Genomic DNA, 144,179 nt, shown 5'->3' with positions numbered 1-144,179 from the left:
GTGCTCCTGTACATCCAGTGGGAGGCTGAAGCTGGAGGATTGTTTGAACCCAGGAGTTCCAGGCAGCAGTGAGCCACAGTCATGCTGCTGCACTCTAGCCTAGGTGACAGAGCCAGACCCTGTCTCAGGAAAAAAAAAAAAAAAGAAAAGAAAATTAAATTTAACTCAGATGTGGGACCATACATTTCTCTCTAGATTTTCTTTTCATTACTTTTTCAGTTACTTTTGTTGTCTAAACGATTTATTCAGGCCTTTTGCTTCATTTAGATTTTGGCGTCTTAATGTGTACATGTTCTCACCTTCTTTAACCAGCTTGTTTGAAATTGTGTATATTCTTTTGAATGACTGGAGGAGTAAGGTCTTTGAATATCGGTTCATTTGTTTTTAGAATTTTGATCATCTTTTTAAAAATATTCATTTGAATTTTACCTAAACCTGAGCATTTTTAGGTGGAAGAATTTTTCAAAATCAACTTTTCCCATTCTTTTCCTTTTTAGGTGAAGCATAGAGAATTTAATGAACTTGCTCGCATGCACTGTTTCCATTACCTGTAATTTGGAATTTGGGGACAGTAAACTTTATCTTTCCAAGTAGGTTTTGAGATTTAAAAACAATATAAACTGGGTTCTATTTTTCCCACTCAAAGATGACACTGCTGACTCACATCCTTGGTTGTTTGGTTAAACATGTGATGGAGTCTATAAAATAATACATTCTAATTCTAAATCCTTTCCTTTGTGTGCAGTCAGCATTGACTTGTATCTAGGAAAATCACTCTCTGAATACGGTATTTTCCAATGAAAATAGTTGGTTTTCCAAATTGCCTATCACTGTGATTATCAAAGGGCAGTATCAGACCTTGACATTGTTGGGTATAGCCTTCTTGTAAGTCTTCAATATTCAATGAAACTACCCCAGACAGCAGCTCTGAACCTGTGATCTTTTAAGCTGCTGAGAGATGTTATCCCCTGCATATTTGCCATGAGCACATCCGTCGTAGTTAAAATCTAAAAGTGGTGATTTTGTTAATGTTCAGATTAGATCTTTAATTAAGCTTTGATCCCCTCTAGCACAGACAACAATGTCAAACACGTAAGACCCGGGAGAAACTAAAATTCATTCCATAAGCTCATATCCTTCGGTACTTTGTGAAGAAACTAAAAAATAAAGCTCTTGTGGGTATTTCATAAGGGCGTGTTGAATATCTAATTGTCAGCTTAGAAGCTTCATTTAATTTGATGTCAAACACTATGACATAAAGGAAGCCAACAGAAATGTTTGTTTAGGTGATTTGGATCAAGAGCTTGTTTTAATTGATTAAATGTTATTTTAGGTATTTAATGTTATACCGGTGTAAATGCTATTTGTTATCTACAAACCATAATAGTAAATATGTAAAAAATGTACTTTTCTTTATCTAATTGATAGTTTAGCATGTGCAAGGATAAGATTGTGGAGCAAAGAACAGCTGAGTGTGTAAGAGAACTTGCATCCGTATGACTTTCCCTTTGTTTTTGCAGGATCGTTTATTTATTTGGAGGCACAGCGCCCCCCCGGGGTGGCCAAGCTTGGAAGTCCTGTTCTTACAAAATTGCTCACTCCCACTACCCCATGTCAGGTAATCAACTGTTCTGAATTTCCACTGGCCATTCTGTGGTTGTAAATCGCTGAGCATGGGTTACTCTGCTAGTAAATGCCCGCCATGTTTTACTAGCACTTTAATAATGAATTAAGAGATTTACATGCGCTATTTCAACACAAAATGCTATGTCCTTCTAGAAGACCATTTGTAACACATAACTGGCACCATTCTTTTGAGGGCTATTAAAGCTTTCTGTTATTTTATATTCTTTTCACACAGTCATTTCAATAATCTAAAGCTGTGGATACGTGTTGCCAAAATTTTTGGCCAACAATGTACATTGAGAAAAATAAAGTCAGTTAAATAAGTGTTTGTTGAAAGAAAGACAAATGGAAATGATTATATTTACTGAAATTTGAGTTTTTTAAATGAGTCCTCTGGTGCCAGGCAAACACAAACTAAGGAGTGAAATATCCATTTTATTTCAGCAGCATATTAGAGAGGATGGACTAGTTAGATTTGGTTCAAGTCTCTTTTGCCACTTTCTAACTGTGGCTCAGACAAATTGTATATTCCTTTTGAGACTCAGTGTCTACACCAGAAACATACATGATTGTATGGATTAAATGTCAGCGTTTACATTGGAAGCATACACGATTATATGGAATAATGTCAAGGATTAAAATATGATTAAATAAAGCACCTGGCAAAATATTTGGTACATAGTAGGTAAACAATGTTTGTACCAAACATTGGTATATATGTACCAAATATAATGTTAATTCAGTAAACATAATTCCTTTGCTTTCCATAAAAGTAACACCTAAATCAGAGGTCTGTATTCAGCTTGTCTTATTTTCAGTCCTTTTGAGAGCTCCAACATGCCTCTCGGCCCTTAGGATTTCAGCTAATTTTTTCGTCTTTACTTATCAGAAAATAATGAAGAGATCAATAGTGCCACACAGTAAATTCATTGCCTGTAAGTGTAGTGTTAGAGCAGTTTACTTGGGCATTCCTGGTGATAAATGACATATTATTCCGAGGTATAAACCTAATTATACTTTCAGTTTGGTATAAGTCTAAGTGGGATTGCCCTGAGTTCTTAATAGTGGTGTCCACAGATACTTTCTTTTAAAGTCCTAAAGATACTTTCTTTTCCTTTCTTTTGTTTTTTTTTTTCTTCCCATTTCTTTGTGAGAATAAGAATTAAAGCAAATGCCTGGTCTCCATTTCCATTTTATCCAAATGCCTTTTACCCATCCCCACCTCTTTATTTTAATTAAATCCTATAAGATAGACAGAAAAAGAGAAAGATAGATATAGAGTGTTTTTTTTTTTTTGAGGGGAAACTCCAGAAGCACTTCTTCTTTGAAAGTACAAGCTAACTTAGATTTAATTCAAGGTCATACATTAAAGTGATGAGATCACAAATGTTAGATATATAGAAAAAATTGAATGTAAAGGAATATGACGTGTTAATTCTGCCTGCTTTACAGAAATTTGAAGATATTAAGAGTGTATTAGAAATTCCTATGACTCACCTAGGGTCACTGAGAAATCATATGCATGTATATGATTTTAAAATGTAATCTACCTTTCCCATCATTGTATGCTTCCCGATAGCCATTGATTTGTGGTCACTGGGATTGAGTTTCAGTTTATCATTGTTTCCACTTGAGGACACTTAATTTTTGCTTAAATTGGTAACTTAGTTGGGGTTGGGGTGTTATTTAGGTGGGGTCTCAGTGAAAATGCTGTCATGGACATTTTGGGTGCTTGGTAGTTTATCTCAAAACCAAGGCTTCGATCTCTAAAGGCTATGGATACTGACTTCTTAATGGTTTGCCTTGGTTTTTGAAAAACTGAGACTGTTTCAAGGCGCCACTGCAGACTGCCAGAATAGATATTTGTTTTTCACGCTTTTCTCTATGTGCTTGAATTTTAGGAGTCTTTGAGTTAGCAGGAAGGATATTTGAGTTACTTTGTAATGCTTTCCAGTTTAGGAAGTAGGAGTAGACTGTAGGAGAATGTTATTGATAGTCTGAGATACACATAGCTAAGGTTCTCAGGATTTTTCTAAGACTATAATATGAACTTTTTAAATAAGTTTGTGGCAATATGTGATATTTTCTTTTTCTTTCTTTCTTCTTCTTTTTTTTTCCTGAGACAGAGTCTCACTCTGTCGCCCAGGCTGGAGTGCAGTGGCGCAATCTGGGCTCACTGCAAGCTCCTGCCACAGCCTCCTGAGTAGCTGGGACTACAGGTGCCCACCACCACTCCTGGCTAATTTTTTGTATTTTTAGTAGAGTCGGGGTTTCACCATGTTAGCCAGGATGGTCTCAATCTCCTGACCTCGTGATTCACCCGCCTTGGCCTCCCAAAGTGCTGGGATTACAGGCGTGAGCCACCGCACCCGGTCGATATTTTCTTACATAAAAGTTACAGAATAAGCAAACAAAACAAATTCTTACCTTCTTGGGTAACTGGAAAATCTAGCCAATCCTCTGCATTGGAACGTATTAATAATAGTGCTTTCATGGAACCAAAGTTCTTCATTATAAGGTAGTAGAGTCAAGCAGTGAGATAACCAGTGTGGGGTACTTTGATATGATTAAAGCCTTCATTTTCTGAAATTATATGGGTTTTTTTCCTACATAATCCTAGCAGACTAATACAGTTAAGAATTGTTTCTTTTTTTGAAAGGAATTTAAAGCAACTTGAGCTTTCTCGTGAGTTGCCGTTTCTAACAGCACGATTTTAGGGCCATTTTGCATGGGTTACCTTGTACTTTATATGTGGCCAACACATGCCATCAGCATGGACAATTGTTCTTGCAGCTAATCATTGTTCAAGATGCGGACTTTAATTTATGCTTCAAAAGTCCTTTCAGCCACTAGTGGAAAATTGGCATTTTTCTTTGAAATACAAGATAGGACAAACAGAACACGAGGGAGCCCAAAGCTATTCTATCTTACTGCTGTTGAAATGCTGTTACTGTTTACAATTAACTAGGAAATGTAAAGTATGAAGGGGATTAATGTGGGTACTAATATTTTCTGAGTTTTCATATTTGAGTTACTGTGTAAGTAACGTAATCTCTTACTTTTAGGACTTCACAATTAAATACAGGAAGATGGATAATATGAAGCTTTTGCTTTCAAAGTTAGTTTGTATGTTCATCTATTGATCTTTCTTTTGTTTTTAATTCTCCAACTTGTTTTGCAAGTACATTAATATTCCTTCAGTAAAAGATAATTCATAGATTGTTTTACAAATATGAATGAGAAAGTCAGGACAAAGGTAGTTGAAACCAGAGATAGGTTGGATCCCAAAGTAAAGTTTATGAGGGCCAGCCTACACATTTGAGTCTGCCAATGCAGAGAGGGCCACATGTGGTTCAGATTCAAGGAAGTAAAGAGAAATAAACAAAACTGAAAATAGTTCTTCTGAGACTTCTCCCGAGTGCTTGCTATATTACCAAAGTAAACATTATACCTACGATTCAACACATATATATTGCTTATCTACTGTGTGTTGATCACAGTCCTCGATGCAGGGAATATAATGACAACAACCTAAACACATGCTTGCTCTAACAAAATGTTGTTTAGTGGGGGATACTGACAGCAATTCAGTGTAAAATGCTGCAAACTACAAGAGGGTGAGTCCAGTATAATAATAACACTCTACAAATCTCTCTCAAAGAGTTTTAAAAGGCCATGTCTTACAATGTCCCCAAAGTAGGACAATGAACTGGAGTAAAAGAACAATTTAGAAAAAAAGTAATTTTGGATCATGTCCTGCAATGGTGCAGTTGTGCTCTATTCCCTGGTCATTGTGTTTAATCCAAAGATCAATGTTAGAATAGCTGATGGATTCTAGAGGAAGCAACAGTCTACAGAGGAAAGGGCAAGCAGGTGCTCTCCCCAATCTGTATATCAAAGCACATAAAGATTAATCATTTAAACGGGAAAAACAGATTCTGTTTTATTGAAGATTCTAAACCTCAACATAAGCTTGTTCAGGAAAAGAATGCCCAGGAAAAAGCATAACTGACTAGGAGCAATAAAAATCACTATGGTAATGGTGAGGGATGTGTGTGTGTGTCTGTGTGTTTATGTATGTGATGAATGATCCACTCTTTCAATATATACTTATTCCCAGCTGAATTTTGAGGAGCTATAGATATCTTAGCTTGTTTTTTTTTCTTTTCTCCCATTTATTTATTTTGCTTTTTTGGCTATTCTTGTCCTTCTGTATCTTCGTATTCTAGATCTTATAAAGGTGCAGCAAGTGTGGCAATAAGCAGACTGAGGAAGGCATAAGGGGTCTGATGTGAAGCAGAGAAGGCAGAGATGGCTGAGGGTTTGGAGTAAAATCGAGAATGGCCATGAAGAGCTGACCAAGGTGCTCTGAGATTGAGAAGGAATTAGAACAAAGTCCATAGGGAAGTTGAGAAAATTGGCAGGAAATTTGAAGAGGAGGGTTTCAACAGGAGATGATCAAAATTAAAAAAAAGAAACAAAGAAAACAGAAAAATAAGGAAGAATTCATTTTGAACCTCTGAATCATGATCTTGGGTGTCCCAGACTGAAGTATCAGAGAGCCCAAGGTCCCAGAGGCACTGTACAGACACGAGAGCCAATGGAACTAAGACTATCACCCCCTCTCCAGCTTAGGTACTCATCCATATGCAGTAACTGGTGTAAATCACCAGATGTTCTTTCCTTTGGTAGTAAAATATATGATTTAATGTATACATATATATTTTTTAAAAATAGAAATAATTTAAAATCATAAGGATACAATTAAAAATGAAATAATTGGAGCTTCCATTTTTATCTTCAATATTCAGAAAGAACTGTTTGTTGGAAACTTTTTTAACCACATGAAATTCTCTTGAATGCAGTGATTCAAAGTCTTGAATAGTCATACTATATATAAAATCTGCCTTAGTGGAGACCCAATAAAAATAAAAGCAAGCCCTTTTTATTAACATTTTACTTAACTTGTTTTGAATGAAGCAGGCATGCATCAAGAAAATTTCCTTTAAAAATGATCAAGTAGTAAATAAAATTTGAATGTTTGGTGTAATTTTCACTTACATGCTTTGCAGACCTGTTTCATGCAACATTCTGGGATGATGGACAATGTTTCCTATGTTAAGTATAGTAGCTACTAGCTACATAGAGCTATTGAGCATTTAAAACAACTGAGAGGCCGGGCGCAGTGGCTCTGGCCTGTAATCCCAGAACTTTGGGAGGCTGAGGCAGGAGGATCACAAGGTCAGGAGATCGAGATCATCCTGGCCAACACGGTAAAACCCCATCGCTACTAAAAATACAAAAATTAGCTGGGTGTGGTGGCACGTGCCTCTAGTCCCAGCTACTCTGGAGGCTGAGGCAGGAGAATCACTTGAACCCAGGAAGTGGAGGCTGCAGTGAGCCGTGATCACGCCACTGCACTCCAGCCTGGGCAACAGAGTGAAACTCTGTCTCAAGAACAACAACAACAACAACAAAAACAAAAGCATAACTGAGAAAATGAATTTTTCACTTTAATTTTAATTAATTTAAATTTAACAGCCACACTATTTTCACAATTTTGTAGTTATGCTCATTATAATTAAATGTTCATTTTCTTTTGCCACTTTTCCTCCAAAAGACTCAAAGGTCCCTAAGGACCTGTAATGCCTTATACATTTTTTTGACATAGAATAGATTATCTTTCTTCCTCTCTTTCCTCTCTCTCTCTCTGTTACTTTCTCTATATATATTTCTGAATGTTTATAAGCATTTACTGACAGTCTTCTCATTTCTTTCTTCTTTTTTTAATGCAATTAACTGAATACTTAGAAAATACAAATTACTATAATAAGTTCTGTGAGGAATTTAGGACACGTTTCATGATTTGGAGTTTAAGGTTTAGTGTTCTGCTACTGGCATGTACCAGGTTGAGAGGCACAGAGTTTCCATACTTGAGTACTACTTATGTGAAGTCACAGCTTGTATCAATAACTTAAAATTGATCATTAGAGAAATTCAAATCAAAACCACAATGAGATATCATCTCACACCAGTCAGAATGGCCATTATTAAAATGTCAAAAAATAACATGCCGGCAAGGTTGTGGAGAAAAAAGTATGCTTATACACTGTTGATAGGAGTGTAGATTAGTTCAACCATTGCAGAAAGCAGTATGGCAACTCCGCAAAGAGCTAAAAGCAGAGCTACTATTCCACCCAGCAATCCCATTACTGGGTACATATACCTACAGTACTAGAAATTTTTCTACTGTAGGTCAGGTGCAGTGGCTCATGCCTGTAATCCCAGTACTTTGGGCAGCTGAGGTGGGTGGAGTGCTTGAGTCCAGGAGTTTAAGACCAGTCTGGGTAACATGGTGAAACCCTCATCTCTACTAAAAATTAAAAAAAAAAAAATTAGCTGGGTGTGGTGGTGCAAGCCTGTAGTCCCAATTACTGAGAAGGCTGAGGTGGGAGAATTACCTGAGCTCAGGAGTTTGAGGCTGCAGTGAGCCGTGATCATGCCACTGCACTCCAGCCTGAACAACTGGAGTGAAACCCTGTCTAAAAAAATAAAATAAAATAAAAGACATTATTCTATCATAAAGATACATTCACATGTATGTGAATGGTCATTGCAGCGCTATTTACAATAGCAAGGATATGGAATCAACCTAGATGCCCATCAATGACAGATTGGATAAAGAAAGAGTGGTACATATGTACTGCGGAATATGCAGCCATAAAAAAAGAACAAGATCATGTCTTTTGTGGGAACATGGATGGAGCTGGAGGCCATTATCCTTAGCAAACTAACACAGGAAAAGGAAACCAAATACCGCGTGTTCTCACTTACAAGTTGGGAGCTAAATAATAAAAACAATGAACACAAAGAAGGAAACAACAGACACGGGGGTCTACTTTAGGGGGGAGGGTGGAGGAGGTAGAGGAGCAGAAAAGATAACTATTGGGTACAATGCTTAGTACCTGGGTGATGAAATAATCTGTACAAGTCCCCGTGACACGTGTTTGCCTATGTAACAAATCTTCACATGTACCCCGAACGTAAAATAAAAGTAAAAAGGAAAAACAATGAATTAAAAAAATTTGTGGGCTGTATCAATAACTTTTGTTCAGTGATTTCACCCTCAAAAATTCAAAAGATAATGGAACATTCCTTGGTATTTAATAACTTAAGAATTTAAGTCTGCATAATGCAAATTCTATTAAAAAAGTAAATTAAATATAAGTTCTGAGCTCTTATCCCATTGACTATGGATCCCTTTGGCATTTATACTTAATACATTATTAAAATAACTTCACACTGGTGATGTACTGAGTGACAGTTTGACAGCTCAAAATTCTGATGGGACATGCATATCTCTTGTACAACTAGGTTTAAAGCTCTGTTTTGCATATTTACAAGCTTGGGACATAGTGAAACTTACAGCAGGGATCTAAAATGTAATCGCAGTTGAGAAACATGAATCCTCTCTTTCCATGGAATTTAATTAAACATTTCCATTATTTTTGTTTCTAACTCACCTGTCAAGGTGTGAATTAAGGTAAGCACAGTAATAAAATCTGAAATGAAATAAACAATCAGAATTTTTAAATCAGGTGATCACAATTAAGTAGACATTGATAAAGATGTGTACCAAATAGATGCTTGGTGTTTTAAAATGAACAATTTTTTTAAAAAAGCATTTAAAACATTTTTTTTTGGTCAACATTCATCATTGGAATTGGGTCCCAACAGTGAAATACATGGCTTGCCTATATATACACTAGTATCTGTCCATGTATCAGTATAAAAGCACAATGGTGAATGGGAAAACATTTTTAAAAAAGAATTTAAAATATAATGAACCTGAAAAAATGTCACTGAATCTAAAGAGAAGTATTCCACTTTTGTGGGACCTCATCTTTAAATGTTGGGTTTTTCTTTAAAACATACAGCCTTAGGACCTGTTATATGATAATGAGAAGAAGCAAAAAAATTTGACTGCAGCGTACCTGAACTTGTTTTAATGGAGGTTTTGTGGACATATTTTACAGAATGAATCATCCAGACAACATTGAGGGAATTAATTTTTGCCTCACACAGCTCCAGGTACTTAGAAAGTGGTCAGTAAATATTGGTTGAATCAATAACAGTACGCAATTTCATGTTAGGCCTACTGCTATCAGCACCTGGCATAATCCTCTCTATTCTCTTCACTATGTAGTTAAGCCATCAAACCTTTAGATTGTGTCATTATTGATGGTGAATAGGAAGTGAAATGATTAAGCCTCCCTACCCTCAAAGAATGTTGTCTTACTTGGCTCAATTATTGATGAACAGTATCCTGTGAGCTTCCCCGTTATTTGTTAATGCTACCACAGAGACTAAATTGATATAAAGTATTAATTACAGTTTTTAAAATTAACCTAAGAAAATAATTTTTAAGGAAAGTTTTTCTTGTTTGAAACATCAAGTTTGTATAGTAATACTTGATTTTGTAACATTGAGTCTCAACGTGTACCTCTCATATTTGTAAGAAGCCAGAGAGAAGGATTCTGGAAACTTCCATGGAAACAGTGGTACTGCCCATGACTGGGTTACACATCTGGGGGAAAGGAGAATTGAGAAGATTATATTTAACACAGAAGTTGTTTGGAATATATATATATATATATATATATATATATATATATATATATATATATATATAGTTGTTGTTGTTGTTTGTTGTTGTTGTTTTGTTTTGTTTTGTTTTTTGAGATGGAGTCTCGCTCTTGTTGCCCAGGCTGGAGTGCAATGGCGTGATCTCAGCTCACTGCAACCTCCCCGCCTTCTGGGTTCAAGCGATTCTTCTACCTCAGCCTTCCAAATAGCTGGGATTACACGCATGCACTACCACACCCGGCTAATTTTTTTGTATTATTAGTAGAGATGGTGTTTCATGCCTGTAATCCCAGCACTTTGGGAGGCCGAGGCAGGCAGATCATCTTAGGTCAGGAATATTTCAAATTATAGGAAAAACTACCAGAGACAGGTCAATGGAATATTTATATCATTGAAAACATGTTTTCAACAGGTGCAGTTTTGGTATCATTTGTCTCAACATTCAAATCTCTCAGTTTTTACAAGAACGTCTCTAGATGGAAACTTGCAAAAGCAAGGCAAAATAATCAGATTCTCCGAATCTCAGTGGAGCCATGCAAAAATTGATCTCATTGCAGAAGCGGGAGAATCTACTCTACCTTTTCAGGTAAGCACATACAAAATTAATACAACTCAACAGAAGACACTTATTTAATGCTAATCCTTTCAGATAACAATATAACACACATAGCTCATACCTTTTCAGGTGAGCACATATGAAATTAATACAATGCAACAGAAGACACTTATTTAATGCTAATCCTTTCAGATAACAAAATAACACACGCAGCTCATGAATTTATTCAACATTAATGAAGCAAACACATTCAGAGATCAAACACATGATCTGTGATGAGTAGAGAGGTTGTTTTGACTATGCACTTAAGACATGTGTAGAATAGTAGCAAAAATGGAGATAAGAAATGAATAAGATGGCAGAGAGAAGAGTAACTTAAAATCATTTCTAAGTGAAGACATTGAATTATATGATGTAGTGAAAAAAGTCTGACGTGGGCTGTAATATTTTAATCCTATTGCCTCACTTTCTGCTGCCTGGTAACATTGAGAATGTTATCCACCTTTGGGAACTGGAGGACATTATACAAAGTGAAATAAGCCAGGCACAGAAGGACAAATATGGCAGGTTCTCACTCATGTGTGGGAACTAAAAAGTTGATCTCATGGAGGTAGAGAGGAGAATGGTGGTTACTAGAGTCTGAGAAAGGTGGGGAGGAGGAGGTTAAGAAGGGAGGTTTGTTAATGGTTAAAAAATGTAGTTAGTTAGATAGAAGAAATAAGCTGTAGTGTTTGATAGCACAGTAGGGCAATTATAACAAGTTATTGTGTATTTCAAAATATTTAGGGGATAAGATTTGGAGCGTTCCCAACACAAAGAAATGAGAAGTGTGTGAGGAGATGGTATCCCAATTACCTTTATTTGATAGTGACACATTATATGCATGTATCAAAATATCACATTTACCCCATAAATATGTACAACTACTATGTATTAATAAAATATAATAATAAAAGAAGGCAATTGTATCTTGTCAAATGGGTGTTCTAATTTCTACCTTCCTGTATATAAGTCTTCTGGATGACATTTGAAAAGAGCTATTTTGGAATCTAGATTGGATGGAGTGGAATATGGTGGAAAGCACACTGTTTTGGAGTCAGTGGTCTGAGTTTTAGTCTCTGCTCTGCTCATTGGTTGCTAAGTGACTGTGTAAATATTGTCTTTGTGCATCAAATTTCCTAATGTGTGAAAACCAGTGATGATAAAAGCAATACTCCAGGGGAGTCTGAATATTAAAGATAATATAGCTAAAATGGCAGCCATGAACATGGGCTCTGGAAACTTGGGTTCAAGTTAAAGGGTTGGGGGTGGTGGCTCATGCCTGTAATCCCAGCGCTTTGGGAGGCTGAGGCGGGTGGATCACGAGATCAGGAGATCGAGACCATCCTGAGTAACACGGTGAAACCCCACCTCTACAAAAAATACAAAAAATTAGCCGGGCATGGTGGCACATGCTTGTAGTCCCAGCTACTCTGGAGGCTGAGGCAGGAGAAGCACTTGAACCTGGGAGGTGGAAGTTGCAGTGAGCCGACATGGCGCCACTGCACTGCAGCCTGGGCAACAGAGTGAGACTCCATCTTAAAAAAACAAAAACAAAAAAGTGTATGATTATAGGGAAGTTACCGAAGCCCTCTATGCCTCTTTCATTAGTGGGGTGTGAGGATAATAGTTGGGGATTTAAGGTCATCTCATCCTCATTTCTGAACAAATTGAGATAAATATAGAGGTTAAACAGGTAGAGAATACATATTTTGGAGCAGATGGCTTTAGAATGTAGAGTCACTTATTTAAAATAATGCTTGATCTTAGAATAAATAGAATTACCCAGAGGACAATTGACTGTGCTGGAGAAATATAGAGCTCATACTCTAGGTGAAGTCTCTTACCTTTAGCCAGAGATAATATCAGTGTGCATGCCTCCTGAGGACAGGCTGGCTCCCAATAGTGGGTGTTGAATGGGAGAAGAGGATGAATCGAGCTCCCCCAGGTTACTCTTCTAACTTCACAGTCAGGTAAATCTTCCTCCTCCCACGGAGTGAGGGGTAAGTAACAGCAATGTTACTACAGTGAACCACCTCCCCATGAAAGCAGGAAGACTAGGGCATAAGCATCAACTGTAATCAATTACTGTTCTCTACTTTATACAGTTATTGTGAGGATTATATAGTGTATACTTGTAAAGCACATGGAAGCAAATCTGGCACAAACACAGAATTCAGCTGTTGTTATTGCTGTAGTTATTCCTTGGATATTGTCTGGAAATAGTAGACACTCAATAAATCTTAGTGTTCTCTGTTTTATAAAGGGAATTCCCGCTTGATCAGAACTCTAGGCTTGATCATTAAAGGCTTATTTACTCAGTGAAGGTCCCCAACGTCCCTTCTCAAAGATCAATTTATTCTATTCTCATATTTAATGGACAAAGACATCATGAATACTAGCAGCTCTTAATTGGGAAGCATTTGACACAAAGGCTGGTCATGGAATCATTTTGGTGTCAATCTCCATTGCAAGGAGCAGGGCAATGAAATCAGAACAATTTGATCTTTTGCCTCCTGCATTTATATTCTATAGAAAAATGTTTTCATTCGGTTTGCTTTTAGTTAGAATGAAACTCACCAAGAAGATCGTTCAGAGTTTGTCATTAATTGACGTATTGAGAAGAAAATAGAATGTTCTTTCTAGCAGTAAGTAATTTAGAAATATGAGTTGAAACACATGCCATTTCTGTCTACAGCTGGAAGCTCTCATGGACCCATCAGCATTACTGAAGAGTTTCAGTGAATGCAATTTTTGTTTTCTCTTTAATGTTCTCCTTTTTGGATATAGTAATGGTTTTGCTTTGCAGTGCAAATGGAGACTATCCCTTATTATCTGGGGGCATATTAACTAGTTTGTAGATGGGCAGTGGTTTGGTTAGATTCTGTGATTTGGCTGCAATGGATGTGTGAGGGTTTCTAACCCAGCCCTGCTCCTTCCTCTCCCTTCATCTCCCTGCTGGTGGCTCAGCACCTTGTGTTGCTTTTTCTCTCCAATCAACCTCAATGCTGAGTTCTTTCGAGGCCTCGGTCACATTGAATTCACCCCAGAGAAGCTAAGACTTTTCCTCTGTGCCTCCCCACTTAATCTGCCTATGAGTTGGCTACAGCACACATTTATTTTGGAAACTACAGATGAGTAAAAGAAAAATAAGAAAAAAAATCCCCTCACATTTCACTCTCAAGAAGCCCATGACAGCCCTATAATATCCAATCAGCAATTTAGAAAATTAAGTTTGGAAAGCAATAAGCATTTTAAAAATGAGTTTAGAGGCAAAACCCAAGCTGCCCTGAACCACTGTGAGGCCTTTAGGCAGCTGATTTCATGATAGGTTTGATTAAACAGTGCTGCCCCCAATCTCCCAGAGGGTGTCATGTAATAAACACTCTCGGTGTTATGTTACCATTCTCAGCTCTGAGCTATTCACATTTCAAAACTCATCTGGCCCCAAAGACTTTAGATAAGGAACTGTGGACTTGCATTGATGTTCAGCTGTGAATCAGTCTGGATTTTATACATACACAATATATAAAAATAGATACACTTGCACAGATACATACATGGTAATATTTAATCCATGAGTATTGCATATATTTACTATTAAATATTTCTAACTAGTAGTTAAAACAGAGAGAACAAATACCTAAATACAGCTCAGGATTAACTAATGTTAACATTTTGTTTGCTTATAATGTTAAAGTTTGTTTGCTTATGAAGATGCAACTTTTGTCTTCCTTGTATCTCTCTCCATCCCATTTCTTATCCTCTGCAGAAAAAAAAAGATGCTAATATTATGCTGGCTTTAACCTGATTTCTCTGAGTGTATTTTTAAAGATATGAAAATATACATGAGGATTCTAGCTAGGTACAGTTCTACTTTGTTCTTTTATCGACAACAAATGAAAAAGATATTCTACCTACAAATAGTTAATCTAGCTTTTTAAATATTCAAATATTTAAAGTTTGTCTTCTTGGATATAGGCTAGGATTTAAGATTAGTAGCATGAATCATTTAAGGGTGACCTTAGTCTTTGTCTAGCTTTCAGTTCCACGTGACTAAGCTCTGAACATATTTATACAGTACAGTGTAATCCAGTCCAAATATTGGAAAGAAGAAAGACATCAAATCACGTGACCTCTGTGTTCCCTTTTAGCCATGAAATTCTGATTCAGTGTGGTTCTTTTGATGTCAATTGTAGACAGTATAACAGAATACAGATTGCTTTTGGTTTCATAGCAAATAAGCACCCCTAGTTAGGTAGGGCATTTGCTCTTCCTGCTGGCAAAGAATTAGGTTTACTGTTTTCTCTGTAAGAACAGCAAATTAATGACATTTCAATATTCCCTCTATTTCTTGTGAGAGTTTATTGGAAAAATTTAGGTCAAAGAGTTAATAGTATTTTTCAAATCTGTTTTAACTTGGCCTGCTCACTTGCTATGTTCAGCTTTTCACACAAATAGATTCTTTTAATATTTCTTTTCCCCCTAACTGTTGTGCTGTTTTAGTATCTCAAGGTGGCACTTTTTCTGAGTAGTCCATTGATTTCAAGTTGCTCTACTTTCTTCGAGCTTCCCATTAAAATGTAATTGTATCATATTTTAGATTTCATTTTGAAATGAACCTTTTGTGAAATTTCACACAATGATGGATACCATGTTCTCTCTTTATCGGAGTCAATGATATAAATCAATAACAATTTCCTGACATTATTTGTCGATTCAGTGAAGGGTAAGATTCATAACACAAAAGTAAAAGGTGATCGAGTCTCCGTAAAGTTGCTGTGTCCTTGGCCTGCTTAATCTAGAGCTGCATGAAATCTTGTTTCTCCAGACAGCCCTATTCTGCAGCATCCACTAAAGCCCAGTTATCTCTTTATTTCATTAGAGAGATGCAGGATAGTATAATCATTAATGGCTCAGCTTACATATTTTTCTTACTTGATATGTGACATTCAACCAATTACTTCTATTCTCTAATCTTCTGTTTCTTTCACCTTAAAATAAGACGAAAATAGCATCATCTTCACAGGATTAAAACAAGTGAATGTGACTGGCATATAGTAAGTGCTAAATAAAATGTGGCTGCTGCTCTTATTATTGATACCATCATCATTCTTCAAAAATTAATATATTCCTACTACTCTCTACTCCTTCTTACTATATCTCTATTTTCTCTTGGATTCATATTCATTTTTTGCTCCTGTTATTTTTTTTGAAAACAAGATTTCTATGTTAATTGCGTATTTGTCTGGAAAAGCACCTGAGTTTTGCACTTGTAAAAAGTAATCACTTGATTATGAACATTTATGAATTTCTGTGGTTCCTAAAAGCAAGAAATTATTTTGTTCATAGAAGGAATAATATAATTGAATAAAACAAAAATCAACAAGATCCCAAAAAATAGTTTTAGAAGAGTGAGTCATCTAATTCAATTTAAAATGTAAATTATTCAATTACCTTGAGAATCTTATCAAATGAGGTTTTCACTCTTCCTCCATCTGTGGTTGAAACAGCTCTTCTGAGTGACCTCTTTCTCACTTACTGATTACCAATTGATGCTGACTGTAGTTCCGAAAGGGAATTGGTCACAACATTTTATATATATATATATATACATACATATATATATATATATGTATATATATACACACACAAACACACACATATATACACACACACATATATATGTGGCTATGTGTGTATGTGTGTATATATACATATATACACGTATATACGTATATATACGTGTATATACGTATATATATCATATAATATATGATATATATACACATATATGTGATATATATATCATATATACATATATGCATATGTATATATCAGTTTGGTTATATATATATACATATATACACATATATACACATATATACATATATACACGTATATACGTATATATATGATATATATCATAATATATGATATATACATATATGTGATATATATATCATATAATATATGTATATTTACACATATATGTGATATATATATCATATATACATATATGTGTATATATATCAGTTTGGTTATGTATATACATATATACACATACATATATATACATATATACACATATACACATATATATACATATATATGTGTATATGTATATGTTTATATCAGTTTGGTTAAAACCAGCAATAAAAAATAGGAACAGCGAAGGTGATTTTGAAACCATGAGATGGTCCTTATTTACAGGTGTAACAGACATTTTTTGAAGGAAGTAATTGCTTGTATTTTAAAATTCGTATGATTTTAATTAATGGTAGAATTACAATTTCTAACTGTATAATTATGAATTTAACTATGTAGAAGTAAGCAAGCAAAATATAGATGACCTAATATTATTTTTATTTGGCTTTTGAAGTTGGATTTATCCTTCCATTTTAATATGAATATCTAAAGGAACCTGGTGGGTCCCTTCAGGTAAAATAATGTAACCACATTTTAAAGACTACCTCAGGATTTTACTTCACCTCATCCCAGGGCCCACCCATTCCATTCAAATAATGTGAGCGTGTACCTCTTTAGGAGCATAGAGAAGTGCCTCAAACTGTCGTTTTTTTTTTTTTCTCCAGTTTTCTCTGAGTAGCACAGACCTTCAAATATGATGGTCAACAAATGCTTGTCTAATGAGTCTGAAGAATTAAACATCTATTTTAATTGACATCAATGCAAGATGTATTATAATAATGAATATAGAAAAACTCTTTCAAAAATTAAGCTGTCCAAAAAAATCACAGTCACTTAATGGTATTAAACACAATATATTTCTAAAGTACAATACTTGTGTATATTTTACCAAGATCCTTCTTCAAAACCTATGTTATTTTCTGCCTCTGGAATGAAGGCTAAATTTCTTAGTTTAACATTCCACAGAAATCATCTCTAATCAGAATCTTAAAAAAATATTATGTACATCACATTAAATATCAAAAATTGCAAATAAAGCAACAGTCCCTGCTGACCACCCTCATCACCCACCATAGATTTTATCTTGAGTATCTTTAGATACCAGTTTATTTTTACTTCCAGTCCATTTTCTATTTACTTAATATGTATAAATGTACCACATATACTTGGAAATCTAAACCATTGTATGTTTTCAGCCTAAGTAATATTATACTATAATATTTTTCTGTAACTTAATTTTTTTACTCCAAAACACATGTTGAATTTCTTTCCATAATGACACATGGCGATAGATATTATTTTTAACTGGTATAGTATTTCTCACTATTGATTGATTCATTCACATGTAAGTTCTTTCCTGTCATTTGTCATCAAAACCAGCACTGAAATAAACATTCCTGCACAAGCCTTCATGTGTATACCTTTGAGTGTCTCACTAGGATAAATGCCAAGAAATTAACTCAATTTTTATAGTCTATGCAATTTTTCTTTTTAACAAATGCTATCTAGTTTCTCTCCAATTGAGCTGTACCAACTCATGGAATTTTCCTCTCCATCTATTATCTGATTAATTTGTTGTTCTCTTAAAATCTTATACTCCGTTAACACCCATCAACATTTTCTAAACACACCATACACTTTCTCATCTCTGTGTTTTTGCTGCGATTGCTGCCTCAGTTTCTCGAGGTAAAATGTTTTGCCCAACAAAATTTGGTATCATGGAGGCTTACTATTACTTCTTCTCCACCAAATCTTTTCCCAAACTCTCATTATTGGCAGAAATAATGAAGTGTCTTCTTTGAGCCTCCTAGGATCTTATACTTATTTCTTATACAGCATTTATGATGTAGGGTAGTGAATGTATCATACGAAGTGTAGGAGAAGAAAAGTAATACCATTTCCTCACTCATCACAAGGGACATGGCTGGAACCCCTATAACAAAAGAGAGGTTAAAAAGAAAAAAATAACAAATTTATTAACATGTTATGTGACATAGGGGCCTTCAAAAACAAAGGCCTGAAGACCAGGGAAAACTCTCTATGTTTATGCTTAAGTTCAACAATGAATGGACAATCATGAAGAAATACAAATGGACAGAAAGAATATGATCTTATTGTAAAAACTTGGAGATAACTCAGCAAAGATCTTTATGGGCCTCTCTGTGTAGTGTTTCTTTCATCCAGGTATAGATAGGGTAGGACACCAGTTAAATGAGGTTCTTATGACCTATTTTGAGGAGAAGTAAGCCAGATAATTCCTTTATGGCTGGCTCTCACAAAGGAAAGAGAGGGGAAGGCAGAGAGGGATTCCAAGGTGCTATATTTTGGGACAGCATGTTCTGACTCCAAGGTGTTGTATTTTGAGATAGCATGTTCTGAGCCCTGGCACAAGTAAATTTAATGATCCTTGAGATTGGAGACCCTCCTTGATAGGATAGAAATGTACCTTCTGTCTGTGTCCTGGACTGGTGGTCCGCTATGCAGGTTCATAAGATTCCTGGCATAAATTATTTCTTCCTTTCCCTCCTTTCTCTCTCTCTCTCTCTCTTTTTTTCTTCTTGGAATAACAACAAAATATGAGTAATTAACAAGAAAGAAAACAAATTATATCAGTCATTATTCAGCGTTAGAATAAACTAAAATTAAATAGATGTCTCTGAGTGCTTCAGCATATGAATATTATCAACCACTGTATGTGGTTATTGATGTGTGCTTTACTACAGTGAGTATGTTTCTGTGTATGTATATAATATATATTATGTTTGTATGAATGTATATAATATTTAAATATTTTAATATGGAAATAAATCATTGCCTTCAGCACACTGATTACAAATCAATTCATATCTCAATTAAATTGAGTTGTAAGTCACACAGTTGATTACCCCAAAGAGCTCATTATAAATGCATATGACTCTTAATGGCTCCAATGAGAAGAGAGCCCTTCACTCGTGATGAATGTTACCACTTTAATTGAAACAAGGTTACCTTTGGCATTAAGGTACATAAGACGCTGTCAAAGCAGTTATGGTTTTATAAATTTAAATTAGGATGTTCTGGTCAGAACAGTTTTCTAAAATTAGATTGGAGAATGGGACAGATGTAAATAGGGTTCCTCTACACAAAGAAATATGATTGTAAGACATTACTTTTGTGATGTGTTTTTAACAGTTTTATCTTTCTGTAATTATAGTCAATTTTGGAAGCTACTGTTTTGTCATCAAATGCTACCGTTGCTCTAGATGACATCAGTGTGTCCCAGGAATGTGAAATTTCCTATAAATCACTACCAAGGACCAGTACACAAAGCAAGTGTAAGTTTTCCCTTGTCGTTGTTGCTGTTTTAAACATTGAATTAAGCTCTTCTCAGTATCAAAATATAAAATGTATTAGAGTCACGAATACCTAATACAGGGTGTGGATTATATCACCTGTTCTTGAAATCTAAAATATATATATATATATATATATATATATATATATATATATATATATTTTAAAAGGTAAACAACTGGTCTAGTCCTTAGGCCTCTCTTGCAGTAATATGGAAAATGTTCTATGCTTGCAGCTGAAATTATTGCATCCAAATATTTTAATTATAAATATTATGAAAAAATTATAATTATTTTGCATATTTTAAATACACTTTTATAAATATTCACTTCTCCATTAATTTTATTCAGAACTTCAAATGAGCATGTAATAATATTCATATTTCAGGATCACCCAGGAGTTCAAAAAAAGCAAAAAGGTTGTGTTTGGGAAAATGATGTAAGGCCAACCAAAATTTAAAACTGTACCTTAAAATTCTGTGTTTCTATTCAAAATTTAATATTTTCAAATCACAGATGGAGTTTGTCTAATTCTTTGACTAAATTTTTTGGAGAGAATATCAATTACAGGCCAGAAATGTTGCCATAAAAATGGATCTCATATAGTCAACTATGTATTTTAAAACCTAATCATTATTTAGATTCTGGGATCATGTACACATAGAAAGAATTTACACTATACCTTCAGTTACTTTGTCTTTCTAGTACTAATTGATGTTTCTCTCTGACCACTCCTACCCTCAGATCTCAATGAATCTGACAATATTAAAAATGTTTTCTGAAAAGTGTCACACTTTATTTTTCTTAATCTGTATCTATGGAAAAGATTTGCATATGAAAATCAGACATACTGTATATTCCTAAGTTATATTTACTTAAACAACATATTTAGTGAGTGCAACAGTTGTATTCTTACAGGAGCTGAATGGACTAATCAAGAAAAATTTGGGTCACATGATTCTGGATTAAGACGATTAAAGAACTTTTAATTAAAGGTCCTTTATTAAAGATATTTTTCATTCGAGAGAGTGTATATTTCTGGGTGCTAACTTATATTGGGTTAACGTGTATTTACTTTGTTCAGAATGTGTATCCTGCATGCATAATAGACCATTCTAAGCTCTGCACATGTGTTCATGCAAGTGTGTGTGTGCGTGCATGTGTGCGCGTGTCTGCCTGTGTGTCTGCATATGTGTGTGTGCATGCCTGTGTGTCCGTGTGTGTGCGTGCATGTGTGTGTGCGTGTGCATGTGTGTGTGCATGCTTGTCTGTGCACATGTGTGTATGATTCTGATAGACACCGAGGAGTGCAGAGCAGCAGATTTAATGATTCTTTTAAAGATTCATGAGTTTGGCCAGGCGCGGTGGCTCACACCTGCAATCCTAGCACTTTGGGAGGCTCAGCCGGGCGGATCACTTGAGGTCAGGAGTTGAAGACCTGCCTGGCCAACATGGTGAAACCCTGTCTCTACTAAAAATACAAAAAAATCTCCGCCAGGGCATGGTGGCGGGCCCCTGTAGTCCCAGCTACTCAGGAGGCTGAGGCAGGAGAATGGCGTGAACCCAGGAGGCGGAGCTTGCAGTGAGCCGAGATCGCGCCACTGCACTCAAGCCTGGGTGACAGAGCAAGATTCCTCTCAAAAAAAAAAAAAAAATAATAAGATTCACGAGTTTTTAAGGGTTAAACAGGATTACCTTATTTTTGTTGTTTAATTAAAGATTTTCTTTCTCCTAATTAAATACCACATCACCAGAATCATAATAGCTGAAAAGCATTAAAGTTGACATTGAAGAGCATTCTCTTGTAATGTAGTATTTGGAGGTATAGGGGCAGAAAGGTGTGACAAAAACCTTTCCTCACCCATCATAAGGGTCACAGCTGACACTCCGAGAATGAAAGACAGTTTAATGAGAGAAAAGCATAACAAATTTGTTTATCAAAGTTTTACTTGACACAGGAGCCTTCAGAAATGAAGATGCAAAGACCCAGAGAAAAGCATGTGCTTTATTTTATTTTTTCGTTTTTATTTGTTTTTCAGCCCCTTTTCCTATTTAGAAAACTGTGTATTTTTCTGCTTAGTTTTGGTGAAGAACAAACAGCCATTTTGAAATGTGATCGGACAAAAGGGTATGATCCAATGGTAACAGACTGAGCAGGGAAACTTAGCAAAGCCTCTGTGTTCAGAGTCTCCTTGACTCCTTTGTGTAGAATTTCTTCACCCCTGGGAACAGGAAAGGACCCCTCTAGAATGAGGATCTTGTGACCTAATTTCAGGCAAGATAAGCCAGATAATTTCTTTATGACCAGCGCTCACAAAGAAAGGTCAGGGAAGATCAGAGTGACCTTGCTCCTGGGGTACCTCCCAATCTCCTTCAGTTCAAAGTACTTTGGGGCAGCCTTTCCTGAGCTCTTACCGAGGCAAAAGTGTGGTTAAAGGTTTTAAATCATTACAAAAGTTAACCTTAGCAAAAGTTTTTGAGACACTTGATCTTGCTTACGGAGAATTCTTTTCTTAAATTCACTCAGGATTCATGGATATGTGCATCCATCTGAACACCAGATCAGTTGGATAGATAATATATCTAATTAGGACAAATTACATGAATGATTCCTGAAAGATTAATGGATGTACACAAAGGAAAAAAAGGCGTTTCTTATTGTTTTTGCAAATATGTCCGGTAGACAATTATAGGATCTCATTTGTGGAGTTCAGTATTAGTAATGGGCAGAAGTTTATGGAGAGAAACTGAAAGGAATATTTAAAAATGTGCCATGCTCCATTGACAGTAAATTGTTATATGTATGGAGCAGAATGGCCAAAGGTTTACCCAGACTACCCAGACCCTGTACAGGACTTGAAGTTTTGAAATCTTTAATAGGCATACAAATGGCTGCACCACTTCAAAGCAATCTTAGAGCTGTAGTTTTCTGCTCACAGTCCGCCTGATGAAAATCGCAAGTGCTACTTTGATTTGGCCTTTAATCAAGCTTCTTCTCCTTCAGAATATTTAAAAGCTACTGTTGATGAAATAATTTTACATTCTGTTTATTTGTTAAAGGGAGAGAGCCTGTTTTACGCTCTTAATCTCAATTTTGAAGCCAGATTTGTGCCTGGTGAGGATGCAGGTTGTATTTCATCCAGGAAGATACGCGATTTTCCAACTGAGTGCCCAAAGGGAGCACATGAAACTAATTGCTGTGAGTGCATTACTGACTCCTTCAGCAGATATTTATATGTACATATTTACTCTCTGAACGTAAAGTGCACACTACTCAAGTGAGCATTGTATGATGAAGACAGTCAGAACAGAGACCTCTGCATGATGGAAATGACTTGCCGGTGAGAACAAACCAGATTCTCTTTAAACTAGTGGCGATGAATGAAAACGCCCTGCTAACTTTCAGTTTTGCCCTGTTGGAGAATAACGTTTGAAATATATGCAGGATAGCGCTCAAAACACAAGAGCAAGGATGTATCTAGCCAGTCGTAGAAAAATAAGTAACACATGACACCACTTATATGAGGTATCCATGTAGTCATATTTGCAGAATCAGAGTAAAATTGTGGTAACCAGGTTCTGGGAGGAGAGGAAGTGGAAAATTACTAATCAACAGGCATACATTTTCAGTCAAACAAGATGAATAAGCTCTAGACATCTGCTGTATAACATGGTATCTAAAGTCAATGACAATGTATTGTACACTTAAAAATGTGTTGTGGGGGTAGATCTGGCTGGATGCAGTGGCTCAAGCCTGTAATCCCAGCACTTTGGGAGGCTGAGGCAGGTGGATCACTTGAGGCCAGGAGTTCAAGACCAGCCTGGCCAACATCACAAAACCCCATCTCTACTAAAAATATAAAAATTATCAGGGCATGGTGGCACACACCTGTAATCCCAGCTACTCAGGAGGTGCAGGTTGCAGTGAGCTGAGATCACACCACTGCATTACAGCCTGGGTGACAGAGAGAGACCCTGTCTGCCACCCCCCCATAAAAAAGAGGGTAGATCTTATATTTTCTTATCACAATATATGTATTATAAACATTTATTTATTAAATCATTTTTAACATCATAGTATTCTTATTATCGTAAGCAGTTGCTATTTCAGTACAACTAGCAGTAGAAGACTTTATACTGCTTACAAATGTTATTTCAAATGATAGTGTATCAATAAATAGTTCTATGGTCATAAAACTATAGATCCTGCCTAGTTCTATATATTTTTCCACCTTTAAGAGTCTCCTTTCAGTTTGTCCTTTTCCAGGGCAATGCCTCCATTCTTTCTGCATTCTACTTAAATGATTCTAAAACTATCCTAGCATCCCTGAAAAAGTAATACAGAAGAAGAAAAAAAAAGAAAGTTGTCTGTTGGTGGATAAGCTTTTCCAAAAGTATTTTAATAACTGTGCTATTGAACACAATAAAAAAAGGCAAGAGGAAAGGCAAGAGAAGCATCCCATTTTATTGATTACCCATACCCGAGGTGAAAACCAAGGTGGTTTTGAGTCAAGACAGTGGAGGAACACAGACATTTTCCAGAAGTGTGGTGGCGCAAAGAGTTGGAGAGACTCTTTCCTCTGCATTCAAAACATACATGAGAATGACGAGAAAAATCAGGGCCATTGCTGATTGCTAATACATTGGCAAGCAGCCATGCTGCGACCCACAAAAAACCTTATGAGCATCTTTTCTATACCAAGAGATTTGGTAAGAAGAAATTGTGATCATTTCCCTCGAGAAACATAATCTATTACAGAGAGCTCAGAAATAAATCTAAACATAAAAGACCAAATACGTTTTGAGAAAGGCACCAAGAGGACACAGTAGGGAAAAAATAGTCTCGTCAATAAATGGTGCCAGAAAATCTGGTCGTTCTCATGCGAAAGAATGAAATTGGACCTTTGTCTTACACCGTACACTTAAATAAATTCACAATGTAAGAAAGTCCTAAATTTAAGACCTGAAATCATTAAACTCCTAGAAGAGAACTTAGGGGAAAAACTCCTTGACATTAGAGTTGGCAATGGTTTTTTAATATCACACCAAATGCTCTGGCTACAAAAGCAGAAATAAATAATGGGATTACCTCAAACTAAAAAGCTTCTGCACAGTAAAGGAAACACTCAGCAAAATAAAATAGCAACCTGCATATCGGGAAAAATATTTGCAAACCATATGTCTGATAAAGGGGTTAATATTCAAAATTTATGAAGATTTTATACAACTCAGAAATAGATAAATAGATAAAAAATGGGCAAAGGCCCTGAATAGACATTTCTCCACAGAAGACATAAAAATAATCAACTGGTATATGAACAGATATTCCACATTTCATTGGCATTAATCATCAGGGAAATACAAATCCAAAACTCTTTTAGATACCTCCTCATATCAATTAGGATAGCTATAATAAAAAAAAGCGTAACACATTTTAGTAAGAGCGTGGAGAAAAGAGTACTCATACTGTTGGTGCAAATGTGAATTGTGCAGCCATTATGGAATATGGTATGGAGGTTTCTAAAAAAATTAGCAATAAAAGTACCCTATGATTTAGTAATCTCTCTTTTGGGTATATACCCAGAAAAAATGAAATTACCACTTCATAAAGCTGTCTGCACTCCCATGTTCGCTGCAGGATTATTCTTGATAGCCAAGATATGAAAACAACCTAAGTGTCTGTTGATGTACAGATAGATAAACTGTGGTACCTAAAAAACAGTGGAATATTATTCAGCCTTAAAAAAAGAGATTCTGCCATTTTTCACATCCTAGGTGAATCTGGAGGAAATTATGCTATGTGAAATAAGCCAAACACAAGAAGGAAAATATTGCATGATCTCAATTATGTGTGGCATCTAAAAATTATATACAGATATAGAGAATGAAACAGTGGTTACCAGAGGCAGGGGCCAAGGGAAGGAAATGGAGATATGTAGCTCGGAGGATATGATGTAACAGATATGGAGGAGAAATGTGTCTAGAGATGTAATGTACAACGTGAGGACTACAGTTAATAACACTTGAGGACTACAGTTAATAACAGATTTGAGATTTGAGATTTGATAAATGAGTAAGTTTTAGCTACTCCTGCCACAAAAAAAGAAAAAAAAGGGCAATTATGTGAGATAATGGATAATTTGCCTCACTGTAATAACCATTTTACTATCTGTATGTATCACATAACCTTATGTTGTATATCTTTAATATACATAATAAAATTTGTTTTAAAAATTAAGAAAAGAAGCTTAGTCTATTAGGTAAGAAATGTATCGATTTAATAGTGTTGTAATGATAACTGGAATAGAGATGTAAACAAGTAGCTATTTTAACTCTAGGAAGTTGGAGAATATATTCAATAGAAAGTAGGTAAGTCCTCAGCAGCAATTTTATTTTATTTTATTTTATTATACTTTAGGAATTTCTTCAGATGTTTTCTAGTTTTCTTGCTGTGTAAGAAGAGTGTCTATTGCAAGTTCTGCCAGGGATTAACAGTTCTAGGGCTGTCTCTGATATACATTAAGACTGTTACCAAATGTACATGGTTTAAGAACCTTACCTATATAGTCTTTTAATCAGCAAAATAAATATAAGAGGTACTATTTTCCTCATTTTACGAACTTTCTTGTCATTTATTTTCTTATCAGTTAGAATTCCATTTTAAACACAGTCTGCCTCCAAAACCTACATTTTTTTTTTTTTGAGACGGAATCTGTTGCCCAGGCTGGAGTGCAGTGGTGCGATCTGGGCTCACTGCCAGCTCTGCCTCCCGGGTTCACGCCATTCTCCTGCCTCAGCCTCCCGAGTAGCTGGGACAGCAGGCGCCCGCCATCACGCCTGGCTAATTTTTTTTTGTATTTTTTTAGTAGAGACGGGGTTTCACCGTGTTAGCCAGGATGGTCTCTATCTCCTGACCTCGTAATCCGTCCACCTCAGCCTCCCAAAGTGCTGGGATTACAGGTGTGAGCCACCGCACCTGGCCCAAAACCTGCGTTCTTAACTACAAATCGTATAGCTTTTCTATCCTTTTAAGGTCATCATTACATTGAGAATGATGTTTTTAAAAAATGTGAAAAGTTCCCTACATGAGCAGTTTAAGCAATGGGAAGTTTGAAGCCAATGATCAAAACTTCACTTTTGGAGGAGAAACGATGCCCTTAGTCTCTAATATGTCAAATGGTCACTTAGTAAATGCTGTCGAGAAGTTTAAGGAATGAATGTCTTTAAAAAATAATACTTAATACTTTCTCCTTAGTAATTATTTCTTTAATCACAGTACCTTTTATAATCTGAAATGTATTAAATTGCTTTTAATTCTTATAGTGCTTTTCGGGGACATAAAAGATAATTTTTTAGACATAAAAGGAAAATAAAAGATCACTATTTGGATAAGGGACCCACCTTCATAGGGAATTGAATTAGAAAATTAACAAACGACCTCCAGTTCTCTAAAGTCTTATTTTGAGGGTTTTTTTTTTTGCCTGCTTTTTTGAAAAAACTAATTTTTATACTGTGAATCTGTTTATTCATAGAAGTGCTAATTCTTCATCCCATTTTTGTGAATCCTTTCATTAAAGATTCTGGCAATGAGTGGAGGTGAGGTAAAGACACAGTGAAGAATACAGAGAAGTAGGACTCTTTTTTTTTTCTTGTCTTCTTTGCAGCAAAAAGGTTTGAAGGAAGCATGCAAAATTTAGGCTGCGATTCTAATGTTGAACAAATGAGCATATCACTTCTCTTACAGAGACCTTAACTGCTTGAAAAAACAGGGGTTTCTTATAAGGAGGAAAAGGCAATGCCACCCTCAGGATTTCTATTTATGAACTTAAATCCTCCTAAAAAGGACCATTGCTATTCTTGAATTTCAAACATTTAATATTTTAATGCTATTTATTTTAATTTTTCTCACTTTCACAACCATCTTTAACACAATTTACTTTCTTTTTTACATGAGACTGATTATGACCTACTTCAAACGGGTTATTAAGTTTGCTAAAAATTTAGGTCTTCAGTGCCTTGAAATATTTTCAGATTTTGTAGAAAAAAACAGCAAACATAAATTGCAACCAATTTTGGTAAATGAGAGAACAAGTTATTGGATTTGTTCAAGAACTGTTTGGGATACATAGAGGTTAGGAAGTTTTGCAGAATTTTGATAGCCTTGGATAATTTAATCGAATGTTTCCATACTTATTTATATTATGATATAAAAGTGCAGTTACTTAAAATGTAACCCAGGTGTACAGGTTTTCAAGGAGTCTCTCTCTCTCTGCCAGTTAAAACACCACACACTGACTATGATGTTAAATTATCTCTGATTTTCATTTATGATAACTGAAGGGCTGAAAAACCTACATAGCATGACAAATACAACATATCTCAACAAAACTTCTCTGGACCTTCAGAAACTCTAAGGGACAGGCTGCAGGGTGAATCACTGTTGGATGTAATTTTTGCCTGGACGTAGCGAAATTACAGTGTATCAGAAAAGTTCAATGCCAGAGTGGATTTTAGACCTGGGATCATGTTGCCATTTATGAGGAACTAGACAAATACTCTGTATGTTTTCATTTAAGGGAATGTTTAACATGATCTGCACATCTTAGCTCTCAAGTCAAACTTGGCATCAGGACAAACCCTAAAAGAAGGCAGATGAGGAGTGAGCTCCAGAGAGCAGAGCCAGTACCTAGGTGTCTTCCCATAGTTCCAGTGTTCTGAAAAGTCCATTTCTCCTGGACGGGTTGTTTGATGTTGTGGCCAATCAAAATGCTACCTCATCATTTTTGAAAGCTTATCTTTATTTTCTTTTAGATCAAAATTGTTACTCTGAATTGTTTCTTTAGGATAGATCATAAAAAGGGAAATTTGGGGTTTGAGTTTTTTGTAGCTGTTGTTTTGTTTTGTTTTTGAAACAGGGTCTTGCTCTGTTGCCCAGGCTGGGGTGCAGTGGTGCGATCTTGGCTCACTGCAACCTCTGCTTCCCGGATTCAAGTGATTCTCCTGCCTCAGCCTCCCTAGTGGCTAGACTACAGGTGAGCACCACCGTGCCCAGCTAATTTTTGTATTTTTAGTGGAGATGGGGTTTTGCCATGTTGGCCAGGCTGGTCTCGAACTCCTGACCTCAGGTGATCCACTCGCCTTGGCCTCCCGAAGTGCTGAGATTACAGGCATGAGCTGCCATGCCTGGCCTAAATTGTCATTTAATGACATTCAACACATTTTGCCAAATGTTTCCCCAAAACATTATGCTAATAAACAATCATATCAACAAAGTAAAACTGTGGCAGTGTCCCTGTGTTTGAAGTCCATTTTGAAATTTACTTTCACTTTTCATGATTACGCAAATACTATTTATAAGTTCCTATTTTTGTGAACAAATACTTTGTTTCATCAAGACTAAAATAAATAATGCTACTTTATGTAGTGCTTTCTTTCGTTCCAAGAGATAATGTGTATACTGGAAAATGAAGATATTATGTGTCAAATAGTATGAATGGTACATTTTCTCACACCTACATTGTATTAACAGGACATATATAAACTATTTTGTTCTGGCTGTGCTATGTAATGCAGGCAAGAAAGCCAAAATTTACTTAAGCAGCTCTGTAAGTTGTAAAGACATTTTAATATTTCCAAACAACATTTAGTGAGCACTATAATTTATTTCTGTCTAAAACCTATTTAGTCCAAAGTGCATGTACTAATTTTATGAAAAAATTCTAAACAATTTCCTATATTCTACTTTTCTGTCTACTCATGAGAAAAAAAAAAAACATGTAAGTCTCTACTGAGTAGTTGAATTCAATGAAACCTTAGCCAAGGCTGAATAGTACAAGGAAAAGGAGTGATTTATTATTTATTTATTTATTCAATCTTAGATGCTGATTATATATTTTCCTCAAACTAGTATATCTGCTAAATACAGAAATATGTGCATTAGACACTGGCATTTCCACAGCAGAGATGCATAATAGAGACAAAGTCCTTTTATGTGTGTTGATACTTTGCAAGCCATGTATCTTATGTACTCAGTATTGACCAAGAATAATTGCATTACTCTGCACTGAGACTTATGTTTTCTTTTATTACATAAATGCATTAAGAGAAGGCTTGAATTTCCTATAGCAACTCTCTGCTCTATATGTTTTGAGATGTGTGTGTGTGTGTGTGCGCGCGTGTCAGTCTTTGAATTAGGACTACTTTTTTCAGTGTATTTTCTGAAAAATGTTTCTGAGTAGGCCTTTTTGGCTAGATTGGAGATACTTCATCTTAATTATAATATTAAAGGATTTCTATGATGTGTCTCTCTGTATAATTACAAATTACTTTTAATTTTGTAAGGTCTAGAAAAATGAGCTGCTGTTTTCTATGTTCTATCTTATATTCTTTTTCCATAGCCCTGAATACAAGGAAAAAAAGTCTGAAAATATACCTACACTTGCTAATTATTGAGTATCTTCCCCTTTTATTAGATGCATATTGGCAAATAAGTCTCTGTAGGGAAAAAGTCTAGCTAGTTATTTTTCCTTAGTAAACTGGATTTCCATTCTCTTCTCATTGTCCTCAAGTTTAAAATCTAGACAACTATTTTCTATTCAGACAAACCCCTCTAGACAGATGTCATTGTGAAAGACCCTAATGGGAGGTTGTTTCTGGTGAAGGCTCATCATTTCTGTGGCATGAAATCAAGAAGTGGAGAAAACGTCCATTCACCCTCATTTATGGAAGTCACTGATCTCCGATAAAGAAAAGTGAAAACTATTTCTATAGTCAGGTAAAATCTGATAAATAACCCATGCTATTTTGATCAATCTTTGCTGCAGATAATCATGTTGTTAAATTAGGAGAATTCAGGATAGTAGTGAAAATAAGTGATTCTTCTTCCGCCATTGAAAATTCTATTGAGAATAAAAGTAAGGCATTTAACAAGAAAGCCTTTTTCTGTAATTATTTAAGATTAAGTTTCAATACATTAGATTATTAATGGTGACTGTGGAGAGACTGGATTTTTTTTTCCATGTCATACTTTGAGCTCGGCTGGGATATTATTTTTTTTGACAAGATCATTGTTCTTCTTCACTCTTAAAATTGTGTTAGAAGTATTACTGCCTTTCCTTTTCTTTTTGTTGCTTATCTGCTGAAACTATTCAGTTCTTCTCTTTTCTCACATGCCACTACTCTTGTTCGTTTTGTTTCCATTTTCAGGTTAGCAATGTGTGTGATAGGTAAAAAGGGGGTGGAAAGAGCCTTCCCCACCTAACACTAAGTGTTCCAAGCATCCAAGCAATCGACGTCTCCCTGCCTTGCAGAAACACACCACTGTAGGGAGTGAAATGTACACTGCTTCTGATGTGATATAATTATCTCTTTGGGTTATACGTTGAAAGACACCTAAAAGACCACATAATAATTTAGTTAATTTATGTAGTATAAATACTCACATGCTTACTTTTAAGCACTTACTTTATAGCTGACAGTGTTTGAAGTAAATTTGCATGCACAAACTAATTTATAGCTCTGTAAAATAAGGCATAAAGAGGATTAATATTAGGGCCCTGCTTCCTAGCTTGGGAGAGACTGACCCTTATAATGAGTGAATAAATTATGTACTATTTTTAGAAGGGATGTATGCTGTAGAAAAAAAAATGAGGCAAGGAAAGGGCAATGGGGGAAGGCAAGGGAACTTTGCAATTTCCAAGAGAGTGGTCATAGTACATCTCAGTTACAAGGTGGCATTGTAACAAAGACTTGAGAAGGAGAGGAAACAAGCTTTGAGATATCTCAAAAGAAAAGAAAGAGTGTTCTAAGCAGCAAGAAGGAACTAAGGGATTGGGACAGGAATACATCTGGTGAATTTGAACAATAGCAAGGGGACCAATGTGGCTGGACGAGGTTGATTATAGAGAACAATTACAGGATAATAAGGCTGAGGAAGAGCAGCCCACCTAGAGCAACGGTTCCCAACATTGGCTGTGTGTGAGAGACACTCAGAGTTCTTTGCAGCAACATGGATTGAGTTGGAGGCCGGAATCCTAAGCAAATTAACAGAAACAGAAACCAAATACCACATGTTCTCACTCGTAAGTGGGAACTAAAACATTGAGTTCACATGGACATAAATATGGACACAATAGACAATGGACTACTGGAGGGTGGAGAGGTGGGTGGATTTCAAAACTACCTATTGGGTACTGTGCTCACTACCTGGGTTATGGGATCTGTACTCCAAACCTCAGCATCGTGCAACATTGCCATGTAACAAATTTGCACATGTATTCACTATATCTAAAATAAAAGTCGAAATAAAAAGTCTTGAGGCAGGGCTAATTAAATCACAATCTCTAGGGTAGAATCCTGGCATTCACAGTTTTTAAATTATGTGCAGCCAAGGTTGAGGACCATTTCAGCCGAGGCCTTATGGGTGATTGTAAGGACACTAGCTTTTAAATGAGACTGGGAGCATTTTGAACAGAAGACTTGCAAGATCTGACTTGCCACAATCACTGTGTTTGCTACATTGAGAAGAGATAGAAGGGGGTTATTGATGCCCATCGTCAATGACCACCTGTAACAAGATTGGGTCTATTGATAGTTGCTAAGCAAGGAAAATAGCCTACTAGGAGAAACTGGGACGTGGCTTAACAAGAGGAACTTGTTCTAGGATTTGGACTTGTGTTGGGTCATTTAGAGAAGGGCTCAAGGAAGCAAGAATTTTCTTTTGATTGGATGTTTTCAAGAAATAGGATAATTCTGTAATTGTATATCTGAACAAATTTTATTTAGGAGGTGAGAGAAATTGAACTAAAGTTATAATTGGTTAAAATACAATACTCATGTCAGTCAGGAAAGGGGAATGAATATTTGAGGAGTTTCGAGTTTACACTGTGATCTTTTTTTGTCTGTGTTCAGAAATGAATAGAGTGGCCTTCTTTTTGTGTGGTTTTATTTCTCAGTCTACGGAGTGACCTTGTTTAATGTTGTTGATATGTGCAAATCTTTATGTTCAACGGAAGATCACTACAGCTCAGCTGTTATTGTAAGTTCAGGTACTAGCAACACCAAAGTCTAGACGACATCACCAGCAAACTGCCAACTGTTGGCCAGTGTCAGAAATGGAAGCAGAGGGGGAGGAGCCAAGATGGCCGAATAGGAACAGCTCCGGTCTACAGCTCCCAGCGTGAGCGACGCAGAAGACGGGTGATTTCTGCATTTCCATCTGAGGTACCGGGTTCATCTCACTAGGGAGTGCCAGACAGTGGGCGCAGGCCAGTGGGTGCGTGCACCGTGCGCGAGCCGAAGCAGGGCGAGGCATTGCCTCACCTGGGAAGCGCAAGGGGTCAGGGAGTTCCCTTTCCGAGTCAAAGAAAGGGGTGACGGACGCACCTGGAAAACTCGGGTCACTCCCACCCGAATATTGCGCGTTTCAGACCGGCTTAAAAAACGGCGCACCACGAGACTATATCCCACACCTGGCTCGGAGGGTCCTACGCCCTCGGAATCTCGCTGATTGCTAGCACAGCAGTCTGAGATCAAACTGCAAGGCGGCAGCGAGGCTGGGGGAGGGGCACCGGCCATTGCCCAGGCTTGCTTAGGTAAACAAAGCAGCCAGGAAGCTCGAACTGGGTGGAGCCCACCACAGCTCAAGGAGGCCTGCCTGCCTCTGTAGGCTCCACCTCTGGGGGCAGGGCACAGACAAACAAAAAGACAGCAGTAACCTCTGCAGACTTAAATGTCCCTGTCTGACAGCTTTGAAGAGAGCAGTGGTTCTCCCAGCACGCAGCTGGAGATCTGAGAACGGGCAGACTGCCTCCTCAAGTGGGTCCCTAACCCCTGACCCCCGAGCAGCCTAACTGGGAGGCACCCCCCAGCAGGGGCACACTGACACCCCACAGGGCAGGGTATTCCAACAGACCTGCAGCTGAGGGTCCTGTCTGTTAGAAGGAAAACTAACAAACAGAAAGGACATCCACACCGAAAACCCATCTGTACATCACCATCATCAAAGACCAAAAGTAGATAAAACCACAAAGATGGGGAGAAAACAGAACAGAAAAACAGGAAACTCTAAAATGCAGAGCGCCTCTCCTCCTCCAAAGGAACGCAGTTCCTCACCAGCAACGGAACAAAGCTGGATGGAGAATGATTTTGACGAGCTGAGAGAAGAAGGCTTCAGACGATCAAATTACTCTGAGCTACGGGAGGACATTCAAACCAAAGGCAAAGAAGTTGAAAACTTTGAAAAAAATTTAGAAGAATGTATAACTAGAATAACCAATACAGAGAAGTGCTTAAAGGAGCTGATGGAGCTGAAAACCAAGGCTCGAGAACTACGTGAAGAATGCAGAAGCCTCAGGAGCCGATGCGATCAACTGGAAGAAAGGGTATCAGCAATGGAAGATGAAATGAATGAAACGAAGCGAGAAGGGAAGTCTAGAGAAAAAAGAATAAAAAGAAATGAACAAAGCCTCCAAGAAATATGGGACTATGTGAAAAGACCAAATCTACGTCTGATTGGTGTACCTGAAAGTGATGCGGAGAATGAAACCAAGTTGGAAAACACTCTGCAGGATATTATCCAGGAGAACTTCCCCAATCTAGCAAGGCAGGCCAACGTTCAGATTCAGGAAATACAGAGAACGCCACAAAGATACTCCTCGAGAAGAGCAACTCCAAGACACATAATGTCAGATTCACCAAAGTTGAAATGAAGGAAAAAATGTTAAGGGCAGCCAGACAGAAAGGTCGGGTTACCCTCAAAGGGAAGCCCATCAGACTAACAGCGGATCTCTCGGCAGAAACCCTACAAGCCAGAAGAGAGTGGGGGCCAATATTCAACATTCTTAAAGAAAAGAATTTTCAACCCAGAATTTCATATCCAGCCAAACTAAGCTTCATAAGTGAAGGAGAAATAAAATACTTTACAGACAAGCAAATGCTGAGAGATTTTGTCACCACCAGGCCTGCCCTAAAAGAGCTCCTGAAGGAAGCGCTAAATATGGAAAGGAACAACCAGTACCAGCCGCTGCAAAATCATGCCAAAATGTAAAGACCATCAAGACTAGGAAGAAACTGCATCAACTAATGAGCAAAATCACCAGCTAACATCATAATGACAGGATCAAATTCACACATAACAATATTAACTTTAAATGTAAATGGACTAAATTCTCCAATTAAAAGACACAGACTGGCAAGTTGGATAAAGAGTCAAGACCCATCAGTGTGCTGTATTCAGGAAACCCATCTCACGTGCAGAGACACACATAGGCTCAAAATAAAAGGATGGAGGAAGATCTACCAAGCAAATGGAAAACAAAAAAAGGCAGGGGTTGCAATCCTAGTCTCTGATAAAACAGACTTTAAACCAACAAAGATCAAAAGAGACAAAGAAGGACATTACATAATGGTAAAGGGATCAATTCAACAAGAGGAGCTAACTATCCTAAATATTTATGCACCCAATACAGGAGCACCCAGATTCATAAAGCAAGTCCTGAGTGACCTACAAAGAGACTTAGACTCCCACACATTAATAATGGGAGACTTTAACACCCCACTGTCAACATTAGACAGATCAACGAGACAGAAAGTCAACAAGGATACCCAGGAATTGAACTCAGCTCTGCACCAAGCGGACCTAATAGACATCTACAGAACTCTCCACCCTAAATCAACAGAATATACATTTTTTTCAGCACCACACCACACCTATTCCAAAATTGACCACATTGTTGGAAGTAAAGCTCTCCTCAGCAAATGTAAAAGAACAGAAATTATAACAAACTATCTCTCAGACCACAGTGCAATCAAACTAGAACTCAGGATTAAGAATCTCACTCAAAGCCGCTCAACTACATGGAAACTGAATAACCTGCTCCTGAATGACTGCTGGGTACATAACGAAATGAAGGCAGAAATAAAGATGTTCTTTGAAACCAACGAGAACAAAGACACAACATACCAGAATCTCTGGGACGCATTCAAAGCAGTGTGCAGAGGGAAATTTATAGCACTAAATGCCCACAAGAGAAAGCAGGAAAGATCTAAAATTGACACCCTAACATCACAATTAAAAGAACTAGAAAAGCAAGAGCAAACACATTCAAAAGTTAGCAGAAGGCAAGAAATAACTAAAATCAGAGCAGAACTGAAGGAAATAGAGACACAAAAAACCCTTCAAAAAATTAATGAATCCAGGAGCTGGTTTTTTGAAAGGATCAACAAAATTGATAGACCGCTAGCAAGACTAATAAAGAAAAAAAGAGAGAAGAATCAAATAGACGCAATAAAAAATGATAAAGGGGATATCACCACCGATCCCACAGAAATACAAACTACCATCAGAGAATACTACAAACACCTCTACGCAAATAAACTAGAAAATCTAGAAGAAATGGATACATTCCTCGACACCTACACTCTCCCAAGACTAAACCAGGAAGAAGTTGAATCTCTGAATAGACCAATAACAGGAGCTGAAATTGTGGCAATAATCAATAGTTTACCAACCAAAAAGAGTCCAGGACCAGATGGATTCACAGCCGAATTCTACCAGAGGTACAAGGAGGAACTGGTACCATTCCTTCTGAAACTATTCCAATCAATAGAAAAAGAGGGAATCCTCCCTAACTCATTTTATGAGGCCAGCATCATTCTGATACCAAAGCCTGGCAGAGACACAACCAAAAAAGAGAATTTTAGACCAATATCCTTGATGAACATTGATGCAAAAATCCTCAATAAAATACTGGCAAACCGAATCCAGCAGCACATCAAAAAGCTTATCCACCATGATCAAGTGGGCTTCATCCCTGGGATGCAAGGCTGGTTCAACATACGCAAATCAATAAATGTAATCCAGCATATAAACAGAGCCAAAGACAAAAACCACATGATTATCTCAATAGAAGCAGAAAAAGCCTTTGACAAAATTCAACAACCCTTCATGCTAAAAACTCTCAATAAATTAGGTATTGATGGGACATATTTCAAAATAATAAGAGCTATCTATGACAAACCCACAGCCAATATCATACTGAATGGGCAAAAACTGGAAGCATTCCCTTTGAAAACTGGCACAAGACAGGGATGCCCTCTCTCACCGCTCCTATTCAACATAGTGTTGGAAGTTCTGGCCAGGGCAATCAGGCAGGAGAAGAAAATAAAGGGTATTCAATTAGGAAAAGAGGAAGTCAAATTGTCCCTGTTTGCAGACGACATGATTGTTTATCTAGAAAACCCTATCGTCTCAGCCCAAAATCTCCTTAAGCTGATAAGCAACTTCAGCAAAGTCTCAGGATACAAAATCAATGTACAAAAATCACAAGCATTCTTATACACCAACAACAGACAAACAGAGAGCCAAATCATGAGTGAACTCCCATTCACAATTGCTTCAAAGAGAATAAAATACCTAGGAATCCAACTTACAAGGGATGTGAAGCACCTCTTCAAGGAGAACTACAAACCACTGCTCAAGGAAATAAAAGAGGATACAAACAAATGGAAGAACATTCCTTGCTCATGGGTAGGAAGAATCAATATCGTGAAAATGGCCATACTGCCCAAGGTAATTTACAGATTCAATGCCATCCCCATCAAGCTTCCAATGACTTTCTTCACAGAATTGGAAAAAACTACTTTAAAGTTCATATGGAACCAAAAGAGAGCCCGCATCGCCAAGTCAATCCTAAGCCAAAAGAACAAAGCTGGAGGCATCACACTACCTGACTTCAAACTATACTACAAGGCTACAGTAACCAAAGCAGCATGGTACTGGTACCAAAACAGAAATATAGATCAATGGAACAGAACAGAGCCCTCAGAAATAACGCCGCTTACCAACAACTATCTGATCTTTGACAAACCTGAGAAAAACAAGCAATGGGGAAAGGATTCCCTATTTAATAAATGGTGCTGGGAAAACTGGCTAGCCATATGTAGAAAGCTGAAACTGGATCCCTTCCTTACACCTTATACAAAAATCAATTCAAGATGGATTAAAGATTTAAACGTTAGACCTAAAACCATAAAAGCCCTAGAAGAAAACCTGGGCATTACCATTCAGGACATAGGCGTGGGCAAGGACTTCATGTCTAAAACACCAAAAGCAATGGCAACAAAAGCCAAAATTGACAAATGGGATCTAATTAAACTAAAGAGCTTCTGCACAGCCAAAGAAACTACCATCAGAGTGACTAGGCAACCTACAACATGGGAGAAAATTTTTGCAACCTACTCATCTGACAAAGGGCTAATATCCAGAATCTACAGTGAACTCAAACAAATTTACAAGAAAAAAACAAACAACCCCATCAAAAAGTGGGCGAAGGACATGAACAGGCACTTCTCAAAAGAAGACATTTATGCAGCCAAAAAACACATGAAAAAATGCTCATCATCACTGGCCATCAGAGAAATGCAAATCAAAACCACTATGAGATATCATCTCACACCAGTTAGAATGGCAATCATTCAAAAGTCAGGAAACAACAGGTGCTGGAGAGGATGTGGAGAAATAGGAACACTTTTACACTGTTGGTGGGACTGTAAACTAGTTCAACCATTGTGGAAGTCAGTGTGGCGATTCCTCAGGGATCTAGAACTAGAAATACCATTTGACCCAGCCATCCCATTACTGGGTATATACCCAAATGACTATAAATCATGCTGCTATAAAGACACATGCACACGTATGTTTATTGCGGCATTATTCACAATAGCAAAGACTTGGAACCAACCCAAATGTCCAACAATGATAGACTGGATTAAGAAAATGTGGCACATATACACCATGGAATACTATGCAGCCATAAAAAATGATGAGTTCATATCCTTTGTAGGGACATGGATGAAATTGGAAACCATCATTCTCAGTAAACTATCGCAAGAACAAAAAACCAAACACCGCATATTCTCACTCATAGGTGGGAATTGAACAATGAGATCACATGGACACAGGAAGGGGAATATCATACTCTGGGGACTGTGGTGGGGAGGGGGGAGGGGGTGGGATAGCATTGGGAGATATACCTAATGCTAGATGACGAGTTAATGGGTGCAGCGCACCAGCATGGCACATGTATACATATGTAACTAACCTGCACAATGTGCACATGTACCCTAAAACTTAAAGTATAATAAAAAAAAAAAAAAAAGAAATGGAAGCAGAAAGAGCAGTTGGGGAGTATTCCAAGGACTGAATAAGGAAATGATGGTGACTTGAGCTAGGTAGGGAGAGAGCAGTAGAGATGGTCAGAAGTGGGAAGATTCTGGATCTATTCTGAAGGCAGGTAGAAGTGAAAAGCTTTGATAGAAATGAATAAATAATATAAAGATAATAAAGCAAATCAAAGAAATCAAACATTGATTCTTCAAAAAGATTGGTGAAATTGACAAACCTTTAACGAAATTTACCTAGGGAGAGAGACAAAGGGAGAGAGACAGAGAGAGGGATAGACAAAGAGAGAGAGAGAAGATTCAAATTACTATAATCAGAAATAAAAGTGGGGACATTACTTTCAATTCTACATAAATAAAAAAGATTATAAGATTAGAGTACCATATACAAGTACATGCCACAAAATTGGATAACTTAAGTATAATAAACAGATTCCTAGAAATGTAAAACCTACCAAGATTAAAGCACAAAGAAATAGAAAATCTGAATGGACCTACAACTAGCAAAGAGATTTCATGAGTAATAAAAGATCTGCCAACAAAGTAAAGCCCTGGAACTCTCCCATTAGTGTCAGTGGTGAAGTTTGCCAAGTATGTAAAAAAGAACTAACAACAATCCTCTCAAATTTTTCCAAAAAATTGAAGACAAGGAATATTTTCTAACTTATTCAATGAGGCCAGCATTACCCTGAGACTCAAGCCAGACAAAGAGACTGCAAAAAAAACTATGAACCTATATCCTTTATGATCATTTATGCAAAATCCTCAACAAAATATTAGCAAACTTATTTCAGAAGCATATTAAAAAGATTATACAACATGACCAAGTGGGATTTTTTTCCTGGAATGCAGGAATGGTTCAACCTAGGAATATCTGTCTATGTAATGCACCACATTAACAGAACAAAGGAAAGAAAAAAACACGTGGTCACCTCAATTGATGCAGAAAAAAACATTTGATACAATTCAATATTTAATTCAGGATAAAAATACTCAACAAACCAGGAATAAAAGGAAACCACCTCAACATAATAAAAGCCATGTATGAAAAACTCACAGCTACATTATACTCATTGGTGAAAGACTAAAAGCTTTTCTTCTAAGATCAGGAATAAGGAAAGGATGTCCATCCATATCCATGTTTGCCACTTCTGTTCGTAGTACTAGCAAAAGCAATTAGTTTAAAACATAACAAAAAAGAAAATAATAGGAATAAAGAAAATGCAATAAAAGTCATACAAATTGGAAACAAAGAATTTTTATATGTAAATATCCCTGTAAGTTCTACAAAAAACCCTGTTAGAACTAAAAAATGAATTCAACAAAATGTAAAGTTAAAATACAAAAATTGGTTGCATTTCTTTACATTAGCTATGAACCATCCAAAAAGGAAATTAAAAAACCAATTCTCTTGCAATAACATAAAAAAGAATAAAAGTCTTTAGGAATTAAGATGGTGAAAGACTTGTACAATAAAAAATAAAAAACATTTCTGAAATAAATTTTTTAAAATATAGGTAATGAAAAGATATTCCATGTTCATAGATCAGAAGACGTAATATTCTTAAGATGTCAGTATCACTCAAAGGGATCTACAGATTCAATATAATCCCTGTTAAAATACCAGTCACATTTTTTAGCTGAAATAGAAAGTAAGTTCATATTGAATCTCAAAGAACCCCAAATAGACAAAATAATTCTGAAAAAGAGGAACAAAGTTGGAGGACACACACACCCTGATTTCAAAACTTATTACAAAACTACAGTAAACAAAACAGTATGGTACTGCCAAAAAGACCAATGTATAGATCAGTGTAATAGATTACAGAGTCCAGAAATAAATCCTCACATATATGAAAAAGTGATTTTTTTTTTGGCAAAGGTACCAACACCATTCAATTGGTAAAATCCAGTATTTTCAATACATGCTGCTGGGAAAACTAGATATCAACTTGCAAAAGTATGAAGTTGGACCCTTACCTAACTTCATATTCAAAAACTAACTCAAAATCAATCCATAAACTAAATATAAGACCTAAAACTATAAAACTCTCAGAAGAAAATATAGGACAGAAACCTTATGATGCTGTGTCTGTCAATGATTTAATGGATGACACCAAAGACACAGGCAACAAAATAAAAAATAGACAAATCGGACTTTATGAGAGCTTTAAAATTTTTTGCATCCTAAAACACTATCAACAGAGTAAAAAGGCAACCCCAAGAAGGGGAGAAACTTCTTGCAAACTATATATCTGATAAGGGATTGATATCCACAATATAGGAGAGAACTTCTAAAACTCAATAATAGACCAACAGCTCAATTCAAAAATAGACAAAATATTTTAATGGACATTTCTCCAAAGAAGACAAAATATTTTAATGGACATTTCTCCAATAAGCATGTGAAAAGATGTCCAACATCACCAACATTAGGGAAATGCAAATCAAAACAATGAGATACCACCTTTCATCCATTAGATTACTACCCAAAAATAATAAAAACCCAAAACAAAACCAAACAAAAAACCAATCCAGAAGTGAACAAGTGTTGGTGAGGATGTGGAAATCAGAACTCTTGTGCACTGTTAAGGAATGTAAAATGGCATAGCTACTGTGGAAGAGGAAAGCAATTCTTCAAAAAAATTAAAAATATAATTACCATATGATTCGGCAATTCCAGTTTTGGGTATATACTCAAAATAATTAAAAGCAAGATCTCAAAGAGATATTTGCACACTCGTGTTCATAGAAACATTATTCACAATAGCTAAAACCTGAAAGTAACCCAATTATTCATTGACTGATGAGTGGATCAGAAAAATGTGGTGAATGCATACAATGGAATGTTATTTAGTCATAACAAGGAAAGAAATTCTGACATGCACTACAAAGTGAATAAAACTTGAGGACATGGCCAGGTGCAGTTACTCACACCTGTAATCCTAGCACTTTGGGAGGCTGAGGTAGGTGGATCACCTGAGGTCAGGAGTTTGAGACCAACATGGCCAACATGGTGAAATCCTATCTCTACTAAAAATACAAAAATTAGCTGGGAGTGGTGGTGTGCATCTGTAATCCCAGCTACTCAGGAGGCTGAGGCAGGAGAATTGCTTGAACCTGGGAAGAGGAGATTGTAGTGACCTGAAATCGCTCGTGCCGCTGCACTCCAGCCTGGGCAATAGAGCAAAACTCTGTCCAAAGAGATAAGTAAATAAATGAAAATAAATAAAATAAAATAAAAAAACTTGAGGACATACTGCTCAGTGAAATAAGCCAGTCACAAAAAGAAGTAATGATATGATTAGACTTATCTGAGGTATAGTGAATAGCCTAAATCTTAGAGACAGAAAGTAGAATGGGAGATTCCTGGGCCTGAGGGAAGAAAGGAGTGGATAATTCTTGTGTAATAGGTACAGATGTCAGTTTTGTGAGATGAAAAGAGTTTTGGACATGGATGTTGGTGATGGTTGTGCAACAATATGAAAGCACTTAATACTCCTAAGTTGTGCACTTAAAATGGTTTCGATAATAATACATTTTATGTTATGTGTATTTTATCACAATAAAGAAAAAGTAGGGGAAAAAGCAAATAAGAAGAGGGCTTGATATACCACTGCTGGTTTAAAGATGTAAGGAGCCACATGAAAAGATATGACAGGTGGGCTTAAGGAGATGAAAGAAATCCTCAGCAGACAGGCAGTAATAAAACAAGGATCTCAGTCTTGTAGCCACAAGAAACTGAATTCTGCCAACCATCTAAATGAGAATAAGCCAGGAAGTAGATTCCCCCCCACCAGCCTCCAGATAGAGCCATCGTACCTTGTACTTTTATTACTACCTTTTGAGACCCTAAGCAGACAGCCATGCCATGCCATCCTAGACCTCCGACCTACAGAAACTAAGAGATAATAAATGAGTGTTGCAAGTCTCTAGGTTTGTGGTTGTTTGTTACATAGCAATAGAAAACTAATAGAAACTAAAATAAAACAAATGCCCTGGGTATCAATAGAAAACAAATGCACTGGCAGTTACTTTCTTTCAACACTCTAAAGATAACATTCCTTTTCCTTCTGGTTTCCATTGCATCTATTAAAGAGGTCTAATAATTATTCTTTGAAGGTGATTTATGCTTTTTTTCCAGCTGCTTTTAACATTTTTCTCTCTGGCACAGATTTTTGGCAGTTTGGCTAGGGTGTGCCTATGTGGGTTTTCTTTGTATTTGTTCTTTTGTGCTCACAGGGATCCTTGAAATATGGCTTTATATTCTTTTCAGTTTTGAAATTTATTAGACAGATTTTTCAAATATTTCTTCAGTTCCTGGAAATACTGTATGCCCCACAATGAGTTCTGAAAGGAGGCCAACATTATTTCAACAAACGATCAACAATATAATTGTTAAGAGGGAATGGGAAGTAGTGATAAAATAACTTACAACATCAGGCATACATAGTCATGAAATAAGATGGAACTATCAAGCCAGGCTCAGTGGCTCACACCTGTAATCTCAGCACTTTGAGAGGCTAAGGCAGGAGGATCGCTTAAGCCCAGGAGTTCCAGACCAGTCTGGGCAACATGGCAAAACCTCATCTCTACAAAAAATACAAAAATTAGCTGGGCATGGTGGCACATGCCTGTAGTCCCAGCTACTCAGAGGCTGAGATGAAAGGATCTCTTGAGCCCGGGAGGTTGAGGCTGCAGTGAGCCGTGATCATGCCACTGCATCCAGCCTGGGCAACACAGCGAGACCCCATCTCAAAAAAACAAAGAAAAGAAAAATGGAATTATTAAATTGTGCTACAAGACATGGGAATATTAATGCAATTGCACTTGATTTGGGTTGTAAAAATGGGTAGCGTTAATATAAATAATTCCTTATATCCTGGAGAGCAGGTTATCTTGGGTAATAAGAGATACCTGTGAATTTTAAGCAAGCAACTTGAGTTTTAGCTTAAAATATTCATATTTTGGCTCTTTAGGTAATTGAGCTTTTGTCAAGAAGTATGAAACATTTGAGATCATTAGCCTAGTCTGGGGAAAAAAATATATATATATACACACACATATATATAATGCAAAGACAATATAAATAAACATTTAACATGACAGAAAAAAATCACGTTATTTTAAAAATACATCACTGATTTCTGCCTACCCCCAGAGAAAAAATAGTAGGGTCTTTTACGAATCATACATTTTGTTCATCTATATTACTATAGTAAACTGTTAATGTGATTATCTAAAAAAAAATTATACTACTTGTCTAACAACAACCCACCTCATATCACCATAGCACTAACAATCTTCTCATAAATGAAAGCATAGTAGTGGGTACTGTTATTAACATGAGCTGACTAATACAATTTCACATTTCAAACGCAATTGTGGGTGCTGTGCTACTCCATATTATATTAGTAATTATTGTTCTCTAAAGGTTCTTAAAAGCAAATAAACAAATGCAAGGCAAAACATATGAAATGCAAGGCAAAACATACGAAATGCAAGGCAAATGCATTAAAAACTTTTGAGTGTTAATATATAGATTTTATTTTATCTTTTTAATTTCTTTTGCTTAACCAAATAGATTACGTAGTTTTGATTAACTGGCCATGAAATAGCTCTGCCTACATAGAATTTCCCATGAATAATTGGTTGTGGAGACTTTTGTGTGTGACCCAAATCCTCCCTCAAAATTGAAGTTTGCCCAGCTATTGGGAGTGTTGGCAAATCATGCCTCTCAGCTGATTCTCTCTAGAATTTATTCTCAGGAGATCTAATTAATAACTTGTCAAGCTGATGTCCATCCTTGGGGACAACTCGTATCTGAAGAATGGCCAGTGAAAGGTATTAAAACTCCATACGCCTGCCTCAATTTAGGGCAACTCTGAAGGGTCACCCCAGCTTCTCAGCTCCCCCTTGAGATTAGCTGAGGTATTTGTTGTGACTGCCTCACATCTCAACTCCCTTTATCCAATTCAGCTTTTTCGCCACAGTTGTTAGTTCCTAGGATTTTACCCAGTTAAATGTTCTCTACACAAATCTCTATCTCAAATCTGCTTTACAGGGAATGTGGCCTCAGTCAGGTTTTCATTAGGTTCTGGACATAACTCTCATTAGTCATTGATATGATTCGGCTGTGTCTCCGCCCGAATCTCACCTTGATTGTAATTATCCCCACATGTCAAAGATGGAGTCAGGTGGAGATAATTGAATCATAGGGGCGGTTTCCCCCTACAGTTCTCGTGGTAGCGAATAAGTCTCACGAGATCTGATGGTTTTAAAATGGGAGTTTCCCTACACAAGCTTTCTTCTCTGCTACCATTTAAGATGTGCCTTTGCTTCTTTTTTGCCTTCTGCCGTGACTGTGAGGCCTCCCCAGCCATGTGGAATTGTGAGTTCATTAAACCTCTTTCCTTTATAAATTACCCGGTCTTGGGTATGACTTTATTAACAGCATGAGAACAAACTAGTACAGTCTGTTCTATAAGCCCAAGTTGGATCACAGAGTCCCGCTTTCTGTTTTTTTTTTTCTAGCCCATATTTCTACTAAAACTTGACTCATATAGACTTAAAACAAAATAATTAAGCATGGCTAATATTTATTTAATATTTTATACGTGTCAGGTACTGTATTTTGTAACTTATCTTTTAATAATCTTTCCAAATCTCTAAAAGGAGAATTCTGCTCTTTTATAGAGAAAATAAGGATGGCTCTGAAAATGTTAGTATTAGGGGAAGTAGGGTGAGGGACATAGGGGGCACTTTGTGTAATTTGTGCATTTTACTATCAGTCTAAAATCAGGTCAAAATAAAAATTAAAAAAATGAGTAGTAGAAGCAGGTTGTTAAGATTTTCAGTGTGACTCTAGAATTTTTTTGTTTGTTGTTTGTTTTGGAGTGTAGTGGTAAGATCTCTGCTCACTGCAACCTCCACTTCCCAGGCTCAAGCAATTCTCCTGCCTCAGTCTCCCAAGTAGCTGGGATTATAGGTGCCCGCCACCACACCCAGCTAATTTTTGTATTTTTTTTTTTAGTAGAGATGGGGTTTCAGCATGTTGGCCAGGCCAGTCTCCAACTCCTGACTTCAAGTCATCCGCCCGCCTCAGCCTCCCGAAGTGCTGGGATTATAGGCATGAGCCACCACTCCTGGCCCAAAGTTCATATTTTAACTACTAACCTAAATTATTTTAAAAACAGAAGTCTCCTTGGACTCAAACCAGGTCAGAGTGACATGATCATGTGCCTGTTTTGTGCAGGGTGAAGTGAGATTATTATCTAGGAAATAGCTGAAATGTCCTGAGGGTGACAAAGAGGAGCTGTGTTTTCAGCCAAATATCAGAACCAGGGCCACTGCCTGCCGCCGAACCCCAGCGGGCACCCCTACTTTGTGTTTATCTGTGGTGGCTACGCTTGCCCACCTGGGTGGGAACCCCGAGAATGACTCCAGACTTTTCCAGGGACTGCATGCCAGGGTATTTTTACAATTTATGTGTAGACTTTGTTCGAGTGGAAAAGTTATTTTATGAAGACGAAACAAGCAATTGGGGTACCTACCTTATGGCATTTTTTACATTGAGAGTGTTAAAAATACCCCTCCCCTAACCAAAACCCTGACAAATAGAGCCAGGGAAGGCCATGCAAAAAAGGATTCTTGCGCTTGTATGCCTGATAACAAAAACTTATCACAGAAGACTGCAAAAATCACAATCTTGCACAAAGCCCATTGCAACTTTGCACACAACAATGCTTCTGAAGGATATTTGCCCAACAACTGCCTGTCCAACCTGGGCCTGGCATCACCTTTGTTATTGATCTTTGTAGCCAAGGATAATCATTTCCAAATGATCATATAATCTTCCTCATTTTTTCTTTTGTCTTCCTTTACCTCCGTGAATATGCATATAGTTTACTCTGGCTTGTCTATTTCTATTGCAAGGCTCTGTTTCCAAACGAATATCTTTTTCTTGTGGAGAGCCTCTCTCTGTTTGTTATTTAGGTTGATAAGAGAAATGTGAACATTTGAGAGCTCAGGTAAAAGGCCTTAGTCTACAGTGAAACTTTTTTGCACCCTTAGATGCTTACTTCCACTACAACTTGCAGGTGGGCCTTGAAAAGTTCTTGGAATAAGTTTGAGCTTTGGTCTTCTCCGATTCATTTAGCATAGATTCTCAAAATGTGGTCCCTGGACCCACAGCATCAGCATCACCTGGAGATTGTTAGAAATGCAAATCATCGGGCCTCATTCCAGACCCTCAGCTGGAAACTCTAGGGGCATGGCCAGACCCTCTGTAGCTGAACAAGCCATCCAGGTGGTTTTGATGCAGCTAAAGTTCTGGAACAACTAATGTAGCCCCATTTGGAAAACTTGGCTCTACAGGCCTCCCTAGCTGGTAAGCTGCTAGCATTTTTTGTTTGTTTGTTTGTTTGTTTTGATACAGGGTCTTGCTCTGTTGACCAGACCGTGACCTCCTGGGTTCAAGCGAGGACTCAGCCTCCTGAGTAGCCGGGACTACAGGTATGTGCCACCACCATGCCCAACTACTTTTTGTGGTTTTTTTTTGTAGGGATGGGGTTTTAGCCCAGGCTAGTCTCAAACTCCTGGACTCAAGCAATCTTCCCACTTTGGCCTCACGAAGTGCTGGGATTATAGGCATGAGCCACTGTGCCCGGCCCTGCCAGCTTTGTATAAGCTGAGGGGTTTTTAAAAATACCTAGACTCAGGGCAAACCCCAGACACTTAAGTCAGATTCTCTGGGAGTTGAAGCCCAGGCACTGGTATTTTTAAAGTCTCTACAGATGGTTCTAATGTGCTGCTAAGTTAGAGAACCGCTGATCTAGACCAGGCCTTTTCAAACTTAATGTGCATGTGAATTACCTGGACCTTGTTAAAATGCAGATTCAGTCTGCATAGGCTTGGGGTGGAGCCTGAGCTTCTGCATTTTTAACAAGTCTCTAGAGGATGCTGCTGCATCTGGGCTGCTAACTACACTTGGAGATAGGAGGTTCTGGAGAGCAGAGGAAAGAGCATGAACCATAACCTAGGGGCTGGTAGTCCTGACTTCCAAGCCAAGGTTTGCCTTTATGTGGCTGGCAACTTGCTTGGACTCCTACCTCAATTCTTTGGGCCCAAGGTTTGTCCTGCCTCAGAAGGATGTCAAGAAAATTGAGTGAGTAATGCAGAATTGTTTCTTAAAGTGTGTGCAGATGCTCCATGAATTTAGAGAGTATGTGGATGCACATTAGTAAATTTTAATAGTTGTGACCATGTTGTTATGAGTACTTAGAACAAGTAATAATGGCTTTTGATGTATAGTAGTAAGAAGGCTTCCTTTTAAAAGGCATGTATTTAAGTTTCAAAAGTGGGGCTATTTAAAAATATATGAAATAAATAATAGTAGAGGTAATTGACAGAGCAAAATTAGGAAGGCAGGATAAGAATGACTCAAGTTTGGGAAATGCTGAGAAAGCAGATGCCCAAGGGCTATGAAAACTTAAAAAAATAGGTAGCACTTGATTTTGATTGGCTGAATGAGATGATGTGTTTGATCATTTATGGGGTTGGCATTTGGCAACATGCACTGGGTGGCTGGGATCACTGTTTATTAAAAAATATTTGAGTCTCTACTTTGCACTAGATACTCTTTTAGTCTCTTGGAAAAGGGATTGGGGGGCAGGCAGGATAAAAACAAATCATTTATGCCCACAAGAAAATTGCAGGAAGATAAAAGTCATGAAATAAACTCTATGCTTCTAATTTAATATTTTTTATAGATTATGAGAAAAAAGTTTTGCTCACTATCAGCTAGGAAAGCTGTCTTAGCACAACCATTCATTCTTGCACAAATCAAAATCAAGACGAGCCAGATTTAATTTAATATTTTTTCACAGATTATGAGAAAAAAGTTCTAGTTTAATTTTTTTATAGATTATGAGAAAAAAGTTTCACTCTCTATCAGCTAGGAAAGCTGTCTTAGCACAATCATTCATTCTTGCACAAATCAAAATCAAGATGAGCCAGAAGGCTCCATTCTGACAGCTTCTAATGGAGAAGCTACATTTACTGGACATGGGGAAAGTTGCTGGGCTCTAAGGACTGTGCTCATTTCTTGAACTAGATAAATGGTCTTGGTGTAGCATAATACCAAAACTTCTTGTCACAGCCCGTAAGGACAGAACTCAATCAGCCTGAAAAGGAAGTCAGTGACTCCGACTCAACACAGGAATGTTCTGTGATTCCTGAAGAAGGATGTAGGAGTGTGGCACAATTCAACCACAGTCTGTGGCCCTGTGCCTCTGCCTTGACATGAGTGGGATTTCCCAGCTGGTCATTTTCTTCTTATCTAAGACATTGGGAACAAATTACTTGACCTCCTCTGGGCTTCAGTACTCCCACTCATCAAATTAGAGGACTGGGCAGTCGCTAGGCTCTCTTTAGGCATCATATTTTAGTTTCTGTGATTTTAAATTTGAGAAGGGGTGTCTAAGGGAGAATACATAGGGGAGGGGGAAAGGCTTATTAAAAGTGTAGTTAGACACTGAATTTTTAAGAATTGCATTTTGTAATAATACCTTTACCTAATCAGGACTGACAATCTTACCTGATGACAGCACCTGGAGGAATGGCTGCATTCAAAAATAAAAATGAAATAAAACAAGACCTTATTTGAACTTAGCAATAATGCTGATTCCTCTTTTTGATTTGAGGAGGTTATAGCTGTTGTAAATGCTTGAATTGGGTCTGCCCAGGCAAAACGGAGTCAAGAGTCCATGTCGGATGAATTTTAACAATGTAGACAATAGAAAGGGTTGCTTAAACTGCCCCTCTTTTACCAAAACACATTTACAAATGAAAGAACAACACTTCCATTTTTTAAAAACATTTTTTGAGATGAAGTCTTCCTTTGTCACCCAGAGTGGAGTGCAGTGGTGCGATCTTGGCTCACTGCAAACTTTGCCTCCCGGGTTCAAGTGATTCTCCTGCCTCATCCTCCCGAGTAGCTGGGACTACAGGCGCCCACCACCATTCCTAGCTAATTTTTGTATTTTTAGTAGAGACAGGGTTTCACCATGTTGGCCAGGCTGGTCTCGAACTCCTGACCCCAGGTGATCCGCCGACCTCGGCCTCTGAAAGTGCTGGGATTACAGGCGTGAGCCAATACGCGTGGCCAAAAAATTTCCATTTTTAATTGCAGGGTCTGGGGAATTAAAATGCATCCGTAATTACTTGCATCTCTCCGCTCGGGCTTGCATGAATGCAGAGGGATGGGGAGGACTTCTTGAGGCAAGCATCCCCCTCTTGTCGCCTGCCATCTGGAGAGAGAGGGCTGTGATTTATCTCACTTTAATCAGGAAGGACCCGATGGGTGGATGGAGAGGTCTGATGGCTTTGTTGCTCCATGTGGGAAAGAAAGGGACAGAGTGAATTTGTGTATGATCCCTAAGGAGAAAGCGTCTTTGTGCTCTATTTCTTTTTGACCTGGAGCCCCTGAAAGCAAGCTAGTTACAAGTTGAAATAGGCCGTTTCTAAAGTGTGATTTTGTTTGTGTATGAGCCTTGATTACAAAGGGGAAATAAACCCGCTTAATTTACATACACCACATGTAGTGCAGGATCCCCTGGGCTGTCTTTTCAGGTATCAGGAAACTTTGATGAAAGTCGCTTGTCTCATCTAGGAGTCATTTCATATTGTTTAGCAGAGCCTGGTATTAACATTTCCTTCCAACTGTTTACTGGAATCTGTGTGTTCCCTTCAAGTGATGCATACTAGGTGCACAGGCTTCCTGCCACTGTCATCCTAATCTTTCCGTGCAGACAGGAGCAGAGGGGAGAGCGCTGAGCCAGGCACCAGCTTGCTTTTCTTTCCTGACTCAGCCCAGCTCCGCTGCACTTCTCAGCTCTTGCTCTAGGTGGTGCTGTTTGACCATTTTCTTCATGTGACCCTCCACTGGGTAATATAAATTCATTCGGAGGATGACCTGATATCAAAAAAAATTCCTTTAGATTAGTAGAATCAACTTGTTTCTTCACACGATACTCTTCCCACTGAGACACATGGAGACAATTCTGACTCCAGGTTTGCAACCTTGAGATTTCTCTCAGATGCAATAAAAAAAACAAAAAAGCATTTTGAGTGGCACAGTGATGCGTAGTGCATGATCATGTTTGTCTGCTCAAACATTAAAGGGAAACTGGTGGGTTTGAGGATGCCCAGCAGCACGACAGCTGCCAATGTAAATGAGCCGTATAGAGAGAGAGGGGGCGGGAGGGGACTACAAACTTCAGAATATGAGCTGATCGTTTATAAGTTTAAAAAAAAAAAAAAAGTCAAAAGGGAGCCCAGGATGGTGCAGGAAAAAGGAGAAAGGAAGATTTTCCTTGCAGCTAATCAGGAGAGTTCATAAGGGCTGATTACATGAGTGGAAGCCTTAAGTTCTTTTTTTTAAAAAATGTGAAAGTTTGCATGTATGTATGTATGTATGTATGTATGTATGTATGTATGTATGTATGTATAGCTTCGTGTATTACCATTATTATTGCAATCAGCAAATGGATTTACTTCCTTTATCTCATGGGCTCCTTCCCACTCACTTCTGGCAGCACATTTTCCTTTCTCCTTCATCCCAGAACACCAAAGAACAGATGCGCTTCCTAACCCTGGCTCCAGGGGACTTTATACAATGTAAACAGTGCACCTCTAACGTGGTTCACCGCTTAGAGAACGTGTGTCCCATTTTAAAACTGTGACTCCTTTATATTTTGCAGTGCTTATTTTAATAAGAGACATTGGACTTGTGACTTATTTTTCATGGAGGAGTGAGCTTAATGGTTGAAAGTAATCGATAAACTTGTTTTTCCTCTGATGCCATCAGCCAAGATCCTATGGCAATAGTAAGAGGATGACACTGGGCTGGCACCCCCTCCATAACATATTTGGAACATGTTTTTCCCCCAGAATGCACATGCAATAGCTTCGGTTTGGTAAGAGAGAGATGGTGTACTTGGTTTCCTTCTGTCACACTTTTGGTGAAATGAATTAGACTTTTAAATCAGGAAATTCAGCGAGATGAGTTAGATTTTTACACAAGAGCAGTGGAGGACTTCCAGCTGGTTGGGGGAATGATACGGAAATATCTTGCTAAATCAGGGTCTGGTGGAATGCTGCTCCCCTGGCAGGCTCCTCTTCACAGGGAGCAATCTGTGGGTTGCTTATAGAACAGAGCGAGCAGGAGGCATAGCATGGTCTTGCTCATGGGAAGACCCGGTGTTCAGATGTTTGTCATTAGGAACTGGGTGTGGGCTTTTTCAAGTTAAACTGAAGCAGCAGTTCTATTAGGAAGAGCCTCCCAGATCAGCATCTTCTGTTTCTGGATACTCTCCCTTTGAAAAGCCAGATTTCAGCAAAAAGCTTTGCTAATGGTGAAATTGCACAACCCAAACCCTATGGGAGCAATGGGAAAGATGGAGAAAGAGGTGGTTATATCATGTACTTCAACAGTTTATTTAGAGGCTGTTGACGTTAGAATAACAAGCCAAGACAAACAAAAATACTCATTTTGGATGAAAATATTGTCTTTTCATGTTATTATAGATAGCTGAGTCCTAAGACTTATACAGAAACACATTTTCCTAATGAGTGGCTGATTTTTCTGGTTGTGCAAGTAATATCCAAATTATTGTACAAATTTTTGGCTCAGGAGCAAACATTGTATTGCATATTGAGCTAATCACTTGCCCTTTCTAAGGTAAGCCCTTACCTCTGCTTTCCCTTCATCTTGTCATTTCTGTTTGTTGGGTACAGGTTTCCTGTTGGTTCTTTCTGTTGGCTCTGATGTAACATGAATGAAGTTCTTAACATCCTTTCAGACATAAACACAACTTAGCTCATTGTTTCTGAGTTCATATAGAGGTTTTCTTGCCCCTGAGACTTTCGTGTCAGACAGCTGGATGTTGCTGTGTTCAAGGCTCTATCTGTTGATTTTGTATCCTACAACTTTACTGATTTCACCTATCAGTTCAGTTCTAACAGTTTTCAAATTTTATTTATTTGTTTTTGTTTTTTAAATATTGTATGTTTCATTTTAGAGTCAGGAGGGTAGATGTACAGGTTTCTTAAACAGGTATATTGCATGGTGCTGAGGTTTGGGCTTCTAATGATCCCACCACCCAAGCAGTGAGCATAGTAATCGATAGGTAGTTTTTCAACCCTTGCTCCCACCATCCTTCCCTCCCACCTTTGGAGTCCCCCAGTGTCTATTGTTCCCTTCTTTGTGTTGAGTTCTAACCTTTTTTTAGTGAAGTTTGTAGGGTTTTCTATACATAACAAGATCATGCCGTCAGTAGAGACAGTTTCACTTCTTCCTTTCCTATTAGGATGCCTTTTATTTCTTTCTTTTGCCTAATTACCCTGAGAAGTGGTGTCTGTGGGCATCCTTGTCTTGTTCCTGATGGTAGAGGAAAAGTTTCAACTTTTCACCATTGATTATGGTGTTAGCTATGGGTTTGTCATATATGGCCTTTATTTTGTTGGGATACAGTCCCTCAATACGTGATCTGTTGGGTGTTTTTTTTTCACCATGAAAGGGTTTCGAATTTTGTCAAAAGCTTTTTCTATATCTATTGTGATGGCCATATAGTTTCTATCCTTTATTTTTCTAATATGGCATATTATATGTATTGATTTGCTTATGTTGAACCATGACATGATCATGGTGAATGATTCTTTCAATGTGCTATTGAATTTGGTTTGCTAGGATTTTGTTGAGGATTTTTGCATCTATGTAGATCAAGGATATTGGCCTGTCATTTTCCTTTCTTGTAGTGTTCTTGTCTGGCTTTGGAATCAGGGTAATGCTGGCCCTGTAAGATGAGTTTGGAAGTATTCCCTCCACTTCAGCTTTTTGGAAGAGTTTGAGAAGGACTGGTATTAGTTCTTCTTAAAATATTTGGTAGAATTAATCTGGGAAGCCATCTGGTTTTGGGTTTTTCATTGATAGGAGACATTTTCTTACGGATTCAACCTCCTTGCTTGCTATTAGTCTGTTCAGATTTTTAAGTTTCTTCATGAGTCAATCTTGGTAGGTTTTATGTGTCTGGGAATTTATCCATTTCTTCTAGATGATCCAATTAGTTAGTGTGTAATTATACCTAGCAGTTTCTTAGGATCCTTTGTATTTCTGTGATATTGGCTATGATGTTTCATCTTTCATTTCTGATTTTCTGCTCTATTGAAAACATGAGGCATAGCAGGTAGGGGGCACTGGTCAGGACTTGGGGTATAAACTGGCAGATGTTAAGGTGGGTGATTCTGGTTAACTCAGAAACTCCGAAGTCCCGTGTGGAAGAATTAACTGCCTGTACTCACCTAGTAATGTATATCCTTGGTCAAAAAAGATCCAGCTGAGAATGTTGGATGAAGGGACCAAATCAATATTCATCATTATATTGAAAACAAGTCAGATTGGCTGTGGTCTTTTGACAGCAGGTCAGTGGCTAAGTCTATTTGAACGAAGTTAGGGCAGGTTCAAGGGAGAATCCTGAGATCGGTATTCTTTGTTCCATACAAACTTGCCTTTCAGTTTCTTCTCCCCATGCCTCCAGGATGTCCCTGCACAGCCCGTAGGGCCCCCTCCTTCAGTACCTTGCCTTATGAAGGGGAGAAAATGAGTTTTCTCCATTTGTTTCCAATGTTAGCATATATTTAGCCTTCCGAAATTTTCTATTTCTATTTTAGGGGAGCTCTAGGAAAACAGCAGATTACTCTAAATCCCCAGGTAAAAATCTGAAATGGTGGAATTTCATATGACCAGGAGACATATTTTGGGGCAAGTGGGCTTTTCACAATCACTTGGACATGAAGGCATCTGCTGCTTCTATGCCTAAAATAGTCCTTCAATTTAGTAGTTTAATTCCTCTTCCTCTTTTTCAAATTTCAAGACAATACATGTAGTGACTGAACAATTTGGATCCAAGTTTCACTATTTAACTGCCAGTGTGACCTTGGGCGAGTCACTTAATCTTTTCAAGGCTCAATTTCATCGTGTAAAGTAGAAGTACAAACAATCCCTGACTTAGAATATTTTGACTTATGATTTTTCAACTTTAAGATAGTTTGAAAGCAATACACATTCAGCAGAAGCTGTACTTTGAGTACTCATACAACCATTCTGTTTTCCACTTTCAGTACAGTATTCATTATATTACATGAGATATTCAAAGCCCACTTTATTATAAAATGGGCTTTCTGTTAGATGATTTTGCCTAACTGTAGGTTAATGTGAGTGTTTAAGGTAGGCCGAGCTAAGCTATGATGTTTAGTAGGTTAAGTGTATTAAATGCATTTTCAGCTTACAATATTTTCATAAGTTTATTGGAATATAACCCCATTGTAAATTGAGGGGTATTTGTAATAATGATATCTCTTCAAGGAGACTTTGTGAGCCTCTCATAGGAAAATGCATACACAGATGCATATAAATATATAACCTTTCTTTTCCATACATATGATATTCTTTAAGGATATTCAAAAATCTGGAAACAGTTGCCTCCAGGGAGATAAATGGTAGTGGGTTGGGAAACTTTTAACTGTATACGCTTTTGTACCTTTTGCATTTTGAATCAGATGAATGTATAATCTACATAAAATATTAAGATTAAAACATCACCGAATAACTTATCAGGAGTTTGGTGAACATAAGGGAAGGCCACCTATGGTGGCTGTATTTTATTCAGTGTTGGTCACTGTTGGGCACTTCATAGAGCTTATTTCATTTCATCCTCACAAGCGCCGTAGGAGGAAGGGGCCCCAGAGGGATTCATGGTTAGAATAGCAGAGTAGGAGCATTTGGCAGCTATATTCTGTGTAGGTGATAACTTTAAAGATATTTTTGTTATAAAATGTTTCAAACATACAAAAAATATAGAGAAGCAGTTTTCTATAGTTATTAAATATTCTTAATGGGTAGTCACAGAAATTATCATCCAAAGTGGGATATTCTTGAGAGAAAAAGGAGGTTCTATTTATAATTATGGTGGGATAACAAACTAAAGATGAACAGCTCTGGACAAACTGGGTTGTATGGTCCCTGGAAAACAAGGATTACTGTAAATGTGAGTCCCGCCTTGTGCTTCTCTCTGTCCCACCAAGAAAATATGATCTTGATACAGATGTTCATTGTGTCAAGGCAACCATGGCAACCATGATCTAGATACACTGTTCAAGTTTTATGCTGAACCTACCTATATATGTCTCAGGAACTTTCCAGAGTTTCCTTTGAGTGCTTCTAAATTTTGCATAAATGGTATGTTGTCCCTTGTCTCTTTTTAAAACCAATAAGCCATTTTCCCTTCTTTTCCTGGAAAATTAAAGGAACAAAGACCAGGAAATAACAACGTATTAGCTAAGGTTCTGTTGATTGAAAGCAACAGAACCTAATTCTGGCTAGCTTAAACCATGCTAGGATTTAATGAAGAATACTGCAGAATCTTAGATATCTTATGACTGGGAAAGAGGAGGTTCAGGCAGTTCCTGGGATGTCAGCAACAGGTAGCTGTCAATTAACTGCCCCCACACCACCCACTGCTGCCGTCATCAATATAGCACACCACGATGGCTCCCAGCCTCTGTACGTCTGGGTTCCGGTGTTCAAATTCTAGAGACAGCAAGATAAATCCCATTGAGTCAGGGATCCTTCCCTGGGTCACACTCCCTGCATATGGTCAGAAATGCAGGATTATGTACTAAAGACACAGCTAAAGAGGACCCACTTCACTGTTTTGGGACCATTTGCAGGGGAGGCAAAATTATGAGCTACTCACTTAAAGAGGTGATAACCATAAGTTTGCAGGAAAAAAAAAATTGGAGAAGAGAAGGATAACACTATCCTACGGTTTCTTCTGAAAATGGACTAAGGGAACAGCATTTCCATTTGGAAATTCTCTCCTGGCATTTCAATATTTATGGATTCTGAATTCTGAGAAAAATCAGTTGAGAAATTAGGAAAATGGGAAGGAACATTCTAATTTTCCTGTGAAAATTACAGCTTAATAGTCAGTATAGAGAACTTACTGGCTTGAAGAAATGCACTGACTTCAAGTCAAGCAAGATGAGGAAGCACTGACATGTGGAGATGAAAGTTAAGGTGAACAGGACAGGAGCAGTAAAGGAGCCGCAGTCAGACTTTCTTGTATCTGCTGCTGTGTTACAAGTGTGTGTTCATGGCCTTGTCCGCTGCTAACAGTGAACCATTTCTGCAAATAAATATTAATGTGTTCATAGGCATAGTATATGTTTTACAAATCCTATGAGAGGTTTTCTAAGAAATGCCAAGTTTTAGAAACACAATATGCCCTTAAATTGGCAATTTTGACAGTTGCTTCTTTCTAGTGCTATTCATCTTGCCAGGAGATCAGAATGTTATGTTATTTAAATGGTATTGGAGGGGATGATTGATGCCTTGTTTAACAATGTCATGTAAACAATGACTAAAGCATTAAGTATTTGTGGTGTTACCTTTCAATCTTTAAAGGACTTTTCTTTAGCATTTATTTTGTGATAATATTCATTTCTTTTTAATGTTTTCTCTATTAATGCTATTGGATTTTATAATCTTGTTACAATATATTGGCTCATAATAATAATAAATCATCATTTGTTATCATATCTCTTTAAAACAGAAGACTACTAAAACTTTTCATATAATCCTGTTACAGAAAAAAAACGACTATTTGCTTGTTATTATAGTCACTTATTATTTTTCAAAAACTTGTAAGTGGAGTGTTATGAAAATCATATGAATTTGGGAATTCTCAAGCATTCTCAGAAATTCTATTTCCTTGTTCCCAAATCCCAATGATTAATATCTGCCAGGAGTCGGAAAACAGTGAAAGGAAGTAACATCCTATGTTGGATACCTGGTAGGGTTAGTGAAGAAACGTTATTGCTGAGCTCTGTGTTACGCTCACGAATGATGCCATTGAGGAAGTCACGCTTGTTGAAAGGAACGCAGATACACAAAGAGTTTTGCTGCTGTCTGTTGGATAAGAACCCCCTGGTCGATTTCAGCTCCTACTGCAAGTTACAAAAATCAATCCAATGATAAATGAAAAGTGACCAGTGTGCTGGGAAATAACTTATTTTTTGGCTTCAGAGGAAATTTTAGAAACAGTGCCAAGTGAAACGTAAAAACAAACTACGAAGACGTTCATGAATTTCCCACTGAAGCTGACAGCTGTATTTTAGCAGATGGAACTCCTACTATTAGCCCAACTCTTGGGTTGAAACAGTGTGTCCAGGAAACCCTATGTTAAAATGCAATGTGTTGGGGATATTGTTCCTCTATTTGCTTGAGTTAATTTTCAAATTAGTGTACTCTTGCTTAGCTGTGCTCTGAGGGAATGAACAAAAGATTGGTAAACTCTGATGGAGAACGCTGGTCAGGCAGGGCACATAGAATCCCTGGGGATGGTGGTTCCTGACAAATGGGGGAGGAGGACCTGAGCCAGGCTTGGGCTGGGCTGGAGGAACATGAAGATGGGATCTACTCACAACCCCCAAAACTGAGGGGTCCTGGTAACACATTATTTCACCCTCAGCCATGCAAATTCATTATTTTTATGGATAAAATAGCTTTAAAAAACTAATTTACATTGAAATGTTAAAATATTTATATAGAGATTAGAAATATTTATATAGAGATTATTGGGAATCCCCTCCTAAAGCCCAAACATAAAAACTACCAAAAAAAAAAAATTCCGTGTAGGCTAAGATTGCAAATGACTGATGGAATGTAATTTAAATTAAACATGGAAAATATATTTCCTCTTTAATAAAGATCTAAATTCTATTCTTTTTAGGAGCCTTCAGAAATGAAATTCAACTATTAAAAAAAGTATAGAGAAGCCTTTAGAAAAGAAACTTTTCTTTTGCTGTATTATATATTAAAGAACTTTGATGAGAATAGTTCTAAAGTGTTTAATAATCAATTACACTGATGTTTCTAGGTGTTGTGGGGAACACCTAGAAATTAAATCTTCATCTTTGGCAGATCAGAGGCCTATTATTTTTAGGTAAAACAATTAAAATCTGCTTTTAATAAATCACAAATTTTGCAAGTTAGCCATTAATAGTAAGTGCTTTTCAAAGTTTGGCCCAATACATGAAAAAGCCAGAAAAACATACCTGCATTAGTTTTGCCCATCACCTTCTTATGCTGGCCTCAGGAGATTTATTAACAGCATTCAATATTTTAGGTAGGCTGGATGTGGTGGCTCATGCATGTAATCCCAGCACTTTGGGAGGCTGAGGTGGGAGGATGGCTTGAGACCAGGAGTTCAAGACCAGCCTGGTCAACCTAGTGAGCCCCTCTGTCTCTCTGAAAAGAAAAAAAATTTAGGTGTCCTGTGGCTACCTCCAAAAACAAACTCCAGAGGAACTGAATTTTTTTTTTATTTCATGTGTTGGGATAATGGCTTCTTTTGCAGTTACTTACGAAGAATTTAAGGGTCAGTAAAAATATTTTTTCATCCTTAATAACATGAATTCTCTAATTTGTGTGTGATATAATGCTAGATATTGTGCCAAAAGTGTTACATAGACATAATCCATGCCCATTTTCAAAGATAATACTAATATAGAGAATAAGAATCATTATTATTGTAGTAATTATTATTTTAGTAATAGTAGTAATAATCAAAACAATTACATCAAACACTTGTTAAACCCTTATTATGTGATAGGTACTGTGTAAGCAATTTCCACATATTAGCTCCTTAAATGTGATCACTAACCCCATGAGGTAGGTAGCATTATGTCCATTTTATAGATGCAGAAACTGAGCTTTGAAGAGGGAAAGCAACTTGCCCAAGGCCATGCAGGCAGTCATTGATAAGGGTGGGGAGCGAGAAGTTGAAGTCTGAGATGTAAGTTCACAGACACGAGTACACAAACACGTACAAGATACTCGTATGACATGTGGGGTTGCTTGAAATATGTAATTGACTTTCCCCAGCACAAGAAAGTGTTTGGACAGATTTCAAAGGGATCTAACACTTCCTCAGAGGACTGCCCTACGACATTTTTCCGTGTGCTTTTCTGCCTCTTGTCCTATACTTTTGGCATTTCTTCTGCTCTTAGAGGCAATGAGTCAACAGCATATTTTTAGCACCTCCTGTGTGCATAGAAGTGGCCCCTGACTCAATGGGAGTGTATAACTACCATGGGCCAAATCTGTGTGCTTTCCTGTTAGCCAGGGGATTATAGAAGAACACACTCCCCTGATTCCAACAGAACTTGCTGCCACTCTGATGTCTTCATTGTAAGGCCTCTAAATGAATGTTCAAGAAATTCATGTTAAAGGCACGTGTCATATGTGTAACTTGTAAACATTTGTGTACTTGTCTCTGTGTCCTTACACCTCAGGCTTCAACTCTTGTTTTTACCTTTATCAATGACTACCTGTGTGCTGTGTGGCTTTGGACCAATTGCTCACCCCCTCTAAAGCTCAGTTTCTGCATCTGTAAAATGGATATAATGCCATATATACATAGATATAGATATACATACACCAATATATATACACACATATATGTGTGTATATACATATATATATAATATACAAACTGAAATATATAGTTATATAAATATTTCAGTTTAAGTTTCAAAAATCACTGGAGGGTATTTTTATAATACCCTTCAGCAATTTTACCTGCTGCCTTTGCACATTCTGGTGAATTTCTAAATGGAAGTCTGATAGAGATTAATCTTTTAATGCATCATAAATAAAAAAGAAAATCACAGAATGATGTAGCTGGAGAGGACCCTGGGGATCTAGTGTTTCATGAAAGATTAATGTCCTTGATCTGTTTGTAAGTGTTTTGGGAAAATCTTCCATGGTCAAATAAAACTTGGCAATGTTGGATTAAAGTTAAATAGGTTTTTTTTTTCCTGCAGAACTTCATAGTCTTTAATATGCTAATATGTTTTGTGAATCTACAAGGAATGAAGTGTTTCAATGCTTATTTTACCCAGATTCTCATTTTGGGACAGGCTGGTCAAGCTGAGTCAGCTAGTATATTCTCTAGATGGAGATGATGGCTGATGCCTTTTTCAGAGCAAGAGAGTCCCCAGGGGAAGAAAGGGTATATCAGTTGCTCCATTTCATGCCAAGGATCCTCAGTCTTTAGAGGCTCAGAGAAGGCTGAAAGGCTACTCTAGGCTATCAGGGCTACCATTCATTGTGACCCATGCTACAGAGAAGCTTTGAGCTCAGTGCAAAGGAGTGACCAGCCCTTGAGAATCAGGAAAATTTATTTATTCCTGACCTAGTCCACTGAGGACATACAAGGAATGGGGCAGGGGAGTGTCACCAGCTATGGTTACAAGCTAGTCTGATTCTCTTTCATTAAGAAAACTGGTCCCTGTGAGTTTAGATTGGGAAGCACCAGGTTAAAAAATTTTTAGGCCTGGAGTGGTGGCCACTGTACTCCAGCCTGGGTGACAGAGTGAGAATCTGTCTTAAAAAAAAAAAAAAAAAAGTTAAGTGATGTCTTCTGTTGAGGACCTCTCAGAACTTTTAATATGAAAGTGTGCATTGTGAAGAATGGGAGTAGAGTGTACAGGAGTTTTAAAAGCTACTTGGTCATGAAACTCTTGCTTTGTGCAGGATTCGAGGGGCACTAACATTCTGAGGAAAATATTTTGGGAAACATTGATCTAATCCAAACTTCTCATTTTACCAGCAAACCACTGTGGGGCCCTCTAAGTTTCCTTTCTCCATCATTGTGACAAATTCATTGGAATTAATTCAATTAAACCTGGGGTCAGCTTTGAAGAGATTTATTTAGCAGGTAAATCTGTTTTGTACATTTTGAGGGAGTTCTGAGTTTCCATAGTCAAAAACCACAGATCAATTTAACCAACCTTTATGGAATATCACCTATGGCCCAAAGACCCTTTAGCTACAGTGATGGTCTACAAAAATATAAACTGTAATTCTTGCAATACAGGAGATTAGTAATAATGGTCAATATAATGATGATGACACCATGAATAGCTAACATTTATTGAATGCCTTTCTATTAGTCAGGCACTTTACTAAGTATTTTAATCCTCCCAACAATTTATGAGGTAGGGATTATAATAATTCCCATCTTATAGTGAGGACACTGAGGTTAGGAAATTATCCTAGCCTAAATGTTAAGTATAAGCATGAATAGAAAGGTGTTATCAGCCTATAAGACATTCCTTTATGAGTGATACAAAGTCCTATATAAATTCAGAGAAAAGAAAAGTGGTTTTAGAAATCCTTGATCAGTGAGTGTGAAGCATGTGGTGGCCCGGTTACTGTTTGGTTGCCCATCTGTCCTCCCTCTGGGGATCAGCACCCCCTTACTTTGGAAGAATTGTTCTCCTTTTCACTGTAAGGTTCTTTCTGGCTATGCGATGGGGCACATTGCCTCAAACTAGCCCTGTTCCAGTCTTTGAGAACCTTGAAATTGGAACCAAGGGAAGAGGATTGCCTCTTGAATGGTAATTCTCTAAAATCTAGTCTGAGGTGCTGGTGCCTAATCCCTGGGTCTGTGGAAGGAGCTGGGCTGTGAGAGGGGAGAATGATGTTGATGTCAAGAGAGGGGCAGGTGCTAGGAGCAGAGAGATGGAGGCCTGGAGGGTTTCTGGGCTTCTCTGAGGCTTAGGGTTTGGATCATTGTCTTCGTTACTGGAACAAAGGATTTACCATACCTGCTCTTCTGGGAATGAAACTGTCCTGCTTTGCAAAATAAAGTGTCATTAGAAAGAGATCTTAAAAACCCCACACCATAGACAGGTGCACAGATCCATAGAAGTGTTAAAGTTCTGTCTGTTGGATGCTAAGCCAAGACTCTTAAGTATGTTCTAAAGAGAAACTGGTGTGTGTAGGCTGTGCACTCCCAGGGAGATAAAAAGTTAGGAACTTCATGGGTTGGGCTTGGTGGCTCCCACCTGTAATCCCAGCACTGTGGGAGGCTAAAGTGGGCAGATTGATTGAGCTGAGGAGTTCGAGACCAGCCTACGCAACATGGTGAAACCCCATGTCTACAAAAACTACAAAAATTAGCTGGGCGTGGTGGCATGTACCTGTAGGCGGGAGGATCGCTTGAGCCCAAGAGGGAGAGGGTGCAGTGAGCCATGATTGTGCCACTGCACTCCACCTGGGTGACAGGAACTTTATGGGGAATGGGATCTTGGAGACTGAGTAGAGACTAGAGGAAAAAAAAAAAAAAAACTACCTCCCCAACTGGCCACACTATTCTTTTAAAAAAATGTTAATTGACAAATTAAAATTGTATGTATTTACGGAGGTATAATGTGATGTTATGATATATGTATACATTGTGGAATAATTAAATCCAGAGAATTAATAGATTCATCACCTCAAAACCTATCTTTTTTGTGGTGAGAACATTTGAAATTTATTGTCTTAGCAATTTTGAAATACACAATACTTCATTGTTAACTACAGTCACCATGCTGTGCTGTAGATCTCAACAAAATGTATTCTTCCTGTCTCAACTAAAACATTGTACTCTTTGACAACATTTCCCCATTCCTCTCACCCCCTCCAAAAACACCCATTCTTTATGTTGAAGAGAATGGCTAAAAAGTCCCAGCAGGTTTCAACTGACGGCTTCAGTGGTTGTCCCATCACACTTCAATGTTATTAATAGAAAGGGGAGGGGCAATACATAATTCGGACAGGCGGAAAGTACCATTGTAACCACTTTCCTGACTTCACAGAAAAAGTCCTCTTGTTTTCATCTGTAAAATGGGAACTGCGTGAATACCATTCTTCTTTTCTTCAGCCTCCAAAGAAAAAACAGATGCAAAGCCTTTTATCAATTGCAAAACAGTATACAATGTGTGTTATTACTCACAGTTGTCTTACTGTGACCAAACACTTTATAAGCCTGCAGCAAGTCAGCCTTACTCTCAGGAAGTGGACAATATTTGGGGAAGGAGAAGCAGCAGGGTCTTTCAGGACAGTAGCCTTGGTGGGTCCAAAAATTCCTTGAGCGAAATGGGAGACAAAACTTTCTTCCTGCTTTGGGGTTTATCCTGTTAGTCTTTTCTCTCTTCACTCCTATTTTCTATGGAGAATTTCCTGGTTTTGGAGTTTGGGTGCGTTTTTTGGAGAGGAGGCAGAACATCTTTAGCTCCAGCAGAATGAAAGGATACATGCAAAGGAACCTAGCACAGTATGTGGTACCCAGTTCCCCTTTAACCTGGCTTTATTCATTCACTCCTGGTAGGGCATTAATAAGGGATTTAGCCCCCTCCTATTGAAAACGATTAATTCAGGGAAGAGTTCAGGCAGTGTGGACAGATGCAGTGTAGGCCAAGCCTGTTTCTAAGACAGGAGCTGGGTAGGGAGGGTGAGAAGGGCGAGAAGAATAGGGAAATATGTGTCGTCTGTGTTGCTGCTGTTGCAACCACCACAACAAACAAACAAGTGAAAAAAAAAAAAAAAAAAGAATTGTCCATACTGGAAAGTGTGCTGTTTTGGAGGAGGCTGGGGAAAGTGTGGATGGCTCAAGTGGGTCCTGTTGGATTGAAGTCTGACAGTGGTGATTCCCTTCAACAAATGGTCGGGGTGGGAGGGTAAACACACACACACACACACACACACACACACACACACACACACACCCCACACGCAGCGCCCAGCCTCCGATTTCAGCGCTGGAAGGAGATAACCATTCTTAGCTCGCCTTTCCAGGGTTATTTTTGGCTGAGGCTGTTCGCTGATGGCAAAAGGTTTCAGCCCCCTCCCAAATCCCTCCCCGTGCTTGTTCTAAAGAGAAACTGGTGCGTGTAGGCTGCGCACTCCCAGGGAGACAGGGAGACGGGCCTGGCGCCAGAGAGGAACCCGGACTCTGCCCAAAGTCTCGCCGCCCGCCGGCTGTTTTCTGGCGGAGGGTGTGCCCCGGAGGGCGGCGATCGCGCGTGAAGGCTGGGGCCAGGCGCGGGTGCAGGCGTCACCGGGGTCGGGCTAGCAGGCCCTGGAATCAGGCTTTTGGGACACCCCGAAAGTGAGTCCAAATTGGGGAGAAACTGAGGGCACCTCCGGCGGTCTGGCAGCGGAGAAGGTGGGTGGGAGAAAACTTTACAGGAAGGCAGAAGCAATCTCCGCCGAGGGAGTCAGCGAGCGGCCGCGCGGAGAGGAGGGACGGGCGGTCCCCAGGCGGGCGGGCGCAGGGCGCCGACCTGCCGGAGAGGGGGCCCGGGCCCGAGGCGGAGTCCCGGCGCGCGGCCAGGCGGGCGGAGGCCCCCAGCAGGCTGCAGATTCCCTCAGGCCCCGGGAGCCGCAGCAGGACCGGCCAGGAGGCGCCACGGAGGGGAGCCCCATCCCGGTGCTGACAGTGCCCACCGCGCCCTACAAGGACCGGCGGCCGGCCGGCGGCGGGGGTCTGCGGCGACCTAGCGGCCTCTTCGAGGGCCAGCGCAACTACCTGCCCAACTTCATCCAGAGCGTGTTGTCGTCCATCGACCTGCGCGACCGTCGGGGCTGCACCACGGTGGTGGGCAGCGACGGCAGGTACTTTAGCAGGACGGCCATCGAGATCGTGGTGCAGATGGCCGCGGCCGACGGGGTGAGTGTCCGGATGCCCCTCGCTTCCCGCCGCGCCGCCGCCATGCCCTCTCCTAGCCCTTGTCCCCCTGCTGCCTCCGGGCCCAGCTGGGAGGCCCCTGCCCGGCCCCGGCTTTGCTTCCTCACTCCCGCGTCCTCACCCTCCAGCGCCCCACTCCCGCCGCGCTCGCAGCCTCCCCGGCGCACCCCGGACACTGGGTTCTATTAGTACCCACCGCCCCCAAAAGCCTTGAGGGGTGTCCGTCGTTCCTGGAGCCACTCCGGGCGCCCTGGACTCTTCTCCGACTCTGCACACATCCCGCACCTGCTCATTTTTCTTTCGGACATTCTCTTACCTGGCCCTGTAGATTCCAAGGCAGCTCCCAGTTTTCCACATTGTTCCCAACGCGTTCACTGCCCACAGTCCCCACACAAACTTCTTTCCCAGGCTCACAACAGAGTCCCTCTGCCCCGTGCCCTTTTTGCAATAATCTGCCAGTCCCCTAAGTCTTAGCTCTGCCTATTTAACAGTAGTGGTGTCTCAGAACACACGCATACACACACACACACACGATCCCTGACATATTTGGCAAGAGTAGGCCCTGAAGGTTTTTAATATTTTGGTTCTTTAACCCAGTGAAATTATTGAATGATTTATTTAATTAGAGTAGGGATGGAGTGGATCCATTTGTTTGATGCTAAACAGCCTGAGCTCGCAGTTCCCAGGGGGCATATCTCTAAATGGTCTGAAATGAGATTTGCAGTGGTTTTCTTAATGCAATTCCCAACTTCTCTCCAAATGCCTTTTGACATTTGACAACATTTCATGCCTCTTCCCCTTTCTCTTTTCATCCTTGTTTTCTCTCCCTTCTCCCACGACCTCGGTAGTCTTCTGCAATCCAGATTCTCAGACTTCGGGTTTTTCTCCCTCTGCCCCTTTCCTCTCTGTCCTATAACTAGAAGCACCTTTTGGCATAGACCCGTATCCCAGTTTCCTCTTTCCCAGGTCCAGCAGCATCTCGAGGACATCTACAAGAGGGATACCTAACTTCAGGGGTCTCTGAATGATATGTGGGAAACATCGTCTAAAAAAGTAATTTTATCCTTATTCATGCAACCAGACCCACACTCATAGAACTTTTCTTTAAGGGGAGTGTCTTGCAGATGTATAAATGAGTGTTAACATCTTTAAAAGCGAAACTGAACAATTCCCTGGCATTTGAATTCCCTCCTTCCTTCCCAACCCTCTCCTTTTCATTTTCTCATTTATTATTAAAAACATTTTTAAAGGATCTCCATGCTTCATATTTATCTACTATAATTCCTCCTTCTCGGTGTTGCAGGGATGGGGAAAGAGGATTTTTTAAAAAACACAATAAAAAGCAATTGGGAGAAACAGGGCCAGTGGTGTTGGGGTGGGTAGTGGAATTGTGATTTTTGACTCCAGTAGACAATGATGCTGGATATATGGGGTTTGATTTCTCTCTGGCTCCTCACTTGAGATTGATGAAGTTTGGCTAGAATCAGGGAGTTGAAGAGAGGTTGACAAATGGTCTTTCACTCTTCTCTGACAGGCTGTTCCTGTGGAGTGATGGAGAATAATGAGCCTTGGGAGAGCTATGGGAGCTCTCATACTCCTTCCCGAGCCAATTTTTTCGGGAGTGAGAGAAACATGGCCTGTCCAATACTTGTTGTGGGTCAAGATATTTTTGAAGCTACGGTTGTTGATTTGCATGGGAAAATTATTATGTCTTATTATTTCTTGTCCCACTTTACCATAAGGGCTCCTCAGCTTCTTACTTCAATGGGTCTTCCATGACAAACACACTTTATTAAGTCTAAGAGTGGAATTTATTTTAACAGATAATTAGCATAGGTCAATATATGCTTAAAATAGAGTCAAATTAAACCTACTAGCTGTTATAAAGGACAGATGACAAAATCCACATAGAAGCATCGACTCTTAAATAATCTGAAAGTACTACTACTAAGAGGGGCGGGCATGGGTGAAGGGAATGGTGGACATGTTTCAGAATTTCAAACGCCAACTTTAACCAATCGTTTCCTCATTTTGTTCACCTTCTTGGGGGCTTATGCTAAAGTGAAGTGAATAGCCATAAGGCTGGCTTCAGGAGAAAGGTGGTCTAAAAGAACTGGATAATTATAAGCAAAATTGGTCTCGAATGATTGAAAATTGATGAGAATGTGCTTGTCTCCTGATTTGGCATCCTGAGTTAGACTCAGGAATACTGAACATGGATCCCAAAGGCTTTGGTCTTTTTTGATATCCTATTGGATAATCATAAGCAGGCTAGAAAAATAGGAAACTAGAATTTATTCTCTTTGAACTGACAAATCTGTCCAGTGGGCTGCATTCTCTGTATCTGAAAAATCTTGGTTTTGATTGAAAAAGTTAATTTTACAAAGCAATTTTCTTTTTTTAAATTAAATTTCATTTTTTTTTTGAGACAGGGTCTCACTTTGTTGCCCAGGCTGGAGTGCAATGGTACAGTCTTGGCTCACTGTGGCCTTGACCTCCCCAGATTCAGGTGATCTTCCCACCTCAGCCTCCTGAGTAGCTGGGGCTATAGGTGCACGCCACTACACACAGCTGACTTTTGTGTTTTTACTACTCATAGGGTTTCTCTGTGTTGCCCAGTCTAGTCTCAAACTCCTGATCTCAAGAGATCTGCCTGCCTTGGCCTCCTAAAGTGTCATGAACCACCATGCCCAGCCTACAAAGCAATGTTCTAGGAAAAACTACAGTTACTCTTTGATTATGTAATTGCTGGAGAAGAAAACCATGGCATTTCTAAAATGATGAACTATATTACTTATATTTTAATATCTCATAAAATTTGAAATAGACATTTCAAACATAAACATGTATAAAATTTTTATAAATTAAAAATATAAAATCAAAAACATTTTACAATTATTTTATTATAAAATTATTATAGAATCAAAAACATTATAAATTTAAACAACTTTTTAAACAATTTATTTTGGGATTTCCCATGGAGTGATGGAGAATAATGAGCCTTGGGAGAGCTATGGCAGCTCTCATACTCCTTCCTGGGCCAACTTTTTTAGGAAATGGGAGAAATATACCCTGTTCAATGTTTATTGTGGGTCAGGATATTTTTGAAGCTATAGTTGTTGATTTGCTTCAAACTTTAAAAAAATTATTATAAAATTATGGGATGTAAAAAAATTTATTATAAAACTTTGAAATTTTCAAACATTCAGAAAAGCAGAGAGATGAGATTAATGGCACTCACAGGCAAGCATAGAACATAGATTGTAAACATTTTGCTATATTTGTGTCATGACTATTTTTTGCTTGTGTTTGAAAGTATATTAAAGAAAATGATATTTTACCCCTAAATTCTTTAGTACAGATTTCTAAAAAAAAAGAACATTTTCCTGTATAGTTACAAAATCATCTTTTCAAACAAAATAAAAAATGGCTTTTTTATATCATTTATTACCCAGTCCACATTCAGATTTCCTCAATTATTATGAAATGTCCTTTTATTTTTTGAGACAAAGTCTTGCTCTTTCACACAGCCTGAAGTGCAGTGAAACAATCATAGCTCATTGCAGCCTCAAACTCCTGGGCTCAAGTGATCTTCCTGCCTCAGCTTCCTGAGTAGCTAGGACTAGAGGTGCACACAACCATGCCCAGCTAATTTATTGTTTTTGTAGAGATGGAGGTCTTACTACGTTGCCCAGGCTGGTCTCAAACTCCTGGCCTCAAGTGATCCTTCCAGCTTGGTCTCCCTGAAATATCTTTTGTGGCTGGTTTGTTCAAATTAGTTTCTTCTAATCAAGGGACACACATTGCATTTGATTATTTAGCTCAAGACTTTTTTAACCTGGAAAATACCCATACTCTTTGTTTATGTATTTATTTAGTGAAATTGACTTGTTGAAAAACTAGTCAGTTGTCCTGTAGAATATTTCCCCTTCTGGAATTTTCTGGTTGCTTTTTATGGTGTCATTTAACTTTTCACTCTGTTTTTTCCTGGTTAACTGGAAGTTAGTTCTAAAGGCTTTTAGGCCTGCTATAACAAAATACCAAAAACTGGATGACTTATAAGGAACAGAAATTTATTTCTCACAGTCCTAGAGGCTAGCAAGTTTAAGATCAAGGAGCATGTGGTTTTGATATCTGGTTAGGACCAACTTTCTGGTTCATAGATTGGCCTTCTTGCTGGGCCCTCACATAGTGGGAGAGACTAGCTAGCTCTCTGGGGCCTCTTTTATAAGGGCACTAATTCCAATCATGAAGCCTCTGTCCTTATGATCTAATGACCCCCTAAAGGCCCCACCTTTTAATACCAGCACCTTTGGGGTTAGGATGTCAACATATTAATTTGGGGAAGACATACACGTTCAGCCCATTGCAAGGTTTAGTTAGATTCAGGTTCAACTTCTTTTTTTAAAGACTATTTCATAGGCAATAATGTGTATTCACATCCCATCATTAGTGATGGTGAGATGATCGCAAGGTTAGGGTGATCACTGCCTATCTCCTCTGCTATATTCCCCCTTGGGTCAAGCCAGTAGTCTGTGACGTGAACTTTGTACCATGTGTATATTCAGTTATATTCTGTATCAATAGTTACTTGATTGTTTTAGCATTTATTAATGATCCTTGCTTGAGTTGATTATTTCATTAGGGGTTTCAAAATGGTGAATTTCTAATTCTCTAATTCTATCTACATGTTTTAGCTGGCATTTTTCTATAAGCAGACCATTTTCTTCACAACTGGGTTATTTGGCTATCCTGAAACATAGTTCCTTCCGGGAAGGCAGAACATGTTTATTTCTGTCTTTTAAAAATTACTGGTGTTTGGAGTGAAGATTAGGTGAGTTAACTACCTCCACAGGTGACAAATGAATTTTGTTTTGTCTCACTTTTGCTTTTTTGAATATCACTGTGGCTGCTTGGATTTTTATATTTAATTTGAATGGATTAGGGAATAAATGAGAAGATAGGTTTTATCTGTTTCTGTAGTTTTTATGTGGCTGTGTGAACTTACTTTTAAAAATTCCCAGAAATATTTTAATTCCCCTTTAAAGATATAAACTATGCCTTAGTATAAAGCAAAAGAAAAACCAATCATGTGAAGAGTAAATAGTATCGTTTAAACGAATTGTGGTTAAGCTTAGTTTGTAACTAATTAGTTTTTTATTTTCTTTCTACTTTTATCTGCTTCAGAGCCTCTTCAGTGGTTTAGATCTTCTATGTGTCAAATTGTTCTAATCTCTTAAAAAGTTTAAGAGCTAAAATACAACACAATGACTACAAGAATGCCTTTGTCCTTTTCTGGGTAGGTACACCTAAGGCAACTTCTTTTTCTCTTCTTTGTTCTCTTCTTCTTTCTTATTCTTAAATCATCTTCAATATTGGACAGATGACAGCACTATGCCTGCCTCAAGATGTTTCTGACTTTTTCTTTATCTTTTTTTTTTTTGAGATGGAGTCTTGCTCTGTCACCCAGGCTAGAGTGCAGTGGCACAATCTTGGCTCACTACAACTTCTGCCTCCTGGGTTCCAGTGATTCTCCCAACTCAGCCTCCTGAGTAGCTGGGGTTACAGGCATGCACCACCACGCCTAGCTAATTTTTTGTAGTTTTACTAGAGACGGGGTTTCACCATGTTGGCCAGGCTGGTCTTGAACTCCTGACCTCAAGGGATCTGCCTGCCTTGGCCTCCCAAAGTGCTGGGATTACACGTGTGAGCCACTGCGCCCGGCCGTTTCTGACTTTTTCTAAAGTCTTCTTTCTCTGGAGATGACATTATATAATAGCACTGTTCAATAGAAGTTTCTTTGATGATGGAACTGTTCTATAATCTGCATTGTCCCAGCCACTAGCCATATGTGACTACTGTAACACTTGAAATGTGGCTAGAGCAACTGAAGAACTGAATTTTGCATTTTACTTAATTTTCATTATTTAAAATAGAAATGCAAATAACCGTAAGTGGTTAGTAGCTACCATACTGGACAGCAAAGATCTATAATTCAGCATTTAAAATCGATTTTGTTTTGTTTTCAAAAATGGAGTCAGACTGTTACAACCCAAAAGAACTGTAGGTTAAATTAAGGTAAATCACCAAATACTACATACACATTTGGGAAATCCAAACCAGATTTTTTCATGTGATAACCACACCCTCTTTTGACTTTAGCCTTGGAGGTAATGGAGTATGGCAGAAAAAACCCTGTATCAGCAGCTGGAAGACTCACCTTCTTTTCCTAGCTCTGCCATATATTGACCAAAAGAGTCAAAGTCCATTCAGATGGTTGAGGGGCCTTGGAATTTTGTTTTTGGTTTTCACATACAAGTTGGAGGGCAGATGCGTTAGCCTCTTGAAATACCCAGAAACCACTTGTTTCCTCATCTAAAAATCAGGTATGACAGGATCATTTAATTATCCTGCAAATCAGATGAAGCACTGCATATGAAAGCACTTTGTAACATCGATAGCACTGGGAAATGTAAAGACCTTTTACTGAAATATAAAGGTGTATGGTCAACTGAATATATCTCAGATAGTTATGATTTGACTGTATATATTGAATATAACCTGTAGTGGGCCCCTTGGTAAACAGCTTACAGTTTTGTTGCAAGTTTTAGCCAAGAGAAAATTTATTTGTTGACTAGTCATGCCCTTTATTGGCCACATGATGAGCAGCAAAGATATTAACACACAGTGCACCTTGCAGAATTCAAGAATGTCTCAGTGTCTTGTGAACTAGGAAGCTGAAATGCAGTGGTATGCAGAAGGCTGGCTCAGTAGGAGCCTTGGGAGTGTCCTCCAGATAGATGTTTGTGCAGGTTGTATTTGATTCCAGTTGGCCATGAAAAGCTGGTTGCTCTAAAGAATGAGAATATACTTGGTTTTGCATTTACTAGAACTATCTGGGGAACAAATCTTGGGGTGGAAGAAAGAAGGGAGGGAGGGAAAGCTGTGCTTCAATACCTAGGGCTTCTTTCCTGGAATGGATCTGAGAATCTGGGATTGGGTGGCTAATAGCTCATCTCTAGAAGGGAGAAAGAACTGGGTGGTGATGGCTTTGTATTTTCTATTGGAGTTCACTACAGAATAGGTGAATGGAATGGGCTGCTATATCCAGACATTAGGGAGGACAGGTTTGTGATACATTAGAAAACTTGAATGAGCCCTTCTATGATTCTCTCTTCCCTCTTTCTGCTTCCCGTTCTTAATTACCATCCGCAGGTTGTGGAATTAGCAAATCTATTATGTGAGCAATAGCAAACTTACAGGAGCCCTTGGCTCCATCTATCTCCCTGTTTGTGTCAGTTCCTTCTGGATGCTTTTAGTCTGTGTTCTTCATTCACTCTTTTTATGGGGAAGTAAAAGGAGTGGGACAGATTATGAGAACAGCTGGGTCCTCCCAGTTGCTGGGGTGGTTATTTTAACCTTTGTTTAATGTGTCCAGAGACCCAGATGGCATTTTTAACTAAGCTGCTTTATTAAATCTTGTGATAAAGCATAGTGATGTTTATTGAAAAGGCAGACACACATCAGCAACATTATGCGTGAAACTTGCTCTAAGAATTTTCTATAAAACATCTGTTCTCTTTGAGCCTTTTGTGAACTCTGGAAGTTTGCTAGTTTCTATACAGACTTGAGGACAAGAAGCTGGAACCCACTTTTGGAGATGTCCAAGCATAGGTATTGGAATCATTAATCTTAACCCTCTCAGTTTTAAGGCCCCGGATACCCTTCTGTTAGACAACAGTAACATGAGCAAGCACTGTAATAACATTTCAACAAGATTATTTGGAAATAATGGACAAGAAAAATTAGTATAAATTGTTTGGGGATTTTAAAATTAAAGATAAAAAGCTAGGGCTTCAATGACCTGTGCCAGCCTATAGCCTTAAGAGTCAATTTGCAAACACTCAAGATTTGGCCAATATGCCTCTACTACTTCTACTTAACACAGTCAAAGGGAAATTTTTAGATTCTTTCATCTGATTTGACTCTCTTAGTTACGAATAAGAGGATATCTAGAATATATATGTGACTTGTTAAAATGAAAATCCACCTTCTCTGAGTCTTCAAATATCTTTCATATCTTACATTTTTAGTCACATCAACTTTTGAAGTCATGTCCGTAGTTGTATGAAAAGAAAAATTTCAGGAACATTCAACCTCAAAAGTTCTTTTTCTTAGTCTGAAGTCGTAGAAACGTTTGACTTTTACTTTCTCTTTTTAAGTTTGTACTAGTAGGTATTTTGTATAAATATAATATTTAATTATTGCCTTTGTATTCTTTTTCTCTAGTAAACATCCTGGTTTTTAGCTATCAATATGTAGTTTTACATTTAGGGACTTCTAATGGAAAGAGAAAGGAATCTGAAATCAGAGGACGAGAGTTTATTCTACTTGACCAAACACATACAAAATACTGGAAGGAGAGTTTTACAACAAATATTTAATATCTATGACATGTAAAAAGTTATTTGAAATCAAGAAAATTCAAACAATTCAATACAAATATCATCAATAATAACACATGAACAGGTGGCCAACCTTATTAATAACCAGAGAAATATAAATTAAAACAACCCATCAACTTGTAAAAAAGATGAAATTACCCAGAGTTGGTGTAGGTGATGGAAAATTGTCATGTTTGTATACTGTTCATAGAAGTTAAATTGACATAACTTTTTGGTCAGGCAATTTGGAAGTATATATCTAAATTAATAGAGTAGTTTTCTAATAACCTGGGAATCTCTTAATCTAAGAATCTTTACTGTAGATTTTTCTAGAACAAATGTACAAACATCTGTGTACAAGGGTACTCACTGCAGCATTTTGCTAAGGAAAAACTCAGAAAAAATCTATATGTTCAACAGAGAACAGGTACATAATTTATGACACAACTGCACAATATACACCACTAAAATAAAGGATATAAATTTATATGTAGTATGAAAAAGATGTGAATGATAGCTTGTTGGTGAAAAACAGCAATGACTGGAATATTGTGTGTAACGTAATCCTGCTTTTCTGTATATAATGTAGGCATAGAAAATAGGATTGAAAGGACATACTCTAGTCAACAGTGTATATAGCTTGGGTGGAGGGGGTGTATAATGGGGAAGGAGAGTCCCTTTTCCTATCTATTCCATATACATCTCTGGATTTAAAAGATCATACATGCATATGCATTACCTTCAAAATTAAAATGATAAAGACAAAAGGAGAAGCTTTGGATTTGAATCATGATACTACTGTTTGCAACTTCTATGACCATGGGGAAGTCGCCTAGCCTCCTGGGGTTTATTTCCTCATTTATAAAAATAGGGAAAGTAATAATACTTGTCTACATATCTTCTAGGGTTGTTGGGAGGATTGAATGTGATAATGGGTTACAGCATTATGAATTATTTATTCATAGAACACAATTATTATAAAAATAGTTTGCTCTGATTAAAATAAAAGAAGGACGAGATCGTGTGTGTTTTTCAGTCCCAGTAGCTTTACTAACCAGAAAGCGCCTGCTGATGTGGTGATCACAGTTGCTTTGGTGCAGCTTCCTGTTGACTTTTGGCAATTCTCCACGCTGCTAGCTAAGGCTGAGGTGGCGACTGTGGAAGGTGTGATCTCCTCCCCCTCCCAGCACACATTTGTGTGCATACTCACACTCATGCACACACAAACACACACATGCACACTCTATCACAGTACGTGAGGTGGCAGCAGCTGCTCCGGCATAGACTTTCACACAACATAAAGGGCTTTTTTGGTGTGGTCTGTGCATTATTTCCTGTTAAGCATGAGCTGAGTCAGTGCCATGCTTTTCCATCTGAAACCTTTCTGAGGCTCAGGCTGTGTTAAGAGCAAACCCTCTCCCCTCCATGCCCACCCCATGGCCCTCTACTGAAGCCAGATCATAATCTGCTCATTTCATGAGGATTTTCAAACCGAATGGACTGGGCCATGTGAGAGATCACTGAAAGGAACAGACCAAGCAGAGGCTAAGAGACTCCACGCTAATCTGCTGAGTCGTCTGAAAATGCACAGCTGTGGGAGCTCACAGTGCTTTAAAGTACTTTGGCAGGATGTTTGTTCAGGGGGCCTGTTCCTGCAGCCCTGCTGAATGTTTGGTTAGGAGGCATAATCATTTTTTGGACAGGATCTCCCAAATGTAAAGTGATAGATGCTAATGTGGAATATAATACAGAAGATCCAGCTTGGATGTCATAAATAACAATAAATTGTTTAATCTTGCTGAGTTGTAAATCTATGATTGCCAGAGGTCTTTAGTTCACTGGAACATAGTATGGGGGCAGGGGCACTTAGCAAATAGGCAGTTATTATTTTCCAACCAGACAGAAACTGGTCTGATGGAATTTATCTAAAAAGGCATACACATGTATTTTAATTAATTGTGACAATTACTCAGAGAAAACACATGGCCCTAAAGAGGCTGAGGGGTTTTTTTGTTCTACCTATAAATGTATATGTATATTCACCTATATTCTACCTATGTATAAGTAAGAGAATGAGTTTTTGTTTTGGGGATATATATTTATACATATCTATACAGATAGATATACACATACTTAATTTCTGTCTACCTATTAAGGTGCGGTGCCAGCTGGAAAGTATTTCTAAGCATTTAGATAGCTTATTCTATAGCATATGTGTGCATATAGCCCCCCCCATAAAGCTTTGTCTCTTTTCTGGATATATTTAACAAGAGGCTAGAACAGAGTCCAAAATGTCAGAAATGTTTGAACATTCCATAGAAATGAAGGAGGTGTTTCCAAATGACCTATGTTTCTATGGCAATAAATAGAACTTGTGCTGCGTTGGATGGGTCAGGAGTAAGGAATATAAACAGTGTAAGTATGACTATTCCAGGCAGAAATCTACCTTGTAAGAACAGCTTTGTGCAGTGAGCTCAACAACATTGATCAGTTAGCAGTCCGGTTCAGTACAACATTGATCAGGTAGCAAGCCGGTTCGGCAGTGCCAGTCGGAGACACAGATGGGGACAATCAAAGAAGATGCAGGTCAGGTCAAGGATGCAGACATGTACCTGTCACTACCATGGACTTCAGCAGCTTCTTAGTGAGCAGGTTTATGATCAAAGAAGAAAGACATCGTTGATATGTAAGCATGTTACAATTAATTTGCTGTTTAGTTATTAGCAAACTACATCCAGTTTTTAGTTTTTAGGGTTTTTTTTCTTTTTTCTTTTTTGAAACAGGTTCTTGTTCTGTCATCCAGGCTGGAGTGCAGTCGTTATCCAAGCTCACTGCAGCCTTAAACTCCTGGGCTCCGTGGATGCTCCCACCTCAGCCTCCCAAGAAGCTGGGACTACAGGTGCACGCCACCATGGCCAGCTAATTTTTCTTATTTTTTTTTGTAGAGATGAGGTCTTGCTGTATTGCCCAGGCTGCTCTTGAGCTCCTGGCTTCAAGCCATCCTCCTGTCTTGGTTTCCCAAAGTGCTGGGACTATAGGTGTGACTCACCATGCCTGGCCTACATCCAGTTTAATTTATACTACAGTGTGGGTTTAGTCCTCAAACATGTTTTTGTTTTACATATAAAAATTTGAGGTAAAAGAACATTTTTACATTGGTCAATAATGGTACATTTAAACAATGGACGACTATATCCATTAAAATCGTGTTGTGGAAGAATATTCAGTGACATGGAAAGATTGACTCAAGGGCAAGTGAAACGTGTCAAGGGTCTGTTAGGTACTAGACACTGTAAACTGGGTCTTGGCTGTGTTACTTGCTTACATCCTCCATCATGTGATCTTTTAGATAACAAAATCGAGATACATAGGGATTTGGGATCTTGTGCAAAGTCACCCAGGCAGTAGGTGGCAAAGTCAATTCTTACATTCTTTCCCATTGAAAACCAAAATCTCAGCTTACCTCAGGGCACTCAACTCTGCTTTCTTGACCCACACCCAGGTAGACCCAATGGACACTTGTAGTTCTTATCCAGCTGGGGTGGTCACCTCATAAAATGGCAACAAGTGGGGCCCTTTCTTGTTCTAGTGAGTCAGACTGTATACCTCAAAGATTTCAGAGCACTTCCTATGTACTGAAATTGCCTCATTACCAGGAAGGACGTACTTCCAATTTTCACCACCTCCATTTTGCATCCAAGGAAGATTAGATTTCTTGATCTTCTCAATGAAATCTTGAGAAATGGGTGGGCCAATTGAAGAACAGGACTTGGGCCACACTTCTAGATGCCTGTGACTTTTCTGCACTTATTCAGATATTAGGAATTGATTATGAAATCCATGGTGGTTTGATGCTAATGAACTCTCATCTATCTCTCCAGCATGTGTGTAAAGACTTCCAGAGGTACAGGAAGTTGAGGATGAGCTCTCTTACTTCCATCTGGTCTCCATGTAACAAATCATATAACTGCACAATTATCCAAATGCAAATGAAGGAGTCCCTTGATGTTTGGATAACCACATTCATGCCTCGAGTTTGTTATTTCTTGGAATTGCCCTTATCCATCTCCTGTTTACCCATGGACAACACTACTTCATGGCTGGCACTCTGCAACCCATGGCAGCTTGGCTTTGGGGTTCCTTCCAGTGTTTTGTTTTTGTTTTTAACCGAGAAGACAGGAAACAGGCATCTTTGTGTATATAGCTTGCCACAGCCCTTCGTAGATGGACATGGTGGAGGCTGTGTGGTCCTGGAGAACACTTCTTCTGTGAAGCATCAGGGAAGTTTCTGTTCATTGTGTCTTCACTCTCTCCAATTCACTTGGGGAGTGATAGGGATTATAACACAGTGAGCAGAGGATATTGGGGAATGTCATGCTTAATTTTCTTTTCTTTTTTTTTCTTAAATGACATTTAAAGCTAAAAGAGAATCACAAAGGGTAAGTCTGATTTAAGACATTTCACACATGAAAGAAATCCTGCTTTCATGCGTGTTATGTCACAGGAAAAACTCATTTAGAGTCAATATTCTGCACCTACTCCGAAATTTTAGCCTGAGGGTTTAAATATTACCTCGCTGCTCTCTAGGACTTTAATTTGAGCTAATTAGAAATGGAACTCATACTAAAACTAATTTAGGAAAGAAGCTGTTGATGTTCTGAAGAAAAACAGCTGTCAGAAATAAGATCATTAAAAAACCATAGTTGTATATGGCACAAAATGTAAAGGAATAGAAATGCTGGGAGAAAGCTTTTATAGAATAACATTTTATCTTTCTTTGGACACTGGTCTAAGGCATGTGAAAGGGCATATTGATTCCCTTGGCACCTGGTATGCTCATTTATGGATGAAAAAACCCAATGACATAATTTAGGTGAGGTTTAAGGCTTGATGGGAGGCATTGGTGCCATTAGAAGGACGGACACAAAGAGTTCTTAAGTAACGGCATCATGGGAAATGATAATTGCACACCCCTTTCTACTATGTCTTGGTTTCCCCAAGCATTTAGAAGTCACAGCTGGGTAGGAACAAATTTATCATGAGTCTGTCTGTGTGTTTGGGAATGCATATGCCTCACAGATGTGTCTGCAGGGGTCTGTGTGATAATGTTCATATATGTGATAGATGTGGATCCTGGGATCTGTATCTGTGTGGACCCTGGGATCTGTACGTGTGTATGAGTGACAGTGGACTAGGGTCCACTTTGCCCCCTTTTCCACGTGGGAGTTGAAGGAAATGCCCCTTAATGGCAGTAGCATCCGCTTGGGTGTGTGCACCTTCTGGAGGACTGGGTGAGGTTGCCCTTCTTCCAGCCAAAGCCAGACCCTATGGTGTGGGACGTTCAGCGGGGAGCAACAGAATGCCATGGCTTGGTCCTCCCTGGGCTGTGGTCTGGATTTCACTCAGGAATGAAAGTCAGATATTGCCTGCTTCAATGCTGTAAACATAACTAAGGATAATTATGTAAGTAGACCATCTTTTCCTTGCAAGGTAGCGGTCTGCTGCATTGACAGAGGGTAGTATTTCTAGGACTTTTTCAGAGAGTAAAATGGTACTTTAAGGGATAATCTGCTATCTAAAGATGAATTTTAAATGTTGGAGGGGGTTGTGGGATTCGGGGAAGACAATAGAATAATTTGTGTCATGGTTAATTTAACAAAGGGTTTTTGTTTATAGAATCTGATCTTCGGTGGATTTTAACAACACTCTTCTTCCTTGGCTTTTCAAATAAAGACGCAGAGCCTCAGAGAAGTTAAATGATTGATCCTATGTCAGGGGGTAGAGTCAAGACTCATACCTATGCCTTTTAACTTGAAGTTGAGTGCTTTTTCTTTATACAAAAGGGCTTCCAAAATTTATATTTTTTTTATCAATGACTAGATCTTGAAAGCCATACCTTTTCTGATGGCATTTATCCTGGGCTAATTGGTAGAGAGAGGGTGAACAGAAGAGAAGACATAGACACGCAGAGAAGAAAGTGACGTGAAAACAGAGGCAGAGATTGGAGTGATGTGAACACAAGCTCGGAAATATGTGGAGGCAACAGAAACTGGAAGAAGCAAGGGAGGATCCTCCCCTAGAGCCTTTCGATGAGGCAGACCCCCAGTGACACCTTGATTTTGAACTTCTGGCCTCCAGAACTGTTAGGGAATAAACTTTAATTGCTTTTAGCCACCAAGTTTATGGCAATTTGTTATAGCAGCCTTGTGAAGCTAATACAAACTTCGTATTAGATTACAAACTTTGTATTCATTTCCTAGGACTCCCATAACAAATTACCACATATTTGGTGGTTTAAAATCACAGAAATTTATTCTCTCACAGTTCTGGAGGCCAGAAGTCAAAATCAAGGTATCAGCATGGCCACACTCTGTAGATGTTCTAGGGAGAATCTGCTCTCTGCCTCTTCCAGCTTCTGGCAGCAGAATACATTCCTTGGCTTCCTGGGTGTGGCTGCATCACTCCAATCTTTGCATCTGTCTTCATATCTCCTCTTCTTTGTGTCTATTCTAGTAAGTACAAAGTGCTGCATCTTCCGTGATGGAAGTGGCCCAAATTAACCAATCTACCACCAGGTAGCTGGCTGATCATTTGGGGAATGGTACCATAAGGAGACTCAGTGTTGGTCCCTGCTGCTGGTAGAGTAGGCACTCTGCAGTGGCCATAGCCAGGTCAGCCTTGGTGAGTGAATGTCCATGTTGTTGAGCCCATGCATAGCCTTCATCCCTGCCATCACGGCCATGGTATTACAGCATTCTTGCATTGCTATAAAGAAATACCTGAGGCTGGGTAATTTACAAAGAAAAGAAGTTTCCTTAGCTCATGGTTCTGAAGGCTGTACAAGCCTGGTGCCCTCATCTCCTTGGCTTCTGGTGAGGCCTCAGGAGCTTTTACACATGGCGGATGACAAAGTGGGAGCAGGCATATCACACAGCAAGTGTGGGAGCAAGAGAACAAAAGAGAAGGTGCCACATACTTTTAAACAAGCAGATCTCATGTAAACGCAGAGCGAGAACACATTTATCATCAAGGGCATGGTGCTAAACCATTCATGAGGGACTCGTCCCCATGATCCAAACATCTCTCACTGGGCCCCACCGCTAACACTGAGGATTACATTTCAATATGAGATTTGGAGGAGACAAACATCTAAACCATAACAGCCACTTGCTCATGAGCCCATTGGACAATGACAGGAATGGCTGGGGGAAAGCCACTCATTGACATCCACAGAACTGGTCATCCTGTTGTTAAAATCCTCCTCTGCCTAGGTCACCATTTGGTGAGTGTCCATAAGGGACACAAATATCTTCACGATTTTCCATGTCTTACCTCACAAGCCCCATCAACCTCTCTTTCACATCTCCTCCAGTACTTATCCCCCAGATGATAGGACCATGTCCAGCAATATCTCTTCTCTCTGGTATTGATGGGTTAATGAGCAGATCTCACATAGGTAAAATTTCCAGATATCTAGAATTTAATCTTCTGTTAATTCTCCAATTATAACTAAAGTATTTCAGGTTGAAACTTTGTTCAAGTGTAATTACTCACTTTAACCTTCTTAAACAGAATGTATATTACCTTTTCAAAAATAACTGAAATGTAATAAGATAAAAATGTATCTATAATCATTCCTACTTAATAACTTTACATATTTATTTCTGCATTTTTCTAAGTCCTTGCCCCAAAGTGGACATAATTTTATACTGTAATAGCATAAAATAATTTTGCATTTGACATTTTTGATTTGGCATTAAACTATTGTTTATGTTTCTTTCGCTACTGCTTAAGAAAATGTGGGTGGTTGTAATAAATAAACCTGAAATGTAGGCAATTTTTATTGCCTTAAAACAATAGAATGTTATTTCTCACTCACACAATAGTCCAATGAGGATGTCCCTGGTGAGCAAAGACTCTTGTCTACCAAATGGGATGGGGACTCAGTTTCCTTCCCTCTTGTGACTCTGGCATTGCCTAGAGCCACATGATTACCTGTACTGAATCTGTAGAAAGAGAAATAAGCAGTGTAGAGTTGATATGTCTGTTTTCTGATATCCTCAGCCTAGAAGAAACACACATTACTTCTGTTCTTATTCTCATACTAGTTTATCACCCATTGTCCAAATGCACCATGTGGCCACACCTAGATGCAAGGGTGGGTTGGAAAATGTAGCCCCTGGCTGGGCAGCTGTTCCTCAGCATTGACTCTGTGCTATGGAAGGGCTTCCTAAGTTTTTGTGGACTGCTATCCCAGTCTCTCACCACTATACAATCTTCATAATTTTCCCTTTAAATGGCTGAGAGAAAATTTTAAACAAAAGCTACAAACATTTTTCAGATTCTTGATTCTCCAGACTTATTACTTGAGGGCAGTGACTAAATTATATTCAGTTCTATATCAGAAGGTTCTTCCATATTGCCGGTTTCATGGTAGATACTCAATAAAATGAGTTGAATGACTACATAAATTTTAGCAAGCATATGGAAAATAATTTATCATGACTTTGGGTAATACTATAGGTGTAATTATTGTCCTTTCTCTTTCCTGACTTGATTAATAGCACCACTATCCATTAAGTTATTAAAGGTAGAAAGCTGAGATTATTCTTGACTCCTTTTCTCACTGGTCCAGTATTAGTTATTTATTGCAGTGTAAGAAATTACCATGAAACTTAGTGGCTTAGTTGGGGCTTGATGGGGGTTGGAGGATCCACTGCAAGATGGCTCAGTCACTTGGCTGGCAAGGTGGTGCTGGCTGTTAGCCTCCCATCTGATCCTCCTCTTTCCACTCCTGCCACTCTTCAAGGTATTTTTTTCCAGAGCAGCCATTCATCATTCATTTATTTTTTCCCATTAATTAATTCAACAGATATTTATTGTATACTTACCATATGCCAGATTTGTTCTAGGTTCTTGGAATATAGCAGTGAAAAAAAAACAGTCCTTGAATCTTATATACAGTGGGGAAATAAACATATAATGTAGAAAATTAGATGGTAATATGTGTGAGCACATATATTTATTATTTCTCATCATTTCTGAGACAGGAGATGGATATTCTGGCTTGGGGACTCACATGAGGTCACAGTTACATGTTGGTATTGGTTTGGTCATATGAAGGCTTGGTGGGGGCTGGAGGATCCACTGTGAGATGGCTCAATCCCTTGGCTGGAAAGCTGGTGCTGGCTGTTGTTGGCAGGCCTTGCTTCCTCTTCACAGGGCTTCTTGAGTGTCTTCATGACATGGCGGCTGGCCTCTCCCAAAATAAGCTGTCCAAGAGAGCAGGGCAGAAGTGTCCATGCCATTTATGGCCTCACCATGGAAGTCACACACAATCACTTCTGCAATATATACTGATTACCCAGATCTGCATCGTTCAGTGTTGGAGGGGACCACAAAAAGGCAAAAATGCCAAAAGGCAAGGACCATTGGGGCCATTTTGGAGGCTATTTACCACAGCCCCTCTATTCCATATTCCAGTCCACCTGCATATTCTGTTCATCCTCCTTCCAAAAATGTATCTCAAACCAAATGACTAATTTTCATTTCTGTTGGCTCTAGCCTAGTCCAAGACTCTATCAACACTCGACTTGAAGAGTCTCCCATCTGATATTCCTCTCTCTGCTCTTGCCCCCATTCAAGGTATTTCTCCCAGAGAAGCCATTCATCATGCATTCATTATTCTCCATTCATTAATTCAACAAATATTTATTGTACGCTTACCACATGCCAGATTTATTTTAGGTTCTTGGGATATAGCAGTGAAAGGTCCTTGGGCTTTACATACAGTGGGAAAATAAATAATATGGAAAATGTTAAAGGCAACATATGTGATCCAGAAAATTATAGCAGGGTGAAGGAAATAGGAAACAATAGAAAAGTTAGGGACTTCTGGCTATAGTATTATATAGGGCTGTCAAGGATGCTATCTCTGATTAGCTTACACTGAAACAGAAACCCAGAAGACAGTAGAAGGCAGGTATGTTAATATCTGGGCAAGTATTGTAAGCAGAGGAAAAAGAAAATGCAAGGGCCCTGAGGCAGGATCATGTTTGGTATGTTTGAGGAATAGCTGTTCTGTTCCGTTGTGGCTGGAACAGAAGAAGGAGGGCGGGAGGGCGATGGAGAATGGTACATGATGGAGGTCAGATTATGTAGGGCCTTGTAGACTACAATGAAGACTTTGGCTTTGTTTTGAGTTGGTGGGGGACAAGGAAAGCTATTGGAATGTTTTAGTGACTTGATGTGACTTACTTTTTAATAGGACCATTTGGGCTGCTCAGCCCATGATGTTTAAAAATGCAATCAGGTCACTTCCACTGTTTAAAACCTTTCAATGCATTCTGGTTGTACTTAGAATAAAATCTAAGCTCCCTTAGCTATTATTATTATATTATTATTAAAATTGATGTCCTTTATAACAGCAGTCTAATTCCTTCCTAATATGTACCTCACTAGTAACTATTATTATTATTGTTTATTTGTTTATAATCTGTCTCCTCTACTTGAAAATATGTAGCCTGGGGATCTTGTGGATTTCCTTACTAAATCATCCCAAGGCCACTCTGCTTTTGAGCTCTCTCTCTCTTTCTCTCTCTGTGTGTGTGTGTGTGTGTGTGTGTGTGTGTGTGTGTGTGTGTGTGTGTTTTGATCTCTTCTGTAATTTTTTTTCCCCTGATTTCGCTGATTGTTATATTTGGTCAGTGACTGACCTCTAGCAATGATGGTGCCAGGGCAACTTTGTTGTTGAACTGTATGTTAAGGTTTGTTTTGGCTTGTTGGCTATATCAGTACTTATCAAATGAATTATCTGGGAAGAGAGGAGAGGATCTTATTAAAATACAGGTTCTTATTCGGTAGGCCTTGGGTGGGCCTTGAGGTTCTGCATTTCTTTCTTTCTCTTTCTTTCTTTTTCTTTCTATTTCTTTCTTTCTCTCTTTTTTCTTTCTCTTCCTTTCTTTCTCTTTCTTTTTCTTTCTCTTTCTTTCTTTCCCTTTCTTTCTTTCCTTCCTTCCTTTCTTTCCTTCCTTCCTTCCTTCCTTTCCTTCCTTCCTTCCTTCCTTCCTTCCTTCAGAGTCTCACTCTGTAGCCAAGGCTGGAGTGCCGTGTTGCCATCTTAGCTCACTGCACCCTCTGCCTCCCAGGTTCAAGCAATTCTCCCACCTCAGCCTCCGGAGTAGCTGGGACTACAGGCGTGCACCACCATGCTCAGCTAATTTTTGTATTTTTAGTAGAAATAGGGTTTCACCACATTGGCCAGGCTGGTCTCGAACTCTGGAGCTCAAGTGATCTGCCCACCTCAGCCTCCCAAAGTGCTGGGATTTTAGGTGGAGCCACCATGCCCAGCTGAGGTTCTGCATTTCTATCAAGCTTGCAGGTGATGCCCATGCTGCCAGCCCTTTGAGTAACAAGGGGGCTTTATTACCGAGCTTGGCTGAACATTGGGATCATCTGTGGAGCTTTAAAACTACTAATGCTGGGCTCTCAACCCCAGAGATTGCAATATCATCAGTCTAGAATGCAGTTTGAGTACTAGGATTTTAAAAAGCTTCATAAGTGATTCTATTTTGTAGAAATATTGAGAACTACTAGATTGGATGATATTGAATCCAATTTTAAAACAAGGTGTAGCAATAAATGTTCTTCAGCGCTGTGTTGCTGACTTTTTAGAAAGTCAGTTTTGTAGCTCTAGAAAGAATCTGGCTGCATCCATGGATGACCTCCAGATCTCTGCTTAGCATGACTGGGTAATTTCTCCAATGTCTCCAGCACATGCTGTCACTTAACAGCAGAAAGAGAATTCCTACTTTCAGGAGAAAAGTCATTCCTGAAGATTACAGTTAAAATATGCCTACAGATGATGAGGTTGTAGTAAATCAGTCCCCTTGCTCTCTGAGCTTGTTCTAAGTTACAGGAAGCAGAAGAAGCAGAGAAGCACTCCATTTCTTTTTTCTTGTAATCTCTAGCATGTTCATATGCATAGTTTCTGAGTCAGTAGCAAACTAAGAACTTCTTGTGTGATTCAAGCTAACCCCTCGATTATCAGAAGCAGATGTTTCAAACGACTGAAGATCAGTGAGGCATATCCTATTTACAGGTTAATAATTGACTACTAGATGCAGGTGCACCAAATGGTCTTAGAGACATTAGATAGGAGAGACAATGTCAGTGCTCCCCCTACCCTGCCTCCCCTAATCTAAAGCCTACTCTGTTTCTTTTATCAAGTGATTGGCTGTATGTTAACAGAGCCTGGGGCACTTTCCTGTTGAAATGCCTTTAATCCCAAGCAACTGGATTGATTTTTTTTTTTTTGGATGGTTTAGATTGGACGACTGATTATTGGACAGAATGGCATCTTGTCTACACCTGCGGTCTCCTGCATTATCAGGAAGATCAAGGCAGCTGGTGGAATCATTCTAACAGCCAGCCACTGCCCTGGAGGACCAGGGGGAGAGTTTGGAGTGAAGTTTAATGTTGCCAATGGAGGTATGTTGTTCAGCATATGCCTTAATAATCACGATTTCTTTCCTCTTATATTATTATAGTCTCACAGTGACCCTTTGATGATAGACAAGCAAGGTGCAGAGGACCTAGCTCAGAAAAATTTAGTGAGGTGCCCAAAGTGACCCAACAAAGAAGTGGCATGAAGGGCTCATGAACCCATTTGGGTGGTCTCTTGGTCCCCTGTACTCTTCAGCATAAACTATTGAATAGTTGATGCTTATCTGATATGGAAGGACTCTGAATTTTAACATTAAAACATACCCTGAAGGTCGTTGTCTAAATGACAATGACCCTCATTTTACACATGAACAAATCAAAGGCCTGAGAGGCTGAGTTACTGCTGAAGGCCACAGGGTTGATCAGGGTCAGATTAATGATTTTTAGCCCAAATCCTGGGCTGTCTTTTTCCTACAGTGTTGACTTTCTCTCAAAATCATAGAATTGTTTCACTTTTTCTTATATTCACAGCAATTTATAGTTTGGGGGTCCTTAGTGGAGGGGGTGGGATATATGTATGGAGTAAATTTCTTTTAAAAATTGAACACACAAAAAAATAGGGAGAATAAGAAATAGATAACATGTACCCATTATCTTGTTTTTCTATTTTGCTTATCTTTTTTTTCTGAAGAATTTTAAAGCAAATTATAGCACAAGAACATTTCACACCCAAATATTTTTGTATGCATCTCTTAAAAAGAAAGACACATTGCTGCATGACCGTGCTAACATACCTAACAATAATAACATTAATTCTCCAATATCACCTGAAAACTAATCTATAGTCAAATTTTTCAATAATCCCCAAAATATTATTATTTATAGCTGTTTTATTCAAATCAGGATACATCTAAGGATGCCATGCATTTGCTTGGCAAGTCTCTTAAATCTCTTTTAATCTAGAACGCTGAGTTTGCATGAATGTGGGTAGGAGCCAAATTTTAACCAGCAACAGTTACCATTATAAATTATTCCTCATCCCAGGCAAAGCAGTGCATTCTGAAGGGAAAACTTATTATCTATCCCTCCTTGTAGACGTTTTACACGTTATCCAAACAAGAAAGTGTATTCATGTTGAATATTTAAAAAACAATATTGTAACCACAAAGCAGAAAACTAAACCACCAAACCACAAAGGTAGACAACAATAGAGGAAGAAGAGAACAAATTATCTACAAAGTAACCAGAAAACAATTAGCAAAATGGCAGGAGTAAGTCTTTTACTATCAATAATAACCTTGCTGGTACATGGGTTAAACTGTCCAATCAAAAGATATAGAATGGCTGAGTGGATCAACAAGATCCAACTAGATGCTGCCTACAAGAGACCCATTTTTAAACTTTAAGAATAGGCATATATTGAAAGTAAAGGGATAGAAGGAGATATTCCATGAAAACAGACAGTTACCAAAAGAGAGCAGGGATGCCTATACTTATATCAGATAAAACAGACTTCCAGTAAAAAGCTGTTCCAAGAGACAAAGAAGGTCATGATTTAATGATAAAGAGGTCATCTTATCAAGAGGACATAACAATTGTAAACATATATGCATCCAAAATTGAAGCACTTAAATATGTAAAGCAAATATTAGTGGACATGAAGGAAGAAATATACAGCAATATAACACTAATAGGGGACTTCAGTACTCCACTTGCAACAATGGAGAGATCAACCAGACAAAAAATTAACAAGACAACAATAAATTTGAACTATACTTTAGACCAAATGGGCCTACCAGACCTACATACATCCAACAACAGCAGAATATACATTCTTCTCTAGCATACATAGAACATTCTCCAGGATAGACCATATATTAGGCCACAAAATAAACCTTAACAAATTCAAAAAGATTGAAATCATGTCTAGTATTGTTTCCAACTACAATGGTGTGAAGCTAAAAATCAATAACATATTTACAAATATGTGGAAATTAAACAACATGCTTATGATGAACTAATGGGTCAAAGAAGAAATCAAGAGGGAAATTAAAAAATATTTTGAGATTAATGACAATGGAAACACAATGTATCAAAACCTACAGTATGCAGCAAAGTCAGTTCTAAGAGAGAAGTTTATAGCAATAAATGCCTAGATTAAAAAAGGAAAAAGATCTAAATAAGTAGACTAACACTATGCCCCAAGGAGCTAAAGAAAGAACAAACTAAACCCAAAGTGAGCAAAAGGAAGGAAATAATGAAGATCAGAACAGAAGCAAATAAAATGTAGTATAGTAAAACTATAGAAAATATAAATAAAATCAAAAGTTGGTTCTTTGAAAAAATAAAATCTACAAACTCCTAGCTAGATTCACTAAAAAAAGCAGACTCAAATAAATAAAATCAGAAATGAAAGTGGAGACATTGCAATAGATACCTCAGAAATAAAAATGGTCATAAGGGATTATTATGAACAATTTTATGCCAACAAATTGGAGGACCTAGAAGAAATGGATAACTTTGCTGCTACTCAGATACATTTTATTTCAAAAACATACACTAAGGTGTTGCTGTTGGATCTTTCCAAAAACGTATTCACACAGAACTTTCAATCACACTGAGCCATATTTGAACAATCTTTCAAGGTCAGCTCTGGCATAAGCTAACATTATACCATTTAACTCAGAAATTTCTTTAGTATTTGATTAATGGGTTTATGTTTGATATGTAATGTAATTTTCTAATGCTAAATCAAGTGGTAATTTTGTTAGTCAAGTTGATTTAGTGGCTTGGGAAGAAAGCTTTTAATGTTCCCCTAATTTTTCTTACCTTTGACATGATCCTTCACATGTCTTATTTTGCTTAGTGATTTTTCTTTTTTTTTTTTTTTTGAGACAGGGTCTTACTGTACCACCCAGGCTTGAGTGCAGTGGTGCGATCACAGCTCATTGCAGCCTTGACCTCCCAGACTCAAGCTATTCTTCCACCTCAGCCTCCCAAGGAGCTGGTACTACAGGCACATGCCACCAAACTTGGCTAATTTTTGTATTTTTTGTAGAGACAGAGTTTTGCCAAATTCTCAGGCTGGTCTGGAATTTCTGGGCTCAAGTAATCCTGCCTTGGCCTCCCAACATGCTGATATTACAGACATAAGCCACAGTACCTGGCCAGTTTTCTTTTTTAAAAAATCTATTGGTTATTAATTTGAAGCCTTCCTTTTCATAGCTGTGCTCCTTAATTGGGAGCAAATATGAATGGACCACAACTTAGCCAATTTTCTATATACGATCTTTGCCATCCTAATTTAAAGGAATATTAATTCTTTCTTTTCCTCTTTCATTCCACAAACCTGTATTGGCTACATCTAAGTTCTAAATGGTGCACTGGATGTTGAAAAAGTTGATGATGAGCAAGAACAAAATTCCTCCTTTCAGGAGACTTACAGTTCAATATGGGAAATATAATTTGTTAAAATATAAAAGTGCAATTGTGTTACATGCTGTACAAAGTACATGTTGACATGTGAGTATATAATAAATGGGCTGGAGGCCAGAGGATTGCCAAAGAGAATGGGCCTCCTGCTGAGATGAAAAGTTGAACAGGGATTAGTTGGCGAAAGTGGAGGGACGATCCTTTCTAGACAGGAGGAAGAACATGCACAGAATCTCTGAGGTGTGATGCAACAAAGTCTATATAAAAAACTGAAGAAAGGTCTAATGTGGCTTAAATACAGAAGCTAGTAGGAGAGGAGTTGAAAAGAGGCTGGAGAAGTAGAAAGTGTCTGCATTCTGCAGGAACTTATATTGTATAAAAAGAATTTCTCTTTATTCTAAGTGCAATGTGAGTCATAGAACCCCACCCCTGAGGACTTTTGCAGTTTAAATAGCAATCTTGAGTAGTTTTCAAGTTTTTATTTTTTATAATTCTTCAGAATTCCTTTATTAAATAAACTCTTACATGAAACTCGAGATGGATGCATAGGTGGGTGGGCAGATGGATGGATGTATGGGTGGATGTTTGGATGAATGGGTGGGTGAATGGATGGGTTGGTGGGAGGGAGGGAGGTAAAACAATGGGAACAGTGTAGTTAAGCAGACACACCCTAGAGCCAGACTACAAAGGCTCGAATCCTTGCCTTGTCATTTACTAGCTGTGTGACCTTGAGTAGTCACTTAGACATTCAGCACTTCAGTTTCTCATCTGATGATGGGCATAGAAGTTGAAACCCATGTCATAGGAATATTGTGAGTACTGCATGAGTGAATGTATGTGAAGCATTTATGATGGCACCTGGGGCAGTGGGTACTCTGTAAATGTTTCCTATTATTATTATTATTTGAGACGGAGCCTCACTCTGTTGCCAGGCTGGAGTGCAGTGGTGCGATCTTGGCTCATGCAACCTCCACCTCCCAGGTTCAGGTGATTCTCCTGCCTCAGCCTCCCAAGTAGCTGGGACTACAGTCACACACCACCATGCCCAGCTACTTTTTGTATTTTTAGTAGAGAGAGGGTTTCACCATGTTGGCCAGGATTGTCTCGATCTCCTGACCTTGTGATCCAACCCCCTTGGCTTCCCACAGTGCTGAGATTACAGGCGTGAGCCACTGCACCCAGCCTCCTGTTATTATTATTACTGCTGACTGAAGCTGGGGAGAATCTCCCCTGTCCCGACCAGTGCAATTCCTGAGACATCAGAGCTCCTGGGAAACATTGCTTTTAGGCCACTTAACTAGTTCCTTTTCTTATTTAATGGAGTAGATAATGAGGCCCAGAGAGAAGATATCACTTGCCCAGGCTCACACAAAGCCAGATTTTGAACCCAGGTCTCCTGGCTCTTGGGCTTTGTGATTCTCAGAGATCTTTCTGCATGTGATAAAAATCAAGGCAGTACATGAGGAATTTGAGAAGGTCCAGCAACCTGTGGCTCTGACCTTGACTGAGCTGCTCTCTCTGCTCCCGGACCCCTCCAGGATGGGTCCAGAGGCCTTCTGCTAATGAAGTAGCAACTCGAACTCTCTTCTGGAGTGGCGATGGAGGTGGATGAAGGCAGTGAGCTATGAGCTTAGTTCACACTTGGACCATGTCTTAAGAGCATAGGATACAAGGTGTGACCTGCAGTACATGCAAAGTGCGGTGATTAATTCACAGATAAGCCTTGTCAGCTTCCCCTCATACCCTCCCTCTCACTCTTGCTCTGACATATTAGAGCAACTGTCTCTCTCCTCTCCAGAAAGATAGGCAATCACAGGCAGTGGTGCCCCTCTGATATTTATGTGGGATCTCCAAGGTGATGGAGGAGAGAGGCCTTTAGTTTGTATCAAAACCAGAAGAACTGTTTATCTTCTATCAGGTGACAACCCTTCATTCCTTTACTTAACACATTGATTAGCATCTGCTATGTGGCCATGTGCTAGGCAGGGCCACTTTCTGAGTCCTGCGAAGTCAGTTGCATAGTGTCCTGCACTTGAAAGTGCCCCGCATTCGGTTTAACACTCTGCTGTCACATTAATAACGATATCTTTACACTTCTGTTTTGTCAGCGAAGTCCTGTAGGACAAGGGGGCATGCACAGGAGCAGAGGAGCCACATGTGATGTGTGTGGCCACCGTTCCCTGCCGCCCCATTCACATAATCTTCTCCATGCCCCTGGGGAGCCATGCTGTGGGATGTGCAGGAAACTCAGCATGCTGTGAGTAGAGGCAGGGTTGTTAGTCAGTGACTGAGTGAGCGGGGCACTAACCAACTGGAGAGGCCTCACTTTCCACTGAAACCAGAATGCGCTTGTACACAGAAAGAAGGCAATGACATTTGTAGAGACACAAATGACTGAGGAGCTCTGTTGTATCCTCTTATTGGAGTTACTTCCCTGTGCTAACCGACCCCCGTGTTGAGATGACATGAAAGGAAATGGCAGGACACTATGGCCACAGTGCCCTGAGGGTGCCCAATCTCGTCTCAGAAGCTAAGCAGGGCCTGGCCTCGTTAGTACTTGTATGGAACAAGGAAAGGGGAAGAGAGAGCAGCCTATAGCTCCTGTCCTTTCAGTCCTTCCTTAGTGTCCATGATCCCAAGGTAGAGAGTGTTGCTGGAGTGTGTGGGTGTCAGGAAGTGAGATAGAAAGAGCTGAGCTAGTTTTGTGCAGCATATCTACTGTTTTAGCAAGAATGAAATACATACACATGGATGAGCTATGGAATGTGAACTGTGTAATTGTGTTGATTCTACATATGAGGTCAATGCTAATATTTTCATTTATACCTTGCATCCTACAATATAAAAACAAATGTTAAAAAGTCACGATAATTTAAATTTATTTTTTATTTTATTTTATCTTATTTTTTTTAGATGGAGTCTCGCTCTGTCACCCAGGCTGGAGTGCAATGGCATAATCTTGTCTCACTGCAACCTCTGCCTCCCACATTCAAGCCATTCTCCTGCCTCAGTCTCCCGAGTAGCTGGGATTACAGGCATCCGCCACCATGCCCAGCTAATTTTTTGTATTTTTAGTAGAGATGGGGTTTCACTATGTTGTCCAGGCTTGTCTCGAACTCCTGACCTCATGATCCGCCCACCTCAGCCTCTCAAAGTGCTGGGACTACATGCGTGAGCCATTGCACCCAGCCTTAAATTTGTTTTTTAACTTAGCATGACATTAAATAGCAAATAAAAATACCATGACAAGTCAAGTGAGAGAGAACACAGAAGAAAGGAAAACACTGTATGTTTGAGCACCTTCAATGACACTTTTTCCTGCTCTTTGAACAGAAGCACTGCATTTTCATTTTGCCCTGGGCCTCATGTTACGTAGCTGCTCCTGGTGTTAGGTACCCGGACGCACCACAAACGAAACAGATTCATTCCCCACAGAGCTTATTAGTCTAGTGAGAGAAACATACTTTGAATAGTCCCAGAAATACATCATTATAAGATAAGTCTATGAAAGAAGTGTAGAGCATTCCTATTCTTGTCTCTGAACAGGGCAGACTTCTTGGAGGAAGTGAAATTTGAACTGCGATGTGAAGAATGAGCAGGAGTTAGTGAGGTGAAGATGACAGAAGGAGTGTTGCAAACACAGGTCAGTCTGTGCAAAGGCCCTGAGACACAAGGAGCCTAGAACCACAGCTCGAAGACAACTGTCTGGCTGGGGCATGGCTCGTCTTACAGATCACATTAAGGAACAAATAATTATGTTAAGAGTTATGGGCTGCCATTAAGGATTTGGATAAGAGAGTCTTACAATCACATCTGTGTTTTCGAAAGGCCTGACACTGATTGGTACATGGAGTACAGCCTGAAGGGAACAAGACTTGTTAGAAAGGAAGCTATTGGCTGGGTGTGGTGACTCGCGCCTGTAATCCCAGCACTTTGGGAGGCTGAGGTGGGCAGATTACTTGAGGCCAGGAGTTCGAGATCAGCCTGGCCAACACGGTGAAACCCCGTCTCTACTAAAAATACAAAAATTAGCGGGTTGTGGTGGTGAGCACCTATAATCCCAGCTGCTTGGGAGGCTGAGGCAGGAGAATTGCTTGAACCTGGGAGGCTGAGGTTGCAGTGAGCCTAGACTGCGCCACTGCACTCCAGCCTAGGTGACAGAGACTTCCTTTCCAAAATAAAAAAAAAAAAAGAAAGAAAGAAGAAAGACAGAAAGGAGGCTATTGCAGTAATGCAAGTGAGAGACCGTGGTGGCTTAGGCAATGGTGGAGATGGAGGAATTTGGGGGAATTGATTGGGTTCAAGAAATAGGCAGGAGGAAACACGATGGATTGGGTGGGAGTAGGGAAACAGATGAGAAAGAGGTATCAGGAAAGCTGCCTAGGTTTCTGGTCTGTGCCACTGTGTGGATGATGAGAGAATGTGTCAGTGGTGGAGGCCAAGGTCTGAAAGTGGAGGGGGGAAGAGTGAGAGAGAAAATTGTAAGTTTACCTTTATGTTCAGCTGAGGTCCTTTCGAAACATACAAGCAGCAGTATGAAGAATTCCATTGATATATTTGTCCGGAGCCCAGAGTGAGGTTTAAATAAGAAGAAATAAACTCGCTAGTAAAAATTGCAGACACACAAAAGGCTTGAACAGGCACTTCACAAAATAGATTTTCCAAATGACCAATAAACACATAAGTACTCAACATCATTAGCCATTAGAAAAATGCAAGTTAAAACCACAATGAGATACCATTTCACACTAGAATGACTAAAATTTTAAAAGACTGACAATGCTAAATGTTCCCAGGATGCAGAACAACCAAAACCCTCATATATTATGGGGGACATGGAAAATTGTACAACTCCTTTGGAAAACAGGTAGTTTCTACAGAATTTCAATATATACATACGATACAACTCAGCCATTGCATTCCTATTTACCCAACAGAAATAAAATCATTTGTCTACTGAAAAATTTGCAAAATAATGTTCATTGCGGCTGTAGCCATTATAACCCTCAAACGGAAACAACCCAATGTGCATGGATTGTGAATAGATGACAAATGGTGGTCCATCTATACAATGGAATATTGTTCTTCAACAGAAACAAACTACAGGTCCATGTAACAACATGATGAGTGAAAGAAGTCAGATGTAAAAAAGTACATATGTATGATGCAATTTATACGACACTCTAGGCAAAACTAATCCTTAGTGATGAAATCAGATCTGAGGTTGCCTGGGGCAGAGATGGGGGTAGCTGACTGCAAGGAGGTGTGGGGAGGGTTGTGAATTTTGGGGAGTGATGGAGCTGCTCTGTATCTCAATTGTGATGTGGTTACACAACTGTATGCGTTTGTCAAAACTCACAGAACTACACTCTAAAACGTATACATTTTACTGCATGTAAATCTTACCTTAATTAAAAATTAAAAAAATTGAAGATGTGGATTTAGGTAAGATTCACTAAGTGATAAAGATAGAGTTGAGTTACAAGAGAATTGTTATCTCCATCTTGCATGGGAGAAAAATGAAGCTCAGAGAAGTGAAGTGGCTTCCCAAGATCACACAGCTACTAAGTAGCACAGCTGGGGCTCAAAACCAGAGCCATGTGATCAGATGGCCCATATTCTTTTTGTTCCCTACCATCAACCAAGCTCAGGCCCATGGCTGAGCATGATGGCCAAGCAGGGAGGAGGGTCAGCTCCTCTTCAAGGAAGAAAACAGCATGCTGTTCTTTATATATGTAAATGATGTTCTGTTCCTCACCCATCACCACTAACCCTAACCCTAACCCTAACCCTAATCCTATAATATATATATATATGTTATATATATATATAATTCACTTGTTTGTTTTTAGACACATAGGTTGATTCCATATCTGATTATTAGAAATAGTGCTACAGTAAACATAAGAGTGCAGATATTTTTCAAACACAATGATTTCATTTCCTATGGATATATACCCAGTAGTGGGATTGCTGGGTTATGTGATCGAATGATTTTTTTTTTATTTTTTATTTTTTAGCGAACTTCTATAAAGTTTTGCTTAATGGTTGTACTAGTTTACAATCCCATCAACAGTGTGTAAGTGTTCCCTTTTCTCCACTTCCTTGCCAACTCTTGTTATCTTTTACCTTTTTGGTAATAGCCATTCTAATGGGTGAACTGGTATCTCATTGTGGTTTTGATTTGCATTTCCCTGATGGTTAGTGATGTTGAACATGATTTTATTATATATTCGTCTTGACCATTTCTATATTTTCTCTTGTGGCATGTCTTTTAGTTTATTTTGTCCTTTATTTTTTTTTGAGAAGGAGTCTTGCTCTGTTGCCCAAGCTGGAGTGCAGTGGTGCAATCGGGGCTCACGGCAACCTCCATCTCCCTGGTTCAAGCAATTCCCCTGCCTCAGCCTGCTGAGTAGCTGGGGTTACAGGCACATGCCATCATGTTTGGCTAAATTTTTATATTTTTAGTAGAGAAATTTCACCATATTGGTCAGGCTGGTCTCAAACTCCTGACCTCAGGCAATCCACCTGCCTCAGCCTCCCAGTTTTGCCCATTTTTAAATAAGTTATTTATGTTTTTGCTGTTGAGTTGTTTAAGTTTCTTATATAATCTGGGCATTAACTCCTTAGCAGATGTATAGTTTGCAAATATTGTATCCCATTCTGTAAGTTGTTTTTTCACTCTGTTAAGTTTCCTTTGCTGTGCAAAAGCATTTTAGTTTGATGAAACCCCATTTATCTATTTTTGCTTTTGTTGCCTGTGCTTTTGACGTCTCATTTAAAAAATCCTTGTACAACCCAAAGTTATAGAGAATTTCCCACATGTTATCTTCTAGTAGTTTTTCATAGTTTTCAATCTTACCTTTAGGTCTTTAATCGCATTTGAGTTGATTTTTGTATAAGGTAAAACATAGGGGTCTAATTTCATTATCCCACATTAGATATCCGATCTTCTCAGTACCATTTAATGAAGAGACTGTCTTTACCCCTGTGTGTGCTCTTGACTCCTTTTTTAAAAATCGGTTGACTTTAGGTATGAGAATTTATTTCTGAGCTGTATATTCTCTTCCATTGGTCTATGTGTTTGCTTTATGGCAGTGCCATGCTGTTTTGCTTACTATGGCTTTGTAGTATATTTTGAAGTCAGGTAGTGTGGTGCCTCCAGCTTTGTTACTTTTGCACAGGATTGCTTTGGTTATTTGGGGTCTTTTCTGGTTTCATACAAATTTTAGGGTATTTTTTTCTATTTCTCTGAAGAATTTCATTGGTATTTTGATAGGGATTGCATTGAATCTGTAGGACATTTTGTTAGTATGGTCATTTCAATAGTATCAGTTCTTCCATTCCATGAGTATATAATGTCCATTTTTTGTGTATCATAAATTTTTCCATCACTGTGTTATAGTTTTCATTGTAGAGATCTTTCACGACCTTGATTACATTTATCTGCAGATTTCTTGGTAGCTATTGTAAATGGAATTCCTTTCTTGATGACTTTTTCAGATAGTTCACTATTAGTGTATAGAAACACCACTGAATTTTCTGTGTTGATTTTGTATACTACAACTTTACTGAATTTATTTATTATTTCTAGTAGTTTTTGGTCAAGTCTTTAGGGTTCTCACTCTATATAAGTATATATAGAAAGAACCCTAAAGAGAGAGAGATCATATATATCTATATGATCATATATATAGATGTATACATATGTATGTGAGATCACATTTTCTACAAACAGAAACAATCTGACTTCCTTCTTTCCAGTTTGGATCCCTCTTATTTATTTCTTTTGTCGAATTGCTCTGGCTCTGACCTCCAGTACTATGCTAAATAGAAGTGGTAGAAGTTGACATCCTTGTCTTCCTCCATATCATAGAGGAAAAGCATTTAACTATTCACCATAAATAAGATGTTAGCTGTGGGTTTGTCACATATGGCCTTTACTGCATTGAGGTACACTCCTATACCTACTTTCTTGACAGTTTTTATCATAAAGGAATGTTGACTTTTGTCAAGTGTTCCTTTTGCATCTGTTGAAATGATCACATGGTTTTTGTTTTTCTTTCTATTGTGGTGGTGTATCATATTTACTGATTTGTGCATGTTAAGCCATCCTTTCATCCCTGGGATGAATCCCACTTGATTATAGTGAATACTCTTTTTAGTGTGCTGTCGAAGTCAGTTCACTTGTATCTTGTTGAGAATTTTTGTATCTATGTTCTTCAGGAATATTGGCCTGTTATTTTCATTTTGTGCGTGTCTTTGTCTGGTTTTAGAATCAGGATATTGCGAGCCTCATAAGATGAGTATGGAAGTATTCCTTCCTCGTTACTTTTGTGGAAAAGTTTGTGGAGAATTGGTAGTTATTCTTTAACTGTTTGGTAGAATTCAGCAGTGAAGACATCAGGTCCTGGGTGTTGGTTGTTGTTGTTGTTGTTTTGATGGAAGATGTTTTATATCATTATTGATGTGTTCAGATGTTATATTTCCTCACAATTTAATCTTGGTAGTTGTATGTGTGCAGAAATTTATTCATTTTATTCTACATTATCAAATTTGTTGGCATATAGTTATGAGTAATGTCTTACAATCCCTTATATTTCTGTGGTGTATCAGTTGTAATGTCTCCTTTTTCATCTTTTATTTATTTGAATTTTCTCTTTTTGTCTTAGTTTAGCTAAAGGTTTGTCAGTTTTACCTTTACACTTTGTCTTATTTATCTTTTGAAATATTTTTTAGTGTCTGTTTCATTTATATCTGCTGTGAGCTTTATTATTTCCTTCCTTCTACCAATTTTGGGTTTAGTTTGTTTTTGATGTTCTAGTTACTTGAAGTGTATAATTTTGCTTTGTGATTTGAAAATCTTTCTTCTTTTTTGGTGTAGGCTTTTATTGCTATAAATTTCCCTCTTAGAACTGCTTTTGCTATGTTCCATAGGTTTGGGTATGTTGGATTTTCATTCTTACTTGTCTCAGTGACTTTTGAAATTTTCCTATTAATGTCTTAATGAGACCTATTGATTTCTTGGGTGCATGCTATTTAATTTCCATGTTTTTATAAAATTTCCAAGGGCTTTCCTGTTGTTGATTTCTGGCTTTATATCACTGTAATCAGAAAAGATACTTCATATGATATCTGTCTTCTTAAGTTTGTTAAGACTTATTATGTGTCATAATGTATGATTGGTCCTAGAGAATGTTTGGTGTACAGTTGAGAATAATTTGTATTCTGCAGCTGTTGGATGATGTATTTGTCTGTTTTCATACTGCTGATAAAGACATACCCGAGACTGGGTAATTTACAGAGAAAAAGAGGTTTAGTGGACTCATAGTTCCACGTGGCTGGGGAGGTCTCCCAATCATGACGGAAGGCGAAAGGCACATCTTACATGGTAGCAAACAAAATAGAATTGAGAACCAAGTGAAAGGGTTCCCCCTTATAAAACCATCAGATCGTGTTAGACGTATTCACTACCACAAGAACACTATGGGGGAAACTGCCCCCATGATTCAATTATCTCCTACTGATTCCCTCCCACAACATGTATGAATTATGGGAGCTATAATTAAGATGAGATTTGGGTGGGGATATACAGCCAAACCATATCAGGTGAGATCTTCTTTACCTGCTAGGTCCATTTGGTCTATGGTATAGTTTGAGTCTGTCATTTTTTGGTTGATTTTCTCTTCATATAATCTGTCCATTTTTAAAGTGGAGTGTTGAAATTTCCTACTAATATTGTATTGCAGTCTATCTCTACCTTTAAATCTAATATTTGCTTTATATATCTGGTTGTTCTGGTGTTGGGTACATATATAGTTACACCTAAGTAATATATATGTTATGTCCTCTTATTGAATTGGGCCTTTTATCATTTAATTATACAGTGACATTCTTTTTTATATAGTTTTTTTATTTAAAGCTTTTTAAAATATGACATGACTGTGGCTACTCCTGCTTGCTTTTCATTTGTTTGCATAAAATATATTTTTCCATCTCTTCACTTTCAGTCTATTTGTCTTTAATAGTGAGGTAAGTATCATGTAGGCAGCATATAGGTGGGTTTTGCTATCTGAATCCATTTATCCACTTTATATCTTTTAATTAGAGTTTAATCCACTTCTATTCAAGTTTATTATTGATAAATTAGGACTTCCTTCTACCATTTCATTAGTTGTTTTTTAGATTACTTGTTCACTTCTTCCTTTCTTATTCTTTATCTCTCTAGTTTGGTGGTTTTCTGTGGTGCTAAGCTTTGTTTCTTTTCCCTTTGTGTGTGTGTGTGTGTGTATCTGCTGTAATTTATTTCTTTCTGGTTAGTGAAACTAACCTACAGAGTCCTGTATTTGTAACAGACTATTTTACACTGATAACAACTTAACTTCTGTCACATAAAAATACTCTTGACTTCTCCCCCCCACACACACAATTTATATTTTTGTTACCTTACATTGCATCTTTATGAATGGTAGACTCCATGGAACATAGGATCTATGTCACAACTAAATAAATTATTTAATGGCAGCATTAAAGCAGCCCAAAGAATGTGAAAAACTGGTGTGGGTGTATTTAACTTTTTAAAAACTATGTTTCATAATGTTTTCATTAAAAAGTCTTTATCAGTTTGCTAATGCCTAATTTTTACAACCAGCCACCATAGATTTTACAGGATAAATATATTATTTCAGTAGTAATTGAAGCAGAATTTTTGTTGCTCTTCTTACCCTTAGAGATTGTGTATTATCCTCAGAGGTAATTCTTTGATTTTTTTTCTTTTCATGTTGTTACACATAGTTACCAACAATCAATGTGAGAATAACCTTTGAATATTTTCAAGCATTAAGATTTGTTTATACAGCTGCACAATTAGACAACCAACACTCTTGGGTCTTTACCTCTCAGCATACACCTGATTATTAACTTAAAGGTATGATGGGAAAAGTATCAATTTTTCTTGGTCACCTAGATTTAGAAATATGTAATAACCATAAGCTTGGGTCTGCTTCTTCAGAAGCCTAGGAAGTGGAGTGATGGTTCTCTGAAGAGGCTGGAAACAAAGTATGTGTTTCCAGAAGGCTTAATAGAATATGTTGAGACATAGGCCATTAACACAAAAGTGAAAGAAATGCAAAAAAAGTATGAAAGTAAGGATTTGAGAAGGGAAATTTTATTTTTAAGTCTAAGATTCCTATGAATTATATGAAAGTAAATGTCCTTAAAATTAGCCAAAGGAAGCACTTTACTTATCAATATGATATGACTTTTCATACTCTTATCTAAAGATATCCTAAACTAAGATCCAGTTTTCTAAGAAAAGACCTTTTACTCATGCTTTAAAGCATGTTAGAGGATTCCTACCACATCACATCATGTTGTTTACATGTATGATTTAAACTGCATTTATTCTTCAACTCACTGGTTCCTTAGGCTTCTTATCTTTCCTTGCACGCTTAGATAATTTTATGTAAAATTGATTTTTAGAAGTTTAGTTGCTGGGTGTAGTGGCTGTCACCTGTAAACCCAGTACTTTGGGAATTCAAGGCAGGTGGATTGCTTGAGTCTTGGAGTTTGAGGCCTGCCTGGGAAAGATGACAAACCCCATTTTTACAAAAATAAAAATATTAGCTGGATATGGTGGCACATGCCTGTGGTCCCAGCTACTCCAAGGCTGAGGTGGGAGGATGGCTTGAGTCCGAGAGGCAGAGGTGTGAGCCAAGATCATGCCCTGCTCTTCAGCCTGGGCAACGAAGCCAGACCCTGTTTCAAAAAAAAAAATCTAGTGAGATTTGATTTCTATTTCTATGTGATTCAAAACTAGGAGAGCTTCAAGGCTAATGACTATTAAAAAATGGCCATTGCTACTTGCATTTTCTATGAAGCCAGCATACACAGCAACGTGCAACGTGCAACCTAAAAACCAAGCTATTTAATATGTAGCTTAGATTTCAGGTTTGATTGTCTTTGAGGTTTGATTATTGCAGAGATCAATTGCCAGACCAAATATAGACTAATTCTGTATTTGGTCTTTTTATCATATGAAACATCCCAGCCTTGGGTATAAATTAAGAGCAAATACGGATGTCCTTGTCAGGTGGTTGCTTCTCTGCACCTCCCGTAGGTGGCCAGTGAACTAAGACCATCAAGAGAGGAGAAGTCACAATAGTATCTTAGATGGTGTTAAATTACATTACAGTAACTCATGAACTCTGTCAGTGAGCTTGCATCATTGCTGGAGCATACCTCTTAGAATCCAAGGGATGAAAAGCAGGTACAAATAAATTGTGTATTGAGTGGCTTTCAGACTGCACTAGAATTAATTTTGTTTCAATGTTGAAATGTTGTCATGGAAGAAGTCCTAGATTCCACATGAGCTTATACACTGAGAGTTCACAATGAGATGCAGCATTATTTTTAACTATAATCTAGTTAATGTGAGGAACTGGAGAAAGCAGAATAGATTCTTAGGAAGTAGAAATAAAGAGAGAGCTCATCTAAATTACAAATGATTTTTTTGTGTAGGCTTTAGCTGGTTTTATAGGAGACTACAAGGTACAAACTGAATCCTCAGTAGACTAGGGAAAACATAGCAAAAATTTTCTTTTGAGCAATAAAATAAATAAATGTATGCATATTGTATTCTCCCCACATTGCATGGTTGAATAGAAATTTGATTTAAGAGGAATTGATAATTCATTCCTATCTCAGTTATCAGGTCAAGTAAGTTATATTCCTAGGACTTTTATTTGCATGTGTGTGAAAAAGTATAATACATCTCAGTTATCAGGCAGAGGACTTGATATCCCTGGGAATCCACTTGTCCTTTTTAACACAGAACTTAGATTAGATTAGTAGCTCTTAAATTTTCCTAATTATCAGAAAAACCTAAAGTCTTATACAAAAATGTAGATTCCCTACAAACACCAATATCAAAAGCTCCAGAGGAGAATCCTAGGAATCTGTATTTTTAGCAAAAGCTGTTAGTGATTCTGATGGTAAGAAAGACAAATTGGGGAAACATTAGATTAAGTGATGTGTAAAGTAAGTGCCATGCTATTGAATGTCACAATATATTTTAAAAATTTCTTGAGATGAGTTGTAAATGTGACAATTCATTCTAGCTTATCTCCTAAATAGCATCAAGGACCCTATATTCTCTCTTTAAATTTCATTACAAAGATGCTAACTTAAATGCAGTCAGTGGAAGGTAGCTGAATTATAAAAAATGATGATGTGTCAAACAGTTAATAAGAGCTTTTGTTAATGGTGAAGATTATATCTGTGCTTTTAGTTCTGTGGTGTCAATACAGTATCCCTTTCTAGTTGGTAGACAACTGACCATATTAGTTTGCTGATACTATCTCAATAGAATATTCCAGACCTCTCTCCCTCTACTTTATCTGCTTAGCAAACACTTCTATCCTTCATTTTGTTCAAGTAGATTTCCTTTCCTGATAACCCTATTTTGATAAACAGCTAGCATAAATATTCAGACACATGTAGAGTTATATTTTCATTTTGTATTAAGTAACTGGCATTTTGTTTTATGGTTACTTTATGGGGATACTGTCCAGGTCACTGAAGACCAGACACAAGCTGAATATACCCAGAGGGGGAGACACCATAAGAGGCTGGCATGAGGCGCTAGTGCTTATTTTCTTCTGCTGTAAGATGCCTGGGCATGAAGGGGAAAAAGCCTGGATGTAATTTGATCTGGAATTTCTGACCTAATGCTTTAAAGGGATTTCTGATTTGAGGCACTGCTTGAGACAAACTCATCCTCTTAAATAGGAGCCTGGGGCAGTGGCTGGACATCAGAGTACAAGAACAAAAAATAGAACTCAGGCTTATCTTGTGACAGATGAAGCTGAGGTGATTGCTTGAATATTTACCCCAGGCATAACTGAGATAAAAGACCATCCTGCTGAGCTGCCAGATAATGCAATGAGAATGGTTTTGATAAGTAATTCCCAGTTTTCAGGGAAAGTAGTATACTAATTTGTCAGAATTGAATACTTAATTTTTATTTCTATATGTACAAAAATATGATGCTTGATCAGTTTGGGAAAAGCATTAATGGACAATTTCATCAGTTTGATATAAAGGGATGCTCTCTATCACTGAGCTTAATATGAATATGTGGCTCTATACAACAGTGTGTTTCTTTTTTCTTTAGTTGTGTGACTTACTGCCATCAAAAATCCCATTATACAAATGTGTATAATGAGAAAGGCTGCCACCTGGTTTAGTGAAATTATGATGAAAGATGTTTAGCAAAACTTTGACCAAATATGTAATCAAAAATAGTTGATTTGCACAGCTAGTCTACATAGTGCCTAGAATCTCATGAACTGAAGATCTAGAAAGTTCTTGCAAATGGAATTTTTTAAATAGAAAAGCCAAAGGGCTTGTTGGTTGTACTACTGCCACATCTTCACAAACTGAAAAAGAAATACAAAAACAAAAAGCCTTAAGAAATTAATGACCCTCAACATGTTCAAAAATTAAATTACTCCATTAAAAATATTCTCTTAACATTCATCACATTAAGAAATCACATAAGTAATGAAATAGCTGTTAAATATTCAAGGATAACTTGGGTTGCAAGGGCTTCCGAAGGTATAAACCACCAAAGAGATTTTACTCTAGATTTCTAGAATTAAAATTATCTATTTTTTTCAAGCAGTTAAGGAGTGATGTTTAGTTTCTATGTTAAAGAGTTTGCAACACTTATGACTATTCCTGTGTTCTTATGATTCTTTGGTCTTGTAAGGTCTGTTTTATATATATTAGCCTTATTGTAAAGAGAAATTTATGTTAAATTATAGATTTTGATGAACTAAATTCCCCCACCCCCAAACTACATTATAATGTGCACATCATGTCACAGTTAATGTTCAACATACCCTCAAATACCATTTTGGGAATCAGAAGCTTAAGTGACACCAAAGCATTTCCACATGTAAATAATAAAAAAGATAACATTAACATTATATTTTTATTTTCAAGGAAGTCAGATTTGAAGAGCAATTACAAAGTGGACAGGAACTTGACAATAAAAACTTAAAAGTTACATTTCAAATGAAATACTATAACTTTTAAAGAAGAAAATGTTATTAACAGCATTAATTTTGTTAAAATAAAAACTTTACCCACATTAAATTTAACATAATTTAATTGAGCAAGGAAAGATTCATGAATTGGGCAGCACTCAGAACCAGGAGAAGTTCAGAGAGCTCCACCCAGTAACATGGGCAGGCAGTATTTGTAGACAGAAAAAGTAAGTGACATACAGAAACAGCTTGATTGGTTAGAGCTCAGCATTTGCCTTATTTGAGCATGGTGTGCTAAGGCCTTTGCTTTATATGAACATGGTTTAATCATTTGTGCTGAACTTTGGCTGCTGTGATTGGCAGACACTCGGTTACAAGAGTATACACTTAGATTGCTGGTTGTTTACATACTAAGGTTGCTGTTTGCTATGTAGGGATTCAAAGTACTACGTAATAACTATGGAGGAAGCTTTAGGCCAAATTAAATTTAATCTAACAGTTTCAAAAGCAGGTATTATTTTCACTAAAATGAGATTTTAAAATCTAAATTGAAAAAAGTGTTTATTTTGGAAAAACATTTATTATTACAGAACTTGTTCCTCTTGTAAGGGTCCAAAGTCAGTTACATAATGAATATTAAGGTGCCATGAAAAAAAAATAAAATGTGACACATGTAGAAAATGTTATATTATTAGTATAGTGCTAACCACTTGGTAGATGTTACAATTTTATAGTAAGAATTAATAGTTGTTTAAATATAAATAACTGTTTAAATTGGTTTTGTATTATTTGTATAGCTTCCTCTGTCATTTGACACCTATTAGTGACTATGTGATCAGTAAAAAAAGCAAGAAGCCTTGTAAAAGAGAAAGTGAAAGTAAAAATTTGAAGCGTTTGGACTTTTTAAACCAGTCAAGAATTAGACTTTTTGACTGTTTGGACATCATTTAACCAATGGTCTTTCTATGGGCCTATGGATGAGTTATTTAAATTTTGTGGGTCTCATTTATTCAGATCTAAACTAAGAATTTTAGATTCTAAATGTTCTCTATGGACCCATTTAGTATTAAAATGATAGATTTTAAAAACTATGTTGTAAGACTGGCCACAACTAATAGCTATTATACAAATGTATAACATATATGATATACGTGTATATCATATATGTGTATATGTTTTAATTTATATTATATATTTTATAATATAAATTATATGTTATATATTTATATTAAATATATTTATATGATATATAATATAAATTCAAACATATACACACATATGTGTGTATATGTCTCTGTGCACATACACATATATATGCATACACACATACATGTGTGTATGTGTGTATATATATTTCTTTTAATTCATCTAACAAATGAAATTGATATTACTCCAGATAGAAAGTGATGCTTGATAAATAACCGAAGATTGAAGGAAAGGACTTGGAAATGCAGGCATAAGTTGGGGAATGGAAAAAGGAGGACAGTCATGGCAAAACTATATAAATGTAGGTAGAAATCGAATTGGAATCCAGGAACTAGGCCATGTAAGGAAGAGAAAGACACGGTTTCAAAGTAAAAGGATGCAGGATTTGTCAGCAGTTTAGATAGTAGTGTGAAATATTAGCGTAATCAGTATCTTTGGCACATGTTTTTTTTTTTTATAATTGTATGTCATGTAAAACAGATGGGATATGGCATGGCACCAAGTGTAACACCAACAGTTTTAGTTGAAAGGGGAAGTTTCTTTTTTTCTTAAAATACATTAAGAGCTTATAATGTGCTAGTTACTGTGCTGGATGCTGTGTTTGCAGCGCTTGTGTCCTTCAGTGTCCCTCCTGGAGGTTGTCCTTAAAGTCTCATAGAGAAGACGAACATTAAATGCACAAATACTTATGTGATTATAAACAATAAGAAGTTTGTAAAAATAAAAAGAAAATAGCCTTAGCTTGAGTGGTCAAGGAAGGCTTCTCTGAGAAAGTAACATCTAACCTGGAACTTCAGATACAATTTCTAATTCACAATAACTAATGAGTGGGTATGTGGGACATTGAGCTAGAACAAAAGACAAATATGGGTTAGTTAAGGTTTAAGTAGAGTTTAAATCTATCTTTTTTTATTTCTACTTTAGGTCTACATCAGTGTTAAGTTGCTACATAGAAACATAAAAATGGGGGAAATTTGGGATTTGATGTCTCCTTTTACAAAGAGAATGAAAGGCATGTGATGATTTTTTGTAGAAAGACTTGTATATTAAAATAATAAATTAGAGTTCAACTCTTTTCCTTAAATATTACCTTTAATGATATGGAAGATAAAATTAGTCTGATGGGAAAAAAATGACATTTAAGAATTTTAAAACTATGCTTCCTAAATAAGAATTTAATTTTGGCATGGGTGAGCCTATTGATCGGACAGTAGTGCATTGTATTCTGTTAAAATTTTATACCTTATTATGTCATTTTTAGATAATAAAAACACAATTTAATGAAAATTTTAATCAATAGCTCTGAACCTTCTTCACTTTTTTCTAAAATATCAACCAGACTTTTTTCAATTAAATCATTCATTGTAACCTTTAGTAAAATAGGTTCCATATAATTTTTACGATTTGGAAAAACTGAGAATAATTTGTCCTCATTCACATAATATATGAGATGTGAAGTGGGTTACAGGGTATATGGGTTCTCAGAGGGTATTTTAAAATAGCATGTGAGTGTGCAGAGTTTCAAGTAGCAAACTAATTTCAAGATGATCAACACTGATTCTTTTTAAAATTTACTTAGACAGGTTTCAGGAAGGCATTGTTATATATTAGAGGCAAAAACACAAATGTGCCCCAATTTGGGCCCTTTTTTTGCGCATCTAAAAACACACAGAGGAAAATGGAACTGAAATGAACTTTGTGGTTTGTGAATCCTTTAAAAACCGCAAAAAGCAAATTAATCTCATATGACTTGAGTACTTAGAGATGATGTGTGTGATGATATGTGTAAGACATTTGTTTAGATTCCAAAGTAATGATCAGCTCCCCACATCCTCCCTCTCTCTACCTCTCTCTCTCTCTCAATGTGTGTATTCTCTTTCACTCAACAAGATTAGCAGGAAGAATTCTCTGTAAGTAAAAAATCATGTCTGAGGTTGTGAATGGCCCAATTTCTTAAATCTTTTTTTATTTCTCTTTTAATATTATTATTATTATTTACTCTCTGCCCTCAACGCAGCAGAGGCCTTGATGGGAAAAGGCTTTGTGGGCAAGCAGCAGGTGGGTAGTTGAATCTGCAAGACTCTAACAAATGAGACTCCTTCCTTCAGAAGAGTATGAAATGAGACATTTTATAAGGGGAGGGGAAGCTGAGTTGATTTAACCATTCCAGTGTGCAGATACATTAGAAAAGAATTAAGGGATCGTAATGCTTCCACAAATGAAATATTTCAACCATGTAGCACCATCCAAGTGCCCTGTTTGGAGATAATTCTCCACAGATTTCTTCTGTTTGGCACAGTTCAGCCTTTGAGCAAAGGGCGTATTTAAATGGTCTTTACCTTGAGACATTTGCTTACATTCCAGAGTAAAAATAAGCTCTTCTTGCCACCTCTCTTTCTCTGGAGGGGAGACTGGGCAGACATGCCAGCAGCCTATTCCAGCTAGAGTCTCCTCATTTTGTATTTCTCTCCTATGGTGTGACTGCCTCACATGCAGGTAAACATCCCTGCCTCCTCATATTGCCCTGTGGGAATGGAAGGTACTTCTCTGGCTGTTGCTTTTTCCTGTCTTTCTGTATCAGGGATCTAGTGTCTTATATCAGTGTATATATATGAAATAGTGGCAAATTTACTCATTAGCTTCCAAGTAGGGTAAAATCTCAGGCCCTTCATGCTTTCTGATTTGAACTGTGCAAGGAATGGCAAATCCAAATAACTATGGGAACCAGACATGGGACATGAATTGAAAGAAGTAGGTGATATGGTTTGACTGTATGTCCCCCACTTAAATCTCTTGTTGATTTGTAATCCCCAGTGTTCGGGGCAGGACTGGTGAAAGTGATTGGATCATAGGGGTGGATTCCCCCTTGCTGTTTTCATGATAATGAGGGAGTTCTTATGAGATCTGGTTGTTTAAAAGTGTGTCGCACTTTCCCCCTTTCCCCTTCATTCTCTTCCTCCTACTCCAGCCATGTAGGAAATGCTGGCTTCCCTTTGCCTTCTGCCATGATTGTAAGTTTCCTGAGGCCTCCCAAGCCATGCTTCCTTTACAGGCTGTGGAACTGTGAGTCAATGAAACCTCTTTTCTTTATAGATTACCCAGTCTCACATAGTTCTTTACAGCAATATGAAAACGAACTAATAAAGTAGGTGAAGTTTAAAATAATGAATGGCAGCTGACAACCTTGGTGTGAGTGCATAATAGGGAGGACTAGTGTCTGCAGCAGCTGAGGAGCAATGTCTTCTTGTGAGATATCCTACTTTTAAAATATTGGCAACCAATCTGACTCAAGAGCACTCATGGAGTTAAACTAAACTGTTATGGACTGGGTCCAGCCCAAGGGCCACCATTTAGTCTTCTCTATCGTAAATGGTGAGATAGTCAAGGATGGGGATGAATTTATTCCTTCCTGTTAACTGTGGAATCACTTGGCACAATGCCTAAGTAGGCACTCATTTTTCTTTTTTTAATCAAAAGTTCTCAGCAAGCTATAAGCCAGACATTAGCTAAGAAGAAATACAATATAATGCCAAAAGATCAACATAAATTTTGTTATGATTTTGTTTCCCAAAATAAGAAAAGAGATTTGGTAGACATCATATTTTTTTGTCAGTAATCATCTTATAGTTCTTGACTACTTATATATCCCAGCATTTTATTTTGTCTCTACTATTACAACAATGTTATTATTACCCATTCCTTTGCCTAGTTTCTCACACAGTTTTAATATGGCACTTATGACCCTTGTTTCATGATAAATGGTTTTCATATGTCTACTATAGTAGTTGAAAAACTCCAATTATTCTGCAGTTTTGTGTATGTGATAGAGTCAGCCACAGAGTTAGAATCATCAAATTTGTCAGGCCAAATCTGAGTTTTATTTCATAGAGATTGGTTTCAGGGTTGTGTAAACAATTGCAAAGATGATTTTAAAACCCTTTTATATTGTATCCAGCAAATAGTTCCCCCAGTATTGGCCTAAAAAGTTTGGAATTCTAAGCTGATTTTCTAAAAGCTCCCAAGAATTGTAGGTTATGTGGTTAAATATTAGATCGTACTCTGAATGTGTTTATAAGAATTTACTTAACACCTTAGGTGTTAAAATGGGCTAACAGAGAGCTTCATGTAATGCCTTTCATTCGGTTTGTGCATTTTTGATTATTGGAAAATGCAATGAAAAATAAGTGGGTATCATTAAGAAGTATAAGAGAGAGCGTAAGTATTTGTCCTCTAGGAAATTATAAGTGGATAGCAACAGAAAATTGTTCATAGCTGAATTGAAGAATAGATTGAGATTCTTGAGATTACTATATGCTGGTTATAAAATGCCACACATTAAATTAGCAATTGAGAAAAAGACATGAAAGTAATAGACACATTGATGACTTTTGGCAATAAGTATAGAATAAATGCTTTGTATTTGTTTATTGAGGTATAATTTATATGTCGATTTTATCCTGTTTAGGTGAGCAGTTCTATGAATTTCAACAAATGTACAGTTGTCTTTTGGGATTCAGAGGATCAGCTCCAGGACTGCCGCCATGTAACTAAATCAGCACATATTCAAGTCCTACACTGGAAACAAAGTGTTGGCGATCTGTATCTTTCACAGCCACAAGTATTTTTTATTGTGTTTGATTTAAAATAAGCCACACATAAGTGGACCAAGGCAGTTCAAACTCATGTTGTTTAAGAGCCAACTGTATACAGTTGTGTAAGCAACCACGACAACCAAAATAGAGCATATCTCCACCATTCCCCCAAATCTTCCATTTCTTGATATAGTCAATCTCCTCCTTTTACACCCCCAGCTCCTGACAACACAAATCTGATTTCTTTCCCAATTGATACGGTTTGGTTCTGTGTCCCCACCCAAATCTCACCTTGAATTGTAATACTCACCATGGGTCAAGGGTGGGACCAGGTGGATATATGGGGGTGGTTTCCCCCATACTGTTCTCACAAAATCTGATGGTTTTATAAGGGGTTTCACCCTTTGCTCGGGTCTCATTCTCTCTCCTGTCACCATGTGAAGAAGGACATGTTATCTTCCCCTTCTGCCACAATTGTAAGTTTCTTGAGGCCTCCCCAGCCCTACGGAACTGTGAGTCAATTAAGCCTCTTTTCTTTGCACATTACCCAGTCTTAGGCAGTTCTTTATAGCAGCATGAGAGTATTCTAATACACCAATAATTCTGACTTTTCTAAAATGGCATAAAAGGAGCTGATAAATGATACAGGCTTTTGAGTCTGGCTTCTTTCACTTTAATGCTTTTGAGATTCACAGCTTTTGTTGCATACATCATTGTTCCTTTTTGGTGCTGAGTGGTATTCTATTGTATGAATATACTGCAATTTGCTTATCTGCTTACCAGTTGGGAGATATTTGGGTTGATTTGAGCTTTTGGAGATTATTAAGAAAGCCTGTATAAACCTTGTTAATGGATTCTTGTTTAGACACATCTTCATTTGTCTTGAATAAACAAATACCTACACGTGCATTGCCATGTCATATAAAAGTGTATGTTTAATTTTATAAGAACCTGCCAAATTAGTTGTATTAATATGGCTGTGCCATTTAGGATTCTCATCAGGAATGCATTGGAGTCCCAGTTGCTCCACATAGAATATATGCTTCTTATAAATTTTAAACTAAAATTTCTGCCTCAGATATAATGTATCTTCATATACAATACATTATGTTTGAGACAGAAATTCTTATTTAAAGTTTATAAATTTATAATATATCTGAAAATACATTATAGTTATAAAACATACCAATTTTTAATATAATGTGTCTGAGGATACATTATATTAAAAACTGATATGTTATATTGGAATTGTGTAATATTTTACAAATACATGATGGCTAAAGTGAAAGTAAGCAGCAGGTTGAATTAATTCCATTTCTCTTATGAGTTAATGGAGGCTAAAACATGTGTTTGTATGTGAGGACAATCGTTTTTATATCATTTAAAATTTTGGTCAGTCACTCAGTTTCCTAAATACATACAAGGATGAGTTCAGGAAAGTTGCCAGAGCCTCATTAATGTTTAAGCCTCAAAGTTCCAACGTGGTTACCAAGGCCAGTCTGTCTTTATGTGGAGCAGGTGGCAGCCCATGCAAAGAACAGCTTGGATGAGCTGGTTTACTTCATAACATTTCCAAGACGATGATAGTTCTAATATAAGTAGAATTGACCTGTACAGATAAGGCAGGTCATTTAAACTAAACTGGATTTTCAGTTGCCCTTTGAGGCACTCCGTAAGGTAGCAATGGGACTTAGGAGTAAAATTCGACTTCCCTAAAATTCCAGAATCAATACTATCTTATATACAGTGTATAATACTTGTGTTTTGATAATCTTCTATTCGTTCTCGGGGAAAAACACCATAAATGAAAGTGACGTTTTCATAATAGAGGCATTTGGGTTTATTCTTTTTGTGGTCATTTTCTTAGGACTAGTATTTTAGAATAATTTACCAAGCTTTTTTGCAAGACTAAAATATAGGGTTAAAGTAGGGTTAAACCTTAACAGTCATAACTTTGTTCCTGAAGTGTGATTATTATCAAAAACTCTTTTAAAAATGATTTTCTTAAATATTCAAAAGAGATTGAGACTATCATACAAATGGACAATTTTAGTTTCTCAAATTGTAAGTATTGTTCATTAATTCTCAAGAATGCTAACATTTAGAGGTTAGCAAATTGAAGATATTTTGGTAAAAATTATGATTAAATTATGTATTAGAGCAAACCCAACCGTCTTCTGTCTTGGATTGTTTCTGTCTTCCCATTGGCCTTGAATGCAGATAGAAACAATATTAAAATACTTCTCATGCAACATGAAGTAAACTCCAAAGGAAAAATGCCTTGAGCAAATCACATTCTGTAACCTGTTATGGCCCTCTCTGGGTTACAGAATTTTGTCTTAAATTTTCATAAATAGCCAATTCTTTAATTTGTGACTATATAAAGACAATAAAAAGTCTTGGAACAATTGACTCCAAACACCAGAATGGAGCTATGAATGTGTATATATCCCTAAAACTGGTTTACAGCTACTTATATGTACAACAGCCTCACTCTCTGTGAAGTGGGATGTTAATATCAATTTTCTATTCCTTCTCATTAATAAGATAATGATAATCATGAGGAGTGAGGCCAAGTCAATAGTATTTATTTTTATTTACCCTACTTTCTTCTTTCTTTTGCTGTTTCTTCTAAGCAATTTGTTAGCATGTTCTGTGTTTTATTGCAGTGGGATTTACATGTATGGGTACAGGACATTAATTGGTGATTAATTTATATTTGTGCCTTTTCCCCAATTGTTCACCCAACTCTATTTTAAAAAATAAAACAGAGTACGTTTTTCTGTAGTATGTTCTTTCAAATTCTGTCTGCTAGTTTAGGTTTATTGAAAATAATTGTATGAGTTTGGACTAAACATTCTTTATACATTTTTGTTTTCTCTGCCTATAATGCCTTTCACTCTTGATGGTGGTGGGAAAAAGGATGCATTTTTATGTTTGGAGAGACTCATTGTAAAACAGCAGGACACTTCCTGTACAACACCATTAAATGTTGTTCAAACAATGTCAGGGGGACTATATTTGCCCACTAGTTCTATGCAGAAACATTTCCCAAATTAATTAATTTCCTGAGTGACAAATCAGGGAGAAAATCCTGGTGGACCTCAAGAAAGGGTAGAAAGTTGGAGAAAAGTGTTAAGAGGTTTGAGGTCAGCAATTTGACCTTTTAAAACTTTCTTTCATAAGGACAATGTCAACAAATAATGTTTGTGGTAACTTCAAATGAAGGATAGAGCTTGAAAAGTAAAACTTCAACTCCCACATATAACATTTGTGAGGAAAATGAAATGAAAACATATGTTCATATAATAATGGGAAAACGTAATGCATTTTTCTAAGTTTGAGTTTGCTAGAAGTTCTTTATTATTAAATTATGCTGGGATTCCTAGTAAGCATGCAACACATTTGCATAAGTATTAAAATAATTCATCATGATCAATTCTGTTACAGTAAATCTCAACCCTAATCACAATCTACCATATACTACAGTGGTTCATCTATATGTGGTATTTCATATTTTACTAAGTTTTGGTGGAACTGCAGCTCCTGCAGCAGCACAAATGTCATCTGAGTTCACTGTGATTAATGTGGCCCTGAAGGAGATCTAATCACGATTAGCCAATGTCATAAAGTGTTACAGAATCAGTGTCATGTGAGAAACATTTTAAAGCCCTTAAAACTGTATATCCTAGCAAGTAACTCTGGTAGAAAGTCTAGGAGGATGAGGAGGTTTAATTTGGGAAACAGATGACCAAGGAGGATGAGGGAACAATTATTTGCCTTCAAATACTTAAAGGACCAGAAGGGAACAACACAAATCTAGAACTAATGGCTGAAAGTTATAGGGCAGTGGATATCAATCTAATATACTGAAATTTCAAAAATGGAAACTTATCAGAAATGCAGTGAGCTCTATGGGTCTAATAGGCTCAATGAAGTATGGAGGTTTCTGTTACTAGGAGTATTCAAGGCAAGATTACCACTTCTGGAGACTACTGCAAAGTAATTTTTTAATGGCACAGAAGGTTATATTTGGGTACATTTTAAATTCCTCTTCATCCATTCCATAACTTAATTTCCTTTACCACATAAACACATTTCTTATTTTTATTTTTTATTTTATTTTTTTAGATATTGGTGGAGGCTTCAGTGGGAGATGGCTTCACTGGAGATATTGCGATTGATGATCTGTCATTTATGGACTGCACCCTCTACCCTGGTAAGACAGAACATTTTAATTTGGGGTTATTTCTAAATCTGTTTACTTGGAAAACTTGCAAGGAAATCAATATTTCATTTCTACAAAATTTCCAACATGACCTTGCTTTTATTCTTTTTCTCAAAACTATTAACTCTGGAAAAGATTTTTTTAGATCCTTGCTAGTAATTAGCTTTAAAGTGTCAAACATAGTCAAGATGTTTGAATCACTTATGTCTATGACTTATCACATGCAAAATACTAGAAAATCATGTCTGAAGTTAAAATGTAATTCCATTATATTTAAGGAGTTACAATAACCAAACCATTTGCCTTATAATTACATCACATTGGATACTTTATTAACCTCTCGGATTACCCTCGGGAGGCACTTTAAATATTTCTAACAATTGTTGTCAACCATTTCCTCACTATTTTATGGACTTATGTCTATTAAAATGACATAAATGACATATTTTCCAGATATATATCGATTTTCAAACTTTCCCCTAACTCCAGACTCATATACTCACTACCTACTCAACAGCTTAACCTGGATGTCTAGAAGGCATCTTAAACATAATGATAGGAAATAACCTAAAATAAACACAACCCAGGCCTTGAATAGTGTTATGAGGAGAAACCCATTCTGAGAAGTGCATAGTGATCTAAGAAGACTGGATATTAAAGTAATGGAGTTTGGCACTCAGACTGAGAGCTCTTAAAGTGCACGACAAGAGGGAACATGATCTCCTCCCTGGAGTGATCAGAGGCTGGGGCCCAACAACATTCTCAATTGCCGAAAACTTAACATCCATCCCTGCTCTATCATCTTAGCCTCACTGGTCTGCGGAGCACCAGCTCCATCCCATGCAGAGTCAGGGGATGGGGCTGATTCCAATATTTTCAGTTGTAGCTATGTGACACAGCTCTGATCCTACCCACCACTCAGCATCCTAACAGGATCGATTGGTGTCACCACTGTGTGTCATGGTTTTCATAGAACTCTGGAGACAGCCGAATCCCTCTCTTGAAGGCTAGTAAAACAAGAGGCAGAATTGAACATATTTACTTTTACCTCTCAATGCCTAAAAGTGAATTCCTGATTACCAGTTGCCTCTCAATCCTGCCACTCCTGTATACCTCCCTATCTCAGCAAATGAGAGTTTATATCTAGCTGCTTATTCCATATTAACAAATCTGGTTTATATTAACAAATTTGGCTTAGTACCCACTCCTCATTGCCCTCACCACTTTCCCCGTGGTCCAAGCAACGAGTGTCTATGCATGGATTATTGCAATTGCTTTTTAAATGATCTATCTGCTCCTACCCTTGAGTGCTATATTCTGAAAACAGCAGCCCACATGTTTCTTTTCAAACTTAGATGAGATTAGGCCATTCTATTGTCAGAATCTTCCTATGACTTTCTATCTCATTCAGAGCAAACCTCAAACTAATGATAGCTTCCAAGGAATAAATGACTAACCCCTTATACCTCTTGAATTCACCTTTCACCAGTGTATATCTCATTCACTTTTTCCTACTACAAAGGTCTCTTAGCTAATACTTGAGCACTTCAGCCAATTTATGGTGTATTAGTCCATTCTCACACTGCTAATAAAGACATACCCGAGCCTGCGTAATTTATAAAGAAAGGTGATTTAACTGACTCACAGTTCTACATGGCTGTGAGGGCCTCACAATCATGGCAGAAGGTGAAGGAGGAGCAAAGTCACATCTTACAAGTTATAGGCAAAGAGAGTGTGTACAGGGTAACTCCCCTTTATAAAACTATCAAATCTTGTAAGACTTATTCACTTTCACAAGAACAGTGTAGGAAAGACCTGCCCCCGTGATTCAATTACCTCTCAATGGGTCCCTCCCATGACATTTGGGAATTATAGGAGCCATAATTCAAGATGAGATTTGGGTAGGGACACAGCCAAACCATATCATATAGTTAGGGCTTTTCCATCTGCTTTCCCCTGTTCCTGGAACAGGTTTCCCACAGATGTCTATCTGACTCCCTCCCTTACTTCCTTCTGGTCTCTGCCAGAGTTTCTTCTTCAGGGAAGCCTCCTCTGAACACAACACAACACAGTTTCTTTCTTATCTGGCATTTTCTATTTCTACTCCTGGTGTTATTTTTCTCCACATCACCTATCACCCTTATGGTTAAATTTCTATTTTCCCCCGTAATGATGTTAGTTGCATGAGAGCAGGTATATCACCTCTTCACTGTTTAATCTCCAATTCCTAGAACAGTATTTGACACATACTAGTACTCAACAAATACTTGTTGGATGGATAAGTAGGTAGAGGAATGTCAATAATTTTAGGTGTTTTATATACTCTCGTTATATATTTTAGTTTAGTTTTAATATTATTGCTAAAACATTAAGTATTTCTATGTGCCAGATACTATAGTATATGTCAGTCAGCTTTTGTTGAAAGCCAAGTCTCAGTAGCTTATGACTACATTTATTTCTTGCTCTCAAGCGTGTGGGTTGGCATAGAGAATAAGAGCAAAGAAATAGACAGACAGATAGATAGACAGACAGACAGATCTTAATCATAGCTCTGTGTAATTTTATGTAGCTCTAAGCTATGTGTCTCTGTTTCATGTGGTCCTCTCTCTCTGAGACCATGGCTAAAAGACCAAGTCCCTATTTGACACATTTCATAGAGGATGGAAAAAAAAGCATATTTGAAATTTCAACTGGGACATGGTATACATCTTACTGTGTCTGTTCATGTTCATTATCCATTGATCAGATCCTAACAATGGGGCAGAGAAGTATTTTCCACCTACAGGGAGCTCAGCAGGGGTAGGGGAGATAGAAAATCTTTACAAGAAAGAGAGGTGATGTGTACGGACAATATTACAACCGGCCATTCATACATATTTTATTTTACTTAATCTTACAATGTTTTAAGAGTCTAGAAGAGTGCCTGGTCCATCATAGGTGAATAGATGTTGTACGTGGGGCAGGATTAATGCCTTTATTATACCAGTTTTATGGAGGAAATTGAAAAGGAGATAAGGTGCTCAAGGGTACCTAGTTGTAAAGTGGCAGGACACAGTCACTGCTTCTTGGAACCATAATGTTCACCACTAGTATTATAGGGCTCATCAAACACACTAAACCTGAAAGGAAGAGGCTACAATCTCCAGTTTACAGATATGAAAAATTAAAGACATAAGTAGCGTGGATGAGAATACAAAATTAAGGATTGGACTGTGATTTTACCTAAGCTGGTATGATTTCAGTGGCCAGGGCTTTCCCCACATTGCCCCCAAATCTGAGATTAGAGAGAATCACTGTGACCTCAGAGTGAGAAGAGAACAAAAAAAGAACACAGGAAAGAAACACAAGTCACCATTGAAGCTATTGTTGCCCTAATTATCCGGCTAAATCCATTCTGTGGCTCACAGTTCCCAGGGGAGGTAAAACAGCTACTAGAAGCATAGGCAGAGATGCGAAATATCAGTTACTGAGTGTTGGTCCCAATTTTCTGTTTCAAGTTTTGGAAGAAGAATAAAAAAACTTGAAAAACTGTAGGAGCTGTGTTTTTTGCAATGGCATAACAAAATAAACTATGGGTCAAAACCACAAGGCTTGGTGAATCCATAGGTTTGATAAAGGAATTTGATAAAGGAATCTTACCATAAAATGAAACAAAAATACAAATTGAGCTCTACGTAAAAAAAAAAAAAAATGTTGCTCTTGATGCTTTCCAGTCATTTTTTTTTTCATAGCATCATGTTATCTGAAGTAAGAATCATGCTTGTAACTTCACTAAGGGGCATTGATTTCCTTTTAATATTAACTGATTATTTGTTTATAGCATTTTTCTTCTTTGGCCAATAAAACAAAGCAAAATAAATAAAAACTCAAAGTCACATACACACAAACCAGAATGTTGACCTAGTCCCCAAGATGTGGGTTTCTATCTTACCTACAACTTTTATTTCATAGAAAATGACTGAGCAGTAGATTATTTTACTTTTCTTTGGTACTTCAAAATCAACCTTTTCCCCTCGTGCCTGCCTTGTAATTTTAATGAAAGCAGTGTTCTCCAGCAACCTGGGCTTGAATTTCCGCAGTCATCTTTGACTTTCTTCTTAAACTTCTTGGGTTGTAAATTCCACTGACTACAACTGCAAGATATTTCTCGGACCTTCTGTTTTTTTCCATTACTGTAATTCAAGTCAGTGTTGACTTGAATGAAAAACAAATATTAGACCAAAAATGTTATTAATATTCCCCAATAGTTTTTATGCCCTTAAATTAGTTTATTTTTACTTTGTCTTAAAACATCATCATTTGCTCTTCCAAGTCTTCTCTCTCATATTCTGAGCTATAGCTTTTTTCTAATTTAATTTTCAAATCATTCTCAATTATTAATTATACCTGATTTGTTTCAATACTTTTATAATATTGTTAATTAATTTTTCCTACTTTATTAAGATATAATTGGCAAAATGGTATATAGTCAAGGTGTACAATATGATGTTTTGACATGTCTATATATTATGAAATAGTTACCACAATCAAACTATTAGTAATTGACACATCTCTAACCTCATATAGTTACCCATCCTCTGTGTGTGTGTGGTAAGAGAACTTGGCTGGGCCCGGTGGCTCATGCTTGTAATCTTAGCACTTTGGGAAGCCGAGGTGGGCAGATCACCTGAGGTCAGGAGTTCAACACCAGCCTGGTCAACATGGTGAAACGTGGTCTATACTAAAAATACAAAAGTTAGCTGGGCATGGTGGCACACACTTGTAATCCCAGCTACTTAGGAGGCTGAGGCAGGAGAATTGCTTGAAACTGGGAGGTGGAAGTTGCAGTGAGCCAAGATCATGCTACTGCACTCCAGCCTGGGTGACAGAGCAAGAGTCTGTCTCAAAAAAAAAAAAAAAAAAGCACTTAAGATCTACTCTCAGCAATATTCAGCTGTACAATATCTTGCTGCTTACTATAGTCACCAGAACTTATTCTTCGGATAACTGAAAATTTGTACCATCTTACCAACATATCTCCATTTCTTTCATCCCTCGACCTCTGCTAACTACCTCTCTACTCTGTTCTGTGAGTTCAACTTTTAGATTCCTCTTACATGTGCAATCATGCAGTATTTGCTTTCTGTGTCTGTCTTATTTCACTTAGTGTAATGGACATGGCATTATTCTAATTTCATAAAGACAGGATTTCTTGATTTTTTTAAAGCTGCACAATGTTCCAATGTACATATATATTAGATTTTCTTTATCCATTCATCTATCTCCATACATGTAAGTTGTTTCCCTATTGTGGCTATTGTGAATCATGCTGCAATGAACATGGGAGTTCATTGGAGTCCAGATGTCTCTTTGAAATAGTGATTTTATTGCCCCTGGATATACACCCAGAACTGGGATTGCTGGATCATGTGGATAGTTACATTTTAAATTTTTTGAGCAACCTCCATACTGTTTTTCATAATGGCTGTATCAATTTACATTCCTACCAACGGGTATAAGTGTTCCCCTTTCTCCACATCTTCACCAACACTAGCTATCTTTTAACTTTTGATAATAGACATCCTTACAGATGAGAGTCAATATCTCATTGTAGTTTTGATTTGCATTTTCCTGATCATTACTGATAATGAGTGCCTTTTCATATACCTGTTGTCTATGTCTTCTTTGGAAAAAAATGTCTATTCAGGTATTTTGCCCCTCTTAAAATTGGATTATTTGTTGTTGTTTTTGTTTTGTTTGTTTTTGCTGTTGAGTTGTATAAGTTTCTTACGTAGTTTGATATTAACTCCTTATTGGTTATATGGTTTGGAAATACTTTCTCTTGTTGTAATTTTTGTACATGATGTAAGATAAGAGCCCAATTTCATTTTGCTTTGCATGTAGATATCCATTTCTTTAACACCACTTATTGAAGAGATTATTTTTTCCCATTGCATATTCTTGTCACTTTTTTATTGATTACTTGACTTTATATGTGTGGGCTTATTTCTGTGCTTTCTATTATGCTCCATTGGTCCATGTTTCTGCTTTTATGCAAGTACCATGATGTTGTGATTACTACAGCATTGTAATATAATTTGAAATTGGGAAGTATGATGCCATCAGTTTTTTTCTTCTTGTTCAAAATTGCTTTAGCTATTTGGAATCTTTTGTAGTTCTCTATGAATTTTTGTCTTAGAGACAAAGATTTGAGGATCTTAGAGGAAAAGCTTTTAACTTTTTACCATTGAGTGTGATGTTAACTTTGGGCTTGTACAGGGGTTCGCTTTTACCCACATCCTCCCAATACTTGTTAAAAGTTTTAAGACTGTTACTGTATTAAGGAGCATTTCTTCTATTCCTAATTTGTTTGGAGTTTTTATCATGAAAGGATGTTAAATATTGTCAAATGCCTTTTCTACATTTTTTGACGTGATCATAAGATTTTAAGCCTTCATTCTGTTAATGTAATGTATCACATTTATAAATTTTCATATGTTGAACCACCTTTATGTCCCAGGGATAAATTCCACTTGGTCATAATATATGATCCTTTTACACTGTTATTGAAATCAGCTTGCTAGTATTTTGTTGAGGGTTTGCATCTATATTCATCAGTCATATTGGCCTGTAATTTTCTTTCCTTGTAGTCTCCTTTTCTGGCTTGGAATCAGGCTGAATTTTTTTTTTTACTTTTTCTTTTTTTTTTTTTTTTTTTTTTTTGAGACGGAGTCTTGCTCTGTCGCCCAGGCTAGAGTGCAGTGGCATGATCTCGGCTCACTGCAAGCTCCGCCTCCCAGGTTCACGCCATTCTCCAGCCTCACCCTCCCAAGTAGCTGGGAGTACAGGCGCCCACCACCATGCCCAGCTAATTTTTTGTACTTTTCGTGGATCCGGGGTTTCACTGTGTTAGCCAGGATGGTCTTGATCTCCTGGCCTCGTTATCCGCCTGCCTCGGCCTCTCAAAGTGCTGGGATTACAGGCGTGAGCCACCACGCCCAGCCCAGGCTGATCTTAAAAAATGAGTTTGAAAGTGTTTCTTCCTCTTCAGTTTTTGGAGGAGTTCGATAAGGATTGGTTTGAATTCTTTAAATGTTTGGTGGAATTTAGTAGTGAATCCATAAGGCCCTGGACTTTTCTTTGGTGGGAGATTTTTGGTTAATTATTCAATCTCATTACTCATAATTCATCTGTTTAGATTTTTTTATTTCTTGTTGATTCCATCTTGGTAGGTTGTATGTTTGTAGGAATTTATCCATTTCTTTAATGCTATTCAATTTCTTGGAGTATAATTGTTCATAGCAGTCTCGTATGATCCTTTGTATTTCTGTGGCTTCAGTTGTAATGTCTGTTTCTGATTTTATTTATTTGGGTCTTCTGTTTTTCTTATCTAAATGGTTGTTAATTTTATCTTTTCAAAAAATTAATTTTCAGTTTCATTGATCTTTTTATTTTTTTCTTCATTGTAATTATTTTTGCTCTGATCTTTATTAGTTCCTTCTTTCTATTAACTTGGAGCTTAGTTTGTTCTTTTTCAAGTTCCTTGAGGTATAAAGATAGATTGCTTATTTGAGTTTTTTTTATTTCTGATTTTTTTTTTTTATTTTTTAGGTATTCAGTACTATAAACTTTCCTCTTAGAACTGCTATTGCTGTATCCCATAAGTTTTGGTATGTTGTGTTTCCATTTTCATTTATCTCAGATTTTTTATTTCATTTTGATTTCTTCTTTGACCTACTGGTTTTTAAGGAGTGTGTTGTTTTAATTGCCATGTTTGTGAATTTTCCAACTTTTCTCCTGTCAGTGATTTCTAGTTTCATACCATTGTGGTTAGAAAAGATGCTGGATATGACTTCAAACTTCCTAATTTGTTAATGCTTGTTTTGTGGACTAACATATTATCTATCCTGGGGAATGTTCTGTGTGCTCTTGAGAAGGTGTATTCTGCTGCTGTTGATTGAAATGTTTTGTACATGACTGTTAGGTCAATTTACTCTAAAGTATCATTTAAGTTCAATGTTTCTTAATTGATTTTCTGTCTATATGATCTATCCATTGTTGGAAGTGGGATATTGAAGTCCTTTACTATTATTGTTTTGCTGTCTCTTTCTCCCCTCAGATTTATTAATATTTGCTATACATTTGGGTTCTCTCATATTGAGTACATATATTTATAATTATTATATCCTCTTGATTAATTGCTATATATTTATATAATGACTTTTTGTCTCTTTTTACCATTTTTTGCTTAAAGTATATTTTGTCTTACGTAAGTCTAGCTTCCTGTGCTCTTTTCTGGTTTGCATTTGCATGAAATGTGTTTTTTGTTCTTTCAGTTTTAGTATATCTGTGTCCTCAAAGTGGAAGTGAGACTCTTGTACGCAGCACACTATTGGATATATTTTTTTTTAATCTGTTAAGACATTCTATGTCTTTTTGTTGTAGAATGTAATTCGCTTACATTTAAAGTAATTATTAATAGGTAAGGACTTACTATTGCCATTTAAAAAATTCCTTCCTAGCTGTTTTGTAGATCTTTTGTTTCTTTCTCTCTTGCTATCTTCCATTGTGATTTGATGATTTTTCTGTAGTGGTATGCTTTGATTGCTTTCTCTTTACCTTTTGTGTATTTACTATAGGTTTTTGCTATGTGTTTAAATAAGGCTTACAAAAAACCAGCTTATAGTTACAACAATTCATTTTAAGCTGATAAAAACTTTATTTTAATTCCATACAAAAATCCTACACGTCTTCCCACCCCAACATTTATGTTTTTAATTTCACAATTTACATCTTTTTATATTTATAATATTTAAAAATAATTCTAAATTCAGAATACAGAATACACACTAGTACTGTAATGATAATATGTAAATCACTTATAACTCTAAACACTAAAAGATAAATGTTATTAAAAATAACTATAGCATCAGTAATTTGTTAATGGATATGCAATATGTAAATAAATTCTTATTTTTAATCTAATCCATTAGGCAAAATTAATTACATTTCTAGTAGGAACTTAGCCATGTAATACATTTCTACAGTTCTTTGCATAGCTGTAAAATGATGTTGTCTATTACCTGAGGAGACCACGGTGAGGAATGATGAAAAAGTTAAAGATATTTCCTTATATCTTGAATCAGATCTTCAGTTTAGATTAAGAATTGCTCTGAGACATTTATATTAAAAAGTGTGTATCTCAAAGGAAGTATTTGCTTTTCATTATTCTTTCTGTCCTTCATTAGAAAGGCCAGAATTATATTTTTTTCAGCTGAGCATATATGACAGGAATTTTCTTTCTTGCACCAAGGATTAATGGTGAGATAGCTAGTTTATTTAGAAAAATAAAACACTGACTACATCACAAAATACTGTCTGCAAATTGAAATATAATTTATGTGCTCTTTATTCTCTTTTAAATTTTCAGATTTCAGCATGCACATTAGAATTGTTAGTTACTAAAATTATTAGTTATTACAATTTAAGTATTATATGAATATCCATGTTTACATTATTATTAGTATTTTGTTTTCCCCAGGAACTAAAGCAGTGGCACATTGTACAATTCATGATGCCTTCAAATTGATAAAATATGATGACTATTTTAAGGACGCTTAACATAATTTTTATGATGTCCTCCCCCACCCCTCACACATTAAATGTGTTGTTTTGTCGTTGTTGAACTGGGTTGATTACATTTTTGGCATCCCTTCTCGTTAGCTTCAATGTCTCACCAGCTTTATTTACAAATGGTGTTTAAGTCTTCCTTTATTCTGCAGAGATGAATGTTTGTTTCAGTGTGGATCAAAAAGCAAGGGGAACAGGGTAAATACTATTGTCTTTACTTTTAAGATATCACCTGTAGCTTTTCATCTTCTAATACGCTGTTTGGCATGTTCATTATATTTGTCTCCGAATAATAAATTACATGAAAGCACTGTGTTTTGAAATATGCCTTTCTTTTGTATTTTTCTAAAGGAGGTGTAGACTCAGAAGAAAATACCAGATTATTGGAAAGTTTTGCAGTTTAAAGTAAGATTTCAGGGGAAAAATAAAGAAATTTGAGCCTTGGTGATTGCAATCTTAAATATTCTGGTTTTAGCTTCTTTGGTGTAGTCTGTAAATTGATTTAGCATATATATAGGGAAAAACTTTTGGCCAAAGTCTGCGATATGTTCAATTAACAGTTTTATTGTGTTCTTAGAAAATAAAATTGAACAAATTATTCGCTTAACTTATTTTAAAGTTAAAACTTTTACATTGTTTCACATTCTCTCTTAATTGAGAGAAATGCTAAATGTTAAACATGGAGAAGGTTGTCTAAATGGTTAGTTCACAGCTTGGAAATTTTCCATCTGCTACTTCAGTCATTTGTAGTCACATTCAAATATAGTAGAATGCCTGTAAAGAAGGAAAATGTCATTGAATCTTTGTTATAAAGCAGAAGTATTTCAAAAATTGCTGATTGGCTACCGGAGACAGAAAAAAAAAAAGCACTGCATAGTTTGTGGCAAACAGCTATAACACAGTTGTTATAATAGTATCCAAAGAATAGCTATGCTTTCATAAAACCTTTTCACCTGGAAAGTATATCTAACACAGACACTTCCATAAAATCATACTAAACATAGTTCTTTCAGCTTGTGAGTATAACTCCAATTTATTGTACTAAGTGAAATAGAAGAAATGTATGATATTCCCCAAAAGCTATAGATATTTAAACATTTTAAATTTTCTAAAGAGACTGTTTAAGCTTCAAATACGCTTTTACATTTTTATATTAAATATATTTCTTAACTCAAAAAGTCACAGGGAAAACATGCGTTGTTAGCTACAGATAGATATAAAGTACAATGATTCATATTAGTCAAGCAATTCATTCAGTAATCATATGTCTAAAGTTGGTAATAACTTATCAAGGACTAGAGATGTTAAAATGTTGTTTTTGTTTGCTTAATTATCAGTGTGGGAATGGCTGTAGGGAGGGAAGTCTAGTATAAAACAAGTTGGAAAATCTATTTTACCAGAGAGAATATATTAATGTAGCCTGAAGTTTGTCATATTTGTTACAGTGAAGTTACAGAGCGAGGAGTTAGATCACTGAGTCCATTTGGAGCCTGAGACATCTACTTATGAAATCTTCCACATGACAGATGTGCAGGTAGTTTGGTTCCCCTGTGGCTCAGAGATGTGGAAGAAGATCAGATCAAACCAGACTAATCTCTGCTTCTTAGTGAGTGCAAACTTCAGTCATATGCATTTCATCTTTTCAATTTTTGTTTCATCTGCAAAGATTTTAATGTTCTTTGTTTAAAGAGACTTAAATCTATCATTGCTACCAACTTTAGCCTTATTCTAAGCAATTATAGGCCAACAAAACCCTATAAGCTTTGTAATTAGTTGAATATTTGCCCCACTCCACAATTCATATCTTGAAACCTTAATCCCCATTGAGATGGTATTTGGAAGTGGGGCCTTTGAGAGGTAATTTGGAGTAGATTAGGTCATGAGGATGAGGTTCTCATAATGGGATTAGTGCTCTTACAAAAAGAGGATGAGACAGGAGCTCTCATGCGCTCTCTCGCTCTCTTGCTCTCTGTTTCTATATACTGCATAGTCATTTCTAGCATCACCTGAGTTAAGAGTGTGATACTTTAGAAAATACTCTTCTAAGTATTTGCAAAGTTAAATGAGTTGACCTCATGTCCCTTAGAGGAAAGTCTAAACAATGTGTGAGGACCAGAGAGTCCATCAGGAATCTTGCAGTACTTGTCATGCCTCAGTCACACATGAAGAACTGGCCTGACCATGTTTCTGGATTCTATTTTACTTCCACATCACAGAATCTCTGAAATCAGCTGCAACTCCATCTTCCCAGTTACAACCACCACCAATTGCAAAGTTCAGCTCCAGAAGAAGAAACGCTTTTCTCATTTAGCTCTTTTAGTGCTCTTCTCTTCAATGCAAGACATTGGACTTACTTGGTTTGTAAAATTTCCTCATTCTGGTGGAGTAATAAGGAAGTAATGAGAATAGGACTAAGAATTATGAACTCTTACTATGTTTTTGCTTAGAGTAGTTGTCCTTTTACTTATTCTCTGAAACCTTTTTAAGATAAAAATGAATTGTCTCTACTTTTCCTCAGTATGAACTCATCGGTCTCTCTTTCAAGTCATCCAACTCATGTCCATGATTTCTCTCTAATGATTATTCTCTAGTTAAGTTGAAATCAGAACTAAAGATGCAGTTCAGACTGCTGGTTTTGCTGAGTGTGGTGGCTCATGCCTGTAATCCCAGGACTTTGGGAGGCCGAGGCGAGTGGATCACCTGAGGTCAGGAGTTTGAGACCAGCCTGGCCAACGCGGTGAAACCCGGTCTCTACTGAAAATACAAAAAATTAGATGGGCATGGTGGTAGGTGCCTGTAATCCCGCTACTCAGGAGGCTGAGGCACAAGAATCGATTGAACTGGGAGGCAGAAGTGGCAGTGATTCGAGATCGCGCCACTGCACTCCAGCCTGGGTGACAGTGAGACTGTCTCTCTCTCTTCTCTCTCTCTCTCTCTCACACACACACACACACACACACACACACACAACAGACTGCTGATTTTAGTAGTATGGAAGACCAGATGACCTAAAAACTGTGACACTATTTATTCCTAGAAATGTCAACTATAACATAACGTGCATTGATTTAAATGTCAAGCTGAGCTTAAAAAGGGGAAATCTCCAGGTGAGAGAAAAAAAGAGAGAGTATTGAGAAATAGAACAGAAAGACAAAGTAAATGCCAGAGTTAGGGAGTAAGAGCATATGGGATGGACAAGATGGAGAGAAAGGGGAGAGGAGAGCCAGAAGTGAGTGAATTGCAAAAGAAGCACAATTAGGCTGATGACTGACTTCTTAACAGCAAGAACAGAAGTCAGAGGACAGATATAATTTTCAGAGTTCTAAAAACTATTAATTGTTAGCCTAAAGCAAAGCAAAACTTTTTCAGGAAAGAGGGTTAAGATGGCATTGAAAGATAACACACACACACACACAAAATAATATTATTTCACTGCACCAGATTCTGCAGTTCAGACAAATGAACTATGTAAATGTGAATCTCAGAAAGACACAAAATGAGCTCAACCAGGGATGTGATGAAAAATGGCAAACACATGGATAAACCTAAATATACGAATGAATGGCAAGTACATATTGTATGTTGAATGTTTATATACTGCTGGGAAGTATAGAATTACTTTGGAAACTGGTTTGGCATTATCACCTAAGGTTGAAATTGTACATACCAATTGTACAAATTGTACAAATTGTACAACCAAGCAATTCCATTTCTAGATACATAAGGAGAAATGTGCAAAATGAGAAAACAATACCTTAGAAGAATCAACCCCAAAATCATTAACGGTGGAATGGCTAACTACAATATATTTTCATATAATAAAACACTAGACAGCATTCAGAATTACTGAATTACAATATACACATTAACACTAATGAATTAAAGTACTGTCTTGAGGAAAATACCATATGGCGTTGGTTAAAATCTCTAATCATTATAATCTCTGTTGCTGATACAGAGAAAGCTTCCATTCATCTAAAGTTAAAAACCCAAATACCATTTTATTTAAAAAGGACCTCCCTGATGTTTACTATATTCTGTCACTATTATTAGAATTTTAAAATGTTAGGCCGGCTACGGTGGCTCATGCCTGTAATCCCAGCACTTTGGGAGGCCGAGGTGGGCAGATCACGAGGTCAGAGATCGAGACCATCCTGGCTAACACGGTGAAACCCCATCTCTACCAGAAACACAAAAAAACTAGCCAGGTGTGGTGGCACACGCCTGTAGTCCCAGCTACTTGGGAGGCTGAGGCAGGAGATTCACTTGAACCCGGGAGGTGAAGGTTGCAGTGAGCCGAGATGTCACCACTGCACTCCATCCTGGGCAACAGAGCGAGATTCTGTCTCAAAAAAATAAAAAAGTTAACTCATTTAATCACATAACAACCTAATGAAATAGAAACTGTGAGAGGATATTTGGTGCACCTGCAAATGAAAAAAAATCATAAAAGCAAATAAATGAAAAATAATTCAGTGTACTACTCACCTTGAGAGATGAGCAATGAGGGGTTAGAATCAGCAAGAAAGACACTGGAGGCTTCAAAACTATCAGGAGATTGACATTTCATAAACTGGTAGGTTCATATCTTTTATTCTTTAAAGCAGGCATATATTTTACTCATTTTTATTCATGTGTAATAAAAATTTATACATTTCATAATAAAATGTAAATAAGTGAGAAAAGTTTGTGCTGCTCAATAGACTAATCGATCAAAACTGGCTATATATATAAATTAGATTATAATCATAGATAATATACAATAAAGTCTAAAGTAAAGACTTAAATGTGCAAACCACAACTATCAAAATTTAAAAATTATAGAAACATCTCGAATATTAGAGAAAAAAATTAGAGAAACTTTAAGACATTAATCATAGAAGAAGTGATTGATAAATTAAAGGTCATTAAATTTTTTTTTAGTTTGAAGGACACCATACAAAACAAAAAGACATTTCACAGACTAGGAGAATATATTTGTCATACAGATAAATAAGAGGATTAGAATGGAGTATGTGGAATATAAACCTGTAAATAAGAAAACTATAATCCAATTGGAAAAAGAATAGGAGATATGAACCATCAGTTATAAGCCAGAGCAAAATACCAAAGTGGCCCTTTAAAAGTATGTATTTAAAAATATTTCATTTTAAATTTTATCTTTTATTTATTTTTATTATATTTTAAGTTCTGGGATACATGTGTAGAACGTGCAGGTTTGTTACATAGGTATACATGTGCCATGGTGGTTTGCTGCACCCATCAACCGTTCATCTAGGTTTTAAGCCGCGCATGCATTAGGTATTTGTCCTAATGCTATCCCTTCCCTTGCCCTCCACCCACCACAGGCTCCGGTGTGTAATATTCCTCTCCTTGTGTCCATGTGTTCTTGTTGTTCAACTGCCACTGTGAGTGAGAACATGTGGTGTTTGGTTTTCCGTTCCTGTGTTAGTTTGCTGAGAATGATGGTTTCCAGCTTCATCCAAGTCCCTGCAAAGGACATGAACTCATTCTTTTTTATGGCTGCATAGTATTCCATGGTGTATATGTGCCACATTTTCTTTATCCAGTCTATCATTGATGGACATTTGGGTTGGTTCCAAATGTTTGCTATTGTAAATAGTGCTGCAATAAACATATGTGTGCATGTATCTTTATAGTAGAATAATTTATAATCCTTTGGGTATATATCCAGTAATGGGATTCCTGGGTCAAATGGTATTTCTGGTTCGAAATCCTTGAGGAATCGCCACACTGTCTTCCACAACGGTTAAACTAATTTACACTCTCACCCAAAATATTTCTTGATGTAAAAATTACATAATTTTTACAATCTCAATAATTTTCATAATTTCCATAATTGGGAAAATACAAATTAAAATGTCAAATGTGAAATGCAAGGATGTGGAGCAACAGGAATTCATGTTCATTGCTGGTAGAAATACCAAGTTATATAGCCGCTTTGAAAAAGGTTTGATATTTTCTTCTAGAATTAAACATAGTCTTACCATGTCATCCAGCAATCAAGTGCTTTAGTATTTACCCAAATGAGTATATTCACACAAAAAACCTAGATACAGATAGGTGTTTATAGCAGCTTTATTCACAATTGCTAAAACATGGAAGCAACCAGGATGTCCTTCAGTAGATACATAGGTAATAAACTGGATCACATCCAGAGAAAAATATTATTCAATGCTAAATAAATGAGCTGTCAAGCTGAGATATGAAGGAAATTTACCTGCCTGTTACTAAGCAGAAGAAGCCAGTATGAAAAGGCTACATACCTTATGATTCTGACAATATGACATTCTGGAAAAAAGCGAAACTATGGAGGTAGTAAAAACATTAGTGTTTGCCATTGTTTAGGGGAGAGGGTGGGATGCATAGATGGAGGATTTTTAGAGCAGTAAAACTAGTCTGCATGATACTGTAATTGCTGATCTAAGTGCTGACAGGAATAGGGTGTCAGATTTGGGGTTGATGAGAACAAAAAGATATGCCAGTGTCCAACAAGCATACGAAAACATGCTCAACATGATCAAATAAGGAAAATGGAAATCAAAACCACAATGAGACATCACCTCATACCCATTAGGATGGCCACTATCCAAATAATAAAAAATAGCATTAGTGAGACTATAGAAAGATCAAAATTCTTGTGCATTCTTGGTGGGACTGTAAAGTGGTTTAGCCATTATGGAAAGCAGTATGACCATTCCTCAAAAAATTAAAAATAGAATTATCCTATGATGTAGCAATGCTACTTTCAGATACATATCCAAAATAATTCAAGCAGAATCTTGAGATTTTTGCCTCCCCTTGTTCATTGCTACATTATTCACAATAGCTAAGAGGTGGAAGAACCCAAATGTCTATTAACAGATGATTGGATAAAGAAAATGTGGTATATACGTACAATGGAATATCATGCAGCCTTAAGGGGGAAGGAAATCCCATCACATGCTACCACATAGATGCTGTGGACTGAACATATTTTCCCAAAATTTATATGTTGACATTCCAACCCCCAACGTGATGGTATTTGTATGTGGGATAATTAGGTCAGGAGAGTAAAGCTTTCATGGATGGAATCAATGCCTTTATAAAAAGACAGGAGAGAGCTTGCTTTTTCTCTCCCTATTCTCTACCATTTGAGGATACAAGGAGAAAATGGCCGTCAGCAAACCAGGAAGTGGGCCAGACACCACTTCTGCTGGCACGTTGAGCTTACACTTCCCAGCCTTCAGAACTAAGATAAATAAATGGCTGTTTAAGACACTCAGTGTGTAATGTGTTATAGCAGCCTGAACTGACTAAGACAATGGATTAACCTCGAGGACATCATGCTAAGCTAAATAAGCCAGTCAGGAAAGTACAACCATTGTAGGACTCAACTCATATGAATTATTTAAGGTAGTCAATATCATAGAAACAAATGTAGAAAGGTGCTTGCCGAGAGCTGGGGGGAGGGAGGAAGGAAGGAGAACAAGTGTTTAATGGATATAGTTTCTGGTTTTTGAGATTAAAAAAAGCTCTAAAGATCTGTTGTACAACCTTGTGAATAGCCTTAATACTATTTACCACAATAAAAACAATTAGAAAACAAACATGAGAAAATACAAATTGGTACAAACTAGTATTTGGATAAGGGTCCCTCTGAAGGCATTAGTGAAGGGGTAGAAAGAGGAAGAATGAGGTTTGAGCATTATAGAAAGGTTTTCTTTCTTTCTATTCTTTCTTCCTCATTTATTTGTTAATATAAGGATCTGAAACAATGCTATAATAACAATTTACTTAGTCTTAGTGGTGGAGTCATGTATCTATTATATAATTTTCTTAATTTATATGAATGTTTAAAGCTATTCATAATTAAAGTCATTTTTTTAAAGAAAAGATGTAATTGAATCTGAAGCAGTTCAGTCGATGTCTTCTTTGTCTCAAATGCAAAGTTATTGACACTCAATTCGCTGGGCTTCTGTCCTGCCCTGAAATGTTGTTCTCTTGAAGGAAGAATAATAAAATCAGAAATCGGCCGGGTGAGGTGGCTCACGCCTGTAATCCCAGCACTTTGGGAGGCCAAGGCGGGCGGATCACGAGGTCAGGAGATCAAGACCATCCTGGTTAACACAGTGAAACCCCGTCTCTACTAAAAATACAAAAAAATTAGCCTGGCATGGTGGCGGGCGCTTGTAGTCCCCGCTACTTAGGTGGCTGAGGCAGGAGAATGGTGTGAACCCGGGAGGCGGAGCTTGCAGTGAGCTGAGATCATGACACTGCACTCCAGCCTGGTCGACAGAGCGAGACTCTGTCTCAAAAAATAAAAATTAAAATAAAATAAAAAATAAAATCAGAAATCAGTAAATCCTAGGTATTTGTGACTAGAAGTGTATTATCGAGCAAGTTTAAAGTAGTACAGTCAGTGAAGAACATCATATATGTGTTTCCATTTAGCTGTTTATTGAAGTTTCTGTGTATTAAGGTAAGATGATTAATTGTAAATGTCTACTTCCATAAATATACATAATATACAGCAATTGTGAAGAATAGGAAAACATGTGTGATCCACTGTTTTTTAAGACTTCTACTGTTCTAGTAATGTGTATTTACCCTGAGCTTGGAACACAAATTTACCCATTCTCTCTTGAAATTAATGCATTTCAAAATGGCTGCCTAAATTGGAGCATAGAACATTTTTCTCAGTGCAAATGACAGTCATCTCTGTGGAATTAAAATCTTTGTCTTAGACTAAAACTTTATTATCTAAATATGGAACAAACCAGCTTGGATGAGCATGTGCTAAAGTGAAAGAACTTGACATCCTGCTTTGGTTAAAGGAAAACTTTCATTGAAACTTTGATGAAATACGTCACTTTCCAGATGCCATTTTTGATATAGGACATACAAATAAAAAGTTTACATGCATCTTTTAATGCATTTTAATTATATATTTTTTTCAGTACAATTATGTAAGTAAATTATGCTCTGAAATGGCACAACAAATTTAGCCATCAAATTAGAAGATTATTTTTAAGACCTTGTATTTAAACATTTTAAAAGGATGATTTTCAAAGAAATTTGTTCCATATATTCCACTGAGACATATAAAATATCCATCAACCTGGCCATTGAATGTTTTGCAGTTCTCAGCAAATTCCCTCAGAAGTGATTTTTATAATCTCATTATAGATTTATTTGAAAATAATTTTTCATCAAGGCTAGCGAATTTTTCTTTCTCTGATTCAAACTCTGTCCTTCAAGATCTTCAAAGTCATCGGCATTCAGAAATGATAAAATGATTGTCTTTTTAATTTTTTTTCACATTTTATTATAACGTTGGATGCGTCAGATTTCTATGGAAGGTAATAACTTTCACCTCTAATTGGGTTCTTATTTTTGCTCAATGACTTAGACGTGAGTATATCCAACTGGATGTGAGATAAAGTTTCCAACCTGTTAGGATCTCCTTTTTTGTGTGTTGTTGTCATTGGCTTTCTATTTTAGGATAGAAAATATTTCTTTTTACATTTATTTTATTTTGATTGTTTAATTTTTTATTTTTTGTTTGGGTTGGGGGGTGGGAAGGTGGGGTCTTACTCTGTCACCCAGACCAGAGTGCAGTGGTGTGATCTCGGCTCACTGCAGCCTCAACCTCCCCAACTCAAGTGATTTTCTCACCTCAGCCTCCCACGTAGTTGGAACTACAGGTGTGGGCCACCATGCCCAGCTAATTTTTGTAGTTTTTTATTTTTGTAGAGATGAGGTTTCAACATGTTGCCCAGGCTAGTCTCAAAATCCTGAGCTCAAGTGATCCACCTGCCTTAGCCTCCCAAAGTGCTGGGATTATAGGTGTGAGCCACCACACCTGGTGAGAAAATATTTCTTATCCCTAAAAACTGACTCCTCTTCTATGTTTTATATATCTGATCTTGGGGAATAGAATGCTCATTTACTTAACAATCGATTAATCATTTCAAACTCACCCCTATGGGATCAGAATACTATTTCCTTGGTCTTAATCTCTCATGTAGACTGAGCTGTATCTGGCAGCCTAATATTCCTGGTCTCTCTTCATCCTCTTATTCATTCCTTCCCAGAGGAAGGAAGAGCAACAATGGATTGGTGAGTTTTCAAGAAGAATCTGAGTATGCATGCCTGGTCCCTCACCTCCTCTTTTCTTTTTAATGTTTACTAGCTGAGGAAATATGAAATCTGGTCAACTCTTCCTTGCTATAGTTTCACACAGGGTAGCCTGGAAGACACAGTTCGGGGTCTTATTTCTGGGTTTCACATTTTAGAAGACCACTTGTCTACAGAAATAGGAAATTTTCTTCAGGATTAGCTATATCAATAAAAAGTTGATATTTTGATCTATCTTCCATCTTAGGTCTTAATTGCCTCTGCATTTGACCTAAGAAATAAACTACTAGTTATTGGACTTTCCCCAGATTCCCAACAGCATGTAAATCCCCAGTCCTCCAGATACTGGACGCTTAGTATTGCTCAGATTTTTGCTCTTTCCTTCAAACCATCTCTGTTTTGGTTTATTAGTTGACTGGATCAAAGAAAGAGGTTAACTATTCTAACTATTATTTTTTTTCAGTGTTAGAGCAACCTACAATTCATGCTTCACACTGATGCCAAAAAGTACATCCTGAAATAGACATTTTATATCTTGTTATTTCTCCATATTTTTGTGTGTTTATTTCAGACTCCCAAGTTGATTTCAGCTGGCTCTTTATGGTAACTGTCTACTCTCCAGTTCCATATCTAATGAGTCAATCAGACGCATGCTTTATTATCATATCACCAGATATTATCGTGTTAAATTCTCACAGTATTTAAAATAAAAAAACAGTTTAATGTATTTCCATGCATTCACACAAGTTTTTTCTCATTGCCCATAAAGACTTTGTATTCTTTTTCACCTAGCAAGATGAGATCATCAACCTTTGAAAGTCAGTTTAAGCATCAGTTTGCCAAGGCATCTTATTTGACTCCCATCTGATATTTGGTTTTCCTCTGTTTTCTTTCAATACACTGTGAAATCTTCCATTTGTTATTTTATTCATTCATCCACTCTGGTATTCATTCATCCGTCCGTCCATCCATCCATCCGTCCGTCCATCCATCCATCCATCCATCCATCCATCCATCCATCCATCTATCCATCTATCCATCCATCCATCCATCTGTCCATCTATCTGTCCATTTATTCACTTGTCAATGTCAGTATACCTACCATATGCCATGGTCTGTGAATTGTGCTATGGATGCAGGGATGAAAGATACCATTCTTGCTTCCCTGGAGTTATATCTTTACCATAAATTTATCCCAAATACCTGTAATGAAAGATACATCTGACTGCCTTGTCCACTAGATGTAAACTATTTAATGGCAGAGATGGCATATTTGACTTGTGTTCTGTGCAGAAAATGCACGAGGAGAGAAGGAAAGACACACACACAATACCTTTAAGGGTAAACAAGCTTTATCCCACATAAATAGCAATGCAGATATAATAAGCAAATGATATAAGCAAATTAACATAAGCAAATTTATATAATAAGCAAATGATATAATAAGTAAATTGCAATGGGAAGGGGAGAAGGGAAAAATATATACATATTTACACTCACCAGACTATGGAGGATTCACCACCAAACTGGGAAGCAACAGCCTGGGCTCCAGAGTTGGACACTGCACTCACCAGACAATGGAGGATTCACCACTAGGCCCGGAAGCAGCGGCCTAGGCTGCAGAGTTGGCCAGTCGTCCATGCACAGAGGAGGAGAGGTCTCATGAAGCTTCGGAGCAGCCTGGGACCCTAGCTCTTTTTGTAATGAGTTGTTTGGCATGAGGTCCATTCACAAGGGTCCTTTGTGACTGGGCCCAAGGAACACAAAAAGGTTGACTTGTTTTGTGACTCTCTGTTGTTTTTCAATAACTAACATATAGGAATAGATTGAAATAGAGATTTCTTCTAAACAACACTGGATGAAAGCCTGAAGGGGCTCACACAACCCATTCTGGGACTTCGTGATCATTCTTTGTGTCCATGTTCAATTTAGTTCAGGTTTAATATTTAACTTTTTCTCCACAGCGTGGATTCCCTGCATCTACCACGTGTATGGCACAGACATGTTATCAATACATGTTTATTGAATAACTTATAAATCAGTCATCATCTATAAATGTCTTCCATCCTCAGTAATTTCAGAAATTGTAGTCTTGTATAAAATTTCTAGATGAGGATTTCAGGTTTGACTCTTTCCTGAAACCTTGAATTTTAAATAAGTGAAAATATGTTAAACAAAGATGAGGAGATGTTAGATTTATTGTAGCAGTGGAAGGACAAAGGTTATTTACCTAGTAAATTAGAAAGTTATTTAGATCTTTACTCTGGCTCTTAATTCCAGAATCTGAAACTCCCTTGGTTCCTGCTGATTCTCTAAGCCCTGGCCTTGGGCCTCCCATTGATTTGGTGAGCTCTGAATAGCTTTCCAGTAATTTCCATCTGTACCTTCATCATTTTTCATGATCGAAGATGTTTAGTTATTTACTGTTACTAAAAACAAGAACCTCAATTTTATTTTAGCAGAGTAGCTGATACTACCCACTGTTCTCTATGATATTGTGAGGCATATTTAGAAAGCTTCATTGTGTAAAATCTCTAAAGAAGTAGAAAACCAGAAAACCTGCTAAATGATGCCTGTATATTATTTCTTATCAAGGTAATTTGCCAGCAGACCTCCCAACTCCACCAGAAACGTCAGTTCCTGTAACATTACCTCCACGCAACTGCACAGACAATGAATTTGTCTGCATATCTGATGATCACTGCATCGAAAAAATGCAGAAATGTGATTTTAAATATGACTGCCCTGACAAATCAGATGAAGCATCCTGTGGTAGGTGGATTCTTAAAATTTGTTTAAATATTGCCACAAAATAGAAAATACAAGTGTAATCTCTAAGTAGCACAGCCTAGCATCATAGTTAGATATTTTCAACAGGAGTTAGGGCAACTTCTAAATGTAACAGTTATTCATACAGAAAATTGTAATGGAAGAATCAGAATGCATTTTCTGCCAGGCCCAGTAAGTGGTAAGTGTCTTTAGATTAATGTTTTGGATTCAAAACTATCGTTTTCACAAACTTTACTTGACTCTGGGAGTAGCATTTAGTAGCTCTTTCCATCCATTCCCTTTGATCTGTACTCCTGACACTATAAAATAGGGAATGTTTAGGGAGGTAGCTTTATAATACTGTCAAATTAATTCATTCAAATTTTGCCATTGCCAAAATGCACATACAACATTAGTACTATTAAAATATGCGGAGTTCATGAGAAAACCTATCTTAATGCAAATGAGACTTTTATCCCCTGTGTCCTGGTTTTTACCTGCCAATTCAATGGTACCTGCCAATTCAATGGCTTTTCCTAAATGGATCAAAGACAAACTATTTAATTTAAAAATGGACTTCTCAGCCAAAGATACAGTCTGAGAGGAGAAAAATTAATCTGTGTCTGAATGAGCAAAGCATAAGATCAGAAGGGTAAACACTTTGAAATATCTTTCCCTTCCCTGTTCTTTATGGAGTAGCCTGTGAATTGACTGTACCATCATATTTCTCAAGTGTCTTGATAATATTAAGGGCTTAGAACAGACAGATAACACAGAGAGAGTATTGAAACCCTTGTTTTATGTCAACCTTGTGAAGAAATTCTAGGACTTAAGAAATCCAGTGAGGTTCATATGTATTCTTTTAATCTAGAAAAAAAGGTTTTTTAATGTACAAATACACCACCAATTAACTATCTAATCTAGACTAAAAAAGTCATAAAATCAAAGCTGACTCACTTCGTGCATAAGATGAGACAGTAATTAACTCAACCTAGCCAGGGATTTATATCATGCATCACAGATGGAAAATAATACAATGGAAGGTGTGGTGGTGTTCAGACTTGCTCATCGGAAGGCATTCGAATCCCCTTATGATCTTATATAAGTTGTAGTGTTTGTAAGAGTTTATACAAAACCTAATTACACAAAATGAGTATCTTTAGGGAATACTGAATTTCCTCTAAGTTCAACTTTGTCATTTTAGTCATGTTGTTTATGATTAGAGGGGAAGTTTTGATAAATTCTTTAAATGTCCTAAATGAGGGCCTACTATTAAGTTATTCTTAGTCAAATAGTTTTTATAATTTTGAACAAATATAAATGAATTATTACCATTTTATTTATGAATAAACTGAGATATTGTCTCTTCCACCCTTTTCTAAGATAAAATAGTATGACAAATCTGCCTGAAAACTATAGAGATTTTTTAACTGATTTTGAAAATTGTGATAAAAACACATAACATGGCCAGGCGCAGTGGCGCACGCCTGTAATCATAGCACTTTGCGGGGCCAAGGTGAGCAGATCAGTTGAGCCAAGGAGTTTGAGACCAGCTTGGCCAACATGGCAAAACCCCATCTCTACAAAAAGAATACACAAATTAGCTGGGTGTGGTGGCGTGTGCCTGTAATAACAGCTACATAGCATGTTTATACAGATAGCGCTGTAGATATTTCCATGTTTATACAGATAGCGATGTACATATTTCCATGTTTATACAGATAGTGGTGTAGATATTTCCATGTTTACAGAGGTAGCGGTGTAGATATTTCCATGTTTATAGAGGGAGCGGTGTAGATATTTCCATGTTTATAGAGGGAGCGGTGTAGATATTTCCATGTTTATAGAGATAGTGGTGTAGATATTTCCATGTTTATACAGATACCGGTGTAGATAATTCCATGTTTATACAGATAGCAGTGTAGATATTACCATGTTTATGCAGATAGCGGTGTAGATAATTCCATGTTTATAGAGATGGCGGTGTAGATATTTCCATGTTTATAGAGATGGCAGTGTAGATATTTCCATGTTTATAGAGATGGCGGTGTAGTTACTTCCATGTTTACAGAGATGGCGGTGTACGTATTTCCATGTTTACACAGACGGCGGTGTAGATATTTCCGTGTTTATACAGATGGTGATGTACATATTTCCATGTTTATGGAGATGGCGGTGTAGAAATTTCCATGGTTATACAGATGGCGGTGTAGATATTTCCATGTTTATACAATTAGTGATGTACATATTTCCATGTTTATACAGATAGCGGTGTAGATATTTCCATGTTTATACAGATGGCGGTGTAGATATTTCCATGTTTATAGAGGGAGCGGTGTGGATATTTCCATGTTTTTACAGATGGCAGTGTGCATATTTCCATGTTTATACAGATAGCGGTGTAGATATATCCATGTTTACAAGATAGCGGTGTAGATATTTCCATGTATATAGAGATAGCGGTGTAGATATTTCCACGTTTATAGAGATAGTGGTGTAGATATTTGCATGTTTATTGAGATAGCGGTGTAGCTTTTTCCATGTTTATAGAGATACTGGTGTAGATATTTCCATGTTTATAGAGGTATTGGTGTAGATATTTCCATGTTTATAGAGATAGCAGTGTAGATATTTCCATGTTTATACAGATAGCGGTGTTGCTATTTCCATGTTTATAGAGATAGCGGTGTAGATATTTCCATTTTATACAGATAGCGGTGTAGATATTTCCATGTTTATACAGGTAGCAGTGTAGATATTTCCATGTTTGTAGAGATAGCGGTGTAGATATTTCCATGTTTATACAGGTAGCGGTGTAGGCATTTCCATGTTTGTACAGGTAGTGGTGTGGATATTTCCATGTTCCTACAGGTAGCGGTGTAGATATTTCCATGTTTATACAGATAGCGGTGTAGATATTTCCATGTTTGTACAGATAGCGGTGTAGATATTTCCTTGTTTATACAGGTAGCGGTGTAAATATTTACATGTTTATACAGATATCGGTGTAAATATTTATGTGTTTATACAGATATCGGTGTAAATATTTACATGTTTATACAGATATCTGTGTAAATATTTCTGTGTTTATACAGATATCTGCGAAAACATATGTTCATACAGATATCTGTATTAATAATATTTACATGTTTATACAGATATCTGTATAAATATTTACATGTTTATACAGATATCTTTATAAATATTTACATGTTTATACAGATATCTGTGTAAATAATATTTGTATGTTTATACAGTTGACTGTATAAATATTTATATGTTTATACAGAAAACTATAAATATGTATATGTTTATAGAAATATCTGTATAAATACTTATATGTTTATACAGATTTCTATGTAAATATTTATATGTTTATACAGATATGTGTAGAAATATTAATATGTGTATACAGATATCAGTATAAATATTTTCATGTTTATACAGATATCGGTATAAATACTTATATCTTTAAACAGATAGCAGTATAAATACTTATATGTTTATACAGACAGCAGTATAAATACTTATATGTTTATACAGTCAGCGGTATAAATACTTATGTTTATGCAGACAGCGGTATAAACACATGTTTATACAGATAGCAGTATAAACACTAACATGTTTATACATACAGCAGTATACTTACATGTTTATATAGATAGCGGTATAAGTATTTACATGTTTATACAGATAGCGGTATAGGTATTCACATGTTTATACAGATAGCGGTATAGGTATTCACATGTTTATACAGATAGCGGCATAAGTATTTACATGTTTATAAAGATAGCGGTATAATTATTTACATGTTTCTACAGATAGCGGTATAAATATTTACATGATTATACAGATAGTGGTATAAATACATGTTTAAACAGATAGCGGTATAAATATCTACATGTTTATACAGACAGCGCTGTAAATATTTACATGGTTATACAGTTAGCGGTGTATTTACATGTTTATGCAGATAGCAGTGTAAATAATTACATGTTTATACAGATAGCGGTGTAAATATTTACATGTTTATACAGATAGCGGTGTAAATATTTACATGTTTATACAGATAGCGGTGTAAATATTTACACGTTTATACAGATATCGGTGTAAATATTTACGTGTTTATACAGATATCAGTGTAAATATTTACGTGTTTATGCAGATATGTGTGTAAATATTTACGTGTTTATACAGATATCTGTGAGAATATTTGTATGTTTATACAGATAGCTGTGAAAATATATGTTCATACAGATATCTGTATGTTTATATGTTTATACAGGTAGCTGTATAAATAATATTTACATGGATATACAGATATCTGTATAAATAATATTTACATGTTTATACAGATATCTCTATAAATATTTACGTGTTTATACAGATATCTGTGTAAATAATATTTCTATGTTTATACAGATGACTGTACAAATAATGTTTATATATTTATACAGATAACTATAAATATTTATATGTTTATACAAATATCTGTATAAATAATTATATGTTTATACAGATTTCTGTGTAAATATTTATATGCTTATACATATATGTGTATAAATGTATGTTTATACAGGTAGCGATATAAATATTTTTATGTTTATACAATTATCGGTATAAATACTTATATCTTTATAGAGATAGTGGTATAAATACATATATGTTTATAGAGACAGCGGTATAAATACATGTTTATACAGACGGCGGTATAAATACATGTTTATACAGACAACGGTGTAAATACTAAAATGTTTATACAGATAGCAGTATAAATAGTTACATGTTTATACAGATAACGGTATAAATACATGTTTATACAGATAGCGGTGTGAATATTTACATGTTTATACAGATAGCGGTGAAAATATTTACGTGTATGTACCGATAGCGGTGTAAATATCTACATGTTTTTACAGATAGCGGTGTGAATATTTACATGTTTATAAAGATAGCGGTGAAAATATTTACATGTATATACCGATAGCGGTGTAAATACCTACATGTTTATACAGATCGCAGTGTGAATATTTACTTGTTTATACCGATAGCGGTGTAGATATTTACAGGTTTATACAGATAACAGTGTAAATATTTACCTGTTTCTACAGATAGCGGTGTAGATATTTACCTGTTTATACAGGTAGCGGTGTAGATATTTCCATGTTTATAGAGATGGCGGTGTAGTTACTTCCATGTTTACAGAGATGGCGGTGTACGTATTTCCATGTTTACACAGATGGCGGTGTAGATATTTCCGTGTTTATACAGATGGTGATGTACATATTTCCATGTTTATGGAGATGGCGGTGTAGAAATTTCCATGGTTATTCAGATGGCGGTGTAGATATTTCCATGTTTATACAATTAGTGATGTACATATTTCCATGTTTATACAGATAGCGGTGTAGATATTTCCATGTTTATACAGATGGCGGTGTAGATATTTCCATGTTTATAGAGGGAGCGGTGTGGATATTTCCATGTTTTTACAGATGGCAGTGTAGATATTTCCATGTTTATACAGATAGCGGTGTAGATATTTCCATGTTTATACAGATAGCGGTGTAGATATATCCATGTTTACAAGATAGCGGTGTAGATATTTCCATGTATATAGAGATAGCGGTGTAGATATTTCCACGTTTATAGAGATAGTGGTGTAGATATTTGCATGTTTATTGAGATAGCGGTGTAGCTCTTTCCATGTTTATAGAGATACTGGTGTAGATATTTCCATGTTTATAGAGGTAGTGGTGTAGATATTTCCATGTTTATAGAGATAGCAGTGTAGATATTTCCATGTTTATACAGATAGCGGTGTTGCTATTTCCATGTTTATAGAGATAGCGGTGTAGATATTTCCATTTTATACAGATAGCGGTGTAGATATTTCCATGTTTATACAGGTAGCAGTGTAGATATTTCCATGTTTGTAGAGATAGCGGTGTAGATATTTCCATGTTTATACAGGTAGCGGTGTAGGCATTTCCATGTTTATACAGGTAGCGGTGTGGATATTTCCATGTTTGTACAGGTAGTGGTGTGGATATTTCCATGTTCCTACAGGTAGCGGTGTAGATATTTCCATGTTTATACAGATAGTGGTGTAGATATTTCCATGTTTGTACAGATAGCGGTGTAGATATTTCCTTGTTTATACAGATAGCGGTGTAAATATTTACATGTTTATACAGATATCGGTGTAAATATTTATGTGTTTATACAGATATCGGTGTAAATATTTACATGTTTATACAGATATCTGTGTAAATATTTCTGTGTTTATACAGATATCTGTGAAAACATATGTTCATACA

At 37.3% G+C, this 144,179-nt stretch overlaps 1 protein-coding gene across 2 annotated transcripts; it reads left to right on the top strand.

Moving 5' to 3' along the window:
* Positions 1 to 47,737: 47,737 nt before the first annotated feature.
* LOC134807112 (MAM and LDL-receptor class A domain-containing protein 1-like) lies at positions 47,738 to 138,972 on the top strand. 2 transcript variants are annotated; one of them, XM_063781252.1, is made up of 4 exons: positions 47,738 to 47,820; positions 86,716 to 86,878; positions 115,245 to 115,332; positions 137,686 to 138,972. In XM_063781252.1, exons 2-4 carry the CDS (start codon positions 86,864 to 86,866, stop codon positions 137,904 to 137,906), a joined length of 324 nt encoding a protein of 107 aa, XP_063637322.1. In that variant the 5' UTR covers positions 47,738 to 47,820; positions 86,716 to 86,863; the 3' UTR covers positions 137,907 to 138,972. The 2 variants fall into 2 exon arrangements, 1 of the variants encoding a protein (XP_063637322.1); XR_010146750.1 differs by lacking the exons at positions 115,245 to 115,332; positions 137,686 to 138,972 and adding an exon at positions 93,812 to 93,897.
* Positions 138,973 to 144,179: the final 5,207 nt, after the last annotated feature.

Source organism: Pan troglodytes, chromosome 8 (assembly GCF_028858775.2).
Source record: "Pan troglodytes isolate AG18354 chromosome 8, NHGRI_mPanTro3-v2.0_pri, whole genome shotgun sequence".
Classification (NCBI taxonomy): Eukaryota; Metazoa; Chordata; class Mammalia; order Primates; family Hominidae; genus Pan; species Pan troglodytes.
Note: the sequence above shows the minus strand (reverse complement) of the source record. Positions and strands in the feature narration are given on the sequence as shown.

Bases quoted from the DNA above. Each gene is read 5' to 3' on its own strand.
- LOC134807112 (XM_063781252.1), top strand. The intron at 115,333-137,685 runs GTAAGACAGAAC...TTTCTTATCAAG, and splicing joins GGACTGCACCCTCTACCCTG to GTAATTTGCCAGCAGACCTC.